At 37.2% G+C, this 144179-nt stretch overlaps 5 protein-coding genes and 1 long non-coding RNA gene across 6 annotated transcripts; 4 read left to right on the forward strand and 2 right to left on the reverse strand.

The window, feature by feature from the left end:
* Positions 1-5247: 5247 nt before the first annotated feature.
* LOC124164069 (CCR4-NOT transcription complex subunit 10) lies at positions 5248-24295 on the forward strand. Its single transcript, XM_046541243.1, has 15 exons — positions 5248-5516; positions 5673-6239; positions 6536-6686; positions 8222-8433; positions 10311-10463; positions 10560-10666; positions 10886-11037; positions 12730-12932; positions 13609-13730; positions 15006-15253; positions 16808-17018; positions 19934-20238; positions 20934-21043; positions 21346-21424; positions 24022-24295. Exons 1-15 carry the CDS (start codon positions 5490-5492, stop codon positions 24075-24077), a joined length of 2703 nt encoding a protein of 900 aa, XP_046397199.1. The 5' UTR covers positions 5248-5489; the 3' UTR covers positions 24078-24295.
* A 2414-nt stretch (positions 24296-26709) lies between these two features.
* On the reverse strand, positions 26710-44271 carry LOC124164099 (protein VAC14 homolog). The gene is made up of 15 exons (XM_046541274.1): positions 44081-44271; positions 43802-43952; positions 43480-43713; positions 38080-38300; positions 37849-37969; positions 37648-37771; positions 37458-37559; positions 34181-34425; positions 33278-33491; positions 32939-33041; positions 32176-32350; positions 31887-32005; positions 31123-31202; positions 30284-30527; positions 26710-27214 (listed from the first exon to the last, which is right to left on the reverse strand). The coding sequence occupies exons 1-15, from the start codon at positions 44182-44184 to the stop codon at positions 27004-27006; spliced, it is 2448 nt and encodes an 815-aa protein (XP_046397230.1). The 5' UTR covers positions 44185-44271; the 3' UTR covers positions 26710-27003.
* A 100-nt stretch (positions 44272-44371) lies between these two features.
* On the forward strand, positions 44372-51814 carry LOC124164107 (origin recognition complex subunit 4). Its single transcript, XM_046541286.1, has 7 exons — positions 44372-44850; positions 45437-45611; positions 45694-45845; positions 48373-48684; positions 48789-48926; positions 51348-51500; positions 51604-51814. Exons 1-7 carry the CDS (start codon positions 44641-44643, stop codon positions 51796-51798), a joined length of 1335 nt encoding a protein of 444 aa, XP_046397242.1. The 5' UTR covers positions 44372-44640; the 3' UTR covers positions 51799-51814.
* A 685-nt stretch (positions 51815-52499) lies between these two features.
* Positions 52500-57301, reverse strand: LOC124164115. The gene is made up of 3 exons (XR_006865962.1): positions 57205-57301; positions 53297-53453; positions 52500-52587 (listed from the first exon to the last, which is right to left on the reverse strand). It is a non-coding gene; the product is annotated as an uncharacterized LOC124164115 (long non-coding RNA).
* A 99-nt stretch (positions 57302-57400) lies between these two features.
* On the forward strand, positions 57401-121445 carry LOC124164077 (dnaJ homolog subfamily C member 13). The gene is made up of 38 exons (XM_046541253.1): positions 57401-57740; positions 57826-57901; positions 58237-58540; positions 58772-58981; positions 66567-66709; positions 68750-69043; positions 69992-70118; positions 77583-77705; positions 78693-78907; positions 79691-79919; positions 80076-80231; positions 85441-85602; positions 86206-86358; positions 86623-86823; positions 88111-88335; positions 88735-89018; positions 89111-89270; positions 89366-89662; positions 89975-90183; positions 90462-90759; positions 96222-96373; positions 96812-97013; positions 97332-97589; positions 98831-98969; positions 99337-99521; positions 101734-101925; positions 102038-102217; positions 102314-102511; positions 103138-103380; positions 106200-106398; positions 107005-107334; positions 110642-110799; positions 112259-112446; positions 113370-113613; positions 117306-117530; positions 118348-118515; positions 119086-119323; positions 121216-121445. Exons 2-38 carry the CDS (start codon positions 57834-57836, stop codon positions 121320-121322), a joined length of 7464 nt encoding a protein of 2487 aa, XP_046397209.1. The 5' UTR covers positions 57401-57740; positions 57826-57833; the 3' UTR covers positions 121323-121445.
* Positions 121446-125342: 3897 nt separating this feature from the next.
* On the forward strand, positions 125343-142581 carry LOC124164087 (mismatch repair endonuclease PMS2). Its single transcript, XM_046541263.1, has 15 exons — positions 125343-125545; positions 125787-125946; positions 129164-129372; positions 129854-129993; positions 132578-132692; positions 133011-133119; positions 133228-133364; positions 133724-133897; positions 134440-134607; positions 136229-136334; positions 136549-137378; positions 137696-137844; positions 139275-139488; positions 139581-139730; positions 141955-142581. Exons 1-15 carry the CDS (start codon positions 125441-125443, stop codon positions 142024-142026), a joined length of 2838 nt encoding a protein of 945 aa, XP_046397219.1. The 5' UTR covers positions 125343-125440; the 3' UTR covers positions 142027-142581.
* Positions 142582-144179: the final 1598 nt, after the last annotated feature.

Below are 144179 nucleotides of genomic sequence, written 5' to 3' on the forward strand. Positions count from 1 at the left end.
AATAGGAAAATATCTTTAAGTTATTATCTTAAAATTCATCGATTTAAGAGATTAACTTTCTTTCAAGAGTCATGTTTTACATGAGTGATAAAGAAATAAAAATGAGCGGAAAATTCATTTACCAAATTATTTTGCATGCTGCACCTATCTTGTGCAGTCCGAAAGACATAACTTTTTTGATTTTCTTGCAAGAATTAATCCTGATGAAGCATTAAAGTCCCTTGATTTTTTTAAAGGAGGCGAAAAATAAATGACACCGTTCGCTCCCCCAGTCCAATGAGCATAGGCGAATGAAACATCCCCTTTCATTTTTAGTGTGGAATATTAGCGAAAGAGATTCATTTCGCCTCGTGGATTTTCCCATTGGATAATAAACGAAATTGGTTTTATGATTGTCATCTTTAAACTTTTAAGCGGACAGATGAGGAACATATCCGGATCTCTTACAACGTCACGCAGTAGTGTATAATGATTATATCTCTGAACGGAAGTTCAGTAATCATAAATAAGAATACGCAATGGAATTTAATGTTTAAAATAAATGTAAATAAAATATTTAATATGTACGACGAAACTCGTAGATAGTTGGAAAGTACTACGATAGCTAAAAAGCTTGGTCTGAAAAAGGCAGCGTGAGAGAAGTAACACGAGAATTCTGCCAATGTAAAACCTTGATCGTAAGAGATAATTACCCGAAGAGGTAATATTCATACCGGAAATCTTGGAATCTGGTATACAACTATTACTAAATAAAGTAGCCTGGACAGGATTGCACAGCGTACACGTGACCCCCCCCCCCCCCCAAACTAATTAATTTTAGAAGAAAAATATTAACCAATAAAACAAATTTATCCTACTCCACCTATTAGCGTAACAGCTTCCCGACTACCCATCAATTGTGTACTTTTAAGTGCTAAAAGAGCATCAAATTTTATAAAGATAAAAATGCTCGGATTTTACCCACAGAGGGGTTACCCCCCTCAATCCTCAGAGTCGAGCCCCCCCCTCCCCGACAATCGTCCTGGCTACGCCCATGACTAAACAGGCAGAAGCGTTGCCATAATGGTGCCGCCAGGGGAGTACCCCTGAGCCACAAATGATGTGGGGTACCAAGATACAGATAAAATTAAATTTAAACGAATCGATAACACAATATTTTTTGTAATTCAAATAATTGATTAGTGTGTTGATGGCACAATATTTTGGGTGTTTTACTTCGAAACAAAATTGCTTGATTCTAGGGTGTGGATCAGAAGGGGCCTATACCCCAGGTACACCGAGAATCTAACACGTCCATAGGTCTCCATTCTCCGACTGCATTTCTTTCGCCAACTCGGTGAGTCGTAGCCATCTGGATGGAGATCGGTGAAGGTATGCAAATACCCACCGTTTTTTTAAAGACATAATAGTAAGTATGACACCATAAAATAAAATCCCCACCCCGTGCTGAATCCCCTTCCCTCTGACTCCGAAAAAAATTTTCCGGCAATCACCAACTCGACACGAGGCCTCTCTATGGCTTTTTCTTTCCATCAACTAAACACATAACCCCTATAATATGCTTTCCCTCTCCGATTTATTGCTCATACACCTCATCTACTTATTCCGCACTGTGATTGCTATTGCTTAGGTAAACTTGAACCACCTCAAGATTGGTGAGTAGCGCCTCAATCTCTACCTACCTACCTCTCTCGTACCCAGCTTCCCGTTTTAATAATTAAACTACCCCTCGTTGACTTTCTTTCCAACCACTATAGATACCCCTGAACCCATCACTCCAGTACTCCCCATTTTCCTTCCATCTCACTTCACATGGTCCTAAGATACGCATTCTCCCTTTTTCCATTTCCCTTTTGATATTTTCTGGCTTGCCCGCCCTCATCATTGATCTCACATTTCCAGTTCCTAAATTCATTGCTGCCTAATTCTCCTTCTCCATCTGCTTGATCTTCCTTTCTTCTTTCTTGGACGCTGCTGCTGATTATGATAAGTCTGCGCAAGGGTTTCGAATGTTGACGACCTCGAGGAGCTTGCCGACCTCGCTACCGCGAACACATCCTCCCTTTTTTGACCGTTATATGAGTTTCAGATATTCATTTGATTTTAATCCGCTTTTTAAAGGAAGAGATCGTTGGTTGGGTTTCCCACTTCCATTCCAACAGTGTTCTTTACGTGACACCATCATATGGGTGGCCCTACCGGGAGTAATTGAGAATTAATCCCGCAAGTGAAGCTTCACGGGTCATAGGAATGCGTAAGCCTTTCGACCGCGGGAAGATAGCCCATGGGAAAGGAATTTCTGATTTCACGTTTAAAGCAATCGAACTGTAGTTAACAAAATTACAAATATTGAAATTACTTACTCGCGATTATAATGAATTGTTATTGTCCTCATAAAAAAATGAGGGAATATTATATAATAATAATTTAATAATAATTTATTTCACCGATTGGCAAGAGTGCAATTGCATATATTACATTGAACATTATTTTCAAAACTTTACCCTCAAAAGAGATTATGTCTACCGATTAATTAGCTGGAAGTAATATTAATTTTCGAAAAATTATGCCCAAGCCGCAGTAGCACGGGAAAATTTCTAATATTCAGGAGTAACAAAATACCAGCAACACACAAAAAAATGAATGTCAGTAATGTCAGTAGTCGTGGGAAAGGGGGCATCACGAAGGCTAAGAACTCCTACCCCAATAGGATCTCCTTTACTAACAACCTGGAGAGAATTTCGATTTTGACGGTTCCCATATCAAGAGTGAATTTTATTTGGGCAGAAGCTTTAATTTACAGCTTACGTAGACTGCCCTCTACTTTACTTCAAATTAATTAGGAATGCCCCGGCCTCTTCCTGCGGTAACCCTTGATTTCTATTAGTCCCACCTATGGATACCTCCCCCCTGTCTCCCCCCTTATTGATCATGATCCTTCTTGATCCCCAGATTCTCGTACACTGACTCTCCCCAATCATTCTCCAGTTAAATTCCTGGAACCATCCCTTTTTTAGGTTCGACAGTTTCATGATTTTAGTCCATTGCAAGAGAGATTCTTGCAAACCTACGTCTAGACCAGTGGCATAGCTGCAGCATGTAGTGCTCGGGGCCGCCTTTAAGCTAGGCGCCTCCAGGCGCAGTCTCCTGCAATAGACCCGACAGTGGAGCCCCAATCCCTCTCACTCTACGCCACCATCCCCATCACTTTTTAACGGGATTGATAATGCTGTAAAAGATCCGCAGAAATAAAGCGTTCTCGAACACATGCACGAATACGTATGCATACAAAGGGCAGGTATGAGCATCCAATATATGTGTTCGTCTAAATTCCTGATTGATATACAGAAAAAATGAGCTGGAATAGAAAATCTAAAACACAAAATCTACAAAAAAATAGGAATGCAACTAAGGCAAACAATTCTAGATTTCCGTCAATTGAAAGGTGAAATGGATAAGGTACTTGAAAAAAATTATAAAAGTCAAGAGGAAGTGACCGATAGAAATAGATCCTGGTCGGATCCCGTGCAGGAATGACTCTCGAGGTCGCGCATCGTATAGGCCTGTTTACACGATACATTACCACGTACGAGTTAATGTCTGTTTGCATGAATGATTTTTGTGGACCGGAACGGAACATGTACGAATGCATGAACCAAATTAGAACAAGTTCTATTTTCTGTGCATGCATTCGCACAAGTTGGTTGGTTACACGGTGCATTTTGGCGTTCATTCTCGCGTTCTTACATTTATACACTAACCCGTACGTGTTAATGTACCGTGTAAACAGGCATTAAGGGACTTTTACCCTGACTTCAAGAGGGGAGAGGAGCGGAAGTGTAAAACGTAGGCGCTACCCCGATAAAGGAGGCCGAAGACGGCTCCGCGGTATGGATAGGAACGGAAGGGTGGAAGAATCACGGGTAAGCATTATGGAGACGCGAGCTATCACTAGTGAAACACGATTCGCTGTTCCAGGAGAAATAGAAGAGCATCCTATGGTATAACAGTCCAGAGATTTTTTTCAGAATAAAGTGGATGTGGCAATGCAAATTGTGCCAAATGACTGCACAGATGGACAATCATTGTCAGCAATCATCTAGCTGGGCCGCTATACACTTACCGTACATACTTACCGGCTGGTGAAGTGAACTTTGCCACTTCACAAGCCGGCCCTGTGCGGTGTCCCGATAAACAGGTACTGTGCGCGGCTGCACGGGCTTTTTAGCTGGTGTAGCCATCTGTGTTAGGAATTCCTCTTAGGAAAGCAAATGTTTTTATCGTTCACACAACAACAGCTATTCTGAGAATTTGCATTATATCGCGAGTATTACCACTAAATTAACACTGATAAAAATTAACCCGTATTTGAACACTGAAATGTCTTACTTACTCTGAATGCCAGGGATCTGTTAATTATTCCTCGATTACATCATTGCTAATCATAAACCCATATGCAATTACCATCAATTTAAAATTAGCATACCTATACGATGAAAAATTGAAGATACAACAGGCATTAAAGATTCCATGCTGCCTTCCTAAAATAGAAAGTCAGCAGTCAAAAACAACTAAAATTATGAAAGAAGTTCTGCTGCTGAATGATAGTATAGGTTTGATGACAAAATTGACCACGCTGTAAGCCGCTTTGGTTAGTGGCTCACAGCGCGTCAAAGTATATCATTTGTGTCATCAGGCCTATTATCATTCCGCAGTAGAACTCTTTTATATATTATTAGCTTTTGACTGCTGGCTTTCTCTTTTAGGTAAGCGGTTAGTATGGAATCTTTAATGGCTTTTGTATCTCCAATTTTTATTATATATGTTATTTTCGATTTCATAAGGCTTTCAAATTAACGTAGCATAAAACATTTGAGGAAAAAGATGTACAAAATTAATAATTTACTGATATTGGATGCCGTATCAAAGTAGACATGAATGATCTCCAAATCAAAAAGGAATTATAAGCGAATGATGATGATGAAGCGGTTAAAAGTAGCTTTATAACAACAGGGTGGATTTTTATAGAACCTAATGTCACCCTCTTGTTACCTTTCCACAAAAGCAACATTTTTTTAACTAAAAATCGTAAATATATGGTACTTACATGTGCTATGAAATTTCAAATGTGAGCCCACCAGCATCCCGCGAGAAGCAAATGGTAATTGTAGAGACATCTACCGGAGCTCATGCTATTTTTTGCGGCTCGTGCTGCTGGTGCTGCTCTTGTTTTCAAGGGCATAATAATTGAAGATCGAAAATAATGGCTGTCAAGAAAGTTTCGTGAAGATCTTGACAATTTCTTTTTCTGTGACCCATGTTCATGGTAAAATGAAGTCACACTCATGTTTAGAAGAACATTTAACAAGTTTTCCGCTGTTCCAACCCTAAGTCTGGGTTCAATTATTTGTAAATAGACAAATACCTGCGTTTACGACTCCTTTGTTTTCATATGGATCTCTGATTATTTTTTATCGTTTTATATAAGAATGAAACTTAATTCATCGGGAACTAAGGTATTTCATTTTCTAATATATGTTCACTAAGAACGCTAGTTAATGACTTTTAAACTATAATCTTATTGCAAATTGAACAAGGTCCCTTATATTTTCTTTCCCCGAAAGCATGTATTTCATCGGCACTTAAACGGCAATTTATCACTCTTGTCCTAGGTGAAACAACATGAAGCGGCGGAGAAAAATGAAGAAGGAGGTGAGAAGTGGATGCTATCTCCCGATCAACCCTCCTCTAGTTCACACTCCACAACTATTTCAAATTCAACATTAACATCTCCAGTTTCATCGTTGGTTTCACAATGCTCCGAGCAGGAGAGGCAACTTGCTCAAACAGCTCTGATGGAATTCCGTCGGGGAAATTATTCTGCAGCAATTACTGCTTTAACTCAAATGGAAAGCGGTGGAAGTTATACTTCGGGAACGCCCACTGCTCAATCTTCTGGAGGAGCTGCAGTGCAATCTACAGCGAGGGTAGGCACGGAAAAACAATCAGCTAGAGTGACCGTGGGGGCTCCTCCTACCAATAGTTCCAGTGCAGCTTCAGGGGGAAATGCAGCTGCCGGAACTGCTGGAGGAAACCTCTCAGGAGCTCCTGGGGCTACCTCGAACGTCAGGCCCATGGACTTTAAGATTGCACACAACAAAGCAGTGGCTGAATATTATCGCGGAGAGTTAAGGAAGACAGATCAGTTTCGTAGAGCTTTGAACTCAGTTTGCAATGCGGTAAGTCTCTCTCCATAGTGAATTGATGATGCGGCTCACTATATCTTGTTAAGCAGCAGTTTTTCTTCTCTTCATTTAACTCTAGTGAATAATTCTTGCAGTGGATTATTATTTGGATCTTAGCCGTTTTGGAAAATGAGTTGTATTAATTTAAATATCACTTGTAAACAACTTATTTGCTAGGCTTTCGTTACATGTGATGTGAATCATTGAGTGATTGTAAAGTTTTGATTATATGTATATTTTTTTATAATTTTGTCGAATGATACGTATAATAAAATTTGTATCTTTTTTAGGCACATCTTAATATAGAGGACTTGGATTCCCTTGAAGGTCCTACTCACTGTGTTATTTTCTTCAACCAAGCTGTGTTGCTGTACCATATGAGACAGTATTCCACTGCCATACGTATACTAAATGCCCTTCTGCCGTACATTGAAACAATGGGTAAGAATAAATATGTGTAATTTAGTGTTTGTGTGTCTTGTAAAACAGTCTAATGAAAGCATAAGGAAGCATTGTCCCCTGGAAGCGACTACATGCACCTATGTCCTCTTGCAACTCAAGCATCAGTTCTGCAAGATAAGATGCTTTGAGTGCCAAAGGTCATCCTCTGGAGGCAACTTTTCTCTGCTAAGTCTATTGGTTCAATCTAGTCGGTGGGAATTTTAAAAATTTGTTCAAAGGGTATACAATTTTCTTAAAATCACCAAAATGCTGAAGCATGGTACAGAGCAGCCCAAAATATATGTGACTAATTTAGGGCCCTATTTTGGAAAGGAGGAATTATTTAGGAAAAAGCTACCTGATACACAGTGAATTTATTGGAGACCAAAACTCAGTTTTCTAGAGAAAGCATTGAACATGATTGGGAATGCCAGGAGTACAATAGAGCTTTACAGAATACAAATTGCCAACAAGCAGTAGAGGTTGTACAAAACATACGGCTTAAGACCTGGTTCAGCGATACATTAACATCTACAAGTTAATGCATAATCGTGTGAATGAACATAGGCGGATCCAGGGGGGGGGCACGGGGGCACGTGCCCCCCCCCAGACCCTTTAAAATATGCTCGATTTTTAACACGGTCTCATTATCATTTTGTTCGTTTTGTATAACAAGGTATCCTTGTGCCCCCCCCTGAACAAAATCCTGGATACGGCCTTGCTTGTGCCCCTCCCAGAAAGGAGTCCTGGATCCGCCCCTGTGAATGAACATGAAAATGCATTGCATAACCACCCCAATAGTGCAAACGCATGAATGGGAAGGAGAACCTGTTCTAATTTGGTCCATGTATTTGTACATGTTCCATTCCAGCCCACAAAAGTCATTCACGCAAACAGACGGTCACTTATACTGGCAGGTCCCATTTTGACTGGGTCTATTTGCACACTCACATCCACTTTAAGCCACCTGCTGAAATTAGTTTGCAGTGGACAAGATTTCATTGTTTTCCTTTTTCTGGAGTCAACCTCGTGTCACTGCTTTAGTTATTTTGATTGGTGTAGGATTGATAAGATTATGATGAACAAGATACATATTTTTTTTTAATTTGATATTATTTTTTATGAAGAAATGATAGGCATGTGTTTCAGATTAGTCAAATTGCATAATAAATTTAAAAGGGGAAATTTTCATGTTAGTCTCTACAAAAAATTATGCTGAATTATCTCTGTAAAGTTCTCTGAAGAATTTAGTGCCTAAAATCCAACTAAACTGATGGTTTTATTGAATTATCAGAATTAGTTTTGATAAAAAATTATTCACTCAGAATGAGGTTGTTACCCATATTACTCTCTTGGTCATCAGGCTGTCTGATACCCAGAGCTTTCTTTCTCTTAGGCTGAGATTCATTTTGTAGCTATTCTGCTACCCTGAAATTGTGCCTCAAAATTTCACGATGCAAGCTTGAATTTGCATTTTTAATTACTATTTGTAATGTTTAATAAAAATATATTCAAGTTTTGATAATCTATTTCAGATGAGAGCCTGGCCCATCGGGTTATCTTACTTCTTGGAGAGTTGCATCTCTGTGCTCATCGCCCTGATCGAGTTCTTTCGTTGGTGGCATATGCTGACAGTCACTTTGCTCCCCTGCCTTCATCATCTCCTCAAGGGGTCCCTCCCCTAACATCATCACCCCTTCAACCTCCCTCATCATCAGTTAGCAGCAGTACACCTAAAGATGGAAAAGTAAGTTTTGTCTTTTAAAAAATCCCGCCATACTCCTGGAATCAAGTTTTCAAGCTCTATTGTGATTTAATCATAAATTCACCAGGAATATGATTTGTTCCTCTTTTATGCTGCCATTATTTCAGAAATATTCTTCCTGGTAGGACATGAAATTTATTCTGGAAGTAAAATCAATGTATTCTTTTCTTTTTTTATATTTCTGCTTGTGTGAGTGGATTATAACCTCACTTTGTTCGCAGCTGCACTAGCAGCATAGTGGCTGACTGATAGACATGAAAGTATGTGGTTTGAAGATGAAGCAAGTTGTATTTTTTTAAAGTAGGTCTCATAATGAAATTAGGAAATAAGGAGGTACATACGTGATATCCTTTTCTACACATTACATTTACTATTATCTGAAGTCCTGTGCTTTCAACTACTTTCCACTTGCTAGGCGCATGTGGTTATGTCATTTTTTTACCTATGCAAAGTGAAAATAATTGTCAGTGGATTTTTAAAAGAGTTAATTAATGGGTTTCTTACGCTAATTGTAAAATGAAAATGTTAGGATTTACTGGAGTTAAATATGTACAAAGTTTGTAAGGGCACCAATGCTCCCAGGTCTCCTCATAGGGGTCAAGATAGGATTTTTTGTGCTAACACTTTTATGCGTAGGAATTTATATTGCTCAAAAGTAATAATCATCTTCCATGAACACATCCGCACTATGGACTTGAAAATAATATCTCCTTTGTATTTTAGGTGAATATGTACATATTTTGTTGGGATGTGTCATTATTTGTGTAACTGAAATTTTTACATGATTCAAAAGAGTTAGGAAAAAATACTCGAAGATGTTGCTTTGGGAATGAAATTTACAAAAAAAAACAAGTGGCCATTTTTCCACACAGAAGAGTTGAAATTATGTTGAGCCTTCTGTTTATTTTTCCTTGGTGTCAGGTGAATTGAAATAGTATGAAATAAATTTTTATTTCAATCATAATTATAACTAATAACTTCAGGCTTTACTTTGTGAAACCTCTCGATATTTGAAGTAAGAAAATAAATTTAATAGATGGATATAAATTTAATAGATGGCAAACACAATAGTGATTTTAAGCCGGATATCCTACACTCAGAAGGAAACAGGAGGAGACTCGATGCCCTGGAAACGTTGGAGATTATACAACATTTAAAGAACAACACCCCCCTTGCCAACGAACATGTGCTCCCCTCCCACTCCCCTCTCTTTTCCATCCCCATCAATGAACTCCTACAGTGACAACCTTTAAATTTTCAAGTGCCTATCCACCTGTATGCTGTTAAACTTTCCAAGAACGAATACTAAGCAGTGCCTTTACCAAAATTCCCCCAGTGACCCATGTCCTTCGGGGAAATCATTAACCCATACCAGCACCTTCCACAGCCGGACTCAACGACCTTCCGTAGACTATTGTGATTTAGAAAACTCAATGTACCCCGCTAATCCTCTCTTTCTTCCCCAACACGGCCACCTTCTTTAGCTCTCGTCTCCTCACCCACTTTAACCCCACCCTCCCCTGGCTGGTCAGATACCTATCCTCACAGGAAAAACCCTCGTCCCAAATCAAGGCTGCCCCTTTCCCCCACCCCCCTCTCCCTATTTCAGTCACCCTCACCCCCGCTCTTTCAACCAGTCCTTTTCCTTTCCGATAGATGTCCTCACAGTCACTTGTGTACTTTGTGTATAAATGTATGATGCATGCAAGATCAGTCACCTGACGATGTAACCAAGTTACGAAACCCGGGTCGTGCCCATAGTTAAATAACAGTGAACCTTACAAAGTTTTATTTCCTCACTTTCAATCATAATTAATATCTCTTGCATTAGTACAGAGCTATTCTTCTATGAATTGCAGGAATCACAGCCAATATTAGGAGAAGGCCTGAATGGAGGATGGGAATGGTTCAGATTGAAACTTTCAATGTTGAAAACTCGAGCATATCTGGCAACTCATGCTTTAAAGTCTTGCAAAAGAGAGCTAAAGGCTATAATGACCTCAGGAGGTGTGGTAAGTAGTGACATCAAATGGTGGTGAAAGATATCTCATTTAAATTAGACTTTGGAATTTGTCAGAAACTGTGATGCAAATGGTGTTTTTTTCCAGAGTCCTGCTTCAGTATTTTTAAAAGGAAACTTGGAGTATCTCCGTGGAAATTACAGGAAAGCTATCAAAGTTCTCAATTCAATACCACAGACGGAGCATACATTCAAGTAAGTCCCTAACAACGTTCATAGTCTTATAGTTTTTATGAAGAAATTGTAATGATTGTAGTTATCATGCCTAAAAGAATTCGCTCAGGTCTGAAATGCTTTGTTTTTTTAAAAATAGTTCTTTTTTGTTCATTGCAGTGTACAATGTTCACCATTGGTGCATGACCACTTAATTTATCTTCTTATTTTTGTAAGTAAAAGTCCTTTTCTTATATGCAGGGATACAGGGGAATCTTTGGCTGTTGCGTATTATAATGGTATGGCATGCATTCATCAGTGTATGGGAAAGCCAAACTTAGCTTGCCATTATTTGAATCGTGCAATGCAGGAAAATGATGCTGCTCTGTCATCATTACCTCCTCCTGAGCAAGGTAATTAAAAATTCACTTATACTCTTATGATTTTAGGGAAATAATATTTGCAATTCATAAGTTACAGCAGACTCCCGATTATCCGGCTACGGTTTATCCAGGTTGCGGATTATTCGTGCATGATTTTCAATCTCGCTCAATTTTTTCCACGATGGTTATAAAAAAAATCGGACACAAAATCATCGGAATTACGGCATTAATACTAGGATACACCAGGCTTATTATTTCCGTTAGAATCCCCTTCGTAAAACGGAAGTGATCGCGCACTAGCTGCATTCACGGAAGCACCGTGTTCTTGTTTTCCAAGCCTCGCAGTGCGCGACTGTGCTCCTTGATCACGGATACACATTTTCAGCAGTTGCAAGCCGGGCAACTTGTGCGAGACACGGCTACGTGGCGTGGTGCTTGACAGTGTAGTTTCCGACGTCAAGCAGTGGTTTTGAAGTATTTGTGCAAACCACTTTTCTGTATCCATGATCACACAGCCACCGATGTGTGGTTTTCGAAACCAGGCCTTAAATGGAGCATTAATAATACAAGTACAACCATGTTAACGCTGCTAAAAAGATCGCGAACTGGCGAATAAGGCTGGCAACGAGTCCGGGAAGCACTCTTAAATAACAGAATAAATAATATTGTATTGTTTGTTTTACGTAAATTATGAACATTACAAGACATTTAAGTGAAAGTTTGGATTATCCGTGTTTACCGATTGTTCATGCCGTCTTTCCCCATCATTAGCCCGGATAATCGGGAGTGTACTGTATGTTGAAAACATTTTTCGAACTGAAACCTTCAGCCTCAAGGAAAATTACATCTGTTGAAAACCCCTGGAAACGTGCATGTCCTAAAATTTTGTGTGTGGACTGATATCACTGGTGTCATTGATAAGTTTGTTTTACTCAAGGGGAGTTTTGTTAACTTTCTTTTCATTCACTGTATGGTCACTGTTATTCTGGTGATCACTTAAATCATTAATATAAGCACTGGATTTTTTTCTGATGAGAGTGTTTACACTACATTTAATATTTAACCGTCTGAAACCTAACCTTTTCACTTGTAAATGTCTCCACTGTCCTGCGGGCATTTGCACACTTATATATTATTTTTGAGAATGAGCATTCTTTAGTCTCAGAAAAGAATGAATGACTGCCAGTCCTGAAGTTTTTAGAAAATGGTAGTTTCCTTCATACCATTTTCTAAAAGCAAAGGTTGTCAAAGCACAAAAGCCTTCAGTGTCAAATTAGCGGTCTGGCGGGATCAGGATTGTCATGGCCTAACTGTGGTATGGCAACTTCGCTTTATGTGGAGGTTTCGGGATGGCTTCTGAATGAGTGAGGATAGGCTACTGACTATAATTAGCATTTGGTACAATTGTATTATCCTTACTAACGAGGTATAATCAAAAATGATGGATAATCTATTAATAATCATTTTCTTAGCAATTTTTGCTTTGGTTTTGGTGTCTTTTTTTCTGCATCTTTTGGAAATACTGGTTGTTTTGAGGTGAGGAGAGGTAGGAAAAGAAGAATAGGAATTGAAGGGGGAATATGAGAGATTTTGGAGAAGACTGGGGAGGAATGTCATAGGCATATAATTCAATGAATGGTTAATGGAACCGCAGATAATGAAGACTTTACTGCACATGGCCATACCATCTATTAGAAAGTTCTTTCATATTTTCATGTATAGGTGAGCGTCTCTCTGGAAGGCCACTACACTGTCTATCTGGCGATCGCTCTCCGTGGCTACTCCACAACATGGGGCTTTGTTTACTTCACTCTGGGAGACCTATTCAAGCATTTGACTGCCTTGTTGCTGCTGTCCGTTTTCATCATGCTGACCCACGATTGTGGTTGAGGCTTGCGGAGTGCTGTATTGCAGCTCATCATCCTGTTAGTATTATCCCTAATTTTCAAATTGGGTAAAAACTTTTCTACAGCCTATCTGGAAATGCCTTTAATTCTAAAAATACTTCTGTCAGTCCACAGATTATGCTATTGATATTTATAATTATGATATTGCTATTTTGGTTTCTCCAGTAGTAGCCATGTATGCTTTTGTGTCAATAAAATAGAATTGAGTTCTCCTGTATTTGGTAGTATTGGTGAGCCATGATAAAAATTTATTTTCTCAAATCAGAGGCAATGTAAATGGCTATTAATTTTCAGCTTTTGAATAAAGCATATCCCATCAATAAAAAAAGATAACTTCAACAGAAAACTGAGTTTCACCTGTTATAGTATTCCCATTAATATTGCATGAATGTAAACACTGCCAAAACTGGCAAAAACCACAGAAAGCCATCGGTTTCATGATGCTGGGATTTTATGGGTTAAAGAAGCTGCTGAATCTCAAATAAATTTGAGATGAATATTTCTTACTTCTGCTGAATACATTTTTCTTTGACATTAAAAAGCTCTCTCCGGAATTGAAACCTCTTTTGTCTCCAAAAATAGGTATAAAATTTGTCATTAAAATATTTATGCAGTAGAAAAAAAACTTCAAACATTTATGAAATGATATTTTATGTTTTATGGTGATGATTATTTATATCAATAATCAAATTAGGGGAATGAAGCTGATTTTGACTTGTCAGCCAGAAGGAAGGATTTGGTTCAAGGTGTTGTTGGAGCCCCTCCTCATCGTAAGGTTGTTCTTACATCTCATCTCAACAAAGATGACAAATACAGGCAAGTGCTTTCTAAGTAGTCGCAGTGTAACTCCAAGTTGAATGGGAAGTTAAGAGGGCAAATACTTCCAGCTCAGTCCGTCTTTATCAGTGATGGATTACATACTTGCTTAAAACTCATGTTATCATCTTGAAATTTTTTGATCATGTGGAGTAAATATTGGTCATCATTTTTCCATATCTCACCTTGATATTTTTTCAGGTGCAATTTTCTTTACATTTGAGAAAGAGACTATGTAATTGATAATATATTTTTTCCTAAGGAGAATGAAAAATTATTGCCATTAATGTTGAAAATTGTGTACTCTATACCAACTGTAACTTTCAGGATGACAGCGTGTTTTAAATGAGCAATACATTTCCAAAAAAGGAAGAATATGGCCCAAAATCAGGTATATTGAAGGAATTTTGTAATCTCTTAGGTTCAAGATTTTTATTTCATTGAAATATTTGGCTTTCATTTCATGCAGAGGGTTTGAAGAAAATGCATCTATTTTATCAAAAATTGGTTCTCATTCATACTGAGCCAAAATTCCACAGAAAAAGAAATCATTCGCCTTGACCAGGATACTTATATTTTTTCTGAGTGGAATTTTTGCTCAAATTGTGCATTGTGGGTGACTCTGCAAAGTTATCACCATTTTTAATCCCGCTATACTTAAATTATTTAATATATCTCATTCATACCTACGTAGCTGTACAAACTTTATTTTTTGTCCCAAGTACTGTTATGATAATTCAGTTTGGTAATAACTATTTATTTTTTAGATTTGAATACTTTTTAGGCTATCTTCAAGAAATTTGTTGTATGGGTTGTTATACTCTGTGAATAGCATAATACCCTTACATCTACATATTACTCTATGGCCAGTAAATTCCATTTCACATTCCAGATAGTTCATACCTTTACATATATTTTAAGTCATGTTTTTAGCTTATCAAAATCTTTATACTAAGTCTTTTTTTTAATACATATGTTACCATTTTCATGGAATACTGGTAATTTTTAATTTGAAAGCATTTCATTTTGATTGATCATAACCTATTAACCAAGATAAGAAACTCTTTTTGGACGAGCCCACAAGGCTGACTGGGTCTCATGACTGTAGAAGGATTAATGTAAGAAAGACTTACTGCTGTAAATCCTGTTTTAAATATGGCCTGACTATATGTTTGCTGTTTCAAAAAGTTTGATAGTACTTAAATCTCAGGTATACTCGTATTTTATGTCGAATTCTATGGCGTACGGATATTAAAATTTTTCTCCCCTCAACAGCTGTGATGGCCAGTCATCTGCAATCCCAGTGCCCTCTTTGGAGTTTGCTTCTCTCTGCCTGAGGAATTCTCTCCAGCTCATCCTGCCCAATGCACACATTCCCTCTCCTGCCGCGTCATCATCAGTGGAGGAAGATGGAAGCACAGCTGGGAAAGGTCAAAAGCCTGGGAATTCTTCTGCACCATCTGAAGAGGGAGCTGATAAAAGTGCACACAACTCGCATCCTCGCTTGGGCCCAGTTACAGAAGGTTCTCTTGGTCATATTTTTCCCAATTTGTTGAAGGCTGGTGAAGAGAGATGTGATGCTTTCCCGGGTAAATTAAGTGGATGCAAATTTCCATATTTTCCTGTGAGATAAGTTGATCCACTCATCTAGAAGTCTCACCCTCCCTACAAATCCAATAAAACTTCATCCTTTGGACAAAGTATGTCATAAACAAATTATTACGTGACAAATTGTGAGATGTTTCAATGCCTCGTTTACCAATACCTATGTGTTTGTGGATTACATATTCCATGATTATACTCTCTGCCTTTCAATGATTCCTTAAAAGTACACGTTGATTCCTCAAAATGCTTTTTATTGATGTCAGCATCAGAGCTCATTCATTGTTGCTCTCCTGATGATTTAGCTGATTTGCACTTTGAGGAGGTCAACTTTGATTTGAGCTCGTTTGTGTCATTTTCATCTGGTAGACTTTTGTAATTCAGTCTTACTTAGTATGTATTAAAAGACTTTCAACTACTTCTTAAAAACTGTGGTAGATAACAATAGGATGTAATATTTTAGGTAACCACCTCCTTAAAATGAAATGAAAGCACATTAAATTCTTTTCCCACTAATTAATATTGCTGGTTGGTTTTAATTTTTTCTCACACCATCATTGAAGAGTGCTGAGTTGTAATGTTCTTGAACATCAAGGTGTTTGTTGTAGATTAGTATCAAAGCGGCACACGTAGATTGAATACACTGTGTGGGAAAGTAATTAATGTGTTTTCATTTCACCATTTCATGCTCTCGTAAATTCGCTTGACCAACTATACACTATTTTGAGATGAATCTTTCTTTCTTATATAATATTTATTTCTACAATCATGGAGGAAATGATTTGTGATTTAATCAAAAGTAGTTGATATTGTGGTACTGTTCCAAGTTTAACGATTTTTATAGATGATGCTATGGAAAGAAAACGGCCTTTTGTTTAATCAAGATTTGTACTGTACTGAATACCTTAACACATTCAGTACAGAGCATGTCAATTGACGTGGTCCCGTCCAAGCCGAAATATGGAGCACGTCAATTGGCGTGCTCTGCTGGTCAGACGGGGGCCTTTTTCTGCCTCCGTACGTGGCTAATATCCACTTCCGAGTCTGCTGATCGTGTGCATGGCCTTCAGCAAGCTTCCCTCTTTTGACCCATTTGCGCTGTTTGTAAATAGCAGTATTTGAATGGAAGGCGCAAAAACCTCTCTCTATTTTTCTTTCTAATTTTATCGGCCGATTCTGACGACATTCATGAAAATCGGGCCTGCATTGAATGTGTTAAGATAATAAAGAATGCGACACGTGAGGCAACCTGGAGGTTCATCCTGACTGCTGCCTATCTGGCCGACCGTCCGCCTAGGACAGTACTTCCTGCTGCTTTTTACCCAAGGCCAGGCATCTTGGCTGGTCTGGGATATATAAGCCGTGGAGTGCTGAACCTGATGGTCGAGTTCGTCAGATTGGTAGCAGACGGGACAAATGCTCAGTCTCTTTCGAAGCTAAACATTATCTTAATGTTAATTGTCTTTTTGCTCCAGGTTCATCCATCAACAGTAGCATAGTAGGGGGAGGGAATGGAAATGGCATTTCATCTGGAATGGGTGGCTCATACACTGGAGACTTGGGTGCCCTGCAGTGTTCAATACTTGCTGCCTCTGCATATGTCTCCCTTTGTCTTGGAGATTGTACAATTGCATTAACTCATGCACAGAATCTTCTCGCCCAGCCAAGACTCTCAGGAGCCCATAGGTAAGGCATTTTCGTCAGTGATTTTAATGTGAAGGCACCAATATATTTGCATTAGTCTGCTGGCCCCGGTGGCTGAGGGAGTATTTCCTCACCTGCCAAACCCAAGGTTGCGGGTTTGAGTCCCACCTGAGTATCCGAGGTATGGGTGGTTTTAAATGTGTTTCGTCCAGGTTATTTAAATGTTAGTTATTGAGGAACCTGTTAGCATTAATAATTAATTGTTGTTATAGTAATTTTTATTGTGTCCTTACTATCTAATTCACCTCATCAGTCAACTAATATGATGTGACTTAGATGTTAAAGATAAGATAGACAAAGTGGATTAACATATTAGGGGGGTGGTCACTACTAATTTTCCACTCATTGTACATTCTATAAGAATGGCTGCCAATTTTTGGCAAGGTCTGTGGTCCCTGTTTTACTGAAAAACAAAAATTGCTTTCCATGTGTGAACTTCAAAAATCAAATGAACTTAATGTTGATCTGTACTGAAACTTATGAGGTCACAAGATTCAATTGTAGCTCTTTCTTCCCAAAGAAGAAATGTAATTGGACAGCACATTAACCCCTCAAGCGCAGCGGGCATTTAATTAAATCCCATCTCAGCGGCCGGATGAGATTTAAATGACTTCGCCTTTTTGGCATACTATCATTCAATAATTTATATCTTTCACAATATACAATCAGTATCGTTGAAAATTTTTGTAAACTTGCGTAATATAATACGCTACTATATAATAATTTTTCGAGCGATTTGAAAAAATATTTATTGTTTTATGTACCTCCTTTTATGAACTAATGAATAAATTTTTAATTTTGAAAGATTTTAATTTGGTTTCGAATAAGCTACGAGATCTCTAACATTCCATGCATTAAAAAATACAATTACATGATGTTATTTAGTTATTTGTGGTTGAAAATGTCATAACAGATTGGATACTTTCGATAGGATTACCCGTTTCGCCTACTTGAAAATTTACCACTCCGCCCACTTCTCTGACTTTTTGTCATTGTTACCGCATCATTCTATATAGGTAATCACGTGGTAATGTTTCAAAGGTCAATATGTGAATATTCAAATGATTTACCTTAGTAAATCTGCTTTGTGTGACATGATATGAAGCAATCCAAACATATTCCCACTGCACATTTAGCACACACACACCAGTACACGCAGTCTCTTCATTTCCCATATTAGGCACAAACTGCACACCTCCTTTGAGACTTTGATTTCTTCCCAGCTGCAGGAATTGTCTATAGGAAATGCATTTCTGTGAGTCTTGGTACTAAATCGTGTAATGAGTGACATCCATGTCCAAACAGTTCGTATGACTTTGGATATTTCAAAAATATTACCTAGACCAATGGCATGCAAAATGATAAATCGAATTTTTATACGTGTTTTTCCTTTGAACAACGTATGAATTTAGGACTGCCGCATTCAATAGTCTCCTAAGCAGAGGCGGATACAGAAGGGGGGCGCAGGGGGCGCGCGCCCCCCCTTTGCGGGGTCGCTCACATTGCCGAACATTGTAGAATCACAGTTGTAACTTTTTTGTATCGTAAGATATTGACTTCTATACGTGTATAATGAGTTTAAATAAAACTTTATTCAACTTCGCACGTGGCTTGATTAATTTTTTATTACGATAAAAGTAAAGGTAGCTCGAGATATCTTTTGCGCCCCCCCTTGAATTTTTTCTGTATCCGCCACTGCTCCTAAGTAACTTCATACACCACTTGTAATGGCGTTTTCTTTCCATTAGGTACGAATGCAATTACAGGTCCTTGAAATTCACCCCACCAATGAATTTACTATAACCTAAAACACAAAAAGACTTCCGAGTCTCTTTTATGCCTTTCAATACTATTCCCTTTCCGTAGGATCCCCAATTATAAAAAAATAGCACACACAGGAAGTACACCCGATGAGAATTTCAACACACTGCCTGAAAGAACACCACACAGCATGAATGACTCTAGTGGACTGAAGCTCGTGGTTTAGAAGCTCCCTTAAGAGACGAGAAAATATCTCAAAGGGGCCCTGGTATATGCTGACTGTTTAGATGGAATCTTATCTTCGTTGATTACTGTCCAGAAAAAAAAAATAAAAAAAATAAATGCAGAGCAAAGCACATGGCCCCTTCGCTTAGGATGCTAAGGACTAACGAGGCGGTCCAAACACACTTGGGGCTCCAGGTGACGACAAACAAGGAGATGACGGAGAGAAGGCATTGAGCTTAGAAGATACCGTATCTCAAGCTAAAGTAGCGGACCCTTCCCGACGTCTTTCAAGCAGAATAGGCGGAAGTTTTCATGACAGAACAGTTGAAGGAAGGCGTTGAGTTTTTGGACCGAAGTCGTCAACGTGCTGGTTTAAAACAGAATTTTATCAAAGCATTTTTTTTAAATCTTGAAGGCATAAAGCCGCTATGAATATTTTATTGGAGAGGAAAAACATTTCTTCAAAAGATAGAGCAATTAGTTTTAATTTAACATACAATATTTGGCGGAGAAAAGATATTATACACAGTAGGTCCGGAAGCGTACTGGGTACGCATGACGGAGTTGAGGGGTTAATTTGCTTGGTGGCCTGAGGAAAGGAACTCAACTAGAAAGTGAATTTTCACATTATGGTATTGACCATGAAATTGATTGAAACACACTTTAGTTTTTTGCCTTTTAATATGGACTTTAACAAGCCTTCTCTTGATGAATTTAACATTTCATGCCATGAATTCTCATTGAGATGCTGACTTTCAAACTCCTATAGTTTAATTTAATTAACATAAAAACTGATGAAAGTTTTGTTTAACCCAGGTATACTTACACTACCATATTAAGTGACCACGGCAGGTGTAGTAGCCAATTATTGTAACATGCCATAATGGGATTTTATTTTAATTAATTTACAGACTCCTTGGACATTTATATGCTGCTGAGGCCTTAATATTGTTGGACCGACTTGCTGAGGCTGTCACTCATCTGAACCCTGAAAATGTATGGGACATATCTCTCACAGTACCTGCAGCTCCTTTTGAAGGAGTCACGCTCCTTGTATCAGATGGTGATGCCAGGGAAGATGCATCTGCAGGAAGTAAAGGTGTGGATTCGATGCCAACCCCTTCGACTTTACCCTCAACCACATCAACATCAACGACAATATCATCATCCACTCCAAGTTCAACTGCTAGCAGTGAAAATGGCCGAATCCTCAAAGGTGATTTTTGCCAATTTTGAAAAGTGTGTGCAAAATTGAGATATGAATTTATTCAACCTAATAAGCCAATTTTTAGGCATGTTAATCTTTTCTCAGTCAATGATCTTGTGGGTCGTTTAAGCTGTATTAAGAGTTTTTGGTACTACCCTTGATCCTATAGTTTTTAAGTTAGCTTTTCAGTGGAAGGTATTTATAACTGTTCATGGAGGGAAAGAGGTTGGAAAAGGATGTGTAGAAGGAGCTTTTATTTTTGTCTGTATGAATCGGCCACACATGGAATCTGGCTTTGAATTCTAGCAAAGTAGTGAAAAGCTGACTTAATCCCCTGGAGAAAATGACCAGCAATTCCCACAAAACATTGGGCAACAGCCAATATAGTATGCGGGGAACAGTACCCTACTATTATATCGGCACTTGTACACCCAATATCTCTAAATACACCTTATTCATTGATTGTAAATTTTGTGCTTAATTTTTGTTTTAGCATTCATTTAATCATTTTGTGAGAATATGTTCATAAGTAATTGTACGAAACTAATTCATTAGGCTTGCGCAATTATGTATGCATATATTCTCAAAAAGTTCTAATTGACAAAAACAATGCAATCCATATCACTTATTTACCCATTGTTTATGTGTCGTAGGTTTATTGATGAAGTTATTGTGTGATTACCTTCACAATTTTGTATTTCCAGCCTGGTTCCCTGCTACACTTGCAACAGCACGAGTAGTTATGCAGTACAATCTTGCTGTAGCATTTGCTATTCGAGGGGAACTGGAGAAGGCAGCAGAAACTTTAAAACAGGTTTGCAACTCATTAATGATGTCATGTTGTTCATGAATGCATAATAAATAAGTTTGTTCACTCATGTTGAGCCTTACATATTTTTATGAAGTTCATATTTGTAGTACAGATTGTTCAATATGTTTATTTATCAGGAATCAATTGCTTAGCTTGCCATGCAAAATTTACTGATTTTTTTAATAAATAATTTTTGCACAGTACTGAATTGATTTAGATTCATTTTGCTTGATATGAACTTAAAAAAAATTGCTGACATAAAAATATGACTTTTATGATGATATGTTCTTTTATGATTCTTTTAGGTTTGGAAATCCAAAGGACCTGGCTGTGATGTACCTATTCATGTCATAATGCTTGCCCTTTACATAGAATTACAACTTGGTGAGTGAATTCTTACTCTTTAATTATTTTACCTGGACTAGCCGCGGTGATACCTGTAACGGAGTCACCCAGAATGCACGAAAAGGGCGGTTTCCTATTATTTTTTTATTCCCTAAATCGAAATATTATTATTCCTGGAGTATGTATTTCACGCTTTTAGATTTTTAAATGACGATATCTATTTTTCGCAATTAAATGAAAAGTGAAAATTTTCAAGAGCGCGAAAACATGACGGCTAAGTATGGATGCTGGGAAAAGCCCTTGTGACGTCATTCTGGTTCTGGGTGCCACTGTGTGAGGCCACCTTGGTGCGAGGCTATGAGCACTGCTAAGATGCTGGCTGCTAGCAGGTAGCAGAGTACTCTGCTAGCAGGTAGCGCTTGGCTTAAATAATGATTATCAATACCCTATCAAATGAAGGAAACTTTCTGACCATAGGCAATTTTAATAAGTAATTACTAAGAGATGTTTCCCTGACTCTGTGCCACATGCATGCATTGGTAATCTGAGACGATGTAAAACTCCTGACTACTTATATAGCATCTAGGTCCCTGTGACATCACGTGGAGTGGCATCGCATTGGTGCGAATCTGACCTTTTTCAAATGAGCTTAAAATTGACCATTAGCATTCATCAAAACTGGGATTTCTAAAACCAAATAATCTGTATATTATGAATACTTGGATGGTGGGTAACGAATCTCAATCAATGCCTTTCGTTTTCCTTGATGAAGGAAAATTCCGCAGAGAAAAAATCATTTGCTTTGATCTTATTTTTCTCTGTGGAATTTTTACACGCTTTAATTATTTGCTTACACCCATGTCTCGTATAGCGCAATTTCGATTAGCGCAATTTCGATATAGCGCAAATTCGTTCCTCGGGGAAACACTGCAACGCAGTGTAGCCTAATCAAATATCTTAAACGCTCTCGTGATAAAACGTGAACTTGCGCTAAGTACACACGAAATTTCTATCATTTTACGCATATTAATAGTATTGCTTGCCTCAAATCTTTTCTGTTTATGTATTAATCGAAATCCATTGCTGTGCAATGGCCAAAATTATTAACCGTCATTGGGTCCAGATAGCCGGCCTACCGAAGTAATTTATCTCGTCTCCTTAACAGAATGAGTTAACTTGGATCATTAATTAAGCGTGGGGCTAGTGGAAATGAGTTTTTTTTAAGCAATACTGGTTGAGACGTAATTTTTGCCGTCATAGGTTATCGGGCGATTGACTTCCAGGTAGAGGGTCTACGCTAAAGCCTTCAAGGTCATCGGTATTCACGGGGGAGAAATGGAGCGGTGGCCGAGTTGCGCATGAATAGCGTCAACATATAAGAGGGTCCTCTATAGAGTCTCAAACACAATAGCTTCGTTCCCTCCCCGCAGTCGTAGGCCCTCTGCGTCTCAAGAATACAGTTCAGTAGTAGAAGGTGATTTTGATAGAGCCATGCAGAGTAAAAACTAAGAGAAAATGGCAAAAATTGGAATGCAGGTAGAAAAATCAAGAATTTATCAAGAAAAACCATTAACCTAGAAGAGAAATTGATATAGGTCAATTGCTTTGAAAATGGAGAACGTCAAAGCGATATTGCGCAGAAGTTTAAATGCATGATGCCTTATTCTGAATAAAGATAAAGTTAAAACATCAGTGAGCTCAGCAGCACCAACTTCAACCAAGCGGTCTACACATACGGAAAGTTCATAGTGAATCAGTACAAAAAGACAAGAGTGGTAATCGCTCCGAGACATTTAGTGAAAGCTCCGGTTGGTTCCAGAATTTAAACGGCAAGCAGGTATTTTCAGTGTGGCGATATCAGGTGAATCTGCAAGTGTTGATAGCGCAGTCACCACAACATTTTCTGATGAACTCCAAGCTGTGATTGAAAGTGGCTCCTTTCCCCCTCAACTAGTTTTTAGTGTTGACGAGACGATATTCTTTTGGAAAAGAATGCATTCTCGTTCATTCATTTTCAGGGAAGGAAAACCTGGGTCAGATTTCAAGGCATTTAAAGACTGTTTCACGTAGCTGCTAATGACTCGGAGGACTTCAAATTAAAATGATTTATCATTCATAAACTCCGCTAGCTATGAAATGGCATTCAAAGTAGCATTTGCCTGTCATTTCGATGAGCGACAAAAGGGCCTGGGTGACACAATAGTTGTTTTTAGACTGGTTTGAAAAATCATCAACTGCCGGCAATGCATTACGAACCCCTGAGATAGCAGATGTTAGCCCACCCGCACGACAGGAGGGAATTTCAAAAGCACGTAAGAATTTTTTTTAACGTGAATAAAAGTCTTCAAATGCGTGCATACTACCTATCTTTAAAGATGTTTTAAACTATAAACATTTATATAAATAATGTTTTCTAAGGCTATTTATGGGAATATATATGTTTTAGAGGAAATTCAATGCCCAAGACCTATGCTACCAGGAACGCATCCCCTATCTTCCCAATGTTAAAACGCTCTCGTATAACGCAAATTCATATAGCGCAAAGACCCCAGGGAACGCATCCCTTGCGCTATACGAGACATGGGTGTATTAAGCTCTTTGCTTCCTAAGTTAATAGTATTTTTTTATTCTTTCAGGGCATGCTGATGTTTCTCGATCATTAATCAAACAACATTCGCCACAATACCGTTGAACATTAAGTGAAAAATGAGTTAATAGAAGTCTGATGTCATTAAAAGTGTCCAATGTGAATGCTATTTTGTTATGTATGGAGTTGCATGGAAAGTAGGCATTCCATAAATGCCATTTGATGAGTCAATTTTGGATGTATAATGGTATAATGAAATATTGTTTCTTATTTCAGATATTGTATTTACATTCATATTTGAAATAAAATAATTGTATGCAGCATGCGATTATTTTAATTATGTAAAAGTGCTTCACATGGATGTCATACTCCCAGCCTGCTGGAAAGATACTTGCATTCAAAGGAGATAAGAGGAGTTCACATATTTGTTGAGGCTAATGAGCAAGAATTTTTAGAGGAGACTTCTTTTTTTTTTAATCTTGGAAATTGTGATTTTAAAGCATTTTTTACTCCATTTGATACCCAATTTTATATCCCATCAGGAGAAAAAAATGCCAATTACGCTAATTCATAATAACTTCATACGCTAATTCAAATAACTTTAATTCTCTGGAGGACATAACCTACATAATAGGGGGGGGACACTTACCTCACAGGTTTAACACCAGTTATTTTGAGAGAATGAATAAGACTATAAATTTTCATGAAATACATGCAGCTACAAGAGGAGTGCTGTGAGAGGGAGGAGTGAAAACTTAAGTTTGGAAAAGGGACAACAGTTGTGATAGACCTTCAATTGTCTATCAATTTTCACATAATTTAGAATATTCAGGAATTTAAATTTATTTTCTAACAAACAATGGCCTCATAATCTTGCAAAAAACTTGTTTCACAATGTGGGGTGCTGGAATGTGAATTGGTTACTTTCGAGATGTCTCAGGGAGTGAATGGACCCTCAATGCTACTTCAGTTGCAAGAGAAAAGGTAGAGGAAATAAGGGTACTAGTGTGAGAAGTATTGCCAAGGCTACCACCTGCTAGATTATGTACTTTTTGTTGCAGTTCTTGTGCACACTGAACTACTGTGCATCTTCGCATTCCTGCTGGCATCACCCGTGCTACAGGTGCACACTTTCAGCCTCAACACTTCACCTCTTTTCATCATTTTTCATTTTATTAGGAAATATTTACTATATGGAATATTGAAAATAAGGCAAAGTGATAAACCTACTTCTCAATCAGAAGTTTATGTCCAGCAACACTGCCATTACCAATCATATTCAATTAAATCTGGTGCTTTCCTCACATATTAATTAGATATTTATTTTTCTGGGATTTCATCTGGGTTAGCCGGTTCATGAATTCTTCTGTTTTAAGGTTCAAACTCCTTATTACAAGAGTGAAATTCATATTTCAGAGCAGTCAGGGATTTATGGATGATAGGAAGGTAATGGTAGTAAATTTATTAGCTTCATTACACACCAGGGTTCCAGTCGTTGTACTTATTAGTTTTAATTATGCCACCGAAACAGTTATTACCATAACAGACTGAAATTACCGATTAATATTACTGCATGGCTGTTTCTTAATTGACTCATATGGATGAGGAGGAGGGAGGTAGAAAATGTTGTACCACAAAGTGAGTTGGTGTAGCATTTCATCTTTCTGCGAAGTCCATGATCTACCTCTGTGCTCTCCAACCATGGTGCAATTATTACGCTAATACATACTTACACTATATTTCAGTATGTATACTTCTATGCATGCAAATTAAAAAGCTGTCAATATTTAAATTGGAATTTGAAATACATATTTATCAATTAATTCGTAGTTGCAATCAAGCCTAGGCAATTCAACTTCAACCAATATAAATTATGTATGCATGTAATGTGCATAATTCAAAAGCATTCACTCAAGCAGTACACATAGATGGCTCATTAAAGCTGTTTTGAATTCACGTTTCTATTTCTTCCGTCCTCAGCAGCCACTAAATTTGGTACATACTTGCACTGCAGAATTGTCATTAAGAATCAACCTGGACATGAATTCTTCACTGCAGCTCAGAATTAAAAAATACACCTATTTGTGACTGCTTCATTCTCAGAAAATATCATTTGAAATTAATACCTCAGAGAATGTAAATAAATTTTCCAAGTAAAAAGCAAAGAGAACACCAGAAAACTTTTTAAAAATCAACATGGATTACTTCTATATTAAACCAATACTTTATTACCCACATTTAATCTCAAGGAATCTGAACTAACCAAACATTGTGTCATATATTATCTATTTCACTTTCTTTTTATGTTTCCTTAGCTTTGGTTTCTTTCAGTGGCGCCGACTCCATGGGGCCTGAGGGGGCCCGAGCCCCCTCAAAGATTCGTTTGGGGGGGCGGAGCCCCCTCAATAATTCAAGAAAATAATTAAGTTATATTATGCTTTGCGAAATCACAAAAATATATTGGTAATTTTTATTTCCCATGTTAGACGATAGTTACCTTTTAAAATAAATTCAACAATGTGTGTTGAAACAAATAATTATAAGATTAAGCAGGTTAACTGAATCAAGTGGCGTGAATCATGGTAGTGTTTCGGTGCTGCGACACACTTTGAATTTAACCTCTCCCCGGGGCAAGACCTCCGATATGGGCCCCCCCAATTTTTTTAATAAGTCGGCGCCCCTGGTTCCTTTTAAATTCCATAAAATTATAATTTCAGCAAAAAATTCACACTAGGACTTGGTATCCCAAATTCGCTTTATTATCAATAACAATAATGGCAATATTTAACAATGGCAATCATTTTTTTGAACAATTAATTATCAAAAAATTTTTCTCACAAAATATCTACAGATAAAAATTTTAATGTCCATGGATAGATATTTTATGATATAAAACAATATTTTACATTAAAACAACATCTTGTATAATTTAAAAAATAAACAAGAGTGATTAACATAATTATTTACAAAAAAAGAAATATTTTTAAATTGGTTCCTTTCAATCAATTCTGTTCAAATCACAACTGATCCGCTAGGATTCACTTAATTTAATGCCACATTCCACAACTGTTGAGAGCCTTCTCACCTTTTTTTCAATTTTATGCCTTTCTTGTACAGAAAGGAAATGTCTTAAACCTGGGTCAATGTGTGAATATTCTTCACCACCATCTTCATTCAGTTGGTCAGCATCCTTTTTCAACCAGCCTCTTTTTTGGTGGCTCTCTTCTTTGGAATCTGAGCTTCTTGAAATTCAAAAGGCAACATAACATTAATATAATACAACAAGGAAGGATGCTAGTAACAGATGAATAAATCTAAGACAACATATCTTAACCCGGTAACGCCTGAATTAAAAATTTTCTGCGATTTTAGTGGTAATCATACGTTTTAATACGAATGAAATTCTGAGTCATTCAGTGCAAGTTTTATTCTTTTATCTCTAATAGTTTCCAAGATACAGCCTGGTACCATATGGTACCGCTAGGCGTTTAAGGGGTCAAAAAAACGAAATTTGAAAAACTTCGGAAAACGCATTTTAAAGCCAAAAACGTTAAATATTTATTATTTTCCGGAAAACACATTCATTTTCATCCAAAATTACGCTAAAATATCGATAATATTCAATCAATTATTAAATATTATTGTTTATAAAATAGAAGTTATGTATAATCGACGTAGAAATCAAGAATAACATGATTTTAGCGTTTCACTCAGTCGTTGCCGCATATGGAAATGAACAAAGCAGTCACTGCATTGCATTTCAAGCATTCTGTTCTTATTTTACTGATTCAGTTTTCAGTAGCACACCGTCCCCGCTTGGGCTTGGATTTTATTTGTTGATTGTTCCCGTCGAACCTATCAGGGGCACTGGAAAGAAGATAGGCCGCTGTCAGTTGAATGCGATCTTTGAAACATGAATCAATTACAAATCTATTTCTTTAGCAAAGTACCCCATTCCAGTCGCACTTCTGGTAAATTGAGCACGTCCTTGATATTTTAGGGGATCCTATTATCCAGCTGTGATTACACTACTGGCCATTGGAACTCTAGCTGAGTTATGTTTTTCAGGATTTCCGCATCAGCATCCATGCGTTGGGCGTCATTGCATCCAGAATCCAAGTAAAAATGGGCCACGACCATTTTGTCGCCTCACATTCCTGAGTTTTACGAAGTAGCTATCTGAACTATTGATGCACTGCACTTTCTAGCCAAACCTAATTAGCTTCCCCCGCAAGAATTGCTAACAGCTATGTCTTCCAAAAGAGAACAACATCGACTCATTGAAACTCAAGGACTGCTTTCCTCTGAAATATCCGCCGAATCTTTCTTTTGCCATGCCCATAAAAGGGCGCATTTTCCACGTCTTATCTGATTCATCTATAGCCGTGTAATCACCGCAATGAATAAACCTACGAAGTTGATAAAAATCTTTTACGTCTCATTGTGTAATAAACAAGATTATTTCTGGCGTTTAGTGCTGCCTCACAATAGTGCCTTTTACTGGGAGTCGTTTTATGCCAACTTATAAAAAGAATTGCAACAAATATTTTCAGTACCTCATGTGTTATATTTGGGTCATAACAGTTTCAGAATTGTACACACCTATTCGACTCTAACACTTAGTGTGTAAGGACATTTTCGTCAAAGAACAGTTCAAATATTCTGGTTGTGGATGCTTCATGAATCAGTGAGTTGGTAATCAGGATTACGAGAAATCCTTTCGTGCTTTACGATCTCTTCATCATCAAAAACGCGTCGTTCCTCCCTATTTTTATACCTTTTGGGTGCTTTACGGCTCTGTCCAGTTTCACTACACTTTTGAAAATTCTCAGACATTTCTTGAGATAAACTCAGCTGATTGCCCACCTTTTCGAACAACAACTTCAAATTCGGGCAGAATTGGCGTCCACTCGTTATTCCATTTTCCTCAGTCAGAAGGAAGGTATTCATCCTCTCTTTGCTGCAGTACATGCTATATTATAAGCAGTATGTGTAAGTTATTTCAGTTTTACTAGCACATGAAAGTGTGAAAAGTATCGGAGTGTGATTGAGATACGTTAGACAAAAATTAGGATTAGGCTGCTCTTGTCGAAGTGATGCCTGTCGCGTGGTCGTCTCTTGCCGCCAGCCGTCATTGAATTTTCCCCTTAGCAAGCCCCCTTATTCCCCATCATACCCCCTTCCTAATTGAGTACACGGATACTCTTCCTATTCATGTTTTTCTAAATAGGATTTAGGTATGCAATTATACCTCCCACTCCTTGAGACCTCGTGAGGGTACGAGATTCTAAAAAAATGCGGACAATTTAGGGCCTGATGTACTAGGATGACGTCCTTATAACAAAAAAATTAATTTATGTACACATTTTGTATGTGTTGTAACAATTAAATAACGCAAAATTTATAATATAAATGATGAAAAATAAATAATTGTAAAATAAATAACTGTTAGAAAACGAAAACAACAGAAATGTTCGTATTTACGCTTTCCGCCAAAACATGGTAGTGCAAGCGCCTAGCGGTACCATATGGTACCACCAAAATGTTTTGCATCATAACATCCCAAATATTAAGCTCACATACAAAAACCATACTTAATATGAAATGTACATGTTATAACAATCATAATTACATTAAAACATCTTCGTATTATGAGTACATAAGACGCAAGTAAAGAAAATCGAAATGCTTGCACTAAAAATTCCGTTTTTTTCGCATAGCTGAAAATTCTCAATTTTCAAACGGCTCTAAATACGTTAATTTCAGCTTTAAAAAAGCAAACTTTTCGAGAAAATGTAAATAAAAACATTCTTATTATGTTTAAGCTTTCAAAAATCCAAATAAATTACAATAAGTGACAAAAACGTTACGTTTAGCATTGCGCTACCGGCTGGTACCATATGGTACCGCTAGGCGTTAACGGGTTAATATTCAGAACTTAAAATTTAGAGCAATAACATTCAAGTTTTTATCGCTGAGAGCAAAGTGTCATACATACACAAATGTAAGACCTTCATTTTTTCTCTAGCACGAAAGATTATCAGTGTTGGTGGGGTCTTCTATGTCTCAAGTGATAAACAATGCAAATGATTAATCCACAATGTTCCACACACACTGGACCATAATATTGACATAAATTAAGATAAATTATTTGAAGAGATTATTTGTTGAATTTACAGGATAAAAAAACAATCAAAAATACTGAGAACCATACAATCCACATCAATGGTTCCACAAGCAATTCTACGAAAATATTCATAAATAGGAAATTTCAAATTTAAATTAGGCATGAAATCATCATCATATCATACTTTGATTTTTGATGCGATGGATTTGAAGACACTGTATCACCAGGAGATGGACCAGAAAATTGTCCGCCACAGCGGCAATTTGGCCACAGCGGAGGGGCACACTGCAGCCTCCGCCTCAAGGTATGGAAGGCTTCAGACTGAGGAAGTAGCATTAGTAGGCCATACAAGGCACGGAGCAAAGACTCACGGCTGCTATGGCATCCTCCACCAGGGGGCTTAGTTCCAAGAAGTTCCAACCTAAGGTCTGACCAAGGATACATAAAACTAATGATAGCCGAGAAAGTGGAGTCAGCCTAATGTTTAGTGGTTAAAAAAAACCTAAATCAAACACGAATTGCAATCAAAGAAGTGAGATAAAAATTTTAATAAAGCCTTGTCTAAAATAAATTAACATACTAACAAAATAACAGTTAGTGGAACAGTACTTGGTTTTTGTTTCACTATGAAATTAACATACATTTGCACATACTGCGAAGAATCCACAATTCTTCTAATCTGACAATTTTGTCAACGAATTCACACAAATTATTTGGAACAGATCAAACCCACATTATGTTTAAATGAAAAATTTAATGTAGTTCATAGCTTGATCACCTCAAATACAATAGATTAAATAAAAGTAAATGAATACATTAATATGATAATAACCTTAGAAAGTATTCAATTTCTCACCTAGTGTAAATTTCTCATCTCCCACTTTAAGGATTCTTTATTTGGGGTGTCTAAAGGCTTCACAAGGGATTTGAACCCAAGCCCTTTTGATCAGCAACCAAGTACTTTACCCACTAAGCTACCACACTCCCCAACTTCACTGAGACCACTTACTCTGTAATACTTACATGTGAATATTGGAGACTCGATGAGCTGAATGAGTCGGTCGATTTCTGTAAGGAATTCAACTGTGACATCCAAATCACCACTGGTAGTAGGTTAAGGCTTATTTCACAACATATTTGCCAATATGCCATAATGATGAAATGGTCAAGTATTAACTAGAACAGAGAACATACTGTCCTTTTCACCAACATATATTTATGAATGGCTGATCCATATAGACACCTAGTCCAATGCTCAGGTCACAAAACATTGTCTCATCCTTTACGTTACCCCCTCTCCCTCCTTTCCTATACTCCACCTATTCCACTCATATTTTTGTAGTACTTTTGATGCTGCACGTACATACATATAGAATTAAAAAACTAGTCCATAAAGAGTAATCCAAAATGGGAAAAATAGTAGGTCCTTAATGACTGGATTAAGCATGTTGAAACATGCATACAAAATACCTTTAAAAATCTGATAATAATGAAAATAACCTAACTAGAAACAATTTTACACACAATTTACACTTCCAGCCCATTAAACTCATTCAAATCCCACAGTATTTTACTATGCTGGATTATTTTTATGAGTATGGAATTTTGCTTACACTAAGTCTAACACCACGACCTGACTCCAATCACTTTCAGCAATAAGTTCATGCAGCTTCCATCTTAGTATTGGTTCGACATCTCCTGTTAAGTAGAAATGACCAACATGCATGTATGACTATGCAATGGTTGAGAGAGATATTTCAGGAGAAGAAGCCAATAATAAAGGATACAATGTAGAAATTAACTCAGATGCCACATCATAATTCTGAGTTAAAAGCAGCAGAGCTACAGTTGCCACTGGACTATGGCACCAACATGCATACAGACACTGAAACAATTCATGAGCTTCCTGGGGAATAAAAATGATGATTTTCAATTACTTTCAGACTAATGAGCCAAGTAATAAAATATTACAAAATTCTTGTTTTTTATTACAGTTGTATTATAATTCATAATTTTGACATCACACAGATTCATCACCCAATCAAAAGCAAAATAAAGTAATTGCAAGATACAGACCTTATCTGCTAGATTCTTTAATTTCATCCTCAATGTGAACAGCTCACTGGATGTGAGCAGAATACAATTGAGATTTTCCACCATTAGGCTAGCAAAAGCTAAGTCATCCTCCACTATCAATGCTTCTGCGAGGGCACGATATATAGCTTCTGAATTTAGCAAAGAACACAACTGCCTATGAGGGAATATTAAAGATCCATAAATACTAAAACTATGCATGTACACAATAAGTTCCAAAGATTGATAAGATATGAAGAGATGGTTTAAGTATACTGAAACTTATTCCATAAACTGTGATAAAACAGCTATCTGTGAGTCAATCCACTATGAAGTATACAAATTTACAATATGATGAACTACCAGATGCGAACATACCACATTAATCTGAATATAATCTATTCCATTTTGCCCAACAACTCCAAGGAGACAATAATGGGGGTAATAAATGTACATACTTGATAGCAATAGTTACTTTTTCCAATATTGAATCCTCAAAAAATTAGGAGGTGATCATGATTGGGTAAACATGTAGTATTTCTTCAGCAGCATAATCATATTCATTAAATAGAAACCAAGTATTACATCTTCTGTGTAGACCTATCCGCTTGGAATAACACTTATTCACACACGACCACAATAAGCAAAAAAGTGCATCAGATTACGAAAAATATCAAATGTAGGAGTGCAAAATTCCTACTGATGTGTTTACTCCAAATAATGTAGTTCTAGAGACAGTATTAATACTTTAAAAAACTTTACATACCTAATAATAAAGGACCCACGGTCTTCAAGAAGAGAGCGATCTGAAGAAAATAACCGTAGCAAACCATGGATGAACTTCGAAAAATATGGGTTTGGAACAAAAGCTGAAAATAAACACAATTAATAAAACACAATATCAATATTTTAAGAATGCACACCTTGATATTTAAAAAAATAACGGATTAAATTGAGTTACATAATTATTTCACTATGGCCAGTGACATTAGTTTTAGTAAAACAATATACGTATGTTAATGCTAACATACATAAATAAAATCAATTGTGAAAGAAATTATCATCACAAAATTTTTTGGAAAACAGTATCCCATCATTTCAATACCTGAAAGAGGCAGGTCATCACCACTATGCACTTGTGGAGGTGCCAAGGTATTATCCTCAGCTTCAACAGCTTTTTGAGAATGTAAGGGTGGTCCTTTGCTTTCAGAAATTAGTTTAGCCATCACCTTAAGAGCCTGCCGCACAACTTCATCAGATGGATCACACAAAGTACGAATCATGGCAGGAAATAATCCCTTCTCCAGATGAGCGAGAACCTTAAGAAAGAATCACAGGAGTTTAATGGAAACAATTCAGCTACACTGACCCTGTGATAAAGAAAGTTTTATAAAAATTACATTAAAACAGCAACAGCTATTACCGGAATATAGTCAATAATTTCCACAAGAGCTATAAAATTTCCAAGCCAGCAATTAAAGAAGTGAGGAAAATTTACAGTCCATTCTTACTCAAAACTATCACCACCCCAAAAGGTAAAAGATAAATATGTAATTACTCCGCACATGAATACAAAATAAATGATATTTCCAGGATATACAGGCATATATAAAAATGCATGAATTAACATTTCATGAAGATAGGTGAATTTGCACTCGGGATCCAACATTTTCAATCAAACATCCTCAAAGGCAGTGGCAGATGCAGAATAGGGACAAGAGGGGGGCTGAGTGGGAGTTAACCTATCAGCAGTAGTGGGGGTCTGAAAAAATTACAATTCTATCTGGTGTAAATTGGATACCCAAGGGGGGGGGGGGGGCTTAGATCCGCCACTGCTCAAAGGTCAATTGATTATTTCCCAGCCCACTTTCATTGGTGGAGAGCTTTAAACCATAACTCTAGCAACAAAATGATAAGTGAAGTGTAACTACAAGGATATATCATGGCAAAGTCTTTAAACCTAGCACCACAAAGGCATTACGTTTTCCATGAAATTAAATGCCCATACCTGATGAGGCATGCAACTATGCAGGTGATGAATCCATCCCAATACAGCAACTTTGGTGGCCACTGATGCATGACTCAAATGTTTTGTCAGTTCTTCAACAACTAACTCTAAGTCAAGAGCTGAGGAGTTCACAGATTTTTCAGACCCTTTTGGTAATTTCTGAGCACTGGCATCACCTTTTTCATGGTCAGGACTAGGTACATTATCTCCAGAATTAATCACACTTACTGTTGTTGCGTCTGCCCCTAACGATGGAAAGCAAAGAAAAATGTACGTGTTCATCACTTATTAAATACTGCAGAGAAAACTGACAGATAACAAAAACACAACCCAGTTAACCAATGCACTACTTCTATGAGGCACAACTTATTTGTATAAGTAAATAAATACACATGAACAGCTGCAGCTATGAAATCAATGGTTGGCGAGGTAACTTGGTGGAATCTTGACATGATAGATAAAAATTAAACTTTGTTGTCTTCCACACAGATTTATTAGAAGACTCAACCGGTTGAGAGGTGAAAAAGATACATTGACAGGGTGGTGTAAGATTTGCTGATTCATAACAATCACTAAGTGTGTACCACAGATAATCAAGAGGAAATATACATACGTATGTAGTTTTTACAAATAAAAATATTAGGGATGGATGGATCCAGGATTTTTTTCGGACCCGGATCGGATCCTTGATTTTTGGAGCTGAATCTTCGGATATTTTCAGATCCAAATGCATTTTCAATTTTCTGCTATAAAACGAAGTAATTATTCAAGTTTCTTCTGGGTGCATACAATCAAAAGAACGCTCCTTAAATTTACATAGACTTCTAAATATTTTTACTGATTAAAAATCGTTTTTATAAGCTTTAAAATTATTTTTTAAAAACGATAAAATCTTTACACGCTCAGGATGTAAACTGTTACACTTGCGTTTGGAAATGAAAATAGGTTTCAATCTTCGGATAAGCCATTGACTAATTTTTGATATTCCTCACATAAGTTTCCCCCGAATTTTGTTACTTTCTCTTCTGATACTGACTTCACTCTTTCACCCGCAAATGTTTCAGTTGCGGTGAGGTGGATTTTCCACTTCCTCACGATAGTTTCACGTCACAGTCCACTCACATGATGTCAATGTCCCTTTATGTCAATAAAAATGTTTCTACACAATGAAAGACATTTTTCTTGGTATATCATTCAATTGAATCGCAGCTGCACAATCTGGAACACATTAACAATGTTTAGAAAAACATTTGCGTCATGTCAATTATAAAAATTTTCGCGGCTGAAATTCTGTTGCATAACTCCTACGAGAGCTTTTAAACAAAATGGTTCATGAGTAGGCCAAGCATTGCAGTGCAACGGCGCATGCAAAGGTGGAATCGAAACTCCACTCCCTCGTACGGGATGCTGCATTCACTGAAGCATAAATTTAAAATTTCCGATCCAGAGGCGATGCCTTCAGCGAATTTGGATCCGAAGTATACGATGAAGGGCAATATCCACGGATATTTGGATCCAAAGTATCCGATCCAACCATCCCTAAAAAATATTATTTCCCTTCAATAAGCCACAACATCATCTCAAGCCTGATTCATAGCTAAGCACTTCAAGCATCTTCACTCAGCAGAACTTGTCAACTTGGTCCCTTAAAATGTCTAAGGTTCTCAAATTCCACTTCCCCGGGTCTGTTCCGACTTTCAATTACACAATGAATGTGTTAGATTGAAGATGAAAGAGGTTTGCAAAATAATGAACTTTTACCTCAGCATGAATTTTCATTATTGCCATTACAAGGAGATTGCAGCACGAAAAACCAGCAGACATCACACATGCTATATGCATTATAAAACAAAACACTAGTCAAACATTCAAAGTGAGGATGGGTCAGTTTCTTTTATTCAGTACTCAGTTCCACCAGTGCTTGACCTATTAACCAGGATTAGAAGTGAAGGCAAAAAAATCTGGTCTGAAATAATTTGTGCTACCATGACAGTACAGTTACTTTAAGGTTAATATGGGAATTATATTTGACCATTAATTGTATTCATTAAAACTTTTCTCTTCCACTGAATATTTTGTTAATTTTTTCACTGATCAATCAACAATTCAATCAATGGGTAGCAAAAATATTAAATTGGTTGTTGAGTATACTGATATGACATTACTTTTATTGTTCATGATATCCAAATACTGTAAAACTACATTAGAAACTGTGTACACTTCAATTGTGTGTATGAGTACTGAGAATTATTCATCAATTCACTTTTGGAGGGGAATGGTTATAAGCAACGCAATCCAGAATGTCTTATCAGCCCCCTTGTGTTTGCCCTGTCATTTATTTTAGTAACACATTTAGTCCTCAGGTTGAGGTGACCAAAGCATGGGTCTGTTGACGGGATTTTCACCCTTCGGAGGTGAGTAGAATGGAAGATGCAGCATTGGGCAGGGGGAGAGACCACTCCTAAGGGTTGTAAATGATCCTAAGATTGAATGGGGGCAGGCTGCAAAATATGGGGCATGCCAACAAGGCAGTCAAAGGGGAGAAAGCAAATGCATTTGATGCATTTGGTGCCAAACAATGAACACTCTGGTTAATTTTAACCCTTTGCTCCGAAATGACGAGTCTAGCTCGTCATGAACTTCCTATGTCAAATCACACGATAAAAAGTGTAGCTCATCATCAGATTTTCATAATTTTAGTACTGTTTAGGGTAAAAATATAATTTTTTGAAAGTTTAACAATGTTAAAAATCCATAAGGTGCATAAAGAACTCATATCTCATGAAATATAATGGAAGTAATAAAATGATTTTATGCAAGTGGTGATAATCTGTGCTCTCGATGTATTCAACTAGATACTCTACAATATGAAACAATAATCACTTTTTATTTCACTTTTCTATCTTGATTACAAACTAAAAAAATATCATTTCATTAACTACCATTCCATTTAAAAATAGCCAAAGAAAAAAATAAGTAGGCAATAGTAGCATGATATTCAGATAATAAATTGAAGAGGAAGGGGTTAATTCACTCTTCCCATTATTGATACACTATGGACCAGTGAGCACTGTATTATTTTAGGTAGTTTTCACGACGTCATAATGAGACTCATTGATAGATTTTGAAAATCAAGAACTGGAAATGAAACAGTTGATTAAGAACTGGAACCAAGAACTGATGCAGGAGCCAAACTAAAATCGCAACTGTCAAAAAAAAAGTGAAATCAATCCATCCTTAATAGACCACTTTCAGTATTAATTGGAAAAAAACTCACCCTCATTATCACCACATCCCTTCTTATTAATGTTATTTTCTTCGGTCACAGTAATGAGCTTCATGAAACTATAGTTTACTGCCTTTGCTGTTTCCCTGATATCTATGAACAAAGAAACAAAAATTTAAAAAAATCCTCAAAGCACATTTCCTGGAATACAAATGTCATTATTTTTCTCTCATTCACTTACTTTTACGATTATCATCTTCATAGGCTAAACAGGGAAGTGTTGCAGAAAGAATTGATGCAGTGAAAGGAAGCATTGTTTCTCCAGACAGTTGTATGAACTCTTTTATCCATGTTATAGCTGTGAACTATACAAATACAACATAACTAAAAATTCAACATAAGAAAATTTTGAGAATTAGAAGTAGCAATGAATACATAATACCTGAAGAAGATCGTCTGGTGCTTGAGAATGGGTGATCAGAATGTTAACCATGGATGAATAATCAACATAAGAAGGGTCATGCTTAATGCTTCTCAGAAATTCTCCCAAAAGAATATCACACCTATTTTTCAATGCAAAATATGATAAAATTAATACTCAATAACAATCATTTTCTTAAATTTGTAGAGGAAGCATTATCCTGATTATATAGAATTAGTTATATGTACTTACATTTGCCGAATTCCTGGGGTAGAATCGGATAAAATGCGGAAAAGACCATCAAGAATATCTGGTAAAAATGGAAGAAGGTTGAATGATGGGCAAGAACACAGAGCACCAATCCAAGACAAAATAAATTGTCGAGCAAAGGCATTGGTAGCATAAACTCTCTCCCTCAGCATTGGTATGAAGCTGGCTAAATCAAAAGGTGTACCACTTTCAGTCACTATTTCCTGTAAGAAATTTTTTATCAATAGGTGTTATAATCATAATTGACACTCAGAAAAAACAGATAAACTAGATAAAATGAAGGATATCATTACGCACATCAAAGGACTAAAATTTATGACAATTTAGGCCATTTCAAACACTCCCAATGAATGTATAATAAGGCAAGATTTTAGCAAGTCTCCCCTACCCTCTCAATTTACATAGGACACCAGACATACATATGTACCTAGTATAATTGTTTCTCAGGGCTTCAAGTTGAGAATGTCCATATTCTCAACCTGAAACTGTGATGACCCTCACATAGAAGAGGAAAATGTTGGCCAGAGCTTACCAGATATTTAATTTGACCAAGCTTCCATAAACTGCAAACATAGTAACAAATGGCAAAAAAAATACTTCAGAATAATTGTGGAAAGTCATTGGATTAACTGATGGACAGCATGCAATAACGTAAATAATTAATAACATCATCATTCCAGATCATCCACACTATAATAAAAAATCCTGAGATTGATTTGATGCAACATTCCATTCTGGTCTTCTTTCTGCAAGCCTTTTCCTAGTAACATATTTCTTCTTTTGTACACCCTGTCAACTTCTAATCCTCGCTATCATAGAGAAACATTCAATTTTTGAATCTATGGGTTCAATACATCTTGATTGTGTCCTCAAATCATACCTCTCTTCTTCTAAAAAATAGAGTTTAGTTTATTCTCTAATCCAGGATTTGAAGAAATCTAATTGAATTTTATAAAATTATTAGTAGCAGCTGATACTTTGTGGAATTCTATTATAGTCCAAAGATTTTGAACTTTGCAAAATTCCACTCCATATTAATAATTTATTCATCATAAAGTCTACAATTGTGAGATTGGTTTGATGCAGCTGTTCTATCCACTGTACTTATCATAGCAACATTTATTCTCTTTCACACCCTTAATAATCTGTCCTATGTCACTCATTCGGGGATGTCACCTTCCCTTCTTCCTGTCCACCCACTCCTCGAAGATTTTCTGCAAGAGGTCATCATGACTCATAACGTGGCCGACTAAGTTTGTAGTCCTGTTTTCTTCAGAAGCTCACATGGTATACTGTCCACCCCACGGCTATTCTAGCCTTCATATCACGAAGGGCTCTCTTGATTTCCGCATCTAAGATCCCGAGCACAAGATTACCCTCCTCCACTGCACTTTATCTCCTAAATTCAATGTCTCCGGCCAGTTCCTTATGCCATAGAGATCCTCTACGTATTCAACACCTCCACTGCAAAAGCGACCAATAATCGCCCACCGAATCAAATCCGTTCATCTAGGAACCCAACAATACAAATGCGCTCAGCTGTGTCCAGAGCATAAAAGCTCACCTCCAATTCTCCAAGCTTCGAAAGGAGAGCGTTTCTGCTCCGGCTAGTGCCAGCTGAGTGCATACATATTGCTGGGCTCCTAGATGAGCAGATTTGATTTGGTGGGTGATTGTTGAGTGCTTTTGCAGTGTAGGTATTGTATTCCTTCCATCTACTCAGTACCTGTTCTCAATAGGTTATCATTCTCCTATCTTTAGCCTTAATTTTAGAAATGGTTTATCCTCTTTTGCAGCCTGATAGCGACTTAACTTTGGTGTACAACGTGCCATCTCCATCCTTCAGGAACTTTTCCATTGCCTCACACCGTCTTTTCCACCAAGCCTCCCTTGCCCTCTTAGTTTCATGCTGTAATCAATTATTTATTACCCTATACATTCTTTTGCTTTGATCTGCGTCAACACTCTTCCAATTCCTTCTCTCCTTCAATTCTTTTATTATTGTCTCCATGATCCACAGCTTCTTTCTCCATCCACTATCAACGTAGTCAATTGAATTCTCCACCACTTTCACTATTCCTGTTGTAACATCATCCCACCCTTTCTCTTCAGTCAGTGTATTTTCAATCACCCCAATACCATTTTCCACTAGTTCCTGATATTCTCTTCTCATAGTCCCCTATAGAGCTTCTACATTCCATTTCTTTGCTTTCCTCACTTTCATAAATCTCTTGAATCTTCCCCTGCATTTCATGAGAACTAGGTTGTGGTCTGAATCCAGGGAAGCTATGCAAGTTTTTCATACTATTTCTAAACCTCTGTTTTACCATGATGTAGTCTATCTGATACCTCCCCACATCCCCTGGACTTTTCCATGTGTACTTTTGCCCTTTATGATGATTGTAACATGTGTTCGTGACGAATAACTTGTTTCTCCTGAAAAATTCTGCTGCTTTCTCTCCCCTGCCGTTTCGCACTCCTAATCCAAATTCTCCTATTTCGTGTCCATCCCTCCCCTCCCCGACTGAGGCATTCCAGTCCCCCTTCACTACTAGATTTTTCTCACCCATCCTTTCTCTAATTATTTGCTCAAGCTGTTCATACACCTCATCTACTTCTTCCTCCCTATGATTACTAGTTGGCATGTAAGCTTGAACCACCACGAGGTTGGTGGGTCATGCCTCAATTTCTACCACCAGAATCCTATCGCTTACCTGATCTATACCTACCACACTTACCCATCTTCCCATTTAATACTAAAGCTACCCCTCGCTATCTTTCCCCACCACTACATATAATCCTCTACCCATCACTCCATTAGTCCCCAACATCCTTCCACCTCACTTTGCATAATACTAAGATATCTATCCTCCCTTTATGCATTTCCCTTTAGATATTTTATAACTTCCCCGCCCTCATCATTGTCCTCACATTCCACGTCTCTTCATTTATAGCAGACTTCTTCTTCTCCATCTTCTTGGTCTCTATTTCTTTTCTCTTCATTGCTGTTGTTGCTGATGATGATGATAAGTCTCTGCAAGGATTTCGCATGTTGACGACCCCGAGGACCTTGCCGACCTCGCTGTCGTGTACAACACCCGCCCATTTTGGACAGGTCCGTTCGATGAGATTCCGGGGCTCATTTGGTTGCACTCCATGTTTTCAGGGAAGAGATAGTTGGTAGGGTTTCCCACTTCCATTCCAACAGTGTTTTTAGGTGACACCACCACATGGACTACCTTTCGTCCAGCTCCTACCCTTCGACCTATCTGACATGGGTGGCCCTACTGGAAATAATTTAGAATTAATCCCACTAGTGCAGCTCTAGGAGTCATAGTAACTCCTGCTTCCAACTCATCCTATGCTTGCCTTCCCTAGTAGAAAAAAGTGTGTTCATTCAGTGTTCTTTTTATGTTCATTTAATGTTCAAATTGTGTTCCTTCTATGTTCACCGAATGTTCACTTTATGTTCTTTTTATGTGTTTTGTGACAGAAAGAACATAAAAAGAACACAAAATGAACACTCGTCTGTGAACATAAAAAGAACATAATTTGAACACAAAATGAACACTTTTTTGAACATCAAAAGAACACAAAATGAACATAAAAAGAACATTATGTTGAACAACAAAGAAAAAGCTTTCACGGAAGTCCCATCATTACCATGAATACTTTCACATCTTTGCGAATCAGATGTCAGTGTTTGGATAAGTGTCAAATCATTTTATTTCCAGATTTTTTTATTAGAAACGAACTTAATAGTAGCAGCCAAATGCTCAGGCCTTATCCCTGCTTAGTATGCAATAAAGTACATATTGAGAGTGTTTTCAGGTGTTCCTTGATTGCATTCTCGGATCGTTCAATGTCCATTTTTTGATGATATGCCTTCATTTTGGGATATTTTTCCCGGAAATTCATTATTTTAAATTTCTAGAAATATTATGGAAAACTGCTAAAAAATACAGTTTTGTGGATTTCAAGATGGCGAAATTCAAACTCATTTTTGGTAGACAAAGTCTCCAAAATCATCTGTATTACTTGTTTTATGTAAAGCTACTTGTCATGACACATGAACTGCAGTTATCCACAATCACCTCCAAGGAATGAGAATTTTTATATTGGTTTATTTTAAAGAACAACAAAGAAAAATGTTCATTTTGTGTTCAACATAGTGAACATAAAATGAACATATAAAAAAATGTTCAATTTGTGTTCACCATGGTGAACATAAAATGAACACAGAGTGAACATAAAATGAACACATAAAAAAATGTTCATATTGTGTTCACCATGGGGAACATAAAATTAACTCCAAAGGGAACACAAAATGAACATAAAGAAAAATGTTCATTTTGTGTTCAACATAGTGAACATAAAATGAACATATAAAAAAATGTGTAATTTGTGTTCACCATGGTGAACATAAAATGAACACAAAGTGAACATAAAATGAACGCATAAAAAAATGTTCATATTGTGTTCACCATGGTGAACATAAAATGAACTCAAAGGGAACACAAAATGAACATAAAGAAAAATGTTCATTTTGTGTTCACTGAGAGGAACATAAAAAGAACATAAATTGAACATCAAAAGAACACACCAAGAAATTGGTGAACATAAAAGAACACCAAAAGAACATCAAAAGAACACTTGAACACTGAATGAACATATAAAGAACACCAAAAGAACACAATTTTTTCTACTAGGGTTACCATCTCCTAAGTATACGCTTCAAAAAGCAATGGTGATAGTAGATACCCTTGCCTCAATCTTCAGCCAATGCTTGCCCACCCAGATTCTCCATCCAAAGCACTCATTTGCACAGTCTGGGCAATTTAAAATTATATACGAGTCGCCCATCCCTCCAAAATATACCTATCTTCTTTAGAATATCCATTAACTTTCTAGCTTAACTATCAAGAATGTAAGTGAATCCACAAAAGATATTCATAATTTGATAATATGAAACAAACATACCTACATTTCTTAGCCAACTGATTAATCGCCCTTCTATCATAATCAGTAGTAGATTATGTAACCAACATTGGTAATGAACTTCAATCAAATCATTAGATACAATATTTTACTTACTCCCCAATTTTGAAACAATTAATTTACTAACAACATAGCAAAAGTTATCAAGAATAGTACCACATGAATAGGAAAATGGTTACTTCCATCAGTTAAGACGAATTCAAGAGATTCAGAGGTAATATTGAAAACAAATACACAGCAGTAATATTCTTCAGTCTTTACGAAAAGTTGGAAGACACGCAGCTAACTATACTCTCCACCAGTCACAAGAATTATAGTTATCATAGGCGAACTTTATAAATTGTAATCCTAAAAAAAATAAGGCATATTGAATAAAATTGCTACCTTCATGAGCCTATCAAGAAGTTCTGCTCCAGATTTAACATTGTGGTCAGGGTCAGCGGCGAGACGAGCAAGGGCGTCAAAGATCCGAGGAAATAAATGTGGAAGCAGAGACCCTCGAGCAATTTTTGCAACATTATATAATGATTCACAAGCATAATACCGAACTCGTAAGTCCGTGTCTTCAAGGCAGGCTAGAATAGGCACAACAAGCTCTTCAGTGTAGAAACAAGTATCCTATAAGAAAAAGTTGAGTAGAGACACTGCCATTGACAGATCAAAGGTTACGGACAAATACTAGGAAGATGTAAAAGTTTAAACTTACGTTTCCTAAGGCAACAGCAATAGCAGCAAGACCGATGAGGCCACCTTTCCTGACATGCCCATTCTGTGAACAGGCAAAATCGCGGCCCAAGACTTTGAGAAGTTTCTTAATTTGTACAGTATTATTACAGGCGGCGAATTCTTTCACCATTCTGAAACGCAAATATAGAAGATAAAACTGCTACCTGAATTAAATGCTACTGTTGCTCACAGATTATCCATTATGACAGCACATCCACATAACATCATTAGGTTTTGGTAGTGTCACGCCCCCTCTTACTTCTCTATTTCCAAAGCAGCTGCTTTTCTCTTTTCGTAAATCTTGTCATTTAATGCTCTAACACATGCCGCACTCAATGGTGCATAATCCTTTTCGGACATCATGATGAATAGTATTAAAAACGACAACAAACGCGACTGTGGATAATTCACAAGACATCGACTCAACTGGACTCAACAGTCATGTGCGGTTTGCTCTCCCCTCCCTATACATTACCAACCTTCATATACTTACTCTATTTTGTGTCTTATCACTACCCTCACTACCTTTCGCCATATAATACCTGTGACCGCACTGTGACCATGAAAAGTTTTTTTTCGTCATTGCAATATTCTAAGTAAAAGAAAACTATCACTAACTTATTTTTATGCAAACTTAGTGCTCCGGTTGCATAACTGTACAATTTTATTATGTTGGTGTACGTAGAAAGAAATAAACAGCTGAGCTGCGTTATTCATAACGCGAATAAACCGCCAGAATCAGTTGCCTAGTGTAAACAAAAATAAGGTAGTCTTTTGAGGTTATTGTCGATACTCATCGTTATTAACGAAGTTTAAGATATGGGAATAAGCGATCAACATGATAGTGTTCGCCAGAACATCCAGGAAGTGCGAAGAATTTTAAATGAACAAATTTTTAGTCCTGTACCTCTTTTGAGAGGTCATTCGAAGGAGAGAGTGCATATTTTGGACTTGATGAGTAGGACAGTAAATGCTGGCGAAAGCAATTCAGCCTTGTTAATTGGACCAAGAGGTTGCGGAAAAACTACGGTAATTACGTATAGTTATCCGTTTTATTCTTCCTCCCAAGGAAGAGTTTTAAGTGGTGGAATGTTGATGTATCTTTGCTTCAGGTTTACAATTTTTTTAATATACCAAGCTTCGGTGTATTTTGTGATATCCATATTTTGTCAATGATTCTCTTGATTAAGCGATTCGGCATTCGTCCCAAGCTAACGGTGACCTTTTTACATGGATGTTATTTTTTTAGGCCATAAATGCAATTATTAATTTTTGCTGGCTGTCACTGTCTACTCGATTGCATGGTTTTGTGAAAATGGAACAGTGCCCAATCTAAAATAAATTTTATGTCTGAAATTTGACAGAATAGAACGTCATTTCTGTGAGAACGATTGGAAATTAGGGAATTGATAAGGAACTTATGGAAATATATGGATCATAACACCAGTTTATTCCAGCCCATTTCATTTCCAGATCAGTAACCTCGGTCAATATTCCAGTTAGCCAATTTCAGATCTTACTTTAATTGGGAACTGACCCAGGTTGCCGTTTATTGGATTTTTGTGTACGCCTAAATACCTAATAAAAGTAATAAATTCTTTTCATTTCTTTGCAGCTAGTGAAAAATGTTTTAAACGAACTCGAAAAAGATCCAACTTTCAGTGATAAGGCTATTGTCGTACACCTTAATGGGTTGATTCATACAGATGATAGGCTTTCACTGCAGGATATAACTCGTCAAATGCAGCTGGAGAATGTTGTTCAGGATAAAGTTTTCGGTTCCTTTTCAGGTTAAAAAAATTGAATCTCTAAATTTTAGATTGTTTTGGCTTTAAGTTCACCCGTTGTTAATCTTATTCTTAATATTTTCAGAAAACCTAACATTTCTGTTGGAATGCTTAAGATTGGGAGAGAAAGGAACTTCAAAAGCAACATTGATTATTTTGGATGAATTTGATTTATTTTGCAACCACAAAAATCAAACATTACTGTACAATTTGTTTGATGTCTCTCAGTCAGCTCAGGTATGTTGTTATAGTATATAAATGATATAGAATTTATTTCTGCGAATTTTTAATGGTAGCAAAACATTGTGAATATCAATTAAATGTAGTTTTTTTATTTTTGATTAAAGATCAAGATATCACATGATGAATCAGAGTGGAACATTTCTTGAGTTTATTACCGGGTGAAATTGTCTTTCTCTGCTCACTTTACGCTGTGCCACAAACTCACTATACTGAACCGTACAAATGATGAGAGCACATATTAATGCATGGAAAAGCTTGTTTTGAGGAGGGTATAGGTGAAAGTATTGTTGGGAATTTTGAATATATAGTTTAATTCTTAATATTCTCTGGTGCTTTGAAGGTCAGCATGTGAGGATAATAAAAGAGATAATTCTTTAATAATAATTAATTCATTGGTTTCTGTGTCAGGCTTTCTTTATTTCTTTTTGCCCATTGTATTGAAAAGGTTGTTTTGAGATGAACAAGGGTAGGAAAGTTAGAGAACTCATTTTTCATGTGTTATTCTTGTTACTCTTGTTAAGTATCCTATCCATTTAAAATTTGTGATTATGTCATTACCAATTTTGCAGTTTGCATAATCACAGATGTATGCTTGTAGGGTCCACAGATACTTATTAATCAACCCAGGTTTTGCCAGTTTTCTCAATGAAATAGCATGTGATGCAAGGTAACTATTCAACTTATGCAGTTTTTTGGAGAGCAAGAGAGATTGATAGAAAGTGGGAGACATGGTTACTCGAATGTATTTGTTATTAAACATCTTTCTGTGGGACAAAGAGTTTGATGCCTAGGATAAATGGAATAGGGCTTGATTGAGTCCTCGAACCATACCTCACTTCTTCTAAAAATAGAGTTTAGTCTATTCTCTGATCCAGGATTTAAAGAAATCTTGATGAATTTTATGAAATTGTTTGTAGGGGCCATACTTATTGGAATTCCATTATCACCTAAAAGTACCGTATTTATCTGAATACAGTCCCCCCCTTTTTTTCAAAAATGCTATTGGTATAAGTAAAGGGGGGTCTATATATTTAAGCATATATTTTTTTATTTTTCCCTAAACTAAGGCCTCAAAATTAGGGGGAGACTATATTCGGAGAAATACGGCATTGAACTTTGCAAAATTCTAATTCATGTTAATTATTCGATCATCATGAAGTCAAAAATTGTGAGATTGGTATAATTAGTTTTTCTATATGTGCAAGACTTTTAATATTGACGTACGTATGCTTCTCTTTTACATCCTTTCTAATTTGTCATATGTATGGATGTCCTCTTCGGGTATGTTCCCTTCCTTTCCTCCCATCCCTTAAAAATTGTCTTCATGTGGCCATCATGCCTCATAATGTGGCCAACTAAGTTGTCCAATCTTCTCCTTAAACTTTTAAGAAGACTTCTCTCTTGTCCCACTCTTCTTAGCACTTCCTCATCACCTACTAGGTCGATCCATTTCATCTCCATCATTCTTAATTGGTTGCATTGATATAAGTGCTCATCTGAACTTCATTTCCGGTTACCACAACGTTGGTTGCTGTGGCAATGAAGACAGTTTCGCTGGCACTTCTGCCAGCTTCTTCAGGTCAAAGATGTTGTCATTGCCACAGCAACCTATGCGGTTGTAACCAGAAATGAAGAAGTTCATCGTACACTGAGGAAATCTCCATTCTCACCAGTGCTCATCTAAATTAGCGAGGAAAATTTCTGCTTCTCAAGACAGTGGTGAACCCATTGCCAAGCCTTCATTTAGTTTATAAGTAGTTATGATTTAAAACAAAGTAATTTGGTTTGCACTATATTTTATATGGTTTTTTTAGTGTTTGATTTTATCTGGGAGGGGGGTAGAGGGGGATGCACTTTCTTTCTTCTGCTAGGTTGTTTTTAAATAATAATTACCTAATGTTTAACTAACTTAAATAAAAATTTACTAATCACAATATGCATAGCTTAAACACTGATAAATATTTCTTCTTGTAGAATGAGGTAATCGTTATGGTTCTGCCACGTAGGAGCTAAATAGCAGGTTCCATGTTTACACATTGTTCTGGTGCAGTATATCTGACTTTTTGTTCTTTTACACATGCCTCTACAGTGGCGCCGACTCCATGGGGCTTGAGGGGGCCCGAGCCCCCTCAATAATTCGTTATGGGTGTGAGGAAAAAAAGTGTCAGGCTTGTCGATTTTCCCCGAAGTGTCCAGATATCGAGATTGGAGTTCTCAGTGTTCTAATGTTGATCATATGACTCTTCTAAAATGCTTAAAAAACTTAAAACTCATTACTTATAAAATTTCCTAGAGAAAGATCCCCGGTTTGGGCCCCCCCAATATTTTGTTTAAGTCGGCGTCCCTGTGCCTCTACAGTTGAATCTTCATATTTACAAAGAAATGTATACATACTTGAGTATGTAAGTACAAACATACTCATACACTTATATACACACCTATACTAATATTCAACGCTACTATTATTTAAAAAACACCTTCAATTATGAAAAGGCAATAACAATAATAATTTTCATTTTAGGCTCCCATATGTGTTGTGGGAATTACGTGTCGCCTTGATGTTACTGAACTGCTGGAGAAAAGAGTACGCTCAAGATTTTCCCACCGACAAATATTGCTCTTACCTGAAAGTGGTGATGAAAATTCTTTTGTGAATATAGCTGCTGATTTGCTGTCGCTACCAAAAAAAGCCTTGAAGTGTCCCGGTGAAAAGAAAATAATTTCCACTTGGAATGATGCTGTTAAAAATGTACTATCAAATGTTGAGGTATCCTCCATCCTGAGGCAGCTGATGGATGTCAGTAAAAATGAAAGAGTCCTCAGAAATTTTTTGGTAAAATATTTTTTCAAAATAATATCGCATCAATTGTTATTCTCTTGATTTAAGTTTAGTTTTCATACTACATATTGTGAAATTGGATATGTTTTTGTTACTAGGCATGCATTATATCACGTCTAGATGAAAAACATTCTATGCTAGATGAGGGAGTTTTCATCAGAATTTCTAAATTATTCATTGGAGTTGATTCAAAGGTGCAAATGCTGGAAGGATTGTCAGTATTGGAACTATGCCTGGTAAGATATATCTCTATAATCTACATTTTCAGCATCAAAATTTTGCATTCCAATGATTCTTCTATAAATTTATTAATGGCCTGGTCCATACTTTCAAGCAAGTTCTACTCTGTGTGTTAATAAATTAAGATTCAATTGAAATGCAGCTCAACAATACCAAGCAGTCTATGTATAGTATAGAAGTACAATTTGAAATACTTTGGAATTACCTATACCATATGTAAATGTCATTTGTAACCATGGTGCACGTAATGATAGTAAGGTGAGCAGTTCAGCCATTTGATGATGAATGGCTTTGACAAGAAGAACTCTCAGGGTTCAAGGCGAACCCTGATAAGGGTACAACGCACCGGGGCCCGGAACCAAGCCAGGGGCTTATACGCCAGGAATCCTGGGGAGGGGGCTGGAGAGGAAGGAAAAGGGAGAGAGGCGCCGTCGCGATCGGAGCCCGCCGATGCCTCCAGGGAAAGGAAAAGGGATGGAAGGGCGGGGAATAGGGATAAAACACTCCAGTGCTATAGAAGCAAAGGAGGCCCTACCTAGCGAAACCAAGCATACGCAATTTCTCTACCACCATCCCGGGGAGATTTTTCTACGAGGAAGAAAAATCCCAATGAGAGGGACAGTGGGAAGAATGGCTTTGACAGTTCTTATGTATTAGATTTAATTTTTTCATTCTGCATTATGAAAATTATCTAAGTGCTCATAGACAAGTATAAGCATATATTTATGCCGTTTATGATACCATGGTGATCTTTAAGTCACAGTAAAGTCCTTAGCTGTAAAAATCATGCAATAGTACATATTGCCTTTTGGTAGTCTCCATCAGAGTTTCTGCATTCCACTTTCTGAGCCTTTAACAACCCTTTTGAATTTGTTAAATTAATGGACGAAGGCAAAATTTCATGGAAAATCTGTATCTTAAGCATGTTAATAGAAAATAATTTCCACACAGCATTTTAATCACCCCGTTCGATTTCAACAACAGTTTGTCATTGTTCAATGATGCATTGTTCTTAAAATCCATTGGGGCTGTTAAAAAGCTGCGTGGAAAGTACATAGTAGTTTTTTTCAACGCAATTTAACCTTATAAACCTCAGGTTGGATCTCATTAGTGCTAGGTGGCAGTCAATATCCTAATCTGTTAGGACGCTGCACTAGCTATTCAAATCTCAAACTATGTCTTACCATCAAGTAATTAGGTAGTATACATAGAAAATATCTCCCCAGTCTCTCGTGATAACTTTCTTATGTACCCATAATGATGTCTTAATAAAATATTTTCTATAAATTTCTGTTCATCCTACAATGTTCTACTACTTTCTTTCTCCAGTCATTTCGTATTTCTATTCCATATCCGAGTTTGGGACACTGTCATATATCTTTCATGTCGCTTCCAATTTGAAATTGCTCCCACCAGTGCAGTTCTATAGGTCACTAGAATGTGTCAGCTTTTTCACCATGGTAAATTAGTATCTCTGAGATAAGTCGATATCTCAATATTGTCATACACTTGTAAAGTGGGCATTAAGCTAGTTGAACCTTAAGTTTTTAATTATATATTTCGTAATGAAATTGGTATTTTTTTCCTGAGGCAATGCTTTTCTCATATGAATATGTAAGTGAATATATGCAAGTATGGTCATTTATTAAAAACTTCTTCTTGCCCTAGGGTGGGCACACAAAAACACTCAATTATATAGAAAAAATAAAAAGATGGAGCTTATGGTGGGATAGTTTTTACTAATTTTTGATGAGACGCTGCCCATGTTTCTCAAGAAAGGAGAAGAATGGGATGACTGAGGAAACAAATGAGGAAGGAAGGGTGCAAGGGAGAGGGTAAAGATGGATGGAGAAAAAAAGGTTGATAGAGATTGGTGGTGCTTTAGTGGGAGCAGTTGATTCCTCGTGCAGAAAATGCACGAAAAGCACAAATGCATGCCTGCTCTAAGTCTTCCAGCTGTAAGGGGGTGGTAGACCGGTGGAGGGAGGCCAATATTCCCACTTTGTAGCACTCATCGAATATAGAGTTGTTGGAGGAGGTATGTGTGGTGACTGGAAGAGAGGCGGAAAGTTAGGATACACTTTTACAAGACGGGCGGAGCCCATTCATTCAGATGCACAGGGGGATAATGAAGTATCTCCAAGATGTTCTTTCTTTCCTCATCTTTCCCAAAACTTTTCTGCTCTTCTCCCTCCTTAATCCCAGGTTCAACCACGTCCCTGTTATCCGTCTCACACAATATCTGGTGAATCTGTCTCCATTAACTAAGTTTGTTGCTTTCTAAATGTGTAATGCAATACCTTCAGAAATATATTTATTTACCGTTGTCAAATTAATTAACCTTTGATTTTAAAATTGATGTATTTGTAATATTTCATATTATTTTCCCTTTTTGTTGTATCGTTTTAACACTTTAGGTGATATCCATGAAACATATTAATGAAATCTATGATAAAGAACCATTCAATTTTGAAATGGTATTTGCTCAGTACAAGAAGTTTATCAGCAAGCAATCGACTGTTCAAGGTGTGGAGAAGCACATTGCCTTAGGTGCCTTTGAGACTCTTCAGGTAAGCAAATAAAGTATTACATTTATGTTTCTCAATAATTGTAATTTTTTATTAATTTTTAGCAACTTAGTGACAAAAATGCTGCTTTCATTAAAATTTTCAGAGACTGGAGTTCATTCAGCCTGCTGCCAAAGGATCAATGAAGATAAAATATTCCAGTGGAAATGATAAGGCTTATCAAAAGGAATTTCAGCTTTTCTACTTTTTAGTTACCTCTGATCAAGTCATGGATGCTGTGAGAAATTATAAGGACCTACCCACTGAAGTTGCACAATGGGCATCTAGCAGTTTGGTTTAATTCTATGTGTATGAGTTGTGTGATTTTATATATTTTTATACATTAAAATTTATTTTTCTATTAAGTATAAGCCTCTAAGTTAAAAGTTATGTTTTCAGTTTGAATATGATTTAGATTGTGCTGAGTGATGATGCTTTGAAGTAGTCTGACCATTCATTTATCCATAGTGGTTGGAAATCGATCCATTGTGTGATTACATTCATTATGGCATCTTGAGGACATGAGAACCAAAGAACAGGTCTTCAAGCCATTCCAATGAATTTTTAGGTAAAAGTAAAGGGGGGAGAATGTTCAAATGCATTTCTTAAAATTTTCCTAAAGCTGAAGCCTCAAAATTAGGGGGGTGCGACTATACATGTATTTAAAGAAATACGGTAACTATAGTCATGTACCTCTCTCTTTTAGGAACATACACTTGGATAAAACTTATGTTTAATACAGGAAATGTCATAGGATCAAATTGTGCTCCATTTGAATAAAAATTTGCTCATAGTATCTCTTGAAGGGGTTTAGGATATTTCCGTAATTAACCTCTCATAATAATATAGATTGAAATAATTTGGACCTCGTTTATTCCAATGGCAAACGACACAGATGTGTACTATTGTCTCTCACGCGTGGAAGTCCTCCGTTGCCTTTCTGTGAGCGTCTCTCCCTCGCGGCACCCTCCTGGTGCTAACCTCCGTGTACCCTGGTGGCATAGGCAGGAACTTCAGGGTTCCCAGGCAACGACCTCAACCGGTGGCTGTCCTTCGTGGTGGCACTTGAAACTAAGAGCTCTGCCACATCCTATTGAAGGGCAATAGTATCAGACGTGTATGATCAAATGAACACTTGTATGTCCTACATAATTCCATTTGTAGGGGGATTAACTGCGCACCATTTCCAAATGTACTATGTTCGTTGTTCCACATCTGACTGGGTGGCATTGTTTGATATCAGGAAGATATTGATTCATAATGCAATTTTTTGTGGTGTGAATTCATTAATCATCAATATCTTCCATATATTAGAGGGGTCCAACCTTTTGACAAGGGAGCAAAATTCTTGGCTACCCATTAATGGGTACAATTGTAGAGCAGTAATTATAAATGATATGTAAAAATTAGTATTTTTGGAATTCTGCACTATGAACTGTCTTCAGCAGCCACTAAGAGGGAAAAAGCAAAGTAGCCTTTGAATATTGGTGAGAGAGTTAAGATTAGAGTCTTTTCTTGTAACTAACACTGGTTGCAGGCCAGGCAAGGGATTTATGTCGAGCACACAGGAAAGTAGGATGATCAGGAGATAATGCTTTGACCCTCAATGAACATTCCCTAAAATGTGCTATTTCAACAAAAAGAGACCAATTCTAAAATAATATTCCAAAGTATTTCTTTTAACCTTTCCCTTGGGCTACAACCTTCTCGCTGTGAAAAGGCTTGCGAGTTCCTATGATCCCTATAGCTGCACTGGCGGGATTATTTCTAAATTATTCCCGGTAGGGCCATTGGCGTACCCAGCAGAGTGATGAGGATTTGAAGTAGTCTGACCATTCATGTATCCATAGTGGTTGAAAATCGATCCATTGTGTGATTACATTCATTATGGTTTTTTGAGGACATGAGAACCAAAGAACAGGTCTTCAAGCCATGTCGATGTCGAGCAGCTGCCCCCTGGAAACAAAAGTAAATTTAGTTCAAAATGAAATTTAAAACAAATGTTCTTCAAATTCCAGAAAAGTGACTTTCGTATAAAATATGTAATTCAAAGCATTGTTATAATTTTCTTGAAATTTTGGTTTCTTAACCTTTTCTGTATTATAACTTGTATGATCACAGCTTGCCCCCCTCTAGTTTTGATCCTGGGTATGCCCTTGGGTAGGGCCATCCATGCCAGATAGGTCAAGGAGCCAGACGAAAGGTAGTCCACGTAATGGTGTCACGTGAAAAACACTGTTGGAATGGAAGTGGGAAACCCTACCAACTATCTCTTCCCTGAAAACATGGAGTACAACCAAATGAGCCACGGAATATCATCGAATGGGACCTGTCCGAAAAGGGCGGGTGTCATTAACAGCAGCAAGGTCTGCGGGTTCGGTCAACATGCAAAATTCTGCAGAAACTTATCATCAGCAACAGCAGCAATGAAGGAAGAAGAAAAAGAGTCCAAGAAGATGGAGAGGAAGAAGTCGGCTATGAATGTAGGGACGTGGGATGTGAGGATAATGATGAGGGCGGGGAAGATAGAAAATATCTAAAGGGAGGAAGATATTTTAGTATTATGCGAAGTGAGGTGGAAGAATGGTGGGGAAAGACAGCAAGGGGTAGCTTTAGTATTAAACGGGAAGATGGGTAAGTGTGTGGTAGGTATAGACCAGGTAAGCGATAGGATTCTGGTGGTAGAAATTGAGGCATGACCCACCAACATCGTGGTGGTTCAAGCTTGCATGCCAACTAGTAATCATAGGAAGGAAGAAGTAGATGAGGTGTACGAACAGCTTGAGCAAATAATTAGAGAAACGATGGGTAAGAAAAATCTAGTAGTGAAGGGGGATTGGAATGCCTCAGTCGGGGAGGGGAGGGAGGGACACGAAATAAGAGAATTTGATTAGGAGTGCGAAATGGCAGGCAGAGAGAAGCAGCAGAATTTTGCAGGAGAAACAAGTTATTCATCACGAACACATGGTATAATCATCATAAAGGGCAAAAGTACACATGGGAAAGTCCTCGGGATGTGGGGAGGTATCAAATAGACTACTTCATGGTAAGACAGAGGTTTAGGAACTGTGAAAAAGTTACGCAGCTTCCTTGCAGTGGATGCGGATTCAGACCATACCCTGGTGCTCATGAAATGCAGGGTAAGATTCAAAAGACTTACGAAAGTTAGGAAGGCGAGGAAATGCAATGTAGCAGAGGAAATGCAGCAGAGAAGTCAATTGGCTACCTTGACAGCAGAAGGATAAAGAAGCCTTGGGATACGGAGGCATTGTTAAAAGAAATGGAGGAAAGAAGGAAGTGGAGGAACGAAGACACAGAGCAGGGCAAGAGAAAGTATAGCAAACTAAATAATCGATTACAACGTGAAACTAAGAGGGGAAGGGAAGCCTGGAGGAAAAGGCAGTGTGAGGCAATGGAAAAGTACCAGAAGGAAAGAGAAGAAAGCCAAAGTTAAGTTGCTATTGGGCGGCAGAAGAGGACAAGCCATGTCTATAATTAAGGCTAAAGATAGGAGGATACTAACTGGGCAAGAGGAGGTATGTACAGAGTAGATGGAAGGAATGCGTGGAGGATCGGAGAGTTTGACTTAGAGGAGGAAAGTGCAGTGAATGAGGACAATCTTGGGCTGGGCATCTTAGATTCGGAAATGGAGAGGTCACTTTGTGGTACGAAGTCTAGGAAAGCAGTGGGAGTGTCAATATCCTGTGTGAGCTCCTGAAAAATCTAGGGAAGAATAGTATTGAAAGGTTTTTCAAACTAGTACCCAGGATGTATGAGGAGGGATATTGGCTGGAGGATTTTGTGAAGACAGTTTTAATTCCACTACCAAAAACGAAGGAAGCTGTGGAATGCTGAGATTATATGACTATTAGCCTACCATTGCAGGCAACGAAATTGGCACTGAGAATATTGAACAGGCGGATGGAGACACAGGCAAATGAGTATTTGGGTGAAGACCAGTTTTGGTTTTAGAAAAGGGAATTCAACTCGTGATGCAATAACAATAATGAGGTCCCTTGTGGAGAGGAAACTAGAATATGACCAGGACGTATATGCCTGTTTCATTGATTTTGAAAAAGCGTTTGATAGGGTGAACTGGGTAAAGTTAATGGATATTCTTAATAGAAGTGAGTGAGTCTCTCTTCTGCACAGACATCAAGTGGAAAATCAAATGCACTACTAAACATCTAGTTGATCTTGTTTGTTTTCTATGCCTTATTCATGTACCAACTCTGTGTAGAAAAAAGATATTACTTGTATCCCTCGGCATCTCACCTGCTCATATGTCTTTAGGCAGCACATTATAGGAATACGGATACAGTAATAAGGACATCAGGAAGCGAATTGCATTAGCAAAGGAGGCTTTCATGAACAGGAAGGAGCTTCTGAGTGAATCATTATGTACGAGTATAAAGAAAAGGTTAGAGTTTGATCTGTAGTGTAGCTCTCTATGGTGTGGAAATGTGGACTCTTAGGAAGGACGAGGGAAGATTGGAGGCATTCGAGATGTGGGTATGGAGAAGGTGAAATGGACAGAGAGGTGGAAAAATGATAAAAAGCTGGACATGGTGGGTGAGTAGAGGCAGCTTTTAGATGAGATTCGAAGGAGACAGAAGACATGGATGGAGGGAGTACTTAATTGGGAGGGGATGTTGAAAGCAGTGTTAGAGGGTAGAATTTTTGGTTAACATGGGAGGGAATGGAAGAGAATAGGATTTTTGGATAGATTGAAAGGGATTAGGCCTTACAGTGAACTGAAGAAGGCAGTTCTGGAAGGAAAGGAAGGCTCCCAGGTTACTTCTTTAGTACTCCATGGAAACCTGCCTTAATCGGTAGAATACAAAAATAAAATTTCTTTTAAGTAAACATCAAAGGTGGGTGCTGTTGGCACAAAAAGTTGGGACTGCTAATTATTGAAGGAATTTTCCACAGAAAAGAGGAGGAATTTACATTGTTCTATGGGAAACATGTTTGCTTCTGTCGCATTAAGGTAGGCTCTTGTGAAAGTGGCTGCCGAAGAAAGATGGTTTTTTGAACAGGTTTCAATTTAGCTTCTATTTACCTGCCACCAGAGGTGAACGTAGGACAAGTGGACCTGATTCTGTGCACTTGCAGGTCACTATATGGGTGATTGGAAGGGAGAATGAAGGGTGCTATCTTGAATCTCATTGCTCGTTCTTCACAAAAAAAATTATAGGAGTGGCTGGAGGGAGAGTTAAAACACTAGTGGACATAAAGTAAGTCACACTCCCATATAATAAAGGTACTTAAACTTTCTTACCCCTCCCTCCTTCTTACAGAAAATGCAACCTACCCTGGCTCTGCTATTATTATCTCCCAAAACACCATACAGCCATGATAGATTTCCCATATTTTCTCCAATCTCTTCCCTAACAACCTGCACAGTGACCTTCCATATTCTTTAACCATTCATCGCATACAAATTATGCATAAATCCCAAAATATATGATATATTGATTAAAATATGTCAAGCTGTCAATAAATCAAAAACTACACATTTACATACATAGACGTTTCATCATATGCGACGCAATACACGGAAAGACAATTTTTATAATTATTTACCCGAAAATTCTCCGGAATTTCTTCTTTAACAAGTCGTCAGAACAAACTATAAATGCTATCACCCCTCCGTAAATTATAATAATTCTATTTTACGCTTAAAATAATGTTATGAATAACTTACTTCAATTCTCTAAATCCTCTTCCAATTTATTTGACGTAAAGATAAGCAGGCGATGTTTTCTCTATCATTTCATAAACATTGGCGGCAAGCCAGAATCGCGAAGCAAACAAAACAGATGCGTTAAGCAATCCGCAATCTTGAATATACACCCCTAAATGATAGCGGCAGGGTTTCTTTGTCAAGTGTATGAGTGTACTTGGAAGATGATAGTTAGCGTATGACGATTAGTTGTTGCCTCATACGCGAGGAAGTTGTGGACTAGATAATTCTCTAATTGAATGCCCTGTTTTTAATTCGTGGTTTTCTTTTGTGTAATTGTATTAACACAAAACAGAGGAAGTTGACGTGTGCCATAACTAATTAATGACAACCGCCCACTTATTTGCTATGTTGTTAACATTGTTTCCTGTTACGTGACCTACAAAGTTGTGTTCGTTGATAGAGTATAGAATGCATATTCTAGTGAGAAAAAGACAATTTTATGAATCCCTCTGAATATAATTACAGCTTCAAAGAGGTCCAGCAAACGTAAACAGGTGAGTGCGTATCCGACGCTCTTACAACCGTTTTTGCATTGGAACTTATTTTGAAGAACTTATGCTCAAATTATTTTGTATGTAGCTGGGAAGATGATGCCAATTAAGGATAATCAGGATGTGGCCTGTTTCTACGTCACGAAGCATTCTTGGCGTGGAAAGTAAGTGAAGTAAACATAAGCTAATTCCTAAAGCTGTCTATCTTCTAAGCTTTTAAAAATATTCAGAATGAAATCTAAGAAAGTTTCCAGGGTAAATTATCTTTCACGATTCACACGGAAAGCGAATACAAGACATTTGTATCATTACATGTCATTATCCATTATCTGCTTACAATGTTTCATTACTATTTTCTTTTATTGGTTTAAAGGTTGTCAGGGGATGTCGATTCCACCACCATTTTAATTACATTCATTTTGACAATTACTGTACTCTTTTAGTCCGTATGAGTTTATCTTAATGTTGTGTTCATGAACGTCTCATCATTTTACTTCAGGTATAAGAGGATATTTTCCGTTGGGACTCAAGGAATCACCACTTACAACCCTGGCAATCTTGAAGTCACAAATCGATGGTCACATTCGGATATCTTTTCTGTTTGCCCTACTCCCGGAGATGCTTCAGAATTTGTTGTTGCCATGCGTCGTAATAAAGACAGTGGAGGCGGTAATAGTGGTGGCACTGGAAAAGCGGATTCAATGCGCTTTTCTTCAGAACATCGAGCCCAAATTCTGTTTCAAGCATTACGATACAGACACCTGTTTGCTACTGCAGATCAAGCAGCCATCAAAGCTGAGGCAGTGAGTATTATTTGCTGTGGAGTGAGTATTACCATTTGCTGTGGAAGATATTCAATAGAAGTTGAAAATACTGTCTTTTAAAGTGGACTGTCTGATTCTTTTTTTTAATTCAAGTTCACCCTGTCGGAGCTGGGGAACTTAATCCATTTTATTCATCCTAAATTTTCTGTCAGTATTTTCTCCATATTTTGGTATTTCTATGTTTAATTTATTTATTTTACCCCCACTCAGCGAGACCATTACAATGCCTACAAGTTGCATTGGTCAGAAACTCGGTTACCCGTAATGCTCAGGGTTGGTGCAGCATCATTGGATCAACTTGATCCAACTACTAAAGTTCTTCTGGCTTCATATCCGTACTACAAAATGGAATCATTGTTAGAGGTTTCCGGTGAAAAACAAGGAAGTTTTGTTGTGGTGTCTGGTGGATTTGGCAGAATGGTAAGCTTTTAATTGGATACCCTCTAGTGTATCAACGTCCCTGCATAGTCCTAACAGTGTAGCCCAGGGTAATCAAAATTTTCGAATTACTGCCCCTCTGGCGCATTTAGCCTTTACTCATCTGAGTAATGCTGATGCTGGGTATTTATAGAAACAGTCGCCTCTATCCCGTGTTGCTAATTACTTACCTTACACTTAGCAATTTGGAGGTTACTTAACGTTATGTTCAGAGAAGAACCTGCCATTATTACCTTCTCATAGAGGTGTGTACAGCTGACACAGATAGCCATTCCATGCTGCAGTGCTGATACTGAGTCTGCTGAAAGCTATATCATAAATTTCCTTGTTTATAATCAGTACTAGGATGCATATTCATTTCTTAATCTTAGTTTTGCAATCCTGAATGCTTAAAACTCAATTTTTAATCATTTTTGACTAATCACAATTAGAGACCATCAGTGTGGGTGCTGGCGCACACTATTAAAAGTTCACCCAGATTACCAGTTACCAGTACCTTTGAGTTTTTATTGATGGTGCTCTAGTCTACTCCATTTTACTATCTTGTTTGTTTTCACCCCTATTGCACTATATCACTGTGATAGGAGATTGTAGGTAACTTGGAGAACCACTGGTCTGAATTAAAATCTCTGATTTTGGCTGTGGGATAATCCAACTCTGCCATGTGAAGGTGGGTGATAATCACATTAATTGCCTTATGATAAAATTCTCCTGGAACAGGAATTGAACCAAGTACTTTTGACATCCTGGGCCACTGTGCAGACTTCTATCCTATCTGAGTTCCTTGATTTCCCTAAAATGACTAAATTGTCCTGGGAATCAAGGAACAGGGATAATGTTGTGGTTGATGATTTGATACCTGGCACAGGGTAATGTTTTCCCTGGGCAAGTAATGCGTATGATGTTAACTGATGTAAGGGTTTCTTTGGTGTCCCGATTCCTTTATGAGCATAACATTTCTCTAATTTAGGGTTGGTATTAAAATTAGCAGTAAAAGCCAGTTTTGTATTGTTGGGATTTCAGTCGTAAATAATTGACTTCATTTACGATGTACATAAGGCTATTTATTGCCTCGTAAAAAGGAATGTTAGATTACAGTTGGAGAACATTTGCCGAACAACAACTACTTCGTAGCAGGGCGGGTTACAGACTGAGACCGGGTAGAACACAGCAGGTCAGACATACAAAAAACAGTGCTGCCAACCCTTAAGTGTTTTGGTTACAGCACCTTTACAGGCTTACAACACAACATCACCCCCTAACCAAAACACACTTTCAAGCCAAAAGAAAAAGAAAAAAATATTTATGTGATAATATTTTGTGCTACATTCAACCTTTCCCTAAATTTTGCAACCTTAAATGCACTCAAAGGTTTCGTTAAGATATCAGCTATCATTTCTTCAGTTTGGATGTACCTAAGTTCAACCTTTTTACATTCTACAGCCTCTCTTACAAAATGTTTCAATACATGTCATTTGATGTACATCAATATGTTTAGTTCTATGGCTTACCCTTTTGTTCATCGCAAGTTTCTGAGCAGACTGGTTATCATTAAAGATAATAGGTATACGATTCATCTTTCCAATTAATTCATGCAGAAAATTTGTTAAGTACATACATTCTTTTGTACCTTCAGAGAGAGCCATGTACTCTGCTTCAGTACTGGAAATAGCTACAGATTGTTGCTTTCTGCTTTCCCATGATAACATTCAACATAAAAACAACATTCATTTAACATAAAAACAAACCCTGTGTATGATTTTTGATCTTCAAGATCATTAGCATGAGATGCATCTACATAACCATACATATTTAGCATTGATTGATTACCTCTTTTAAAAAACAAACAGTAATCATAAGTTCCCTTTAAATAACGCAACACTCTTTTTGCCCCTTTTACGTATTCATCACTGTAACACGTATTATATTGGGATAATACGTTAACAGCATGAGCAATATCTGGTCTAGTGCAAATAGCAATATACATCAAACATCCAATTAAACACTGATAAGGGAAATTACTATCACAATTACCCTTTGATAATTTCATTCCCATTGACATAGGTGTATCAACTGGTTTACAGTCTGACATTTGAAATTTGGTCAACACTTCATTAATGTATTTGCTTTGATCTACCAAAATGCCATCACTGGTAGTTGTCACTCTCATACCAAGGACATTCGTTACTGCTCCAAGGTCTTTCAATTCAAACATACTTAGAAGTTTACTTTTGAGCATCTCCTTTTCAACACAATCATTACCAAAAACAAAAATATCATCAACAAATATAGCAACAACAAGAATAGAGTTCTCTCTCACCTTTTTATACACACATGGTTCAGAGTTACACTGCTTATAATTAAGATGACACAGAACAGAATGTAACTCCTCATTCCATACTTTAGATGATTGTTTTAGACCATACAAAGCCTTTTTTAACTTGCATACCTTCTCTTCTTCTGCAATTTTTATACCCTCTGGTTGCATCATATACACTTCTTCTTTCAGTACTCCATTTAGGAATGCCGTCTTAATGTCCCAATGGTCCATGTCCCAGCTAAAGTGAGCTGATAGAGCAAAAAGTACCCTCAACGTTGAGTACCTTACTACTGGGGAAAAAGTATCAAAATAATCTACACCATATTCTTGGGTAAAACCTTTGGCCACCAATCTTGCCTTGTATCTAATCACATTACCCTCATTATCACTTTTAATTTTAAACACCCATTTGTTTTGCACTGGCTTCTTACCTGGGGGTAAATCTACTAGTTCCCAAGTATCACTTGCCTTCAGGGAATTTAACTCATCATGCATAGCTTGCACCCACTTATCCTTATCTTTAGAAGACAGAGCCTGAGACAAGGACTTAGGCTCCACACTTGAACATACCGAACTGTACATTATGTGATCAGGGAATTCCTTCAGCCTTCTTTCTCGCAATGGGTACCTGCGTTCAAGACTAAGTGACACCTCCCTTTCCTCAGTGTCTTCCTCCTCAGTTGCCTCACCATCACCAATTTCAGAGACTGCCTCCGAGAGAACACAATCCCTTGTCACAACAGTAGGGTTCACCTCTGGCTCATTTGTCTCACCTCCTGGAAAGACACTTTCAAAGAATAAAACATCCCTAGCCTTTGTTAATTTTCCAGGTACTTTCAGGCTCATAAGACGATATCCTTTTGTCTCACTACAATAGCCTACAAATATCATCTTTTCACACTTTGGATCTAGTTTATGCCTCTTCTCTTTTGGGACATACACATGAGCTAAGCAACCAAATACCTTCAAATAAGAAAGGTTAACTTTCCTGCCACTCCAAAGTTCTTCTGGTACACTTCCTGAAACTCTGCTAGGACACCTGTTCCTAATATAGATTGCAGTGTTCACTGCTTCAGCCCAATAGCGCTTATCTAAATTAGCTTCATTGAGTAGGGTACGTGCCATTTCAATCACTGTTCGATTACCTCTCTCGATCCGACCATTTTGTTCTGGATAATATGGCACAGTTTTCTCATGCCTTATACCACTTTTCCTTAAGAAGTCTGCAAATGGTTTATTGCAAAACTCAGTCCCATTGTCAGTACGCAGAATTTTAATACTATCACCAATCTGATTCTCAACTAACAACACAAATTCTTTAAATAACTCCAACACATCAGCTTTACTCTTAAGGAAATATCCAAATAATTTTCTGGAATAGTCATCCATCAACAACAATAAATACCTTGACCCTCCAAATGATCTTGCCTCCATTGGCCCACAGAGATCAGCATGTACAAGTTCCAATTTCCTTTTTGCCCTTGACAAGCTTTCCTTAAATGGAGCTCTCCTCATTTTTCCGGCAATACAGGGAGTACAACTTATCTCCATAGCACCTGTAAAATGGAGTCCATGAGCCAATGTCTTTAACTTTATCATATCTTGCCTGTTTAGATGTCCCAGTCTCTGATGCCACAGTGCTTCAGCATCAGCACTAAGGTTTGTTTTCTTCTGTTCATGCCGTGTGGTTGGAGTGGAAGTGATAAAGCAGACTTGCAGATTATCATTCTCTATCACATCCTCCTTAGTCTCCACCTCCAGCCGATAAATGCCACCGATATCCTTGGCCACAGCAACCAAATCGCCGGTAATACTGCATCCATCCTTGCGGAAGATCAGGCATCCATCATCTTCACTAAAAAATCTGTAGTCCTGAAAGCATCTTTTGAATTGGCTTCCAGGAATGAATTTATCAGTCAAACTGTAATTTGTTTTTTTTGTCTTCATACCTGACATTTGGGAAACCATGTAGAGGAAATCATGAGTGTTGAGAGGTTGCTTTGGTGGGAGTGTGTTTGTCTCCATCCAGAGAGCCTGGGCTCCAAACCCAATGGTTGCTGAGATTTTAGGGGCCACTACAGTGTATTGAATTGATAGTGGATATTGTCAAGATAATTTCAGCACTGTTGCTACAAATTACCATATATCTCCATCTCTGAATATAATCCCCCCCCCCCTAATTTTGAGGCTTCAGTTTCGGGAAAAAATTAAAAAATGCGTTTGAATAGCCGCCCCCTGTACTTTTACCTTGGGCATTTTTTTGGAAAAAGAGGGGGACTATATTCAAATAAATACCGTATTGTCTCCTTTTGGTATATCATTACTCGTATGTGATAAGGGTGATGGCAATCGCTGACCATGCTGACACAAAACAAAGGTAGGCGAAAACACATAAAGTTGTTAAAAAATTATTTGTATGAATTCTGTAAGGTTATCCGCTGGGTGTGGTGACAATTTTATTCAATGTGTGAAAAACCATATGTTTTATTCTTTGTAGCTAGAGGTGAATTTATCTCTCTTAAATGGTCAGCTTCCAGAAAATATTGAAATTATAAGTTTCAGTAAAAAATAATGACTTGATTTGTGTCACCTTCAAGCTTTTCCTGGTAATTCCAAGGTTTTGGTGGAATTAATTGATGCACATTTTACTTTTGTAGTCAACAATTTTTTATATTTTGTGATTTATAAATCCTTAAATGTGTTTTAGCAAATACAGTGAAACCTCTCATTCACCGACGCAAACAGTTTAAAAAAATGTGTTTGTAAGATAGAGGTAAGTCAGAGGTGACGTAAATAAAATTTCATTTTTACGCTTAATATTACCCCAAAAGTATGTCCTATTGGCATCTGGAAGGGAATCCCGGCGGCAGCACTAAATTAGGTGTCATGGCCGAATAGAGGTGATCGGTTGCCTTCGTACGTTTGTTCGTGTGAAACGATAGCCAGCCAGCACTATACCGTTTAGCCGAATATCAATAGCATTATGATGAAAAACATAGAAGGAGAAGTTCATGAGCAACAAAATGTGCGGCGTTTATAACTACCCCAACCAGTGTGAGACAAAAGCTATCTATCTACATAGATTCCCCAAAACCCCTAATTTAAGAAAGAAGTGGGAGCATATCTTGAGAATGTGCAAGAGTTAGCTAGCTTATTTAAGAAAAAAATTAGAATGGGTCATAGAGAAATATATGAAGGCATAACAACGTCAATGTATTATTTAATGCCTACTTAAAAGATGTTCGCGCAGGTATGGAGGTGTCAAAGGAGGAGATGCAGACGGAAGGAAGGTTGATCAAACTTGCAATAACTATCAATGAATTTTCAGCTATCCAATAAGCCAGGAATGTTAAGGTTGGGGAAATAATTCGAATCGCAACAACTGAGAATTATATAAATATTCCCGGGCGACAACCCACCAATCGCCGGGACTTAGTCTGCTTGAGACATGTAATTTCTCCCAAACTCGCACAAACTTTTTCCCGGGCGATCCCCCCCATGATCGCCAGGACATCTTCCACTCAGGGGCCCGTCAAAACTGGGTCGCTCCTTTTAGTGCGGCGCGCCGATATATCGGCCTTTACCGCTCGGCTGAAAATTGCGGCGCGGCGATATATCGGCTTTTGTGTTATTGTTGTTAAATTTGAGGACATTGAAATAAAAAACTTATGTATCAGTAAACGTATAAAAATGTTGTGATTATTGTCCAATTTAATCTCATTAATTAAAAAAATGCTTAAAGATATCTAAAAAATTAACTACATAATGTTTATTTTTCCAAGTTGCTACATTTTATTAAAATACCCTTCACATTTTTCGACTGTACCCTGGGAAGAAGGATAGCACTAAAAGGGTTAAAACATCTGTCTCTTTCTCATTCAATAGCTAGGCCCTGCTCTTTTGAAAACGATGCAGGGGAATACCCGATGTTCCTAAGGCCTCGCTCTTTGTTCGGTTAAGGATTTCTCGAGTCGCTTTGCCCAAATGGCAAAAATGGGCCGAGGCATGGAGACCCTACCAGGACCCGACTCGCCACTTCCCCATCGATCTTTGCTAGCCGGTGAGAGTCGAGTGACTCCACATAGCAGTCAAAACACAAATGCAAGGGGAATGCCACTCTCGACCACGAAGACATTGAATTCCCTTAAGAAGAATAGATTATTGAGGACGGATGGCTTATGTGAGGAGATGCCTATCATATTGTTTGATGATGTTAATAATGATCTACTGTAATAGATGGTTGATAAAATCGTCAAACATTACACACGAGAACAGAAAAAGAAGCGCCAATTTTCTTCTGAAAAGCATGTATCTTGTGTGAATTGCCATTAATAACGCTTGTTTGTATGAAAAAGCCCATTACAAGAACCAAATACTCCAGTGCTTCAGCTCTGTCAACTTCCAATATGTGATTACAGCATTCCACATCATAGCCCTCAACGAAGGACCTCTTGAAGTCTCTATTGAACTCCAAAACGTCAGATTTGGAGAAAATTACTTCGTCCATTATTCACAACTGAGATATGCATTAGCATTCTCTTCACAAAATTGCTGAAAACACACCCGTTTCACTCACCGCTAGGCTGTAGCATTAGTAAACGAACAGGCCAATCACCTGTCTCATTTCCGAAATTGGCCACCAGATGTCAGCTACTTTGATTCCTGTTGCCAATAGTGTAGGAATTTAAGCCAGCTGAATGAAATACTTATATTTAAAAAGCTCAATTTTTGACAGGTCAGTCAGAAAACGGATGGCAGTGGTCTTCATGATAGAGTAAAATTGTGTCTAAAAAGTGTCCGTGTGTGGGAGAGTATATGTACTGGATGACTATTCTTATACTAATGCATATTCTTTAGCCAGTAAATTGGATACTGTCCTTAAGTTAGAGGTGTTCGTGAACAGAGGTTTCATTGGAAATACTTAAAATTAATTTGCTTTATCAATGTATGTATTTTTATAACTGTGAATCAACCTCACTGTACTAATTTTTAATTTGAAAAATATTTGGTGTGCCAAAAGAAATGGCTCCAAATGTGTTAATTAAAAGGGTTAATCAGTATTTTTTCCATTCGTTCCTTTATGTTTATACATAAGTGCTATTTTTCTGTTATTTCTGTGGTTATTTGTACCTTTGTAGACTGGCTGTGCTTGTGTGATGCATATTTTACTTGCTGCAATAGTTACTACTTTAATATAATTGATGAATTATTATAAAAGAAATTTCATGTGTTTTTCTTTATTTTCAGCATCTTTTTACATCAAACCAATCAAAAGAAATAATGAATAAAATTGTTGAAGCTGCTCCTTACTACAGTGGTGTTCAAGTTCGTATTCAAAGCAGCCCAATTACAGTTGACCATTTTACTGAGAACCGTCTTGGGAAATACAGGTAACTCGCTGAATATATATTTTAACTTTATTATATTCATGATATGATTTACCCAAAATGTTCACATCCTTCATCCATGTAATCGACATGGTACCTCACTGAAAACTTCTATACAAATTACAGTTGTGGGAATTAAACGAAACAGTGGTAAACTGGATATGCGACTTTCTCTGTGATCGTAATCAAAAAGTAGTTCTCGAAGGAATTAGCTCTGATGTAGTAAAATTTACATCAGGTGTTCCACAAGGAAGCGCAATCGGCCCTCTTTTGTTCTTTATTTACATTAATGATCTCTGCTCCGGCATTAGCAGTAAAATACGTTTATTTGCTGACAACACTGTTATCTATCGTGAGATTAGTGATCACTCTGTCTATGAAATTCTATCATCGGACTTAAACAAGGTTCATTTGTGGAGCCAAGAGTGGGGACTTGAACTTAATCTGAGCAAATGCATGTAGGTACAATTCTTGTGGAATTCGTCCAACTATAACCATGTTTATTCTGTGGATGGTATTAACATAAAGGCAACAGATGAAGTACCTGGGAGTTACGATAACCTCGAACCTATCGTGGGGAACACATATAAGAAAGAACACATATAAGGTGCAGAAAGACTTAATCTGCATACTGAATAAAATACCAAGGAAGGCTGCGTGTTTTGTCAAAAACTGCTACATAGGGGCGTACAGACAGCGTTACGCAGATGTTAAGTGAATTAGGCTGGGAGCGCCTGGGGACTCGGAGGCTGCACTAGGCTTAGATTGCTTGAACAATTGAGAATGGATATCTTCAAGAGCGACACGGTGAACATAATATTAGAGCCACACTATATTTCCAGGTCTGATGGAAGCGATAAATTAAGAGAGATGTTTTGCCGAACGGATAGATATGGGAATTCGTTTTTCCCCCGAACCATAAAGGACTTTAATAAATGCTAGTCCCAACTTCGTTAAGAGCACTTCATTTTTTATGCGTAGACGGCTGGTGTCCTAACACCCCCAGTCACATGCCTTTTAGGTGGCTTGCAGGGTACTACATAGATGATGTAGATGTAATTACCTGAGTTTGTTTTTTTCATTCACTTTAGGTGTCTATTATATAAAGTATCAAGAGAGTAGACCTGTAATTTTTTAAAAATATTTCTATTAGTTGGTTTTACCTTCTCATGGATAGCCTCATTATGGATGTGAATATAAGTTGCATTTGGAAACTGGTCCATGTGTGAAACTTAAAATAAGCCTTTGCCATCGCTTAGTCGGAGAATTATACATGAGGGATGTAGAAGTGCAAAAGTTGTTTGTCATTGTAGTGTATTAGGGAAGAAATTGTCATTATTTTTTCAATCATTGAAGTATAGGTTACTTGTGAGCTGTGGCGTGAGACAGAAGTTTAAGATCCTTCCTGAAGAACCTTCTTAATGGATTTATTTATTTTGAAATTGCTTTTGTGAAGGTTATCATTTCTTTAAAACAGATGAAGGAAGCATTCATGTAATGTGTGATAAATATATTTTGTTTTAACACATTTAAATTTCATGGCAGTATTTTAAAATTTCCTCTATAGTGTATCTTAGTTCAGCAGTGAGGTGGAATACTATTCATTGGCATTAGGGTTACTTGCTTGTTGTGATCAATTGAATGAATAATACTGTTTGTGAGTGTAAAATTTTTCCTCAGTACAGCCTACTTAAAATAGTCAGTGGCATTTATTTTTTGAATCACGTAGTCAGTATGCTTCATTTTATTTTTTTCAGGTGTCTATAATTTATGCCTCTTATTTTATATTCTAAATTTACTGTAAATTAGAGCTTAATGAATTTTTGAATAAAATAATTTGATGAATCTTAGTTGTCTTTTTAGTTAGTTGATCTGTTGAAGGAGAGGATTTTTAACTGTTCTCAGCATATGCTTCATAGAATGTAACACTTGAGTTGTTGATGTTCTTGTTTCCTTTGCCTGTTAAGTAATTTTTTTATCGAAGTGAATAAATCGATCATTGATTTAATAAAATTAATGTTTAAATTCCTCTGGTATTTACAGTGGAGATGAGCATGTTACATCTGTGTGTGAGTTTACTGTTCAGAAAGTTGCTGCTGGGGATGGGATGGCGGGTGGTGATCTGTTGGAGGGTGGCAAAAGACATCTTGAACCTCAGAGGAGAACCCTTTGCCTAACTGCAACATGTTTAGTGGAGCGTGATCCTCAAACTTATGCAGCTGTGACTCTCCGCCCACTATCCTCCATATGTTCAATTGTCCGCTCACCCGAAAATCCTCAGCTTTTTGCTCTTGAATATGATTGTGGTCAAGTGCGGTCCTACATGGCCACTGACAGGTTAGTTTTTAGATGTAGCTATCCTAAATGTGATACATGGTATGATATTGCAATGCTTTGTATTATTTTATCAAATGTGGCCAACAAAATTTTCTATGCATACCCAATGTATTTTTTCAGTCGTACGGACAATTTAGTTTTGTAGAAAGTTTTTAGAAATTTGTTTTGTGAATTGAATCTTTTATTTTATATTTGGATCATTGGCATACTATTTTGGACTATAGATTATATTACAGTTTTTTAATGTTGGGTTATCATTCTAATGGAATTTATTTATTTGATAGATCTTAGTTTTTCATTGATATTTTCTTTCCTGAAACTAAGGTATTCATTAGTTCCTTCTCTCTCTTATTGAAAATCAATTAAGTCAAAATAAAACTTACTTTTAACTGAAAATCTTCTAGAATCATATTTGGATAGCAATAGCTATCCAAAGGGTTAAGATGCTACAAAACTAATTACTATTCAATTTCCCTAATTAACTTCATATTTTTTAAAGTTGCAGATTACAATAGTACCATGAAATAAGCTCTACAACGCCTCAGTCTTGATGTGGCTTTTTATTTTTCATTGCTAGTATTGACTATTTTTAACTGTTGGTCCTGCTTTGAGCTTACAGTTAAATTCATAGTTTTGCATCAATTACAAATTGAAAGAGCCCAGTAAATTTTATAGCTTTCATGTCTACCTGCCAGAAGGTTGGTTCTACTTTGCATAATGCTGGAAAGCTATACATCAGTGTGTCTTCTTTGACTTTGTAAGCCTCTTTGACCTTGTGTTTGATATAATGTTTTGTGATACAATGTGATACAAATATTAGATATCACTCTGTTATATCTTGTGAATACTTAACAGAAGTGTTTAATCACATAGCTTTGACTGTTATTCACTCAAATTCAAGGTAAAGTTAGCTATTTTAGCTTGATTAATGAATTCTCTCTTTGCTAGGGATTCACTCCTTGCTACGCTTCTGGATGCAGTTCGAGCTTCTGGAAACCGTGATGTTCATGTTCGCATGGGCCTTACACAGAGAGGAAAACGATTGGGACCTTTAAATCTTCCTGTGGATGAAGAGGTAAGCGAGGATTATCTTTGCCATCCTCTAGTCGTGATGGTGATCATGTTCAATTTCATATTTTAGAAATACAAGCTGAAAAGTTTTAATGATTAGTTTTTAATTCACTCCTTACTGTGTTGTAGTAAGTATTATATGTAGCCAGAATTTCATTATAAGTAATGATTGACAATTTACCATCACCAAAAGGCCTGTGATTATGTAATAGGGAAAAGAAAAGGGATATAGTCGGGCCCAGAGGTACTGGCTACCATGTATACTCAAAATAGTGAGACATCTCTTGCCGAGAAAGTGAAGTGTTACCCACTGGTATTTCGCTTTGCTTCTGGTTTCACCACATAATTTTTGATGCATAAAAGATACCCACCAACTTAAATGGCTCAAACTTCTTATTTTGCTGTACGTCAACAACCAAAGACGAAGAAAAATAGTGAATTTGCCTAAGTATACTATTGTGCACATTTTTACGATTATAATGCCAAATTTCAGTTGTCATTTACATCCACAGTTCTGTCATTTATTGAGGTTATTAAATTGCTGACAGAGTTGGTTTTGGTTGGTCTGATGAAATTGTGTTTTTTTATGCATCTTATAATTTTTTAAGTACATACAGTAAAAGTCCATTATGACAATAGGGTTTCCTATATTTTTTTTATCGCCTAAATCGAAAGATTGTTACTCCTGGAGTACACATTTCATGCTTTTAGATTTTTAAATTACGATATCTATTTTTCATGATTAAATGAAAAGTGAAAATTTTCAAGCGCGCGAAAACGCGACGGCTATGTATGAATGCTGGGAAAACCCCATATGACGTCGTTTTGGTTCCCGTTGTCACAAGTGAGGTGACCTTGGGACGAGGCTTTGAGTGCTGATACGACGCAAGATGCTAGCAGGTCGCAGAGTACCCTGCTAGCAGGTAGCGCTTGTCTTAACCTTTTCCCTACCGTACACGTATATATACGTGTGGACGTTTCCTGACCCGGGAGACCACGGGCGTATATATACATGTGAGATTTTCCCGGTCAAGAAAACGAAACCCGTATATATACGTTTTCGAGCTCTCCCCCTTTCAGGACGGTCGTGGGTTTAGGTCGCCTTTGTCTCGGGACCCAACGCTTCGGGGTTTAGGATTAACCCTCCGAATCCGGGAGCAGGTACCCGGACCCTTCGTCTTTTATAACCTCTCTCAGCGGTAAGGGACAGCGGTCATACAATTGTTTATAGAGTCAATTTTCGAAATAAATATTTGTTCATTTCTCAAGAAATATAAACTAAGAATTGAATTGTTTGTCTTTTGAGCAGCGTTTACAATTTTTAAACGAAATTCTACGACAAATATTAACTTATACCTCGATTTATGTATAAACATCAACATGGAAATTGTTGCTGCGTTAAATGCTTTGATAATGGCCTTAGAACTTCGTTTAAAATTTGACAATGCTCAGATAAAAATGAGGAATTATATTCAATGTCTGTAATTTACGTGCAAGCAACAATTATCCATTTGCTAAATACATATAAGCAATACATAAGTTGACCGCGAACCAATGCCGCAGGTATGGTCGTAAACCCGGAAAGGAGGGAGCACAACTACTCTCGGAGTCCGAGATAATGCGGAGTCCCACCGTGGAGGGGTCGAAAAAGGTTCAGCGAGACCCTTCTTAACGAATGCCCTCCAAAAATGCTCCGTACCACGAGAAAGAAGAGTCTCTTGGGGCTCGGTACAGCAGTCAAGCTAAGACGAAAACTCCGCGGTCTCGAAAGGGTTAAATAAGGATTATTAATGGCTTATCAAACGAAGGAAACTTTCCGACCATAGGCAGTTTCAATAGGTGATTATTAAGAGACATTTCCGTGAGCTCTGTGCCTTATGCATGCATTGGTAATCTCAGACGATGTAAAACTTCTATTTACTCGTGTAGAAACTAGGTCCCTGTGACGTCACGTGGAGTGGCATCGCATGGGCGCCAATCAGGCCTTTTTCAAATGAGGATAAAATTGGCTATTGCCATTCGTCTAAATTGGGATTTCTTAAACCAAATAATTTGTATATTTTGAATACAGTAATGGTGGGTAACGAATCGCAATCAATGCCTTTCGTTTTCTTTGATGAAGGAAACTACCCTATTACAGTCTTCTTGCTGATGTGGAGGTGTTTGTTCAAAAAAATTACCATCATAAAAACTGTATAAACTCGTGTTAGAGACATACCCGTGTATCCTCCCCTTATTGCTATGGACATGGCTGGTGCCTTTGAAACAGATGCATTGAGTGTTTTGGATACATTTTTGCTAATTAAATAAATGCAAATTAGTGGAATGTATTTGAATTAGGGATGAGTCGATTCCACTTTTTTTCGATTCCGATTCCAATTCCGATTCCTTCAAATCGATTCCCGATTCTCGATTCCGATTCCATCGATTCTTGTTCCTTCCAACAGGTGGGATTTTGATTTATCTGTAGTATTGCTGTCATTAAAATTTAAGAATTGAATAGAATAAAATAACTAGCATGGACGGATCCAGGATTTTTGGAGCCTGATCTTTCAAATCGGATATTTTCGATTACAAATGCATTTTCAAATTCCTGCCATTAAACAAAGTCATTATTCAAGTTTATTCTGGGTACATACCATTAATGAAATGCTTTTTAGATTTTCATACACATTTTAATATTTTTATAAATTAAAAATCTTTTTTATAGGCTTTCAAGTTGTTTTTTTAAAACATCTTTACATGCTCAGGACCTAAACTGTTATGCTTGGGTTTGGAAACGAAAATAGGAAAAATCTTAGGATGAACCACTGACCAGTGGTATAGCAAGAGGACCCCCCAAAATATAAAAACACAATTACTTTCCTTCATAAAAGAAAACAAAATATTTAAAACTCATGAATTTACAAAAATGAAAAATGAAAAAAATGAAATTTGAAAAATAGTTTTTTTCTATTATGAAGGGTGTGAAAATTAGTTAGAAACCCTCTCCTTTGTACCCTGTTGGCTTATGCCAAGCAAGTATCAACTTCCTCAAGGGTTGCATTGATGAAACTGGGCTATACAAACGCGAATGTGTCTAATTTTTTTATTATTGACGCAGACGCATGTTAGTCTAAAAAAGTTACTTATATAAAAAAACCGCTCTCAGCGCGTATTTATAAGAAACTTTTTTTCACAGGAAAACTCGCTCTCTGCACGTTTTTATTTTCATCCGACTTCAAATAACATTCGAAAATAAAAACATATATATCGATATATTATACTTTAAAATTGTTAGTCCAGATGAATTCTCCGAAGGTGATTCATAATCGCAATAATTTGATTTGCCATCACCAGCGCACAGTGGTCGGAAATCGAAAAACGCCGGACAAAAGTCCGAAATGGCTTTTTTTGAGGTAGACAATTGAAATTTGGTACAAATACGGGGAAATAGTTGCTGATTTTGAAATAGCAAGTCATTTTTATTAAGTCTCAGCCGTTACGGAGTTACAGAGGCTTAAACATGACGAAATTTCGAAAAACACGCCATTTATCATTTTTCTTCGAAAATGTAAAAAGTTACGCAGGTGGTAGAGCAGTGGATGGATTTTCATGAAATTTTTAACATGTTCATCTGTCATTATAGTTTCTCGCCTGTACTTTTCATAAGTTTCAGACATTTTTGTTGATATTTGTGTGCTGTAATGTATCAAAATGGCGGAAGCTTTTTTCAAGCAAAATTTCACTTAAAGCAGTCATTATCTTTTTTATAAGAAATATGTATGTCGAGATATTTCGTAATAATTCTGAGAAAACATATTTAAACGTTTGTCTGCAAAAGGTTTGGGAAAAAGTTTGCGGCCCTGAGAGAAAATTCGAATTTTCGACCGCGCGTCGCGGTCCGGCTCCACGCGGCGGACCCCGGTAATATCGATTGCGTGTGATGGTTGAAGTTGTTTGCACTTAAATTCCTCAAATTTGCCTTTTTCAAGCAAAAAACACTTTTGTGGATTTCCTAAGGTTCTATATCGAAGATATTTTGAAAGCAGTATTGGTCATTAGGTCATAAAATGGCGGACATTTTGTTAGGCAAAAGTTAACATAAAGTAGTCATTATCTCTGGTTTTAGAAAAATGTATATCATGATTTTTTGTCAGGGTATTAAGTAAACATAATTTTAAAGTATTCTGCAAAAATCTGCGGAAAAAGTTTGCGACTCTGAGAAAAAATTCCAATTTTTTCTCAGAGTCGCAAACTACTAAAATCTATTTCCGGCCTTCCCAGTGAACCTAGGAAGTAATTATTTAAAAGTAAATAACCCAAGAATAAAAATATTATGTCGTTCAATGAAAAAGAAAGGTTTTCGCCGGATGGTATTTACTAGTCTCAGCAGAAGTGCTAGTCAAATACTGACGCACGGTGTCAGGAAAGTTCATCGACTCCATGAGCCATGCGTTATTTCGCTTTAAAAATGTTTTTTTATTCCGAGAACTTCCATTTCAACATTTGCAAGTTGGGCAACAAAAAGCTTAATCTGACAAATTCGCGAAGACTTCTAATAGCGTCATCAAATTGACCTAAATCAAATCTTCGCACAAGAAAATTAAACAAATATTACATTTTTTCAGTTGGTGATTTTAACTTTATGCCCATCAATCTATTATGGAGCTCAAGCCGTGTGATAAAATTGAAAGACACATCCAATAAGGACTGAAAAACTTGTCTAAGGTCTGAAAATTAATGTAATAGAATGAATCTACCCATTCCACAAATTGTTCAACAACGATAGGCTACATAACACCAGAAAGTAGGGGCGAAAAATCGGTATTGAAGAAAGTTTGTAAAAAATAGTTCAAGGGACGTAAGAAACCTGGGACGAAAAAGCACGAATGACTAACACCAGGCAAAAACACATGGAAATATATCTTACCTCGAATAAGGTGAGGATTGCTGAGGAAAAAAATCGGTAGGGATTCCTATCACTCACACTCAATATCGCGAGTAAAAAAAATATTTTTTCAGAACAGATTTCTCCCAATTCACTTCACCACAAATGCCAAGATAGAACTACTGCTCAACATGCATTTTCTTTAAAGGATAGGGAAGGTCCACCCAGGGAAAACCCATCATAACTGTTAAAGGGTGCGCGGTGTCATAAAAACTCCCTCAGGGACCGAGTCGCATGGTGAAGGCGGAGGGATTTGGCGGCTTGCAGTTTGAAAATGCAAAGAGAGTGGAAAGGGAAAACAGCCAACCCAACACCCTTCCACAAAAGCGTGTATGAGGAACAAAACACCCTCATGTGCACTCAGGAATTGAAGGAGTTCATAATTACTCGGAAAATTCCGTGGAGTAACCGAAGAAAAGCATATTCATCACAGCTAGGCATCACAGTCTACAAACACATGCGCTGGATATAGTATCCCTCCATGATAATAAATATATGACATTTGGTTATCATTGAAAGCATGGATGTCTTGAGTAAGGCGAATACAGGACATTAAGGTCCTCAGAAATTCGTCAGTACGAGGAGTCGGAGTTTCGAGGCCGCGCTGAGCCGAGCCGGGCCGGGAAACGCGATCGAAAATTGGAATTTTTTCTCAGAGTCGCAAACTTTTTCCGCAGATTTTTGCAGAATACTTTAAAATTATGTTTACTTAATACCCTGACAAAAAATCATGATATACATTTTTCTAAAACCAGAGATAATGACTACTTTATGTTAACTTTTGCCTAACAAAATGTCCGCCATTTTATGACCTAATGACCAATACTGCTTTCAAAATATCTTCGATATAGAACCTTAGGAAATCCACAAAAGTGTTTTTTGCTTGAAAAAGGCAAATTTGAGGAATTTAAGTGCAAACAACTTCAACCATCACACGCAATCGATATTACCGGGGTCCGCCGCGTGGAGCCGGACCGCGACGCGCGGTCGAAAATTCGAATTTTCTCTCAGGGCCGCAAACTTTTTCCCAAACCTTTTGCAGACAAACGTTTAAATATGTTTTCTCAGAATTATTACGAAATATCTCGACATACATATTTCTTATAAAAAAGATAATGACTGCTTTAAGTGAAATTTTGCTTGAAAAAAGCTTCCGCCATTTTGATACATTACAGCACACAAATATCAACAAAAATGTCTGAAACTTATGAAAAGTACAGGCGAGAAACTATAATGACAGATGAACATGTTAAAAATTTCATGAAAATCCATCCACTGCTCTACCACCTGCGTAACTTTTTACATTTTCGAAGAAAAATGATAAATGGCGTGTTTTTCGAAATTTCGTCATGTTTAAGCCTCTGTAACTCCGTAACGGCTGAGACTTAATAAAAATGACTTGCTATTTCAAAATCAGCAACTATTTCCCCGTATTTGTACCAAATTTCAATTGTCTACCTCAAAAAAAGCCATTTCGGACTTTTGTCCGGCGTTTTTCGATTTCCGACCACTGTGCAGCGGTTAATAAAAGAACAAAAAACGCATGCAATGCTTCCCGAACCCGTGGTTTCCAATTCATTTTCTCTGAGAGTTGCTCATAAGCACGAGGCATTTCAGGGTTCGTCGGTTTGTCACTCTTGCCGACATTTTCATGTTTCCGTGGCCTCTTAGGCATGTTCGTCGCAGCACCCGCGTGCCAGGCGTATTCTCCGCGCGGGCAAGGCTGACACCGCGGCCGCTTAGGTGTGTGGCAGCCTTTATGCCCCAAACTTATAGTCTATATTCATAACATATATCTTCCTGGAATCGATGGAATCGGAATCGACTTTAGGCGATCGATTCTCGATTCCGATTCCGTGCCCGAGAATCGGTGGAATCGAGAATCGACATTTGGAATCGACTCATCCCTAATTTGAATTATGTAAATGTTGTACTTCATAATAGTGTAAATTTTTGATGGAATGTTTTGAAGGATGAGGTTTAAAAAGCAAGAGGACAATAATAAAATTCAATCAAAATAAGTAAATGCTTCAGAGGAGGAAATTGTATCTCAGTGTAATAAGTGTTTGTAACACGGAGTGACAGGAGTCAAGGAGACTGTTACAGAAAAGAATCTGAATGAGGTAACCATAATTTTCTATCACAGGATAGAGAATGAAAGATGAAGAATGGTTATTGGAGCTTTACTGTGAAGCATCCAAAATGTTGGTAAATTGTGAAGTGCGGGAGGGTAATGTGTATTTTGCCCATACACCACCAGTGCACGATGGTATCTTGATAACTACTTTAACCTTACCAAACCTCCCACTTATAACGCTGCTCCTGCCCACAACCAAAGCTAATTAAGGTACAAAATTGCGTTCAGAACATCCAAACCAGTTGTTGGAAGATATAGAAATATTTTGTTTTTTTGATTTAGCCATTAGAGCAGCACCAAATAAGCTATAATTTGACTTTTCTGTAATATGTTGTAATAGAGTGGCTAAAACTGTGTGATTTATTATTTGCTACAATTGACGTAAATATTTACTGTTTTAGGTGGAGTCGATGCATTTGCGATTTCTGCAGCAGCCTCCTGGGAGGAGAACTTTTGCAGAAATGGTGGAAAGGTTCAATGCCAATGTTCCTTACAGTGGCCTCATTCACTCAGTTACCCAAGATGTAAGTGTGCTGGAATAGTTTCAAACGGGGTCATTCAGTTCAGCATTAAAAAATACTGTGCACAATGTGAATTCACTACTGAACTAATTTTTCTAAGCAGAACATTTAGAATTCTAGTATGTTTATAAATTGCATACAATTTCATTCTTATTTATATTGGTAAAACACGTCTCAAGGTGATTTGAATTGCAAGAAAGGGAGTGGCATTTTCCCTACTGAAACTTGAAAATATGGACTTTCAAATTCCGCATATTTTGGGTTACCTGGAAATAACTTAACCTCCATGCTGATGGTATTGTTTGGTATGACACCCTGTCCTTGAATGCTGATGAGTTGTTTATGAAGTTACCTAAATCATGAGTTGTAAATCAATAATATTTCTTGAGCTGAAATTTCACTGTGTTATTCTTGGAATTATGCTTACATAATTGAACTAGTGGTGAAATTAAAGTAACTGTTGAAAAGAGCCAGTGTTTTTAATTTAATTTGTATAAGTTCCATCACATCTACCCTGAGATATCTGCATTGTATAGTAACTCTGAATAACTTGAATTAATGTCTTCTTCTTTTTCCAGATTTTGTAATCTTAGTTTTTTTTAAGTTTTGTAAGACGTGCTTTTAAAATGCAACCAAAAGTTTTGATTAATTAAAATTATTGGTTACCACCTGTGAATGCTAAAAGGTGTGTGAAGTCAATGACCATGCTCATGCAATTTTTTACTGTGTGCATAATTCTGAAATTTTTGTTTCTCTTAACCTTAAAAGTTGGATGTCATTCACATCAGTCTGAGATACATGATAGATCTTCATGAAAGAAGTTACGTATCATGTTATGAATATATGTCATCTGTCCTTGACTTAAACGTATATAGTGTGTCTCAGTGATTAACTTTGAGTTAGAGAGCAGATGATAATGTTGCTGCTTAGTTGACTTAAAAATGTTATTAGTTACCCATCATTAATTTTTATTGTCTGGCATTTTGAAAGGGATTACTTGCTGACAACAAAGAGAAGAAAATCACTGCTGCCTTGCAAGCTCTAATGCAGAAGGCAGCTAATAATCCAAGCAGTCCTGGTGGAAACAATAAAGCTGCAGAACTATCTGATCCTGTTGCTCTAATGGAACTTGAGGCCCAGTTTCATGCACTTCGGCGTTTGGCGGCTTCCAAGGTTGGATTTGCAGCATTCACAAATCTTGCAGGGTAAGCCATCTGTTACAGGATGAAATTGTCCACCCTGCCCTCCCTTAACCACTGATAGCTCCTTGTGTGATGTTTTTCTGTGGAATGATGCTATATTTAAGATAATGCTCTGTAGAATACAATGCCATCAATCTGCCTACCTCTGCATAGTCGTATTTTATTATGTAAGTCGTAATTTTGCTATGATTGGATTCATGGTGGGAATTGTGAATGCGGACATATTCACCTAAATTTCGAAGTTTCGTATTGTTGAAGCTGATAGCTTTTCTCCTATCTGATAAAATATTATAGCAGCAATCCTTAGAATTCAAGTAGATGAAGTCTTCAAGCAACAGCACTAGATTCAGCTGTTTAGTTAAAAAAAAATAAAATCAGACTTCACTATCTCACTTCGATTTTTTTTATAAACCATTAGTAAAAGTAACTTCAACAAAGTAACTAAACTCTAAACCACGGACATACATAGTAATCTCATTAGTTGATAAAAGATGGCGCTACTTGTGCATTCAAAAACTTCAAACAGAATGAAAAATCCAGCATTGTCGGCTGAAACTGGAAGTTAAATACTATTTCATAGAAATCTTAACACCCTGCTGGGGTGAGACATAGCTGAGATTGCTTTAACTCATGAAATTTGCATTTATCACAGTTGGTTGATTTGATGGATTGAATTAATTTCACTTCTTATTATATAGACAACCTCAACCTGGATCCCCAAAATCATGTTTTTCACTCTATTGTGATTGGAATTAAGCTAGGAATGGCTTATGGATTTGTTTTCAGATTTCGGGAGTACATGGGTCGCAAGGTTGTTTATGCATTACGTGGTGGTGAGGAGGGAGTTGCTCAAGCAGCCTTGGACACTACGTGTGCGTTGATGCAACCAATGCATTGCCAACATGTTCATATGCATCAGCCTCAGGACATTCGCCAAGAACAGCTGAATAAATCATCGTTGCTTTCCTCACGGACTTTTCTGGCCTCACTGTTGGATATGTGGGCTTCACATGTGGTGGGTGATTTATTATATCCTATTTTTATTGAAACTAAGATTTGCTTGAATATTATACGTGTTCACGTATGCAGTAAACGTTGCCTCATCATTGTACATATTGTGTCGTGTTGTGGTATAATCATTAATTTGTTGAATGTGTTATATTCTTGGCAGAGTCGTGGAACTGGAGCTCTTGTGGTTGCTGCTGTGTTGGATTTCCTAACCTTTGCTCTCTGTGTGCCTTATAGTGAAACTACTGATGGAACTCATTTTGATTCTCTTCTAAAAATGGTTGCAGAAAGGGGCCGTTCTCTATTTCGTTTGTTTCAGGTATGTACTCAAAATATCATTCTTGCATTGTATTACTTGAAGGAGTAGAAATTCTTATGAGTGGTCTTTTTGTCAAAAGTATCTCTATCAATGAGTGTCAGTATGCTCTTTATGATGAATATTTCTTATATTTATATGCATATTTGAGAAGTCTGATTTGAAATGACCTTTTGGAAATTTGTTAAAGCAAAGATAAATCATTCCAAATTATAGCTAGCAATGATAATGAAGACCTAAGAAAATAGTCTTCAACATTTATGGGACTACCTTTTCTTTGAGAGTAATGTTTTAAATGAATAACACTAAACTTCTAGAGACTGTAATTAAAGAAATGAGTCCTATGCTTCCTAGGTTTTCCTTATTACAGTAAAACCTCTTTACATCGTAATGGAAGGGACCAAAATTTGAGCGATTTGATGTTTGGAGGTTCACTATAGAGAGGTTTCAGTGATAGGCACCATTTTTTATTATTTAATAGTAACAGAAAGCGAGTGCTATCGCGTGATTTTTACCATGATTTGAGAGAAAAAAATGTGATCTCTCTTAATTTTATAGTCACTTAAAATGATTAGGATAGTTGGATACTTTTTTTCTTATTTACTGTTAGGTATGCTCTCATATGGAACAAAATGGCCACAACTAATGATTAACGTGAAAATTACAGCATATTAACACTTTGGGTGCTGGGTGAATATCACCATGTCTTTACCCCAGTGCTGGCTATTTTTTGCACTTTTCAAAGCAATGTTACAAAAAGAATTTTTAAGATATGCATGAGTGAATAGCATTAATTTTAAGATCATACTTTTATCTTTTGAACTAACATTGAAATATTTTGTATATCATAATGCATAAAGAAACGGCAGAAGCAAAGAAAAAGCCCATTTTTGTGTTTTCAAAAAGTTGAAAAATCATTGTTTTTCATAAATTTATTTATAAAATGATCACAACACACTAATTTGAAATAATAATTACCGATATTTGAAATTATAATAGTAAATAACATTTAGAATGATAATAATCAGTATTTGAACAATAACAAAAATCCATATAAACTAGCTATATCGCAAAGTTCTTCCTTGTGTGGAAAAGCTGGAAGCATGGCTCTATGCAGAGACCAATCTTACATGTATTACACTGATAGGAAGTACATTTTCGGGCAGCTTTCCCAGTCGTTTTTCGCCCTTTTTCGGAGCACACCTTACACCTCTTTTGAGCCTTCTTTTGTCCTGGTGGTACGGGAATTTTTTCAATGAAATGCTTTTCAGATATTCTAGTTATCTGGGCTCTGGCGTTTTCAAGGGGCGATTCGTCTTCTAATGTAACTAACTCCGAACAAATTTTTTGCATAAAATAGGTGACTGCAACGGACTTTCGGCTTAACTGATTGTACATGATTGTGGCATTTGTCACTGCCATAACTATTAGGTGGAATGCCAGCTTACGCCACCACTTCACTGACCGATGATCCAGGGCACCGTAACTCATTAGTTGATCACTTAGGTCCACACCAAATTTTTTCTTATTATAGTCTATTACTATCGCAGGTTTGGTTTTCTCCCTTCCTCTGCGATCTTTGAAAGTGATCATGTCACTTGTATGTCGAGTGGAGAGCAGAAACACATCACGTTTGTCTTTCCAACGCTGAACTAATATATTTTCATTTCGCGCGAAAACATGCTCTCCACGAGATAGGCGAGCATTTTTTATCGCCAGTGGAATCCCCGCCCTATTTTTCATAATAGTACCTACTAAACCCGTTTGAAGGCTTTCCAATTCACGGGCCAGGGCAATGCTTGTGTAAAATCGGTCTGTATATAATGTGTGACCCTTATTAGCGAGCGAAGCCAAAAGTCTCTTGACTATAGCCAATCCAGAGTTTTCCTGGCCATGAAACACATCCACATTCCAAACAAAACCACTGCTTGCTTCTGAGAGCATGTAGAGTTTTATGCCATATTTGCTTGGCTTCTGAGGCATGTACACTTTGTAGCAAAACCTACCACGAAAGGGACAAATTCCTTCATCTACAGTTATATCCTCTGCAGGTTGGTAGGATTTTTGAAATTTATTTCGAAAATGCTCGAGTAATGGACGCACTTTGAATAAGGGGTCGTGACCGTCTACGCCTTTTTCAATGAATAATTGGTTGTCCGCAAGATGGAAATTTCCTAAAATTGAGAGAAATCTATCTCTAGAAAAAACACCAGGACAGAAGCCACACGCCAAGACGGGATCAGTGCTCCAATGATCAGGGATACTAGGACGTTTGCTAAAGCTCATGTGCATTATAACGGCAAGAAACTTTTTTACGTCACCTTGAGTCACTGTTTTCCAGGATTGCAATCTGCTTTTTGCGGATAGAGAGTTCCCTCTCCTCAGTTTTGCAATTCTTTGCCTTGCATATAAGTTCGTATGTTCCTTGATACGATTTATCAAATCGATATCGAAAAAATGTTCAAAAAAATTCATCATATCACTTGAACTATTTAGCCCAGTATTTGATTTCACACCATAGTCACCAGTGAAGACAGCAATGTTGGGAACTGCGTCAATATCACTCCAAATATCTCCCGGGCCCGCTCCTCTGTTAGTTGACCGTCTTCCTCTAGGTGCACCTCTACGATTGCGCATCGTATTTTGAGCTTCTCCTCGCTTACTTAGTTGGTGTACCATTTCTGGTTCGTTCAAACCTTCCGAGTCTAAAATAAATATCATATAAACAATGAAAAACAGTAATTGTACGAAGAAATACTGCGCAAAAAATACATAAAAGAAGTCAAAAAACGGTCATGTGGGTTGCGTTACTACAGTACGCAAGAAATGGAAATTACCTGATGAACTATCTTTGCTGGGCATGTAGTCAGCATCGCAATCTGAGTCATCAAAATCACTTTCACTGTCATCACTGTCAAAACAATTCAACGCATTGGCAATATCTTCGTCGGCGAGATTTCGCTCCATGATCACCGGCGAGAGAACACACGAATGACGAACGAGGTAGGGATTTGCGAACCTTCGGTCACATTTTGTCTTGAAGGAAAAAAAATATGACGAAATATACAACTTTGTGGCATTAACTTCACCTACAAGAGCAAACGCATGAACCCGAGTAATACCAGCGGCGTAACTTTGAGGCGGGAGCCGCTACAATGTAAACAAAAATGCCCGTCGTAATATTACGCCGCCCGCAAATTCTGCAACACCTCGCGCGGCGTAATATTACGCCGTTAGCACTCAAAGTGTTAAAGGTTAGAAGAAAAAAAAATAAGCATGAAACATTTATCGCTGAAAATGTCATTCCATGTACGTAATCGTGGCTGCATTAATGGTCTCTAGTTGTCTCGTTACGATTTGTGGAGGTAGTTAGGCCGTCTTGGGGGTGTCTCCTTGGTAAGATAAGTGGAGGTTTTACATGATAAAGAGGTTCACTACAAAGAGGTTTGCCAATAAATTTACATGCAAATCAGACGGGACCGTAGGGGTGGTATGAAGTATGGAGGTTTACGATGTAAAGTGGTTCACTACATAGAGGTTTTACTGTATTATTATAAATTGAATAAAGGTTATATCCCTGAATGAGAAGCCACCTCATGAGCTAATCTATATATTAGCTGGAACAATATTTTATTTTTGCCTTGAGATGTAATGCAGTATATGATCGATAATCCAGAAATCTAAATAACAGAATGATCTAAACAACCAAAGGTTTTCCAGATTTTTTAAAAATTTCTATTTTTGAAAGTTGCATGTACAAATACGGCTTTTTGTCCTGTTATGGGCAAGTGGTTTCATTGCCTCTCAGAGCCTGGCTGTCTTCGTGCTTATCCCGCGAGAGCTAGTGAATTAATTTGCAGTTTTTTTCTGCAAATTATTTCACTACGTGACTTAGGATACCCAGATGTGGTGATTTCATTCTGTGGAATTCACGGCATCTACAAACTAATACTCAAACTTTCTGTACTTAATTACGAGAGGAATGGAAATGGGTTTAAGTTTACGTTGTGTACGCTGTATGCCCAAAATTACTTAAAATCCATCAGAGGAGATGCAGTTTTCTGGTAAATGCATGGCACATGAATGATAATTGTTTATTATCCTTGGATCAGAAAAGAGTGTTTTCCCAAGTGAATACACACACTGTTACGATCCAAAATTCGTCAATTTTTTTGAAACACCACAAGTGAAATAGCCCATTGCTTCAAGTGCGGGAACCTTGTATTAGTTTTTATTTTGGATATTTTATTTCCGTAGCACCATTAGACATTCTCAAAACATTTTTATCCCTTCCTAATACCTGGGATTGAGATAAGCAGTTCCATGAGATGAGTTAAAGGCCACCCTGCATTATGTTCTCAAGTTGGTCATTAAAGGGGTGACCCCCCCACTAAGCCTGCAGTCTGAAAGTCTCTTTGTGGGTCATGCGGACTAGTTGAAGATTGTTTATGAAGTTAATGCCGAGTAGTTTTTCCAAAATACTCACGTTCTCTGCACTTATAAGATATTAGCTGCGACTATTAATATTAAATTTAAAAGTTAAAATTCATAATCAGTTATTATTTTCTGCAGCAACGCATTCCAAGTAGGATTACCTCTGATTAGAGCATTTGATGATTACTGGTAGGTTAATGTTAGCAGTGGTGAATATGACAAGAAATTTGCGACAGGTTCACATTGAAAAGTATGGAAGAGCAAGAAATTGATGTTCTAGTTGAATTGCCATTTTCCTGTCAATTAGTGGTGGTATCATCAAGGTTACTTTTACAACTTACGACTTACTTCTACTGTCGAGATTCACAGACAAAGAACTTTTTCAAATTTTTCTTAGTATTTTTTAATCACATTTAATCATAAATTTTATGAATATTATTGGGTTTTCCCCATAACGTGACTCTTTACTCATCAATTCATCATGTCCACTAACGCCAATGCACATTTTGAAAACATTTTTTTTTTTTTTTTTTTTGTGTTGGAGTCTTGCCTGCATCCAGGTAACAGATCTATTCACCGGAAATGTCATTAATCTGGAATGTGTCTGGTCCCAAACATTCTGTAATATTGAGCTTCAACTGTTAAGCTGACAGTAGATGCTCTAACATGTCCACTCATAATTTATCATTTCAGAATCTTACTTTTCTCTTATTTTACTGCATTATTGATGTCATTTTAAAATACATATTTATCACTTCATTTTTTTGAAATTTTTCAGCATCCTTCATTGGCAATAGTAAAAGGTGCCGGTCTTGTGATGCGTGCTATTGTGGAGGAGGGGGAAGCAGAAGTGGCTGCACGCATGCAAGACTTGGCTCTTGCGGAAGGAGCTTTGCCTAGACATTTACTTGCTGCATTATTTACCATTCCACCTTCACTGGTAAGTTAATGGTTTAATTGTTCCTGCTCAAAATATGTAGCTTGCTATCCTATTTTAGGATCAATCATTTTCATTCTTTTTAGTGCAAACTATTCAATTCAGTGCAATCTTTGGTGGGAATTAAAACTGCTATTGACACATAGTATAGCTGCATTTACCCATGTTGAAATTAAGTTCCTTTGTGTATATTTTTTCAGTGTTTAGGGTACATGGTAACAGTATTGCTTATCTTATTAATGTTGTGAGAATTGGTAGTCATTGAATCCACTGATGTCTCTCGAAGCGATATATTTCTGAATGCTGTTACATTATACAATTTGTACATTTGAAATATCCAATTAAATTATCACTGTGTTAGTTCAACATAAAACTAGTGACTCATGGAGTGTGAAAATGGATCAGAAAATAAGACTATTCAGAGTGCTCTTCAGCTAACTTGATGACCAGACATTGGTAGTTGTATCATGAATGAATTGAGAAACTTTACTTGAATTTATTATGCCTTTTTTACACATATTTGTTCTCTAGCTTATTAAGTACGGATGAAATCTTTCTGTTATTGATTGAAGTCATTAATTTTATGAAATTATTAATTATCCTCAGGGTGATATGGCTTCAAGAGCAGGAAATACTGGTAAAAATGGCCCTCTTGTTGTGGATAGCCGCCTTTTAGCTCACCGACAACTTTCCAGGCACCTGGTTGGACTCTGGGTGGCTGGTCATCCTACAGCAATGGGATTGCTTAAAAGAATCATGGTATGCTGTTTAAGCGTTTGAGTTAATTGGTGTTTGTGTATAGAATTGTCTGAAAGAATTTATAGCTAAAAGAATGTTGCGAGAAATTAGTTTTTTAAATTGAGCCATTTTTTATTTAAAGAAAACTACCCTGCATACAATGTCTCATATTTTATTTAAATTATAATATATCACCACGAATCAATAATTCATTAGACATTTTTACAAAGATTTTTATAATTTCCTGAGCAATTTATGTAGGTAGACATTTTTTTGTGTCATTAGCCTGCAGGTTTGCTTGCATACCTAGACTCAGATGAGAAAGTGCCACCTCATGAAGAAGAGCATATTTTGGAAAGGGATAATTTGAAACTTGCTCAGGCTGAAAGTGAAGGTAAAGGTGGAAGTTGGGGTTTCCGGAAGCCAACAGCTGCTCAGTGGGCAAACATGGAACGACAGTTACGCCTTGTGGAGAAACAAGTCGAGGTAAATTGATCAAGTTGTATTTGAAATTTAAGTTTTTATTTATTTTTCTCGGATTAACATGAATGAAACATTAAGTATGGCATTAGTCATGCATGAATGAACTTTATTTATATGTGTACAAATATTGCTGTGATGTTGTCATGTGCATGGTCAAAGATTCTGACTTATAAAGGAACTGGTTCATTGGAGCAGTATCTTGATAGAGATGGAGACGGGAAGTAAAACCCTGTAAGACTAATTCTCTTCTACCCAACATGATCAGTGTATATTCCTTCATTGCATTGTGATCAATTGTCCATATGACTTTACTAAAATATCTGGCAATATATGGTTAGCGTATACAAAATAATCATTGGGAACAATACCTTTCCATAATGGTGAATATGATTAGAATGAGAACTTAGCCCACCTAAGTTACTCTCTCAAGTACACAACTTATGCTATTCGTATTTCTATGTGAGATTTCATGTCTGCTCTTTTGCTTGTATGTACTTATTTAAGCCTCTGGCAAAAGGGTCCCTAGTTTTCTCCTCCTTGTGTGGCATTCAGACATCCCGCGGCAAAATTTCTCAGTGTGTGATGGCTTAGGCCTATCCTGAATGCATGTTATTCACATGCCTGAGGCTGGGTCTGGGGTGAATAGGTGGTTGCATATGAGGCTTTAAAAACTATATTTTTACTTCTCACATAGCAGGAGACTTATCAAATCTAGATACATATTTTCAACTGGCAAATCGTAATGCAAGTTTATCAAAGCTTACAGAATCTGAAATGCTGTATTGCATCCAAGCAATGAAAACTCGCTATACCTGTGATTGTAAACCATACAAACATGATTGCATAGCTGCAGCTGTTATTTCCATAATTCTCGGCTTTCTAAAAACAGCAGAAAATTTGATACATATTTAAGTTCTATGTGATCTAGGACTTCTTAATCCTAATCATTTGGGTATAACACTACATCTGGGTATAACACTACATTTGGGTGTAACATTACATTTGCTACATGACTATGGCATGAATGCATTTTATTTACACTTGCATAATACCCTGGGAGCCCCCTATTGAGTTTGGCTGGTAGGAGTCTTTTGTAATTCATTGATTTCTTTGATGAAGAAAAGTATCCTATTGCAACCATTGTTTGTTATTGGGAGTTTTTTTTTAATTAGTCATACTAAAAATTAACAGGTAATGGCTATAAACAAAATTTTACTCCTCTAATGAATTCTGATAACACTTTATCTTTACATCACCTGGTAACTGCACTTCTTATGTCTTTCTTTTCAGCGAACACTGCAACATTGGAGTGCTCGAGTTGGATTTTCTCCTGATTGGGTTTCAAAATCTGGTATCGGTAGTTCCAAGTCTTCGAGTGCGGCTACAGACCTAAGCTCTCGACCCATTGTCCTAAGAAAACGAAGGGAGAGGATAAAAAGTGAGGCTAATTGGCCATTATTTTATTTCCAGTTTGGAAGGGACCATGCATTGCCGAATCTCATATGGAACCATAAGGCAAGCTTATCATTATTTTTAAATATTTTGGTAACATTTATATCTTAGTTAGCAATTGAGGGTTGGAGCTCAGTCAATTACTCACTCTTGGTTTTATAGTTAAATATTTTTGTTTGTTAAGTTTTCTACATTTGCAGTTGTGATTTACTGTCAAAACCTATTTCCATGTACATATATGATGCCAACAATTGGTGTGTGAGAATCGGAGTTTGGGAAAAATTCAGGATAATTTTTTAAATTCTGTGTTTTCTTGTTCAACTTTTCATTGATATTAGTGTTTATTCCATGACTTCTCAGAACTAGAAGGAATTAAGTTATCGTGGTAGCATTTCAAGTGAATATTTTTACCTACACTGTTTATTTAAACTTCTTTTCATTCTTTCAATTCATGCTGAACAGACAAGAGACGAACTGAGAGATGCTTTGGACAATGAAGTCAAATCATTTGTAGCTGATAGAGAAGTAGCAAGTTCTGGAGGAACTCTCTCTGTATCTTGGAATCATGCTGAATTTGAAGTCACATACCAATGTTTGGCAGATGAAATTCGAATAGGTGACTATTACCTTCGCCTTCTCCTGGAACGAGATGGTGTTAACACAGGCTCTCTGAAAGCTCCGAGTGACAATGCCAATCAAGAAAACAGCAAATCGTCCTCGACCTCATCGTCTCCAATACGCAGATCGTGAGACCATATTTATTAATTGTGGTGATCATTGAGCTAATTTATCACATAGTTTGTACAATTAACACTTTCTCTATGCATTTCTTTTGCAGGTATGAATTTTTCAATGACTTATACCACCGTTTCTTATTAAGTGCAAAGCCAGAAATGAAATGTATGTGTCTTCAGGCAATGGCAATAGTGTATGGAAGGCATCATGATGATATTGGGCCATTTTCTGATACTAAATATATTGTTGAAATGTTGTTTCGGGTCAGTTATAATTTAGCTTAATTGATTTTAAACTGCATAATTTTTTGCTTATGTGGTGAATTACTAAAACTGGTGTCTTACTATTTTCACTTCAGTGCATGGATCGAACAGAACGTGATCGACTGTTAATCTTCATTTCCAACCTTGCCCTAGTTCGTCGTAATGTTAAAGAATTTTTAGATGCCAATGGAGTGAGGGTATTAGTTGATCTTCTGACGTTGGCACATTTGCATGAAGGAAGGGCAACACTCACTACTGCTGCAATTCTTGCTGGTAATACTATAGAGGCTGCGCCCAAAGGCCAGGGTGAATCAAGTACCAGAGAAGAAGAGAAAGAATGGTATTATGGGGGAAGTTCTGAAGAAATGAAGGGGCCTATTACATTCCGAGAGGTAACTGGATTTTTATTTCCCCTGATAGTCACTCAGTTTCAACCAAGAACTAAATTTCACTATCTTTTGTAAATTAAACTTGTACAGAAGAGTTTTTTCAAATGGACTTCATATTATATTTTAGTTTTGTGCTAAGAATGTTGAAGTATTTATATATGTATTTAGTATATAATAGGGAAATAATTATCCTGCTTGCCAAGAGACCTATGGTACCTCTCCATTGAAATCAAGTTGACACTCGGCCATAGTTGGACTGTATGTTGGATTATTAACTTAAATCCCATTTTATAGTCTTCCTGTTTCATCTCGTAGATGCAGAAGCTTTGGAATGAAAACAAGTTGACTGCTCGAACGCGTTGCTGGGCTCAAGGAATGGATGGATGGCGGCCTCTGGTTCAAGTTCCTCAATTGCGTTGGACTCTGATAGCTGCCAACAGCAATCCTCCTGTAATGGATGAGAGTCGCCTAGCAACACTTATCCTTGATACTCTAATAAAAATGTGCAACTTTTTTCCTAGCAGGTAAGATGATATTTTTTTATTGCTAAAAAATAATGAATTACTTTCTTCTCTTTAATTGCTTTTTGCAGTATGAAAACAGTATAGATTATTGAAAAAATGGCAGCTTAATCATAGGAAGAAATCTGTTATTCCATAATATGTTACAATATCTGGATGCTTCCTAACTTTCTTGTTAGAATATCAATTTTGCTTTGTTGTTTGAATTAGTAAACAGATGTGCTTTCACTGTCAACACTAGTTTTCTATCTGGGATTGATTTTCTTCTTTATGCATTTTAGGGATTCTGATGGAGCTGTCATTCGACCTATTCCAAGAGTTAAGAGGCAGATATCAGATCCCGGAGTGTTGCCCCACCTTTCCCAGCTCCTTTTGACCTTTGAGCCCGGTTTGGTGGAGAGAGTGTGCACTCTGCTCTGGGAATCCCTGCGTGACAACCCTGGCTCTGCAATTGCTCTACTTCATCATACTGGGGCCGTGTATTTTGCCTTAATGTACACTGGATCAAATGTCCTTCCTGTTGCTAAGCTCCTTCACCTAACTCATGCCAGACTAGGTGCCAATAAAAACCCTAATGAGGTGAGTCAACATTTAACATTTTTTCTTTCATTCAACATTCATTATTTTGCTCTCTCATTGTGAATGGGCTATATATGGGTATTGTGAATTGGGAATGTATACAATGTCCTCTCTGCATCCAAACTGAAGCAATAGTAATGTATCTTAGTATTATTTCGGGCTTCTCTTGTTAGAATGAATTTCTTACTAAGACATCCATCTATAGTTGAAAATATTTTAAATATCATGTTAGGTATGAAATACAGTGAAACCTCTCTTAAAACTCAAGGGACTGAAATGTTGGTGTTTCGTTGATCAGGAGTTTGTTCCCCGGAGGTGATATGCACGTTGCACCATCCTAGGGGCACGGAAATTGAAGCAAGTCTGCATGCGTTATCTTCATTCTACCTTCGCATACTTCAAAACAATGCTGATTTCTTCAATTGCAATGCAAATCGTGGGCAATAGACCACATTTAGGAAGCCTCAGTTTGTATTATTCAATCACTTCGCGTACTTTTTAATCCGTTTTCAAAAATGTATGCTGCGTAGGGGTGAGGGCGAGGCGATCACTTTATTCTCAATATTTGAAATAGAGTACATGTATTCGCGAGATTTACTGTTAAAAATTAAGAGCTTAATAGATTTGACCATCCCTAATATAAATTTAACTTAAAAGCGCCAACTATTGCTTCATCCCTATAAAATTTAGATCGCTCTAACATGACGACGCAAGTTGCGACTTTCGTCGACCCATTTAAGTGCAGCGGGTGGCAGCCTTTCTTTATAGTAGTCGAATCCATAATACTTTATTGCAATATTTGCAGTCACATGCTTTGTAAATAATTGCTAGCAACATTTTCATCGTATTCCGGATAGACAACTGCCGCTAAGAAAACAGCTTGAAAGGCCTCATGCCGGAGTTCTCGAAGTAATATACGTCACGATTTTGAAAAATGAGTTTTCGAGAAATTATATTCTGCCACCCTCAGTTTGCTGGCTTTGCGGATGACTAAATTTGAGCCTACTCAAGTGAACTCATCAAACGACCCTTCAATATTCGCATCTTTTGAGAGACCCTGCCAAAATTCACGGATTTCACCATCACTCTCCATCGTGTGGTCGCAGTTGACTGCAAACTGGAAAGACAAATGCCGATAAGAAAACAGCTTGAAAGGCCTCATGCATGAGTTCTCGAAGTAAAATAAGTCACGATGATTAAGCTGTTGACTGCAAACCCGGTTTTTGCAAAATGACTAAATATGATGACAGGTGTGACATGCTTCCAAGCTTTGCAAAGCCGCTGCATTACCTGCAAAATGGTCCTCTTCAATTTTGCCGATCCCTTATATCCATTCAGCAAACTAAAAACTCCACTAAAATGCTATGGTAATGCCGCTTCGCAGCATAAATGATCCCTTGGTCGAGAGGTTGCAACTTTGCTGGTGCAGTTAGGGGGGAAGAAAATAACATACACATTTCTTATTGTTAGTCCTTTGTTGGGGCCCGTGCAGCGATGGAGGAAGAAATCTACTTTCCCCATGAGTGCATCAACTCCCACCAACCATCGCTGAAATAATCCCGCTGTCATTCATGAATTTTTGCTGCTACCACAGGGGCGAGGCATCACTCTCACCACTAGCGTAGCCAGGGGAGAGGTCCAAGGGGTACAAAATATTTCTTTAAAAAATGAAGTTTTTTCGATTATGAAAAGTGTTAAAATAAGTTTAAAACTCTCTACTTAGTACCCTGTTTTTCATAAATTCCCCCCCTTGTTTTGGACCCCCCTGAACAAAATTCCTGGCTACCCTACTGACTAACATTCTTAAAACAGCGGAGTTTCACATACCGTATAAGCGTGTGTAAGAGGCGCACACGTGTAAGAGGTGCACCCCTATTTTGAGCATCGGAGCTATGAAGAAAAAAAATTTGCGGCATTTTTTTTATACTATCGTGCGGTGTTGCAGACGTTCGCCTGGAATTTCGACAGTTATCGAACTTTTCTCTTTCAATATTAATTAGCGGTAATAGCGGCATAAGAGGGAGTAGAAAGAGGTCTGATCCTCTCTTCGCATACGCCGTTGCTCTACAATGCTTGTCCTATTCACGAACAATTTTGTTTAAATGCTCTTGCAGGAGTATTGCAATAGAATTGCAGCCGTGGAAAATTTTAAGGCAAAACACGACAAGCACATAGCATAAACCTTCCCAAGAGCTTGGACAACAATCGGGGCAATCTCAGCGCCGTAGGATAATAACCACGTCGTAGATTTAACGGAACCACACTCGGCCCTCCATCAGCCAATGCCTCTGCCGTTTTTTTTCTTTCCGAGACCCCACTGGAAAATAGGAAAACATCAAGTTACAGGGGAACAATGGAAACGTGTTTCATCCCTACCCCGTCTCACCAACTGACCTTGATCGATCTCCCAGTTTCTGGAGGCCAAATGCTGGGTGAGTCATCTACTGAGCCCGAAGATATCTCGGTAGCTTTCAATAATTGTATGACACGCACGGCGTTCAAAAAAAGAAAGAGATCTAACGCGACGCATATCTGACAGAATTTAAGTTTTTTAAGCTCTAATTGTTTGACACAAAGATTTATGGTTAAAACAAGGCTACTAATATTCAAAATAGTCCAAACAGGACAATTTTGGAAGAAACAAGCGTAGCATAAGCGCATTCAAACACGACGAGACGGACTGGAAACTTTAGGCAACGCAAACTGCGTATATCACATTGCTGCGCCTTCGCCCCTTCTCTTTGAAGGCAACGATGTCACATGTGAGATCGAACGTGTTCTTCCCGTGCTCCTTCGCTCATAGCCTCGTAGCTTGAAATACGGAGGGTCCGAATCGCGCTCCTTCCCCTGGACCTCTCCTTCCGCGCTCTTCACTTATAAGTATTTCTGATTTCTTCCATCCACAATTTAGTCCAACAATGAACACACTCGTTCGAATTTTTTAAAGCGCAGGTTTTGACACCAATATAATTTTCAGTTGCAATAATCCTCATATTAGCGTCTGAAGATGATTTTTGGAAAATCAGGTCCTCAGCGTAATGGAAATTACTCGGCAAGACAGATATTGACTATTAACTAGGTATGTCCTTCAAAAATACGCGTTTCTCTACTTTTGATAACCGATTACTATTTGCAGTATAAATGCCACGAGATGCCCAATTGTGGCAGTAAATTTAGCGCGCCCTCCAGAGCGAAAAACCCTGCGCGATCTTCCATGTTCACCTCTGGGGTACCGACGTAACGGCGCGATGCTTACAAGAAAAGCAAACAGGAGCATTTTGAAAATACGTCACTAAGGGAGAAACTCCCCTGCCTGCCGCTTGTTTTTGACCGAGGATTACTGATGACTGACTCGCACTGAAAACCAAGGCCACTCAGTTCCCCTTAGACTTGCGACCGGTGAAGGGGAGGGGGGGGGGAAGATAAGAAGTTTGTGTAAGAGGCGCACCCTCATTTTCGGCTGCAATTTCTAGGAAAAAAGGTGCGCCTCTTACACGCGCTTATACTGTATTTCCCCACCAAAAACGGAGGCAACTTCTCGGAGCCATCACTATTGGTGCATAGGAGTACTATATAACATTCTTAGCTCGTTTTTCCCCCGTGGCATGCCTCTTCCTATAGAGTACAGTCAGGAAGCAAATTTAAAAAATGCTTTGTCAGCATTAAATAAGTCCTTAGAACCGTTTCCCTCTCCAATTAGTAAATGAAACTTCTCTCTACAACTTTCCACCACACAAGGATTCACAGAAACCTCCTCCCCACAAATTTTTAATGACGACAGGTTCCTTGGAAGTGCACTGTCTTTTAAATTTCTGAAGCTACCCATTGGGTGGCGTGAAGCTATCCGTTCCCAACTTCAGGACCTTCATTCTTGCTTGCTGCTGCAATATGGGTCCTGCAATGGGGATCAGCTCCATGCAGGTAGTTGAAGACATTTGCCCATTGATATTGGTGATGAGGCATTTTCGGTTAGGCTCCTGGGACGCAGCGTTAATTGCAAGAATTGTCTAGTATTGATGTCCGAATGTCATACTTAATTGCGACCTCCGTCTTCTTCATGCAACGATCCATGGCTGTCAAAAATCTTTTCCTCTAAAGAAAATCAACACAGCTTCACATCACGTTAGGACATCGCTACAATCGTATGACAGAGACGGACCTTGAGAATAAAGCTCTCTATTCCAATAACATCTAGATCAATGGGGAAATGTTGTCTTTAATTGCTTAAGTCCGAATATTTTTTATTTTCGAGAATTTATCCAAGATTGCGGCAAAGGCAAACATTTTTCCTATTTTTGAGATGATATTGAAATAAACTATAAGAATGAAACAAGAGTTACTGCTGAGTCGTATATATTCAAGATAGTTAAGAGAGGCAAATTTTGGCTTTCATCTTCTAGCGCGCACATTGTATCTTTCGTAATTTGAAGAAGTTATACAAATGGCGGCGAGTGAAAAAAATGCTTCTCGGAATTTACGCGTTGCAATTCTGTGAAGTATCTTAAACAACCGTTAAAAGAATGCGATTGAAGTACATAGCTATAGATTTCATATCTTTGAGCGTGTGAATATTGGGACATTGAGTTATTTTACGAAAGTCAGCATTAGCATTTTTTGCAATTCGCCGTGAGCCATGAATTAGGGTAGGCGGAAACACCACAATGAAGGTTATGGTTGCGGATAATAATGACGATTCTAATTGGCTTATTCAGTGGAAGTCTCTGATTGGCCCTCCAACGCTACGAATATTAAATTATTCATATGAAAATAAAAATTTAACCAGAAAAATTGGTTATTGAGAGGTGAATTTCACTCGATCGTGCCAAAATTTCATTTCGTTGATCGGGAGTTTTCGTAAAAGAGTTCGTTCATCGGGGTGTTTACTGCTACTACTGTGTTTACATAGACAATTGACCGGACCAATAGCATTTGTTTATTGAACGGAGTTCTTCGTTTAGCGGGAGTTCGTTAAGGTGAGGTTTTACTGTATGCATATGCATAAATAACGTGAAAATATCATGTTAAATTGTGCTATCATGTAGAACTATTGCTTATATGTGACATGAATAGTGATGGGTGGAATCTATACTTTGTGAAATGTATCAAAGATCAAAAACACGGATTTGATTTAATCTCTAAATTCTAGCTCTTCTCTATATATGATTGTAGTATGATTCTTAAAGCTTTGGAAAAAATGTAATGAAGTTCAAGTTTGAATTTGGAAATTTATTTCTGAGTTCTAAATATTCTATCATGGAGCATGAACAAGAGGCAGTTTTTAAGCATCTGTGGCATTTTATTACATGGCATTTAATTCGCTGTGAAATGGAACTGAGCCAGCATCTTGCAATTTCAATGATGGTATTAGAAATATTTTTATGACATGATTTTTAATAGTTGGTCGGTAATATTTAGTGTCAGTGTCTTTTTCGTAAGTAATTTCTTATTTCTTACTTATTTAGGATCCAGGTTGGCCAAGGGGAGGCAGTATGCTTGGGCAGTTACTTCCAGAGGCAATGGTTTCATATTTAGAAAATCACGGTCCTGAAAAGTTTGCGGAAATATTCCTTGGGGAATTTGACACTCCAGAGGCTATTTGGAACACTGAAATGAGGTTAATATTTATTATCATTGTGCAATGCCGTATCCATATGTTTTACAACCCTTAGAACCTTTTTTTTAAAGATTTCAAGATACTTGAATGAGGTCTGGTGTTGAGTAGATAAAAGTGGGCTATGTTTTCCATTACAGATGACTTAAAACGTTTTTCTGTAGTTATTTTTGTTTTGATAATTAGAGATGCATTGTTTGAGCTAAGTCAGATTTTGGTCATGTGTAGATTTTTCTCTTAAAAATATTTCATCCACCAAGAAGTCCCTCACAAAAATCATGATGAGCTCGCTGTTTCATAAGTGAAGCATAGTTTTTAAGGATATGTGATTCCATCATCATACATGTTCCAATTTTTAGTGTTATAAATTTGGTCTTTTTATTTCTGCTTTGTAAAATTAATACCCAGAGTTGACTCTTGAATGCATCACTTTACCTTCAGGCGAATGATGATTGAGAGGATTGCAGCGCATGTGGCTGACTTCAGTCCCCGCTTACGTAGCAATATTCGTGCTCAGTATGTTTATTGTGCCATCCCGGCTGTGCGCTATCCACAACTAGAGCGGGAGTTGTTCTGTGGTATTTACTACCTGCGACACCTGTGTGATACCACTCGCTTCCCTGAATGGCCCATAGCAAGGCCGGTAAGAGAAAAGATGTGTTCTTAGGTTTAAAGATTCTATTTATTTTGTAGTCATGCTTCTCAGTTTTTTGTATTTTTTCTTCATTAAATCCTCACATAAAATGCTAGACTTTCTAATTTCTGTTACTATGGATGGCACATTGTACTTAGAGGTTTAGTCCTGTCAAAAATCAACCTCTGTGGAAGATATTTTTTCTTTTTATACCTTCTTGTTTTATGAGTTGACCTTTATTTGAATTTTAATCACTGCATTGATCCCAAGATAGTTAATTGGAGCTTTTTTGTGGAAAGTAACTGATGTTTATTTTACTGTAACAAGGTGGAGTTATTAAGAGAAATCCTTGAAGCCTGGCGAGCTGAGGTTGAAAAAAAGCCTCCAACAATGTCAATAGAGGAAGCATACAAGGTGTTGGGGCTTGAGAGAAATGCTGCCAAGAGTAAAGACAAAGCAGCAGATTCCAAGGAAGGCAATGGTGAAGGGAAAGGGTCTTTGAAACGCTATGATGAAGCTGCCGTGAGGAAAGCGTATTATCGCCTGGCGGCAAAGTTTCATCCTGACAAAAACCCAGATGGTAGGGTAAGTAGCATCTGAATTATTTCTCTGTATTTAATAAAGATCTTTTATTTGATTTGCGAACCAGTAATTTTTCTTTTAGTCTTAATACTATGAACGGAAACCTAATGACCTCTTAAGGAAACTCCTGCTGACATTCCATTTTCAAGACTTATTTGATAGTTGCATGTATTTAATTTACAATTGTTTTAAAATGGAAGTCTCCTATCAAAATTTAAAATCTTATGGCATCCAATGTCATTGAATGAATACTTCTCATTGAAAACTATTTCATGGGAATGATTGAAGAAGTTATGCAATTAGAATACATATGGACATGTCATATTGATTTTGTTGATAATTTTTGCTAGGTTGTTACCAATTTAAGTTGTCTGTAACAATGCTATTGAATCAGTTGCCTAAAAATTTTTCTGGACTGATGAAATTTACCTTGGGTTAATGGTATAAACCCTGTCTTTTATCATTTACCTTTAGTGTGTACTTTCATGAATTAAAGTTGCAAGTGATTAATTACTTTAGATGAGAATATTGCCGATTATTTTTCAAATTGCAATGGTGAAGGAAAAAAAAGCTGCTTGAGAGTGAAAATACTTGGTGGAAGTGAAACCCAGTAGTGGAGATGAAATTTTCAAATTTGTCAACAATTTTAAGTGTTCAACATGTGTTGTGTGTGGAAATCAACCAAATGTTAATGATGCATAGAAATTTTTAAAATTTGCTTTCTAGATGTGAAATCAAAGCAACCTTTGTTTTAATTCTAATTTCAAAAAAGTCCACCTTGCCTGCCTTGAGAATTTCTCGATGCGAAATATGTATCTTGAAATAGATTGCCTTGAAGCATGCCTAGTGAAAAGTTACAACTGAGAGTTTCATGTTTCTTGTAGCTTATTCAAAGATCAGAAAATTATATCCTTTCTATTCTTCCCTTATCAAGAGACTTAGTTGAATTAGTAATGAATACGATTATATGCCACCTTTAATTTTTTCTCTTGAATGGCCTAATAAAATTCATGACGAATGAATCATTGAAAGAAATACTCATTGGTCCATGATAGGGACTTATTAAAGTTCTTATGAGAGACTATAAATTCTTTATTCCAAGTTATGGTTGCCATAATTTTTTATTCATCATTAGCACTTGTATTTTCTAATTTTTTTCTCCTGTCAATTAGTGTTTCTTCCTCAATTAGTCTTTTAGTGCTGAATTTTGTTCTAAATGTAATACTTCCAAATTAACTTTTCAGGATCAATTTGAGGCTGTGAACAAAGCTTACGAGTTTCTTTGCAGCCGATCTGCATGGTCGGCATCCGATGGGCCTGACCCTAACAATATTGTTTTAATATTAAAAGCTCAAAGCATTCTATTTGAACGCTATACAGAAGGTGAGAATATGCTAGTTTTATTTTTATTGCTTTTTCTTTAATGGCCAAGGAATGCTGAATGCTCTTACCATATTCAGTGTGATATCTATCGTAGTGTCATTATAATTGACTATCTATGTTTTGCTTGCCTGAGAACCTTTATTGAAACCTTACTCATCTTTTACAGAAGATTAGAGTACCTCATGTAACCACATTTCGCTTCTTAGAAAAGTGATTATGAGAAATAACTGCTCAATGAATTACTGCTGTAATTTTTAATATTAGTGTTTCTGCTTTTTGATTATGTTGCCATCTTTGCCTCTGTCTACATTGTTAATCGATTCATTTGTGCAGAAAATGAGTGACGTTTTTCTTTCTTTACTCCCAGAACTGCATCCATACAAATATGCTGGGTATCCTCAACTTATAAAAACTATTAGGATTGAGACATCAGATGAGAGGCTTTTTTGCAAGGAAGCACCACTACTGGCAGCAGCCACAGAACTTGCCTACCATACACTTCAGTGTTCTGCCATTAATGCTGAAGAATTAAGGCGTGAGAGAGGATTGGATGTAAGAACATCATTTAAGATTAAACTACTGTCATCTAAAGGAAGTTCAAAGAGGGTTTTTGGTACCTCTTTAATTTTAAATAACCTGTATGTGATATAGTAACGTTAATTTCTACGCATTATCCTTTTCAAAATATTCCTTTGGCAATGAAGTATCACCTGTCAAATTGAATTTTAGGGATTTGTATTGATTTTTTTTTTCAGGATGAGTTGGTTCTTAAATTTTTTCGGTTCTCGGTACCGGTCCGGTTCTCTCCCATCGGTTCTCGGTTCTCGATACTCGGTTCAAAGGATGAACTCTTATTATCTGAATTTATGGCAAATTTAAATGAAAAACCACAAGAAGTGAATGAAAATAATTTTGCTAAAGATGTAAATTAGCAGGAAAGTTCTGCACAAAAAAATTAAGATTTTCTCCATAATTTTATTTTCTAAGAAAGAAAGTTTAAATAACACGTTAAAGAGTGCATGATCGACCAATATGTCACATTACATGAGGCAGCCACTGGTTCTCTCTCCAGGTTTTGCTTTAGAAAATCCAACATTTTTACCTTAACTGGGTCGAGTCTATTATTTTTTTGGCAGAAATATTGCCATCAACAGGTGTTCACTGAAAACAGTAGGGTTAAATGTTGATTTTGAAGGGCTTATATGCTTTGAGAACAGTTTACATATTGCATAACATCTGGATCAATAGTGAAACTCCCCCAACTTCAGACGACATCATTCGTTAATTTGTGGTAACTTGTGAGTCAGTTCAAAATATATTCTGTATTCTGCGATGTAGCTTAAGTTGTTACTTTAATTGACAACATATTCACATTCACTGTCACAGTTCTTATAACCTCAACAGTAAACTGCTCAACACGCCGGTTCAGCGACACCACGGATAAACTGAGCGGCTGTGAGGTAATGCAAAATTGTATTGCAGTGTTGCATTCTGCAGGATAACAACACTTTTTGATGCCTTGCTTAGGTTTATCAACTTACGAACAAGCTCTCGGAACACATCTTGCTCGTATGTCGAATAATTACTGTATATGTACATGGCTCAATAGTAAGACCACTGTCAGAAGAAACGATTTTCTGCTGGCCGCCTTTCACAGCACAGCACACGGCGTCAGCTAGTTTGAAAAGCTCGTATAGGGAAATTTTACAATTTTGGCGAGAGCGACAAAGTGGCGAACTCTTAAATGTGCGAGTTAGCGAGCAACTCTTAAAAGAAAAAAAAACCGTGGAAGCCATGCAATCGGAAATTAATGTATGCATTTTAATCTCTTTTCACTTTTTGGCCTTAAATACGCTGCAGACCATTTCGGCTTTGGGCACCAAATTCAAATCCTCGCCACCGTTCCGAGGTGGTTCCAAAGTACCGACTTTATGCGACCGGTTCTCTATACCGGTTCCACAGCCAAGAACGGGCAGTACCGACAGCTGGGTACTGGAACCGACCCATCTCTAATTTTTTTACGTTGGTTTAAAACACTGGTTTTAGGTAACAAGTAGAGAGCAGAGCATGTTAAGCATTCAGTAGCATACTTAATACCGATTTTTTTCACTTTGAAAAACAGGAAAATAAGATCTATTAGGTACATCATCAAGAGTCTTAATAAAGGAATACAAAATTAAGTAAATATTATGTTATCATTGTTAACATTTTCAACGACATGGGCATTATAGAAAGAAACAATAATTTTTCAAGTGGAAACTGGTATACTATTTATAATATAATTTGTATTTTACTGTGTAAGGTTATCACTTGCTATACACAAGATGTGATTGATATGGGAATTTTTGATATTCTTTGCATTTTTAATGCAATTCTTTTAGCATTGAATGTAAATGAAGAATATCAGTCTTTGCTACTAATGAAGCAATTTTGGAAATAGTTTTACTTGAATGGTGGCAACTTTATGACATATTTTTCTTACTGGCCATCATTCATGGTGTTAAATTAGCATTAATATTTATGTAATCACCTATTTCAAGACCAGAATTAATAAATGTTTATACCGGTAATGTAGACTTTTTCTCTTTTATTGTTCATCTTCCATTTATACCACTAGCAGTTATTCAAAAGAGGTTGTACTATTTTTATGTTTAAATCACCATGCATTGCTCTTATGTGCACTATATTTTGTTGGTGAGGCTGAGTTTTTGATCCATCATGAATTTTGGCTGAATCACTAATTCACATTTATTTGCATTTCTAGGCCCTTCTTGATGCATTTTCTAGATGTGTGTCAGTCATAGGTGAATCAACCGCCCCGACTGAAACTGCCGTTCATGTATGCCATAATGCAATAAGGTGTTTTACTGTTGCTGCGAGATTCCAAGCCTGTCGAGACAAGATGGTTGAGATGACAGGATTAGTACCTGAGATATGCCGAGTTCTACGTTTCAAGGTTCAATTTATATCCCAACTTCTTCTCAAACCATGTCATTTCTGAAGAATATTTATGCGTATAATTATGCCTTATTTACTTGGATTGAATGAACGTGATATTTTCTTCTCAGCATTTGTTTCGCCTTTGTTCCTCTGCTGTGGAGTGCGTCAGTGCCTTAAGCGTTGATGGCATCCTGCAGATGCAACTTTTGCAGTGGGGTGCCCTTACTCGACTCCTGCCAACCTTTTTTGCGTATGACTATACCCTTGATGAGGGTGGTGTTACTCGCTCAGAAAATGCCAACCAACAGGTGGGTTTGTTGTTTCATTCCCTAGCTACAGTTTAAAAGCACCTCATTTATCCTTGAGCATCTGATGGAATGATACCTGTGAAACCAATTTTTCAGGAGGTGTCAAACCGTCTAGCCAAGCTAGCTGTAGGGGCATGTGCTCGATTGGGAGGCTATTTACAAAGTGAAGGTGGCACAGAAGATGATTCGTTCTTGCCAAGGGAAACTCCTGCCAATCCTGTCGCAAGAGCAGCTCTTTCGGCACTGCTGACTCCTTATCTTGCTCGTCAGTTGGCGAAGGATAAACCTCAAGAGGTAATTATTTTGAACTTTCCACTTATCTTAATTTTTCTTATACTATTCTAAAGAACTTCTGATTGTTTGTCAGTTGAAGCAGTTTGGCTGTTGACCTTAAAGCTGATTGTGTTTTAACTCTCTGCTATGATTTAAACTATAATAAAAGAAAACTTTCCACTAATGTAGGAATTTTATCATCATCAGTAATGATGGTCAGAAGGATATCTTTTTTGCAGTCCTCATTTGTGTTTTGCTAAAATATCTTGTGTTACTCTCTCTTCTCCATTAGGGAGGTCTCCAAAATTTTGCTTGTATTAAATTAGCCTTGATATGTATTCTCATATTTTTTGCGTCTGTAAAAATGGCATTAAGGGGCAGGGATAACCTGTAGATTCCCAAACAGGGAATTAAAGTTTCTTTTCATTTGATGTGAATGGTAGCTCATTCTCTTTATATTCTTTAGTGTGAAGTTGTTGAATAATTTCTGCAGCATCATTGTGATGTGCTCGGTAGTTGGGCTCAGAATAATTGGCCTATATCGTATGAAATTCAGCTGTATCGAAGTTAATTGTCAACCCCTTCTCTTTACAGTAAATAGGCTCTACTTTCATTCATCCTAAACATATCTTTTTATTTTCTTACAGCTCCTAAAAATTTTAACTAGCAATACAGAAAATCCATATCTTATATGGAATAATGGTACAAGGGCTGAGTTGGGTGAGCATTTAGAAGAGCAAGGCAAGAGATCATGGGGTGGCAGTGAGGGAGGTGGAGATCATGCTCTTCTTGCTGACTCATCGTTTAAGTACTCTGCACATTCCAAGGAGCTTCTGGTTGGTGAAGTGTTTCTAAGGATCTACAATGAGCAGCCTACTTTTCCTATTGAGGTAATATATGATGCAAAATGCCTATTACTAAGGCTCTATGTAATTGATAAAATTTCATTCTGTCAATACGTAGTACTCCCACTGATGTGCATAATTAAGATAGATTTGTTTTGTGCATCATCTTAGGATTATGTACATTAATGGTGATTTTGTATACAATCTGGTTTTTACTTGCTTTTAAGTGTAGTTAAATATAATTCTTGATGCTAGTTAAGGTTCTCTTTGAGTATTTCTAAAGAGACTGTCATAGAAAAGCAAGATCTTGGTGAGAATTAAAATTACAAATTTGTTAGCAATATGTAATGAATTTTCCTTTTCCATGTGATATTGTTGGGAGACTCCTAAAGAGTGCTCTAAGAGATTGGCGATTGGGCCACACTTCTGGTGTGTGATCTCTTATCATTCCTATATACCGTATAAGCGTGTGTAAGACGTGCACCTTTTTTCCCAGGAATTGCTGCTAAAAATGAGGGTGCGCCTCTCACACAAACTTCTTTTCTTTCCCCCCTCCCCTTCATTGGTCGCAAGTCCAAGGGCAACGAAGTGGCCTTGGCTTTCAGCCATCTGAAACCTTAGGTCATAAACATGCGGCAGGCAGGGGAGTTTTTCCCTTAGACGTATTTTAAAACTGCTGCAGTATGCTCTTCTTGCTCGTAAGCATTGCGCCATCATGTCAGTACCTCAGAGGTGAACATGGAAAAGATCGCACGGGTTTTTTTCACTCTGGAGGGCACACTAAATTTACTGCCACAAGTGGGCATCCCACGACATTTATACTGCAAATAGTAATCGCAAATCAAACATAGAGAAACTTGTAGTTTTGAAGGACAATACCTGATTAGTAGTCAACATCTGTCTTGCCGAGTAATTTCCATTACGCTAAGGACCTGATTTTTCAAAAATCATCTTCAGGTGCTATTATGAGGGTTATTGCTACTGAAAATTATATTGGTGTCAAAACCTGCGGTTTAAAAAATTCGAATGAGTGTGTACATTGCTGGACTAAATGGTGGATATAAGAAATTGGAAATGCGTATAAGTGAAGAGTGCTGAAGGAGAGGTCGAGGGGAAGGAGCATGCTCCCTCCGTCTTTCAAGCTACGAGCGAAGGAGCAAGGGAAGATCAGGTCCAACCTTGCATGTGACGTAGTTGCCTTCAAAGCGAAGGGGCGAAGATGCAGCAATGTGATATACGGAGTTTGCATTGCTTGAAGTTTCCAGTCCGTCTTGTCTTGTCTGAATGCACTCATGCTATGCTTAAAAAACTTAAATACTGTCAGATATGCATCGCGTTAAGTGCCATTTTTTTATATACCTCGTGCGTGTCATACAATCACACAATTGCCGAAAGCTATCAAGATATCTTCGAGCTCAGTAGGTGACTCATCCTAGCATTTGGCCTCCAGAAAGTGGGAGAATTGAAGCTGGTAGACCGAAAAAGGTCAGTTAGTGAGATGGGGTAGGGATGAAACACGTTTCCATTGTTCCAGTGTAACTTGATATTTTCCTTTGAGGCAAGTGATTTATGGTCCGCGAGGTCTCAGAAAGGAAGAAAAAGGCAGAGGCATTGACTGATAGAGGTCCAAGTGTGGTTCTGTGAAATCTACGACATGATTATCATCCTACGGCGCTGAGATTCCCCCGATTGTTGTCCTATCTCTTGGGAAGATTCATGCTATGTGATGCTATGTGCCTGTCGTGTTTTGCCTTAAAATTTTCCACGGCTGCAATTCTACTGCAATACTCCTACAAGAGCGTTTAAACAAAATTTTTCATGAGTAGGACAATTATCGTAGAGGAACAGCTTATGCAAAGAGGGGATAGGGACTCTTTCTACGCATTCTAATGGACGTTGAATTCACGAAAGCATTGATTTAACATTTTGGATTCAGATTCTATTTCTTCAATGAATTTGGATCTGAAGTATAAGGTGAAGGGCATTAACTGTGGATATTTGGATTCGAAGTATCCGATCCGACTATACCTAGTAAGCATCATAAGGTTAAGGCTACAAATGAATACCTTCTTATCTCCGACTGCCATACATATCGTGTAAATTTAGCTGAAAAAATGCCGTGTAAATTTTTAGTGTTGAAAGAGGAAAATTTGATAACTGATAACTGTCGAAAGTCCAGGCACATGTCTGCAACACCGTGCGATAGGATTAAAAAAATGCTGCAAAATTTTTTTTCTTTGGCTCCGATGCTCAATATAGGGGTGCGCCTCTTACACGCGCTTCTACGGTAATTGATCATTTAAATAACTACAGTGGAGCCTTAGCCTTTCATTCCTGCAATGATTATTTTTCCTAATGTGATAAACTGATTCAAGTTTCATAAAAGTTCAGCATTGAATTAAGTAACTATGCTATGTCGTTTATTGTGTACAGAAACATATTACCACATTGATCATTTGCAAAGCTCAGTCTGACATCTTAATTAATATCTGACTAAGAATCTGGAAATGAGGCTAATTTTAATGTTTTAATATTATGTCTTTTAATTAGCTAATTATCAAGCTTTTATAAATGAAAGTTGTAAGGAAATGCTGGTTGAATACCAGTGCAAAATTTCAACTGTGATTACATGATATAGTTCCGGCCAACTTGGAGATCACAATTGATCGTCATCTTCTAGTTTACTTTAAGGGTCAAAACTTGGATGGTTAGAATGTGAAAAGTGTTGAATTCATTTTTCTTATTCCAGGTACTTTGAATTTGTGATATTTTTTGGAAGTTTTACTACACAATTATCGCAGATGTATCTTTTCCATCTTGTGTTTTTTGTCGTGTGCTAACTTAGGTTTTCTTTTTAATCTCAGAATCCTAAAGGCCTAACCATAGATCTTCTTGAGTTCATAAGGAAAAAGAGTCAATTAGAACAAACAAGTAAACCTGTTGATGGTTCATTAATTGAACTCGATACTGATGCTGTAACAGAAGCTGAAGGTGAAGCTGAAAGAGTACAACAAGTGATCATGGCACTTAGAGCACTAGAAAATGTCATTAAGAATAATCCAGGTGAGTGTCTTTTTATCAGAGATCATTTTTCTTATAAGAGTTTGGAGGGTGAAAGCTGTGGAACCAAGCAAATGTTTTGGCCAAAAGTGGTCGTTGTAAAAGTTTCTATTCAGAAGCATTGTTGGTAGCCCTTAAATAATTCATAAATCTGTTCAAAAAGAGTACTTGCTCCTGTTTTGATTTGAATTTTAATTTTATACCTAATTTGGAAATTCATTAAAGTATTAACTTTATTCACTACTTATTTTGTTGTATTTAAAATATTTGATTTGCCAAGTACAAAAATTTGTATATACATAGTTAACTAGAAATAATGAAGAAAATGAACTCGTTGGAGCCTAGTATGACATTTAATTGAATTAAATATGAGCAATAATTCAATATGCATTTGATCTTTTTATCAGTTAATGCACATCAGTGAACTGATGTTTATTTTACATTGCCTCATATTAATATGCCTACTTACTGTTTTGAGCTAGTATTTACCCCGTCACCATATTGATTTCATGAGTATTTTTCAAATGGAAAGTAAATTTATGTATAATTATAAATTAGGTAATGTAAAAATAGAATTTCTGTACTTAAAAAAGTTGTTTGTCTTGATAGGTGTGGATATTCAATGCATTGGTCACTTCAACTTACTCTTCTCACTGCTACGACCTGAGGAACTTAGTCCTGGGGTTGGGTGGTGTAAGTGTCGCCCTGAAGTGCAGTCTGGGGCCCTTGGGGTTTTGGCTATTTCTTCAAGAAATCAACAGTGTGTGGAGGACATAGCAGCTAATGGAGCGTACATCCTTCCTCATCTGCTGATGGCAATTCATTGTTTACCCATTGGATCTCAGGGATCAGCAGGAGGTGCTGCAATCATGGTTGCCTTAGACACTTTCCATGCCCTTATGTCGAACCCGAAGATTGTAAAAGAAGCTCTTGCCCGAGGTAAGTGACTTGCAGTACTGTCCATATCAGCTATTGCTAGAATTATGTATGCATAAATTATTCTAATTAATCAAGTACAGTGAGTCCTCGTTTAACGTTGTCGATTTGTCCCTGAAAAACTCGACGTTAAGCGAAACAACATTAAACGATGCAGTGTTTCCCATAAGAAACAGTGTAAAAAATTTAAATTGGTTCCTAACAATCCATTTATTCGTAAAGAATCCAGAATTTCCCAGGCGAGAATCCAAGGAGGCCAATTATCGAAGCCGTAACTTTTAAGCAGACTTCGTGACCAATCGGGAGACACCTGAACCAGGCCAAAGATATACATTAGAAGGACAAATGAAAAAAAAATGTCACTCAGAAGCATGAGGATGAAGGGCGAGTCACTTTTCGTGATGATATGAATTCTTTAACCCGGCAGAAAATCGCGAGAAACATTTATTACCGATTATTCACTTCAGCATGATTACGATTCATGCACAGCGCAACGATAAAAGTTAGGGAATAAGGCATTATAAAATGTAATATACAAACTAAGTTGAGAAAGTATTTTAATGGCAAAACAGCGATATTTTCAGTAAGAACAGAAGAAATTTTAATTGTAAAAACTCGACCTAAAAACCTAAAGCTCGACCGATCTCTCCAGCAGTTCCACCTTCTTTAATTCTTTTAATAATAACAAGTTTTTGTTCTAATATCGCCGTTTTTTCTTCACGTCTGAAGAACCACCAGTATAGCCACTCCTCTTCGTGGACATTTTTTTCGGTTGGAATCAGAAAAATATGTGGATAATGGGTAGATGAGGCAATAATTATTCACTTAAAATGCATATATTACTTAAGTTACCCACGCCAACCTTTTCTGTCAAACTAAAATTATCAATCGCATTAATATAGTAATATTTACTATACATCAGATGCGCTTGCGTCCTATTCTCCATTCATTTTTTTTTTTCGTCGCGCATAATTTGAACAACGTTATCGCGAAGCAATAACGACGTTAAATGATCAAGGGTTTCAATTATTGGACAACGTTATCGTGAAACAACGATAAACGGGACAACGTTAAACGAGGACACACTGTACATTAATATTTTTATGGTTTACTTTTTAGTATTATCTAAGTGGGGTTATTTCATTTTTGATCTTGGTGGTATTTTTAAAGAAACATTTAGTGTCACTGTTACCTGTATTCATCCATTTCTTGTGATTTAAAATTTGACTTTTGAACTTAAGTATTTGAAGTATATTGAGTAAAGCCTCTGTACAATAAGCCCCCTTGCTGTGAACGTTTAGAATAACCTCCCTATTTCAAAGTCATAGCCCTGATCCCAAACCCTCTGTAATGTTCTGTAACATTCTGAATGTTTGTATTCCCCTGCCAATAGGCAATCTGCATATCACGTTTATAGCAAAACCCTCTACATCGAAGTCGTGGTTTTTCTGATCTTAAAAATTTGGGTAGTATGCAGGTTTTACTGTATTTGAATAAGTTTTTCAAAACTAAACTTGTTTTTTACTCCTTTTTGTTGCAAGAATCGTTATTGCAATAATTGCGGCATAACAAGTGGTTGGCAGTGCACTGTCATAAGGCCTATGATTAACATGTAAAAAAATATGGATATGGCGAGACCAAGAAGTCTGTGCCACAGCACTCTACATGCACTTATTGTTATCAGGTATATCCCTTTAGAGTGTTGCCTAGCTAGCAAACTTGGAAGTCAGCAAGGGTCACTCATTTTACTGGTGACAGCGGAAATAATAACTCCGAAAACAAGAGTACGATGTTTATTTTGCCAGACCCTGAATGCCTTAGCATGATGAATTCAATAAACATAACCATGGGCACAACTGAACTGAATGACCAACTGGCTTTTGGGCATGGAATATTTATGAGAGATCTGCATCATTAGGGCCAACAAATCTTTGCATGAGAAGATTCAGTGTATACAATAGGCTGCTTGTCTTTGATCAGGGCCAGAGCTCACGGAGGCTTCATGTTGAATTGATTGATGCCACTCGGGGCTGATGGATGTCATGCAGGAACTGGTTAGAAATCTTGCCACAAACTAATGTATTCTTGCTGTATTGTTATATAGTAAACAAAAAGTTGGAATGCAAGATATTATGCTGTGAATTGTCCTAGCATTACCTTAGTATCAATAACTTGTGTAAGCCACTAACATCAAGCCTGCTCCTCAGTGTTACTGCCTCTGAATTATATTCAAATCCACTCTGTAGTGCTTACTAAGTCATCTCATCACTTGGAAATTAATTTAGAGATGGGTCAGTTCTGGTACCCGGTTTTCGGTGCTGCCAGTTCTTGGCCTGTGGAACCTTTATTGTGAACCAATCGCATAAAGCCGAATTTTTGGAACCAGCTCAGGACAGTGGCAATGTAAGGGCTCTGATCTAACAATGACAATGCACTTTCAACTTTCTAAACCTGACACGGGAAAAGATGGAGGGGGTTTCACGACAATGTAATTTCCCATGCTTAAGACGAAGCCTATAGTATTACTATAGCGACGAAGCCAGCCAATGAGGTTGGGGGGAACAAACTCCCTCTCCCACTCTCATCTTTTTCCCATTCTCCTCCCACTGATAGCTAGGCCTAACAAAAGAAGAAAGTAAAATGGGAGCGCACGGACTGTACTCAAGGCCGTTAATCACATAAATGCTTGGACATAACTGGCTTTAGGTGTAGTAGATCTGACACACATCTTGTATTTTTAGTTTAATAAACAGATAATACAAAACATAATCGTTAATGCCTGCTCAGCAGAGCTTCTCCCTTGAGAAATATCTGTCATAATACCGAGTGTACACAGTGGAAGAAATTTTTATACCTCGCTAAATCCGATTTATTTTACATGTAAAACATAGGTCATTTGGTGGTACAAAGACTATCACTCGCTGAAATGCGATTCTCGTAAAATGCCATTCTCGCAAAACCGGGCTTCCACTGTATCATGCGACATGAAATTACATGGTTTTTGTATGCAAGCGCTAATTTTGTTCTGCAATATTTAATTTGCAAAAGAGTATACAAATATGCAAGTTAAGGCAAATGCAGATAGTGCTCCTCTGTGAAATAGCACTAATATGAAATAAAAGGAATAAATAAGGAATGAATTTGGTAATTGAGGGGCTTCATCCTTCATCCTTGTATATAACGAGCATTTGACATTGCGAATGATTTTATGGGGAAAATGAAATTCAGGGGATCATGTAAAAAAATCATTTGATTTATTATGCATAGTTGAATGCTATGTATTAAAATTTTTGAAATATTACTTTTACAGGAGCAATCATTTATCTTTTGGCCATATTTTGTGATGTTGCTCGTGGCACTGCAAGATCTGGTGGTGTCATTGGTCGTGCTGGTGCAAGCATTACTCTTCGGGAGAAAGCCGCTGAACTTTTAGGGAAAATGAGTGCTGACAAATTGGTTGGAGGAAAGGCAAGTGGGAGGTCAAAATATTAATGAAAAGTATTGATTAACCCTTATACTTACGTATTGTTCTCCTATGTTGTATAATTTTGTATATATTGTATAATCGGCTTAACCCTTAACTATGTACTGGTGCAGGGTGACGGCAGATCCCCAGGCTAGTATATTTGTTGTTTACTTCCAGTGTGATTTGGCAACATTGCCTAGCTACTTAGTAGCTTCAAGTCTACTCCCCCCCCTCCCACCAAACTGGTTTTTTGCAGTCTATCTCACCGTTGTGAAGTGTAAACATTGCGCAAAGTGATCTTGGGACTCGGTATGTCCCCATGCCCCTAGTTTCTATATAGATACCTCGGTTTTTTGCATTGAAGTAACTACTATTGTGAAGTGAAGTGGTGTTTATTAATTTATTTTGCATTTTGTTATAATGATTGAATTATGAGTTCCCAGGACCTGAATGAAGAGAAAATTAAATATGATTTTGCGTTTTCACAAAAAAATGCAAGTTTTTTTTCTAAAAATGTGAAAAAATATCAAATATTGAAAATATCAAAATCTAATGATCTGCAACTGTTGGAAACAATTTAAACTTTCAAAAATGCATGGTGGTTTTGGCAAAACATCAGTAGTTATTAGGAAATTAAACAAATAATTTGGGGATCTGGTATGTCTCCACGCCAGTACTAATGTCTCAAAAAATCGTGCCAGTAATTAAGGGTTAAAGTACCTAATTGAAATGTTCAAATGTGAATCCAAATGAGAGTAGTATTTATGTTTAGTTTAAAAAATGTGTTTCAAAATTTTTCATGCTCCAGCTTGTTTTAATGAATGCAGTATTGTGATATGTGTAATTATCAATGCTGTTTCATTTGTAGTAGTTTGCCTTAGCACTAAATTTAACTGCCTTTACTTACTACAGTGAATATTATTATTTACTTATACCAGTTCCATAACTGATTGTATATGTATTCATTTTCTTTAAAATATCAAAAAAATGGAATAAATTCAAAGTTAAATATGTGATTATTTATCAGTTTAGGGAATTCAATTCCAGTTAAGTATTTTCATTTTAGAAATAACATAATTATTTTTTGTCTAAAATCAGAATTATAGGAACAAATTTCATTTTATGATATTAAATCCAAGAAACTGGTTCAGCTAGTCTTGTCCGTATTAGGACCTGCTTGTCATGAAATGCATTAAGAAGGTTATCAAGGGGCTGAAAATATTTTTATCACATTTACAATTTAGTGAGGTGCATTTATACAGACAAATCTTAGATTTCTCCTGTATTTTTTGTGGATAAGTATTAAGTAAAAAGTAACTTTCTATTGATAAGTATATCAAGTCTTCTTCTCATCAATTATAGCTTTATTATCTGCCCATGAATTTTTTTCTCTGTATCGTAACTTGTGTAGCTTGTTAAACCTTGTTATTTCTTTGAGCTAACTGTATTTTTTTTAATCAGGTAAAGTTAGTGTTGGGCAAACTTCTCCCTCCTGCTCTAGCTGATTCATTTCGAGGTGACACTGGATCAACCCTTTCTGCTGCATCTTGTGTTGAAGCTTTTGAAGCACGCCATGCTAATCCTGAATTGGTTTGGGATGATGATGCAAGAAGGCAGCTCTGTTCAGCAATAGGAAATTTGGCTGAAGGGTGAGTTTTTGTCTGTGTTTATTAATAATTTGGTTGGATCCCATATGGCATTATGTATGCCTTTTTAACTGGTTTTTATGGTGCAAGATTAATTTAGCATTAACAGCATCCCTGGCATATCATATACAGTGAAACCTCGATATAACGACACCCCACGGTGCACTAATAAACACTCGCTATAGCGAATTGTCGATTTACCGGAGGTGGAGCAAATAATAGCCAATATACCTGTTGCGAACAGATATACAGGAACAGGAGTGGTGCAGCGACAGATAAACATCTATCCGATAAACGTAAGCATAAATCCAGACGAAAGGCGATGTTTTTTTGCATCACTAAATTTCCTTACTCAAATAACGACTAACTATTCAAACAATTTATAAGTGCTGCACTGAATAAAAATCATGCAAAGCACTGTTTCGTCAATCATTATATTTATCCAACGACAGTTTACCACATAAATTTGAGACTGAGCACTCCATTAACTTCATTTCTAACAGATCGCTAGCAATTACAGAGGTTAAGGAGTCTTGATGAAAGTCTTCAGGTGGTGAAACCCTCGCTATGGCGAGAGCCAACACCGAAAGGGTCTCGTAAAAACGAATTTTTTAACACGCTTATTATAGGATCAATTGACGGTGCATCGGCTATCTCTCGTAATAGCGGGGGTGTCGCTATAGCCCATACTCGCTTTAACGAGGTTCCACTGTAGTAAATTCAAATTCATGAAAATCATAAATCATCTCTTATTGGAAATCTATTGATTTTATTTGTAAAATTGTCATGTTTGGCCATTAGGATACTGCTGCTTTAGCAGTATTCTTTTATCTCCAATTTGTAGAGGAGATTACTATGTTCATGCTCTTTGTTTGCATCAGTTGAGGAATCCTATTTTTCTGTTACCTATTTCATTGATCCTGAAGGCACTACAAAGCTCAGAGAGAAAACTTGTCAACTATATGGAGACTGCCTGAGGAAAGTGTTTTGATTGAGATGCTTGGTGGCTCGTCGATGGTTGGTGGTACTGGAGAAGCTGTCGTTGGTGGAGTGTATCTTCGTCTCTATGTTGCAAATCCAAATTGGCAACTCCGTCGACCCAGGGAGTTCCTTACTGAGCTGCTTGATACTTGCCTTGGAATCATGAGCCGTGATCCTAAGACAGTTGATGTGAGTTGATATTCTTTGTGTTCAAGTTTATTCAGTCATTTCGAGATTGTCAAGTGTATGTGTGGTTTTTGGTATGTGCATGATGAAGGGTCCAATACTGTTGACTCTCCAGAGTGTAATGATACCATTATGTAGTAGACCAACAGTATTTCACCGGATTGAATAATACCTTTAATATATGAGTCTAATTTGTTGGCTGCGGTAGCAGCATGGTTAAGTCCTTGCCTGTCAAACAAGGAGTCGCGGGTTCAAGTCCTGCCTGGGTAGGTTGGCCCCATAGAGGTTCTGGAGAGGGCATTAATGATACCTCCAAGTGCTGGCAAGTGAAGCCAGGGGGGTGTGGTATTTTAGCCCGTCCACCATATTGGGTTACCACAAGTAAGGTAGAAATACATGGGCCTTTATGGCATATGCATTGAAGGAAAACTCACTATTTTCCCTAATGGCAGCTTGAAAAAGCCGTTCCAATCCATGAGCGGAAAATATCAGTTTAATATTTGTCTGGAATATATTCGTATTTTGGCTAAAAAAGTTAGTTCAACCAAGGTGCAGAAAATTAAAAATGAGATGCGAGACAAGTCACTTTCAGCAATAGCAGCTAATCGTTGGCTGAAAGCTGAAGAATAACTGATGAATTTGTGTGCGCCACTAAATGTATTGAAAAAAACTTATGCAAACTGTGCCACAAGTAAAATAAAATGGTTAAATAAGTATTTGAAATCTAAAGCACACACATGGGTCATGAAGATAGACGCCATCTGAATACAATCCAAAGCTGCCTTTAAACAGCAACTAGCTGATGCCCTTAACTTTTAGCGTACCTCTAATAAATTATAGTAGTCCAAAAAGAAGCATGCAGAACACAATGCACAATACTCATAATTTTTACAGTAACAAAGGAAGGGAATTGAATATATAAAAGAATATTTCAAGGCTTCTTGAAGAGATAGGTTTATTGTTACGTAATAAAACAATTTTTCGAAAAAACAAAAGTATATACAATAATTGCATCAAAATCAGCCACAGTGACAAGTAACTCCAGAGTAATAGGTTATCCATTCCAAAAACATTATGTTGTGACAGCTAATACAGCATTCTATGAAATAATTTCCTACAATTGGCTGAAACAAAGATAGTATCATTTCTTAATAAAAAATCATTAATTAATGTACTACGATCCATATTCGATAAGGTATGAATATCCATAAGGTGCAAAATATGCCCTCTGGAAACTGAAAAAGCACATGTGCCTGCAAAAGGCAGAAAAGGTAAGCCTTTAAGTTACCTTTTGAATCTTAATGTGCCATGCATATCTGTACACCAAATGTACCCAAAATCTGCACACAGAAAGTGTTCTATGAAGCACTAAATTCACTCAAAAATCTCGATACTTCAATTACGAATTTGTACCACAATTCTACACTATTGGTGTACCATTATTTCAATTCTCAGAAAATTTCTTCTTCGCAGTAATTAGGCTGATGAAACTATGAAAACTATTGGTTAAGAATGGTTATTTTTTTTAATTTCCAATCTCATGATGACTAATAGCACCGCCCATGATAAAATTCAATGTAATGTAATATATTTTTAGCACTGCTAACGATAATCAGCAAATTACCTGGAGACTTTCACAATGGAATCCTCCTTCTGCTCTTGGCACATTCTTTAGCAATTGAAATATATTAACAACAAGGTTAACCCTCCACAGCAAGCAAATGACATTGATTTCACTATTAATCGGCTATTTAACATCTTACTAATGGAAAGTTAGTCCAGGTATCTGTTTATCGGGACAGTTACTGCACCCATATTCCGAGCTGCAAACCATCTGGAAAGGTTGAATAGACATGTCATTTTCAGGTTTAAGTACTCACTATTTAACACAGATAATAATGAACTATTATGTAGATGAATTTAAGAATATTAACATACCTTCATAATGCTTTAGCAGCCTCAGATCACTGGAAATTAGGCTATTTACATGGTGTGCACGCTTACAAAAACCGAACTAGTGAGCTAGAGGAATATGGTGGGCAAACCAATGCACGTTGGTAAACAGGTTTCTGCTAGCTTCACGTTTATGAACTCTCCAGAACCTCTATGGTTGGCCCTATCCAGGGCATGTGTAATTGTTAGCTTGTTGAAAACCCCTCATGTAAAAGGCCAATACAGCATACTCCTGATTATCCGGGCTATGGATGGGGAGATGTGGCACGAATAATCGGAAAACACGAATAATCCAAACTTTCAATTATATTTCATGTAATTTTCATAGTTCATGTAGACCAAACAATTTAATATTATTTTTGTACATTGTCTGTTATTTTAGGTTGCTCTCTGAAACCATTCACTGCTATCTTGTACTGACTGCGATCTTTTTAGTGGCAAAAACGTGATTGTACCCTATTCCCACTGCTCCATGTAATGCTTGGTTTCCGAAAATTTGTCTACACAGGGGAATGCCTGGCTATGACTCATGCTATCTCTACTTCCACTTCCCTCACTGCCTTCACTTCTATAATTCCCTTCCTCTCCAGTTTGGCCTTGACTAGTCACGGTGTAAATATGTCCGAGTGCGACGAAATCTCCGATTTGCGATTGGTTAAACATTGAAGAATCTTCTAAATTCAATCAAGAGTTTTTCCCGCCACTGATCATTGTCTGCATGCTAGAGCAGACGTTCAAGTAAACTTGAAATGTTCCTTATCAAAAAGTAAATAGAATAATTTCCTTTCGCAAAGAGGATTCTAATGGAAATAATTAGCCTGGCATAGCCTTGATTTAAAATGCATAAATCCTGGTGCTTTTGCATCTCATTAATTTTTTCAAAAAGATCGCGGAAAATGTCGAAGAAGCATAAAACTCATGCACGGATAAGCTGCAAAACGGATAAACTGCAGCCAGATAATCGGTAGTCTGTTGTATGTGCTGTTTTTGGTGGTGTGGGAATGAATGAAATAGATAAGTAGAGCAATCAAACTAATGAATCGAATGACAATAGCAAGCAAGCTATTGGGAATACTGATGCATAGATTTACTTCCCCACCTAATTCAGTTGTAAAACCTTCTCTCAGTTATTTATTCAATGCCATTCATCGGATGAATTCCTAAAGCAAAAAATCAAAGAATTGTGTGAATTTGAGTGGAGAGAGTGGTTCAATTATGTTTTTTTTTGCAATAGGGGCATTTTGTTTAGATTTCTTGGGTTTTGGGCATTTTTACATTTGTTAATGCTCCTCTACACATAATTCTATTATTAAGTAGCAGATTGCAAAGAGCTTATTTAACCATTGGAAGTGTGGTGTGTCCACTTATTTTTCTAATATGATATGCAGTTGCATATCTTCAGGATACTACTATTCTATACCATTCCTACTTTATACGAGAACAATCTACTTTTGAAACCTTTTGGAGTTTGATATCCTCCCTCCAGATATAATATGCTGTATTGTCACAATTGTTTTGCGTTTTGCTGTGGTCTGCAAAAATGCAGTGGTCGTGCTGGTGTCCCTGCTTGCCATTGTTGCAGCCTGCTATAAATTCTCCAATCCTCATAGCGCTATGGTATCGCAAAGTGGCCATGCAGTGGCTCTCGGTATTCTGGTTACGTAGCAATTTTAAAAAATTTCATGGTAACTTAATTGAAGATGCTTTTGTGATAATTATTTTTATTTATGTTGATGTTTCAGGTTGAGTTCCTAGATCTTTGCACAAATGCTATTGTGGCACTCCTCAAGTCCCAGCCTGCCTTGGCTGATCAAGTTCCAGCTTTAGGGCATCTACCTCGCCTATGTCAACTCATGGGAAAGTCTGCCACAGCCTTAGTTCCAAAATCTTCTTCAACCGCCATCAAAAGGGAAGACCCTGTGCCTAAGGCAGCCATCCAAATACTGCATCAGATTTCTGCATCCCAGGTATATATATACCAAGATTTTTTAAATGATTTATCCTGTTTTAAGTGAATAATCTTATAATTTTGAAATCATCTTATGTACCACTCTGCTGATGTTAAATTCAAGTGTTTTTTTTATTGAATATTCTACTTGATCAATAACTTCATTTCCATAATTAGGTTCTGTATTTATTTTCTGGTGTCAAAATTATTTGTCCCTTGTCTTGAAACCAACAGAGCATGTAATTATGTGCATAGGCCATGGAGTTAAGTATTTATGTTCTGCAAAAATTAAATTGTGCTGCAGGGAATTCTTAATGCACAATTATAGAAATGTCATTTCAGCATTTGAAGAAAGTCAAAAGCTTGGTCAAATGGTGGTAGTGGCTAATTTTAATTCATATTTCATTTTCTACTGCAAATTTTGGGTAGTGTACCTTATTTACCTTTCACCAATTATAATGTAATTATAATCATATTCCTCCTGTAATATTATGCTTCAAGTATTTTAGTTAACATTCACAGGCTTATTTTCTCATACGTTGATCAAGTTTTACACCTGTAAATGTGTGAAAAATTTAATATACTATGTAAGCAATTATGAGAACTATTCTCAAAGTGTAGTTTGGATTAATTGATTGATATTGGTTGATAAAGATGTGAGAACCCGGAAGTTGTGATGAAGCAAAGACATCAGTGGTTGCCGTGAGTAGTTTATTTTTAATTCAAAAATTGAATTTTTGTGGAAGTAATGGTTAGGAATCTTGTTTTTTTTCTGCTGTTTGATGTTCTGTTACTCTACATCATTACATATGAATTTTAAATTACTTTTATTCTAGGTGTGCATAGAAGCCCTATCCCATACAGATTGTATAGCCCCTCTGAGTGCTGCTCTGCGGTCACCAGGTTTAGTTTTAGGGGATTCCAGCGGAGGTGATGTCACAGCAGTTGCATGTGAAACCCTTTATCGCCTTTTCTCTGCTAATTTTGATGAGCTTGTACGACAGGTAAGGCTACCAACCTCTTCAAGTTTATAACATATCAAGACATTCTATTAAATTATAGTATGCACGTGTTCATCACCTTGATCGTTAAAATTATCTAAAAATCCGTAATATTTCTCCAAAAGCACTTTGCTTCCAGTTATGTTATTTCTCACTATTCTGTGCTTGCCTGCATACTGAAAATGACTTAAAGCCAAAGATGTTTCAATAAGCAGTAAATCTCAGATTTGATATGGAATTTGATGTGTGTCGAACTCCTTGGTCCAAAGGAAACTTACTCCAGGCACTCTTCTATTGAACAGATTCTGAAAAAATGTTATGAACTGAGGAAATGTGAGTGTCGGTCATTTATGCTGGGTTTTTCCTATGTTACTAAGTTTTATAACTATGGACTGCATTGAACTTATGATTTTTTGTTGATAGCTTTTTGTACTGAAATTAAAGTTTTTCTTCTAATTATTGGAAAAAATATTTTCTCCATCTCTTAGTTTTTCTTATGGATAATTGTGCTATATAATTGGCTCTGAAGGATGATGTGCATCAAATTATATTTTATTTATTTATAATTTTCAGGCTCTACATGCAGATTTAGTCCCATTCCTTTTGAGCTTATTAGAAGGTGGTGGAGGGACTCTGGTTGGTGGAGGAGCAAAAGCTCAGGTCGTAAAAGCATTAAAAGCAATGGAGCGTAGTCAGTTGCATGGGGAACGAGTGGCCAATCTACTTGCTCGATCTCCAGTATGGGCTGATTACAGGGACCAAAGACATGATCTCTTTATTTCTGGCGGGCATCAGCCTGCATATCTCACTGGTAATTATATATTTATTGCTATTGATTTATACCTGGATGGCAGTAAAGCTGTTCATTTTCTCTGTGCCCAAATTTGTGTATATCATTAGCAATTTGTCTACTAAATGGTGGTTACTGGCCAGGAAATCAAGGAATTCAGGAAAAAGTTGGGGAATTTGAAATTGGTTTGGGAAATTAGCCAAAGGTCAGGGAGCAAGACTGGGGAAAACCATGACTGCTGTGTCTTTGGATAGCCGAGACCTTGTGTCTTTTACATGGAAAGATGCTTAAATTATGCGTTTGGAATTGAAACTTCATTGTAATTGTCTGAGGTAAATGAAGGTTATGACAATACCGCATTGTGTAGCAATTAGGGATGGAAGGATCCAGGATTTTTTCGGACCCAGATTCGGATCCGATCCTTGATTTTCGGAGTCGGATCTTTTGGATCGGATATTTTTTGATCGAAATGCATTTTCAAATTCCTGACATTGAGATTCCCCCGATGATTTTCAATATCTTGGGAAGAGTCACACTATGTGCCAGTGGTATTTTGCCGTTTTGATTCTCCATGGCTGAAATTCTCCTACGTAACCACTGCGAGAACTTTCAAACAAAACTGTTCATGCGTAGGACAAGAATCGCATGCAACAGTGCATTCGAAGATAGAATCGGAACTCTTTCCACCCTTATGAGGCATTGCATTCACTGAAGCTATTATTTAAAATTTCGGATCCAGATCCTATGTCTTCCGGGACTTTGGATCCAATGTATCTGATGAAGGTCAATATCTGAGGATATTTGGATCCTAGGTATCTGATCCGACCATCCCTAGTAGCAATGTTTATGCATTATGGCCAAACTTTTATTTTATTTTCTTACTTCCAAGACATCTTGCAGAAAATTCCTTTGCTCTCTACTCACCTTTGCCATGTTTCTCTCATTGGAAATTTGGTTGCAATGCAAACTACTTTGAAAACACCTAAGAATCACAATGTGTATTTCTCTGGTCAAGCGAAGGAAGAATATTTGGTAGTGATCGAAAGGAGGATGCAAAAAAGTTTGGGCCAAAGTCTTAGAGTTTGTATGTGGGAATCTTGTTTCACCCCTACATGACCACCTAATCAGAATTAGAGCTAATTGTAAGAAAGAAGTTTTGAAGATATTGGAATACATTTTAATGACCTCCCTCATGTAGTTATCTCAATAATTTTATGATGAATCTCTTAAACTGGTGCAGCAGTTTATGCAGAGGGTGTCCACTATGGTCAATCATTGAAGTTGGTACTTATTTTTTGTCAAACATTTCACTTATCACAAAATGTAGCTTGTGCCAAATGAATAGAAATATATAACTGTTTTTTTTTAGATTAGCTAATATTCTGTTGTTGCACCAGGGCCATCTTGGAATAGGCTATGTAACCCAATATCATCTTTTTAACATTATTTCTCCAGCTCATCAGGAGATGAAGGTTTTTTCTCAGTCAAATGTATGCTTGTCTTAATATGCCACAGAGATAAGTGGACTAGTAAATTTGTTAAATTGATACGAAAATTTCTTCAAAGTTGGTTAAAATTGCAGTTTTTCAAATAAAGTTAGTTGGGATCTAAAGTTTCACTTTGAAATAATTTCATTAAACCATTCTTTAATCTATGTTCTGGCTACAAACTCAAATCTGTGTAAAAATAAGGTGTACCTTGCACAGAATTTTGGTTTGGTGTAATGGACCACATTTTATTATTTTTCGCATATATGGGCCTTGTTTTATATGCTTAACTCTTTATGAGGTCTGAAGTGGCATGGAATGGCCCATGTTTAATGGAATCGACCCCACTCGTAGCATAATTCCTAGAAATTTTTGTGGATACTTTCTCTTTTGCTAAAAGTTAATTTTACTATTTTCTTAACATAGGAGCTCCACCTGGAGTTGCTGGCTATTTGACCCAGGGAACTACAAAAACTCTGCCTGATGCTCCCCCACCTCTAGACACCAGAGATGATGACAACAATTCTATCTGATGGCGGAGCACAACGGTGATTTTGACTTTTTCAGAATTACCAACCATAGGTGCTACGTAAACTTTTGGCTGCAAATAATTCTTCTGGAACCATTTTATAAACCAGTGTTGTGAGGTGGAATGGCCAAGCTGTGTAAAAATCTGGTGAAGTTATTTTTATTTGATCGTCTCCTCTGAAGAATAATGATGTGGCTGATACATTTGGATGTTTGAAATATCAGGGAAATGCTTTCAAGTTACTAGTCAAGGAAGTGAAATTAAGGTTCAGTGGAAGTGAGAAAAATTCTGTTAGAACTTGAAGAGGTGACAGGGTATTCGCATGTGAAGATTTAAACTACGTTCTTCCTGACGTGTGATGAGATGTCGTACAAATGCAGTGCATTATTCCTTAAGTTTGAATTTTAAATTCATGTGTGGAAAGGAAACTACCTATGATTTTCCTCTTCAGTGGAAACAGTTTGAGGCATAGGAAATGACATGCTTTTTTCTGTGATTAATGAATTGGAAATAATATTTCTGATGGCTGTTATAAATTTATAAAAGGAAGTGATTAAATTTTCCTGATGACTATGGAGAGTGATATGAACTAATGAATCATGACTTGTCAGGGAATGGGTAGGCATCATATCTTTTTTTCTTGCCAACCAATGAATGATAAATATATATATACAAATTGAAAGAAATATATATGTGAACAAATTAGAAATATCTTTGTATCGAATTTGCTAAGTAGTACAGTTTTTGTACTTATTAATAAAAATGTGTATGCATTCCTGTACTTATGTAAATACACTGTCATTATTATTATGTCAATAAGCATTCATTTATGTGCTATTATATATTAGTTTTGTTAAACTACATTGATTATATAAGTTTATATGTATAATAAATACAGTGTTAATTTTCAAAGTGGTTTCTAAATACATACCTCTTTCATTATTATAATTGGTTCTGTGTGTTCATTAATCAACTGCAACCAGCTGAGCCTAAGGACATTCAATTACTGTGTGATATGATCCACTAACAGTCTGTCCAATTTCATGGTATTTGCTGTCATTATTTGGCGGAAAAACTGAATTGACATCATGGAATTTTCTCTCATCCATCGAGCTGTGCTTATATTTGCTCTTAAATGGTAGAAATTTCTTGATCCCTTGAAATATTGCATATGAGACAATTTTCATCGACGAAGTAATATTTATCCAGTGGCATCTTGACAAGTACATTGAGTGTGAAATATACGTGAAGTATCTATTCAATTATATTTTGAGGGAATAAATGAGAAGATCGGTTTTCTCTTTTTTATCTCCAGGAATTTAAAGTACATTTCAAAATAAAAAGGCTTACAGTCATAAAGCAACTTGAGGTGCACTTCTCATGCACAGTTCTCTTCAATCAGTAGCTCGGGAGTCACCACAGCAAGGGAAGGACACCACTCCTGCACTTTAGTTTTAGGTTAGGTGAGAGAGGTGGTGAAATGAGCATGCAAGGCTAAGAAGTGTTGTTGACCATCATAACTACTGCAAGCTAAATGACATTATTTTCATAGCACTTTCTTGCGCAGGAACTTTGATGCTATTTTGCACTGACAGCCCATCTGCACTCTTCTGCCTGTTGCCTATGAGTTAGAGCTGATTTTTGGCTGCAACTTTTGTCACCTTGTATCGTCATTTTTCAGTTTACTGGAAACTCGACTCACCAAATGGAATTCTGAAGATAAGGAGGATCTCATGGAAATGACCTTTATTGATGATTGTTCCAGAATGATTTTTGTTTTCATTATTAAAAGTAAGGAGTATAATGTAGCCCTGGAATGCTTCAAATTTTTTAAAGCCAGGGTGGAGAATGAGACCAAGTACAAGATCAAATACCTGTATACAGATAGGAGTGAATACATGGGTCGTGCACTTTTGGGGGAGATAAGGGTGTGTAGGATTAAACATGGAATTGCATTACCTTATAATCCTGAGCTGAATGGATGAGGTGAAAGAACAAATAAGACAATCACAGAGAAAGCTTGGCACATGCTCTCCGGCTTCAATTTACCAAAATGTTATTGGGTTGAAGTATGTAGTGTAATGGTTTGTCCCATTACACAGTCATGCTCCCTGGTTTTTTTCCCTTTCCTAATTTCCCTTCAAACCCAATCTCACCCTTCCTCCCCTCCCCTCTGCCTCGGCTTGTGGAGGGATGAGTGAATGTGTGTGTGAGGGAGCGTTTAAGTGTCAAAATGGTGAAAGAATCAAATGCTAGTGGAGTTATATCCGTTAGACTTAAAGCAAATTTCCCCTTAGTGCACCTTCCTCCTCAAAGCCCCCCATATCGTCAGTGAAGGGTATAAAAGACCATGGCGGTGTGGAGCATAAGCGGATTGACTAAGATAGTCTTGACCCATGGGCTGAAGCTCTGCCTAATGAACGAGCGACAATCAATTTATGTAGAGGCGACGAAGGAAATGCAGAAGTGAGCAGAAGGATAGTTGCTGGCAGCAAGTTATTTGTTTGCAGATTTGGCATAGGACTGAAGAAGGACCATTCGTCCCCCTATTTCAACAGAATCAACATCCTGATGGACAATCCGGAGCACCGCGGACCCAATGCTACTCCCATCCTGAGAGAGGAGGAGCAGAATGTCAGAAGATTTTGCTACAGAGATATCGGAAAATTGATTTTAGTTATTTCAAAATATTTGGATGTATTGCCTAGGTGGCCAAAGAGCTAAGAAAGAAGGTGGATGCCACATCCAAAGGGTATTACATACTTTGATAGTGAGGAGTCAAATGGTATTTATTGGCTGACCCTGACATCGTGGGAAGAAAAATTAAAGCACATGATGTAGTATTCTTCAGAAAAATGTTTAGGAAGCTAAAACCATCGCAAAACACCTTTGGAAAGTCTGTCATTCTACGTAGACTATCAGGGGGAGATGGGATAACAAAATTCCCTGTCCTAGCCTGAGACTTGAAAGGATAATGGCTGCATTCCAGGTGATGTAAACTCCAGTTCTGAATCAAGTAGTGAGTGTAACGGCGAAGTCCCAAGAAATGTAGATGATAGTTTTGAAAGTACATAATAAAGAAAATGGATCAGAATGCGTAAGCGAGGGTGCAAAGTTGGTAGAAACAAGAGGGCATCCTTTAAGGAATTGAAAGGCTAGAAAATTTACAGATCAAGTACTCTTCTTAGCATCAGCTAATTCAACTTAAAATCTCAAGTTTTGTTTCCATGTTGTGACCCTTAGATAGTAGAAGCCTTGATCCAAAAGAATAGTGGGGAAGGACCATGCATTTAGAATAGTATTCACTGATGAAGAATCGAGTTTTTTCTCTTGTGGACTTGTGAAAGCTAAGAATTGGCTAACAAGAGTAGGTGTTTAAGCAGAAAGTGAATGCTGCTGAGCATTTTGAGCGTTATAGGGTCAGATTGTTAGCAAAGGGATTTTCAAAAAAGTTTGGTATTGATCAATACCATTGGAGACTGGAGATAACATTTCGTGGTAATCATGATTACCACGAAATGTTATCTCCAGTTTAAAGATATTCCGCCTTGATGTTGATTGTTTTATCAGTTGAATTAGACTTAATAATCCATTAAAAACACCAACGGATGAAGTTCGCCATGAAAAAATAATCCCACAAACGGATGTGACAGTGGCATTTCTAAATGGTGATCTTAAAGAAAAAAATCTGTATACAGATCAGATATGGATCAGCCGGAAGGATTAGTGTTTTAGGGGACTGAGGAAAAGGTGTATTACCAGCACACGGCTATCCATGGCTTAAGAGATGAAATTTTTGATGATTTTCGTAAGATGAATCCACCATTGAATTATAAAACTATAGATTTCATTTTTCTTTATAAAAAAAATTTACTTATAGTGATATTATAAGTACCCATCACGGAGGTCCGTCGAATCCATTCTGTTAGAGAGTTTCTATTCGATGATCGTATCATATTACGCGCCCAATCGTGCCGGACGCTGTTCATTTGATAAATGCGCGCGGTGCGCACCGTGCGCACATAGCGCCTATTTTGGAAGCCGATAATGTTGCTGGACTTGTCAACATGACATGTTATTTTGATTTAAAATCTTTATGGTTCATCGGTATAACGGACTAAAATGGGGAAAATAGGCGTAGAAAACGTCCAGCAGTCAAACTCAGGAAAATCTTCAGGAATAACACCGATCAGCAAAGATGTCGTGCATAAAATATGTTCGGGTCAGGTTAGTGGAAACCTGTTCTTTCAACCACGAATCCTCCATGTCGCGGATATTTCCCACTTATTGACGAAAATGTTCGAAAGAAACATTGGTTAGATACTTTGCATATAGAAGCGTAATCTTTATTTCGCCCCATCTCTAAAAATCATGTTTAGCAAGAGAGTGAAATGGTTTGGCCGTCTTTAATTTTGTGCGGATTGCAATTTTCAGCTGTATTTTATTATTTTACTTTTACACCTTATAGGTAGTACTAACGCTAGCAGTTGCAGTTAAGGAACTTCTAGAAAATAGTTTGGATGCTGGAGCCACAGCAGTAGATGTGCGTTTGGTTGATCAGGGTAGTGCCGTCGTAGAAGTTGCCGACAATGGTTCTGGTATAAAAGAAGAAGACTTTGAAGGAATAGGTCTGTGCATTTTTAAATTTATCTACCAGTAAATGTTTGACTTTAATTAGGATGCAAGCTTTCTGTGAAAATGTAATTGTTTGGCTGATAAGAGTATGCATTCTTTCACATTGTATTCTTCCTATACACTTCACGAGTTTTTTTTCTCAGTGGGTGAAAGGAGGTTATGCCAAAGGAATAGAAAGATGTGAAATTTAAACAAATATCTTAATACAATTCCCTAAATGGTCTCTGTGGTACATCCTCGTATGTTTTGGCATTTATACAGCGTTTAACCTTGGTACACAAATCGGGGGTTGGTTTTTCTGCGTATATTATTATACTTCCCATACCTCTCACGCTTAGTCATTTCATCTGTATGTTTTTGTGTGTATAATCCTTCATTGGCCTTCCTCCAAACCTCCTACCTCCCACTTACAGGTCTACCCACACTTCTCACTGCTGTTAATCGTGTTCAATCTAGGGTCTTGCATTCAAAATTTCTCATTCTGTTGCTCTTTTCTGAATTATTAATACTTCCTGAGTCTTTAAATCATGAACTAAGTATTCATCACATTTTTTCATGTCATTTTGTTTTCTGTCATTTTGCTGTATGATTAATAACCACTTTTTTATTGTTTTTATATTAATGTAATACTCTCTCCAAGTTTTGGGCATTCTTAGTGCACCTGTTTATATATACACATTAGTCCATGGCTTTGTTTGCTTATTGTTAAAATACATTGATCCAGTGGCGTATCCAATAATTTCGTTCATGGTGGGGGGGCCCAAAACCAAGGGTGAAAATGTTTGAAAAACAGGGTACTAATTTAAGTAGAGGGTTTTAACTAATTTTAACACTTTTCATAATCAAAAAAACTTCATTTGTCAAAGAAATATTTTGTAATTCATGATTTTTCAATATTTTCTTTTCTTTTATTGGAAGGAAAATAATTGTGTTTTTATATTTTGGGGGAGTCTGGACCCTCCCTCTGGCTACGCCACTGACGTTGATGGCTTTAATAAATGCACTGACCACAACCTCGAATTTTATACATTTTAAAGTTAGACTTCCAGTTCATTGGATGTGCTGCTTTAGCCTCGTCTGCTCATAATAAAGCAGCCTTTGAGCAATTTTCGAAGAAGCTAAGAGAGGCTGACATTGCCTGTCTGTCATAGGGAATGCAATAACCTCATTTTCAGATGCAGTTATCTCCATCTTTTGACTTGCATGCAATCTAATTGTATTTTGTGGTCTGGAAATGCATTATGAAGGCAAGCTGCCATGTAACTGTAGGCCTAGCCCAGATTGAGGTGGTAGAAGAGGGTGGCAACCCATTCTGGCACTAATTGTTATAGCTCCTCTTAAGTGGTTGCTCCTCTTATGAACGGATGCTCATAATCGATACCTCCATTGCGCTAATGCTCAACAATCGTCCTCCGAATCAAATCTGCTCATCAAGGAGCCCAAAAAATGCATGCGGTACCAAGTTGGCAGTAGCCAGAGCCCAAACCCTCACCTCTAAGTCTCCAGGCTCGGGAGGTTTGTTCTCTGGCTACTGCCATCTGAGCACATGAGTTTTGTTAGGCTCCTAGATGAACGGATTTGATCCTGTGGGCGATTGTTGAGCGTTTGTGCAGTGGAGGTATCGTAATAAAGCCTGTATCATATAATCATTTTTTCCATCCATTTGGAGGGACAGCCCCAGCTACCGCTCCAGTGATTGCTGAAAAAAATGACCGTTCCTCACGATCATTTCCCACGATGGCTTGAGAGATGGGCTTTCCATCTTTTGGCTTGTCCCTTTTTCTGCTGCTGAAACAATACCTGGCACTGACCTTCACCCAATCAGAACGCTAGGCTGCTAACAGTGATTGTAACACCATGTTTGGGATTATTTTGAAAGACAAAAGGGAAAGTGACAGAAAAAGCAGTGTAAAAAAGGGATGGTGGGAATAACCCTGTGATTCAAAAATGATGGGTTGAGTGATCACTCTTTTGGTCCTTAAAAACCTATCGCTGGAGCTGTCATTCTGAGGGATGGAAAAAATGATCGTGCGATTCAGGCTTAAGTTTCATTCCATAAATTTTAGGCTAGGCCAGGCCTTGGGTCTCTGCTCCCCTTATCTCACTGGGCTGATCTAACATGAATTCTGACTCTGGTGTGTGCTAGCACCCTGTGGTGGGAACCCAAAGGTATAGGTTATAAGTTGTTGAATGAAGTTATTCCAGCATCTATAATTCCAGGGTGCCAAAGTTTTATGCAGAAAATCATGAATTCGGATTGTTTACCATTGTATTTGCTGTTGCTAAATCATTTAAAAGGATTTGTGCTGTATCGCTGTGCTTACTCTTGAAGCTAGGTTAAGTACATAAATATTATGAAATGCATCGAAGTATCATGAAACAATCTTGGACTGTAAGAACTCCCTTTTTACTGAAATAGAAGCCAGTGCCAGACATAGCATGTAGTTGCTATTTTGTTGTAGTACTACTTATGCACTTGGTTTGAGTTTCATGCAAAGAGCTTTCAAAAACTTAAAGCTTAATCTTTAAAAGATATTATTGGTCTTCGTTTATGTGAATGGGCTTGAATAGCTGTTCATGCCCATGTGGACTTACAAGAAGTTATTGCTTTCGTTTTACATTTTCTAAGAAGTTTTAAGGAAGCTTAATGAATGTATGTACTTCAAATTAGTGAGAAGAAATACTCATGCAGTTGGAGTATATTTTTCCTTTAAATTCTATTCATGTGTGTATAATGGTTCATACTTGAAGATAGATTGGGTGTTTTAGCAATAGACTGGGAAATAGACCTGTGAGAAAATTTCTCAGAACTTCCGTAGGTTCTGGAGCTGGAATACTGCCAACATTTCGATGTCCTACTTTGCTGCCATTTTCAGGGCTGATAATGACAGAGCTAATATGTACATGGTTCGCTATCAGTGCTGAAGGTGATGGCCGAGTTGGACATCAAAAGGTTAGCTGCATTCTAGTAGGGTCTTTTATTTTATTTTGAAGTGACAGATTTTCCTGACATAAAAAAGGGCAATGTTGACAGATGGTATTTGTATTTAATGTATGCAAATTTTTTTCACCCTAATGTTGAAGAAGTCTCCTTGCTAGTAACATTTTGTTGAAGTAAATATTTTTAACATTTGTCAAAAAAAAAATTTTTAAATCAATTTTATTTCAAAATTAATTTATTTTTTTGAAACTGTTCTTCTCCTACCTTAGCATTGAAGCACCATACATCAAAACTTTCTGATTTCACTGACTTGGAGACTGTGAGTACATTTGGATTCAGGGGAGAGGCTCTCAGTTCCCTATGCTCTCTCTGTGGTGGTCTGTCAATAGTAACATGTCATCGCTCCTCAGCTTGTGCTTTCTCCCTTGAGTTTGATGCCAGTGGCATACTAATAAAGCAGAAACCATGTGCTCGCCAGGTAAGTTGAGAAAACCATTAATTTTTGTATAGAAAAGCAGTCTCTAATTGCCCTAATGTTACAGATCATATGACAGATACGAAAAAAATTATGTGTTGGTTTACCGGAATGGGAGGATTTGCAGCAGTGACCAACCCCAGCCTCTCTACTGTAAACCCTTCACTAGCACTTGCTCAACTCAAATTGACCATTAACATTCATCTAAACTGGGATTTCTAAAACCAAATAATTTGTATATTATGAATACACTAATGGTGGGGAACGACTTGCAATCAATGGCTTTCGTTTTCTTTGATGAAGGAAACTACCCTATTGCACTAAGTTTTATGTAACTACTACTTCTAGGACTGGTCGTTCATCCCCAAAATGTGAAATTTGAGTTCTGCTACATCAACCTGTCATCTCTGTTATTTCTTTTCCACTCATGAACAATTCTTAATCAATATTAGCATTACTCTGTCACAGGTATTTTCTGTTCTAGATTGGGACAACTGTGACCTTAAATTCCCTATTCTCTGGATTACCAGTACGAAGGAAAGAATTTCTTCGCCACTTGCAGAGAGAATTTACAAAAATGACTCATCTGCTATATGCATATTGCCTTGTTTCTACTGGAGTTCGGTGAGTCAGTGACACCTGGGAATATTTTGTCAAATTTTCTTGGGTGTAATAATTCTGTGTTCTATTTCAGGTTGACTCTTCGATTATTAAATAATATCCACATTTTCATATGCATTTTTGGTAGAGTTGTGAGCTATTTATTTTTTGTTTCTGTCAAATCTTCAGGAAGTGGATTACCTGAAAAAATAATCCTCTTGCATGTGGGCTGAACATGGTCAGACTTAGAAAATGGACACTTTCAGGGAAAAGGAGTGCACTATCTGAAAACTGATTTTGAAAAACATAAGTGGCTCAATTTAGTTTTCTTTGATGACTATTCCAGGCTTTAAGAGGTATAGAATACTAAGTTGTGGGTCTTTTCATTAAGGGTTATTTCCTGAATACATATACACCCATGTCTCGTATAGCGCAATTTCGATTAGCGCAATTTCGATATAGCGCAAATTCGTTCCTCGGGGAAACATTGCTACGCAGTGTAGCCTAATCACATATCTTAAACGCTCTCATGATAAAACGTGAACTTGCGCTAAGTACACACGAAATTTCTATCAATTTACGCATATTAATATTATTTCTTGCCTCAAATCTTCTTTTTTGTTCATATATTAATTGAAATTCATTGCTGTGCAATTGCCAAAAGTATTACTCGTCATTGAGTCCAGATAGCCGGCCTACCGAAGATTTATCTCGTCTCCTTAACAGAATGATAATAAATAATTTAGATCGTTAATTAAGCGTGGGGCTAGTGGAAATGAGTTTTTTTTTCAGCAATACGGTTTGAGACGTAGTTCTGCCGTCGTAGGTTACCGGGCGATTGACTTCCAGGTAGTGTCTACGCTGAAGCCTTCAAGGTCATCGGTATTCATGGGGGAGAAATGGAGCGGTGGCCGAGTTGCGCATGAATAGCATCGACACATAAAAGGGTCCGCTATAGAGTCTCAAACACAATGGCTTCGTTCCCTCCCCGCAGTCATAGGCCTTCTGCGTCTCAGGAATACAGTTCAGCAGAAGAAGGTGATTTAGATAGAGCCATACAGAGTAAAAACCAAGAGGATATGGCAAAAAATAGGAATGCGTGTAGAAAAATCAAGAATTTATCAAGAAAAACCATAAAGCTAGAAGAGGACTTGAGAGAGGTCAATTGCTCTGAAAATTGAGAGCGTCAAAGCGATATTGCGCAGAAGTTTAAACTCACGATGCCTTATTCTGAATAAAGACGAAGCTAAAATATCAGTGACCTCAGCCGCACTAACTTCAACCAAGCGGTCTACACATACGGAAAGTTCATGGTGAATCAGTACAAAAAGACGAGAGTGGTAATCGCTCCGAGACATTTAGTGAAAGCTCCGGTTGGTTCCAGAATTTAAACGGCAAGCAGGTATTTTCAGTGCGACGATATCAGGTGAATCTGCAAGTGTTGATAGCGCAGCCACCACAACATTTTCTAATAAACTCCAAGCTGTTATTGAAAGTGGCTCCTTTCCCCCTCAACTAGTTTTTAGTGTTGACGAGACGATATTCTTTTGGAAAAGAATGCATTCTCGTTCATTCAATTTCAGGGAAGGAAAACCTGGGTCAGGTTTCAAGGTATTTAAAGACTGTTTCACGTAGCTGCTAATGACTCGGAGGACTTCAAATTAAAATGATTTATCATTCATAAACTCCGCTAGCTATGAAATGGCATTTAAAGTAGCATTTTCCTGTCATTTCGATGAGCGACAAAAGGGCCTGGGTGACACAATAGTTGTTTTTAGACTAGTTTGAAAAATCGTCAACTGCCGGCAACGCATTACGATCCCCTGAGATAGCAGATGTTAGCCCACCCGCACGACAGGATGGAATTTCGAAAGCACGTAAGAATTTTTTTTAACGTGAATAAAAGTCTTTGAATGCGTGAATACTATCTTTAAAGATATTTTAAACTATAAATATTTTTAGAAATAACGTTTTCTAAGGCTTTTTATGGGAATATAGATGTTTTAGAGGAAATTCAATACCCAAGATCTATGCTACCAGGAACGCATCCCTATCTTCCCTATGTTAAAACGCTCTCGTATAACGCAAATTCGTATAGCGCAAAGACCCCAAGGAACGCATCCCTTGCGCTATACGAGACATGGGTGTATATTATTAAAATTTTGGTAACTTTCAGAACTCCTAGTAATACATAGCCTTCATTTTTCTTGGGTTTAGTTTAAGATTTGGCGATTTTGCTGACAGTATATTTTCATGTATTCCAAACTACTATTATTATTATTTTATTATGTTTTGAATGATGTCCAAATGAGTCAGCCTCTCATCGGTATACTTAAAATATTTGAAATGTTGTGTTACCACACAAAGATCTTGAGGTGAGTGAATTCAAGCAATGTAGAGTTAACAGTAGATACATATAATCTCTGCTCCAGTCCAAAATATGACTAATATGCAGCTCAAAATTGTCTGCAGCAGCAAAAACCATTCCATATGTGTTACTTCTTAAATCCAAGTGTACGAATATATGTACTATAAATATATGTAGTCATTTTCCTGTAGCTCAGTGGTTATCATTTTACGGCTAAAATATTTATGGATTCTCTCATAGAATTACTTGCACCAGCCAAAAACAAACCAAAGGATCCCAGTCAAGTGTCATTGTTGCTACTCAAGGGGGAGAAACAGTTCGTGATAATATTGGTTGTGTATTTGGGCATAAACAGGTAAGTGCTGCATTTTAAATTTCTCAATTGTTTTATTCGCCATGCGATTAGGAAATCGGCTTTTTAAATTTTTAATCTCAATAAAAAAAAAATTATTTTCATAAGAGTGAAATATTGATCATGATGTCATGTTCAACTTAAATCACCCCCAGTCAGGTGGTAACATTGTGTAGCAAATAGTCTCAACCATCCTGAATTTCTGTTTGATTCATTCTGCAATGAAGGAGCTGTTGGTAAAAGGTTTCTTCGTAATATGCTTTATAATTTTCCTTGCATTGCAATATTTGCTTTTGACAGTGCTCCTTTTATGTATTTTAGTTATTAGCACTCGTGGATTTCAAACAAAAGGAAGCTGGTGAAGAAATAATGGAAGAGTTTGGTTTAAAAAGCAAAGATTATTTACTAGACGGTTCTGAGGATTGTGAAGGTATATCATTTTATATTTTTCACCCTGTGGAACTAGCTGTATCGGATTTGAGATAAATGATTATGTATATTTTTTGTGAACTGTACATTTTTTTAATGCTGATTTCAGGGTTAGAGAGGAGGAAAGTGGTGTCATGTCCATTCATCATCAGTGGTTGCATATCCTCATGTGAGCATGGAAGTGGCAGGAGTGCTCCGGATAGGCAATTCTTTTTCATAAATTCTCGCCCATGTGAACCAACTAAGGTAACTTAAGTGGTAGTCTATCAATTAGGATAAATACTTTTTCTCCACCTAGCCTTTTGTATGGCAGTGGCATAATGATGAGTGATGGGTTTGAAGGGGTTGATTGCTCTCTTATGATTCTTTTGCAAATTGCATGTGATCAGAGGGATCAGGCATCCTCATTTTTCATACACATATCCTGCATTTGAACCCATTTCCAGGGCCGAATAGTATTTTGGAATAGCTCAAGATTTCCTTTATGTGAAAAAATATGTATTGAAAATTCATATTTCTAATTTTATATGATGGTAGTTGGCCTCAAACTGGAGCAAGTATATACATAATTTTTCTCTTATTCAATGGTTATTTTGTATTTTAAGGTTGCTCGGGTTGTAAATGAAGTTTATCATCAATACAATTCTCATCAGTATCCATTTGTATTCTTGAACATCAAAGTTAATGGAATTGATGGCAGTGGAGTAGATGTTAATGTTACTCCTGACAAACGTCAAATATTTATTGAAAATGAGAAGCTACTGTTGGCCACAATCAAGGTAAGTTAGTGACCTGACGTACCACTACTACTATGTACTACTATTACCATTACTACTAAACAATTTCTTCAAGAAAGTGGTCATCATATCATTCTCTGTTGTAAATTTTATCTGCCTTATTATAGTTTTTCTGAGTTATTTAGGGTATCAATTTCTTGCTATTTGAACTTTGGTTTTGTAGTAGTAATGTAGGTATAGCTGTATTTCACCTTTGGATTCTCAATGTGGTAATTTAAAATCTTATGAATACTTTAATGTAGCGCAAAAATCACCTGGGAGTTTTGATTTCTTTTTCAAATGTTGTGCTTCATTTTTGTGGTTAAATGGATAGCATTTAATTGTCATTTTATTGAAATAATTTTTTTCGAATTCTCAAAGTGTAGAAAATTAAAAATTTTACCTATTATTATGAACTCTTTAAATGAACCCTATTTTATGGTGTAATGTGTTCCATATTACACATGTGTGTTGGGTAGTATGTTTTCAAAAAAATATTTCCCTTCATATGATTTTAATTCTTATCAACCTTATTGTATTTTCAGGCATCATTGCTTGAGATGTACAAATTTACTCCAAGTACTTTTAAACTTCAGAATCTACCAAGTTCTTTTGTATTAAGTAAAGTTTTAGCTCCTGAAGGTGGTGAGAAAGAAACTCCATCTAATGCACTGTCAACTCCTCAATTACCCAAGACATCTTCTATGAATATGGTAAAATATATTTATGTACATATTTCTATGTTGTTTATATTATAATGGAATATTTTTATTCCTCTCACTCAATTCTTAGCCGTCAAATCTCGAGCTTAAAGAAAGCCAGTCACGTAATAATTTTTTCAATTCGTAATAAGTGCCTTGCTCCTGCAGAAATGAAGAATATTGTCATGCAATGAAGTTAATGTTACTGAAAATATTCTGTTAATGATTAACCCTCTTAGTGATATCCTTCTTCCTGGTGTACTGGCGAGAAATGCGGAGGGTTTTATAATAAAATGTAGTTACTAGGAAAAAAAATAATACAAAGCTATTTTATTACATGTCCATATGCAGTTATTTTTTATTCATGGGGTTAAACTGGTTAATATTGAAAAAAATATTTTTATGTTTACTGAAATATTAATCTAAATGTAATAAGTTATTGCAAATTAAATAATGTATTACGTAAGAGCCAATATATCGGACCGCTGCACGAAAAGGGTTAAGGAATGATAGTAAACTAGTGGGAGATGAAGTTTTAGAGATTCATCTGTAAGTGTACATTCAGTACTAACATTCCGCAAAGGTGATATCATATGCCTTCACCAGGACTTAAAGCAGATTCCTAACTTCTTCACAAGGGCTAATAGAATTAAGATAATAGACATAGGCATTCTGTAAGTGGTGTTTTGTTGGCATTTGAGGATAAGATGTGTGTATGCTGCCAGACATAACTGTCAGGTTAAGTGTGGCATTTGTCTAGGGGTGAGGCTCATGACTTAGTCATTTCTATTTTTTGTGGTTTTCTTAAATTAGCTTAAAACTGTGTATCTGTAAGAAAATGCTATTTTCCAGATGTGAATTCATATTACAGTGGTGGAATAAAATAAAATAACTTCATCAGTCACCTGATGATAGCACTAGATGCTGAATCCCGGGTCGGGCTATTTAAAATAAAGTGTGGAATAAAACTAAATTATTTTATTTTATTCTATAATGAAGGAATTCCACAAAATAACGCCTGAGACCGTGTCTTACATATTACAGTTTATAAAGATGAGGATGAGTTTTTTTTACATGTTGAGAAATTTTGCAAAATTTTGATCAAGGGAACCTGTGTGCATCTCACTCCAAGACAACGTTGCAATTTCCATCATCTATTTCCACGTATTAATGTAGTGCTTTCAAATGCACATTTTAGTGCTTGTTTGTCGAATTTTGGTTCAATTCCAAGTCTATTTGAATATGTTATATAAAACTTTTGGGCTATGTCGCCGTGTAAATTTTTGGTTGGCCCCAACGTTTCCATACCGATGCTGGTTGCTTTCTCGAGGGAATGATTCATGACCCAAAAATTGACGAGGCGACATAGCTCAAAAGTTTTATTTAACATGACGAGTACCCGGTAAATTTTTAACAAAGAATTACGATGCCTCAATTTGAATAATTTTTCTACTACCAGGTTTATTTTAATAATCATTTTTGATGTCATTTTTGGCATGAAGTATCTTTAATAATTTGTATGTATTTTTAATAATACATATTGTCAAATTTGATACTTTTTTAATGTTTTTGCATAATTTTCTTATCCCATGGGTGAATTCACGGTATTCCTTTAATTTTTTTTCAATCCCAGGCACTGTCACGTTTTGCTCAGACTTTTGGTATCAAAGGTGAGAAATGTGATACCTCTGGTGCATCAAAAAAACAAGCAGGAACTATAAATAATTCAAAAATTAAACGTAAGTTTTTCCAAAGCCCTCTTCAAAGAAATCTTATTTTATTATTTACTTGCCTTTTTTGGTCATTGTGAATAATTTCATTCTTTGATAATGGACGGCTTAGAAACTAATTCTTACATATTCTGTATTTCATCATAGAAGTGTCTTACATATGGCCATTTAGACATAGTCATAAATATAAATTAATGAATTAATGCATGGGTTTCTGTTACAGAACCTAAATTGGATGGTTTTGTGGTGTCTAAACGCACTACCCCAGAGGAACCTGTACAGAATGACATGCTTGACTCAGAGGTGGTAAAAGAATCAAAACTCTCAAAAATTACTGTTCCTGAAGTGGTTGGCAATCTCTCACAAAATTCTTCGAATGATGGGGATCATGGTGAAGACATTCCTTCAGCTACTGGTGATGGTGAATCAATAAATCTTAATCATGAGGCATGCTCATTTTCTGCAAGAAATGACTCATTAGTAATTGATTGCATTGGAAATGAGACAAAAGAAGAGGGCTGCTGTGTTGGTGATACCTCGAGTGGATTAGTGGTTAAAAGTTGTGGAGCATCGAAAAGGTTCTCAGGAAAAAGACCTGCAGAAACCCCTTTGAGGGAAGATATTTTAAATAATAAAAGGACTATGCATGGTATAATGAGTAGATTTTCTTTTAAAAATGATGATGTGAGTGATGATAAGAGTGACAATATTCATGAATCCAAGAAAACAAATGCAGGTGTTTGTGAAACCGATTTTCTCACAAAGAGTTCTCACGATCATCATTCAGAAAAGGAGTGTGAAACAGGTACCCAAGTAGTAATACTGGATGATGAGGGAACTTGCGTTGAAGACAGGGATTTAAGAACTGTAAAAATGCATATTTCACTTCAAGATATTGCTAAAAAGTGTGAGAAACAAGAAAAGAAGCATTTAGAAGTAGTTAATTGTGAATCCAAGAGAAAATTAAGATTCAATGCATCCATAAATCCGAAAGAAAACAGCATGGCTGAGACTGAGCTTCAACGAGAAATAACAAAGGACATGTTTTCAAAAGTAAGTTAAAATGTGGAGTATGTAATTGTCTTTTCATGTGATGACAAATTGGGGAAATTCAAGAAGTTAAAATTAGGCCTGATGAGAATGCATCAAGCCCTTTGTCAGTGAGGCAATAGGAGGGAGGAGAATGGGCACAAATGTCGCTCATAATTTTTAGATTTACAGTCAAAAGAGCATCCCCCCCGAGAAAACTTAACTGAACCAACTAACCTTACAAAAAAAATCTGCCAAATAGTTTCCTTTTGAAGAATCTTGAGCATATAAGTTATTGACTGATATTTATGATGGTTATTAGCTCTTCATTTGTATTTCAGATGGAAGTTATTGGACAATTTAATTTGGGGTTTTTGATTACAAAGTTGGGCTCAGATCTATTCATCATTGATCAACATGCTTCAGATGAGAAGTATAATTTTGAGACTCTTCAGCGTACAACTTGTCTTCAGCAGCAGCCATTAGTTGTGTGAGTAACCTCTAGTATTTCCACGTTATTTTTTAATGGTGCAATAACTAACTGTGTGTGGTAGTTCAAAACTTTTGGCATATATCATCACGTCACTGTTTGGGTGGCCTCAATGTTTCCCAAGAACTAGTGGTCACTTTTTCAAGGGAATCTGTCTAGGCTGGATTTTATTCATATTAATATGCTTTCTGTGTAAGGCGGTAGATGAAGGGGTGGAGTAGTCGAAATATATGTTCCCTGAGCATGCATAGGCCGGCCCTTGCAGGATTCAAACCTGCATTGTCAGGATAGCAAATAAAGGCTTTGGCCTTAATTCAGTGTTTGGTCCTTTGTGCACTGTTAATTGTCAACTTCTGGAAGTTTTGACTGCAAGTGTTATTCCTATTCATGAAGGAAGTGAGGTGAGAATGGGAATGTGAGCAATGGAAGAATAAAGCTTCCTTTCCCTGTTCCCTTCATAGTAGTGGTTCAAATTCTGTGTAATCAATCTATTGATCACCTGAGCAATTAGTAGGTCCATCGAGAAAGCATCAAGGGAACGGCAGAAACAGGGTGGAGGGAAGAAGGCTGGAGTAGAGGATGGCATGATAAGAAGGGAACATAAAGGGATCTGTCTTTTACAAAGCTCCAGTACATTATACAGCACTGAATTTTCAAGTTGGAATTTTCTCTTCCTCATGTCATTCTTACTTTATTTTATGTAGACTGTATTTCTCAATATAGTGCTGCTTTTGAAATATTTTATTTTCCTGTGTGCTATGTCATGTCTCTTTTCTTGTGCTGTACGATCCATCTTTGTCATTAGTGGCTTTAATTTTTACTAGCCCCTTGCTGTGTTAGCTGATGATTGATGGAAAGATGGCTACAGGGGAATGAAGAAAATAATGGCAGAAGTACAACATATGTATACACAATGCCAGTTGGAAAACACCCTTCATCTTCATAACTATCCAGGCTGGTTGAGTTTAAGATTTTGTCTGATACCAAGAAGGAAAGAGCCTTCCTTACATGTCCTCAGATTTCTCACTAAGGCTCTCGGTACTACAGAGAAATTTCCATCAGTATGGGAGTCAGGAAATAGGATTTAAATTGGAGTGGAAGAGAAGAGAGAAGCTCGTCCTTCCCTGTATTGAAATGTCAGTGTTCAACTTCTATGTATTTTTTATGTTTTGGTCATGTTCCTGGTTTTTAAGTTACATGAATGGATAAGTAGCCATTGATGAACACATAGTGTGATAGGTATAATATAGAAAGGATTTTTGTTATCCTTAAGAAGGTGTATGTATTTTCTCAGCAAGGTGTTTTATAGTTGTAATAAGAGCAATATGTGTCAGGCCAATGCATGGTGGTAAATGTAAGCCAAACTTATTTTGCAAAAGGAAAAAAATTCCCTTATTGGTAGTGTAACTAATTCTAACCTTTATTTACAGGCCTCAGCCATTGGATTTGACTGTGGCAGCTAAATCAGTGTTATTGGAAAACATAGAAGTGTTCGAGCAAAATGGTTTTCGATTTTCATTTCCTTCTGAAGACAAGACTGACCTGAGTGCTGCTGACTGCAAAGCATTCTTAACTTCCATTCCCTTCAGCCGGAATTGGACTTTTGGGAAAGAGGATGTGGACGAGTTGATATTCATGCTTCAAGTATTACAAATATTTCTAGTATAATAACCCCATTGGTTATTTCATGGTTTCAAATGAAAGTATTTATCACCAACTGTCTTACTTTTCCATAGGATTCCCCCCATGCCAACTGCAGACCATCTCGTGTCAGGGATATGTTTGCCTCACGTGCATGTCGCAAATCTGTCATGATTGGTGATGCCTTGGCTGTATCTGATATGCGCCGAATCATTGACCACATGGGGCAAATAGATCAACCCTGGGTAAGTAGCATTTGAAAGAAATGTCCTTATGCTGAGCTTTCAGTGAAGGTTGGAAGAGATGAATGAAGTAATGTAACGTGTTTGACACATCATTTTTCAATTGGAGAGTTGTCTTGATCATTTGCATTTGTAACTTGCAGATAAATTTCTTGCTGTTTTGTCGTGATGACTTAAGAATGAACACTAATTTATGGTTAACACTAATATTTATTTGATGAATATCAGAGCCACAAGCAGTTGAGTTGAGGTTTTAATTTTCCTCAGAATTTATTTGCCAGCCAATGTAGGTTTTTCTACATGTATATGCTATGCATTTCCATGCAGCTGCACAGATTGCGAACGAAGTTAGCTCATATGTGTATCTCATATTCCCGAATCCTGTTGAGCTACTTTCGGTAGTGTTTGACTGGAAGTCTTCAAATCGGCCGTCACCTCACACACAGCGCGCACTAAGATATACAAACATGGCAGATTGAATGGGGATGCTCAGTGGCGTAGGCAGCTATTTCGTTCGGGGGAGTCAAAAACCAGGGGGGAAAACGTTTGTAAAACAGGGTACTAATTCTAAGTATGTAGAGGGTTTTAAACTAATTTTAACACATTTCATTATCGAAAAAACTTCATTTTATTGAAGATAAATTTTGTAAATTCACAATTTTTCAATTTTATTTTCTTTTATGAAGGAAAATAATTGTGTTTTTATATTTCAGGGAGGGAGGGGGGTCTGGACCCCTCGGTTGCCTCCCCTGGCTATGCCATTGGGGATGCTATCGGAAGGTGGGAGATAAGCAGTGGATGGGGAATGGGTCTTAGGTGGCGATGCATGCATTTGCGGGGTTAGGTCATGATAAAACGATGCTAAGGACACATCGAACACTACTGAAAGTAGTACTATGGGCTTTGAGAGCATGAGCTGCACCTATGTACTAACTTTGGACGCAATCCACGCAGCCATTTGGAAACCCATAACGGACAGACGAACAGACATCCCCTTTTATATATATATATAAGCTGGGATACAGCATACTACTGATTATCCAGACTAATGGTGGGGATGACGGCAGGAATAATCGGAAAACACGAACAATCTAAACTTTCACTTTAATATCTTTTAAATTTCATAATTTAAGTAAATCAAACAATCTATTATTATTTACGCACGTAGTCTGTTATTATAGATTACTTTCCAGAATTATTATGAGCTTTCTCTCTCGACCGCAGCCTTTTTAGTGGCAGTAATGCAATTCATATGCCTATTTTTCCATATAATACTTGGTTTCCAAAAATCACTCATCTGTGGCTGCGAGATCACGGAATCAGAAAATTGGTTTGCACAAATGCTTCAAAACCACTGCGCGACGTCGGAAACTCGCGGAAACTGCGTGTAGTTGTGTCGTGCACAAGTTGCCTGGGATGCAACCAACCCGGGATGATGCAACTGCTGCGGGACACGGATCCTTGAGGCCGATTGTGCTCGGTGAGGCTTGGATAACAGGAACGCGGAACTTACTTGAAGGCTACTGGCACACGATCACGCCATTGCTCAGCAGCCAACTGTCAATGCAGACGAGTGCCTGGCTATCACTCGTGCTATCTCTACTTCCACTTCCTCCACAGCCTTCACTACAGCTACTCCCTTCCTCTCCAGTTTGACCTTGACTAGACATGATGTAAACAAACATGCCAGAGTGCAACAAAATCTCTGGTTTCCTTGGGTAGTATTCAACCGCATGCTAGACCATGGCAAAATTGCACTTTTACGATAATAAATATGCATTAAAAGATTATAGATAACATTTTTCTTAATTTACAATTGATTAACCATTAAAGTATCTTCTAACATTTATCAGGATTTTCCCCCGCCGCTAACCATTGTCTGCAAAGCTAGGACAGATGTGCAAGTAACCTTGAAACATTCCTTGTCAAATAAGTAAATAAAACAATTCCATTTTATGCAGGGAATTCTAATGGAAATAATAAGCCAGTAGTAGCCTTACATTAAAATGCAAATATTCTGGTGCTTTTGTGTCCAATTTTATTTTTTATAAAGATCGCGGAAAACATCGATGGAGTGTGAACTCGTGCACGGATAATCTGCAACACGGACAAACTGCTCCTGGATAATCGGGGGTCTTCTGTAGTATTCCTTGAGATTTTTAGGAGTATAGCTCTAGTTGTCTAGTTCCATGGCTTCATCATCATGTATTTCTTCTAAAATTTTCAGAATTGCCCTCATGGCCGGCCAACTATGCGTCATCTTATTAACCTTGATCTTCTAGCTTCAGATCTGAGGTAGCTGAGGATGAAAATAACTTTTATCAACAAACCCCTGGACTGCAATAGTTCAAGCTGTTGAAGTTTTTTTTGTACATGAGAGCTTGTTTCTGTAATGCAAGGGTTTAAATTTTAGGAAGTTTTTTCATGCATTTATTTAATTGCTTTGTTATTTTTGAAAGCATTGTATCTATTCTTGCATGATAGAAAGACATTAGTAAGTTTTGATTTTTTAAATATTTTTTATATCAATATTTTAGATGCCTGCAAGTATTTTATTTTTATGTCTTTTAAGATGTCTTGAAAAATAAAAATATTATTTTGTCTTTGTATATTTTTCTTTCTTTAGATAATGTTTCTTGGGCCAGGACCCTTGAAGTATTCAAAGTCTTGTATGTAAGATTGAAATTGTCAATTTCTTGAATAAAAAAGAGGAAATCATGACATTTTTAGCCATTCAAATATTTATGGATGATTCAAATGTAATCCTACCTCAGCATTTTAATGTGCACATCTGTCATCTCAGATTGCATTTCTCTCTTTAGCTCAATAAATTACTGAAATCCTATCAAATCCATTTAAGCGTTTTCTTCCTTCCCACGTCATGTTTATGTACTGCTCTCCCATCTGTCATAGTTTTCAGCTTATCTTTGCCCCTCTGGGATTGCTCCATTTACATGTACCATGAGTGAGGTGGAGCAAATGCTTGGAGGTCAATGGCTCATTTTTAATACAATTTCATGGGAAATTACAAATCTGACAATAATGTAGAACTAGGAGATGGAATGCTAACAAATTTTAGAAACGTTGGGTGCAATATGAGTATCATAGTTCATTATAGTATACATAAATAGATTTTTATGGCCACTTGGACCTTTTCCCAGAGAATTTAGGAGAGACAAAGAACAAGAAGAGATACTTCATAAGAATATGGAAACTATATAGTGGACCACTACTAAGGAAGATGGGATGTGACATGGCCTCCTTTAATACTAATGTAATAATTTATCTATTTTAATACTAAGTATTAAGGGAGGCCCTAGATGTGCTCATAATGGTAGATAATTGGTGGAACCTTGAGAGGGCCTCTCCTGCCCTCATTCATTCTAGAATTTCTCAGAAAATAAGCTTCAGAATAAATTCTTCATCAAGGCTTTTGTGGTTCAAGGTTGATAAAATAAACTTTTTGAGTCTTACCTCGTAATACATGTTGTCTCCTGACTTTTCCCTACCCCCACTGATCAGTGGCGCAGCAAGGGGGGTTTTGGGGGAGAAAAGCCTCCCAGAGCTCTGAGAAATTTTTAAATTAAATCTAGTTTACTCAATTATTGGATTAATATTACTTATAGGATAGATTGAGGATCAATAAAAAATCCCTCAGAAGGCCGTAAAACTCACCATTTTGAACCATTTATCTTAATTTTTTCTGGGGGAGGGACCCTGCACCTCTCGCTTACCCTGGCGGCTATGCTATACCCCCAGTTCCCCAAGTATTACTTGAGCCTGGAACCCCCCCAGCCTTAATTCCTAGCTGCGCCCCTGCTGCTGATTGCTTCTTCAAAGGTGACTGGGCTGCTTCCGGTGTGGGTTGAAATATATGCTTTTCAAGTTGGCAGGTTGGGTGTGGTAGAGGAAATGAGGGAGAGGTTGAGGAGAGTCTGTTCAAAACAGGCATCCAGGAATTGCTCAGTTGGAGGGTGCCATCCCTGTTGAAATTTTTTTTGTTTTCGGATTACTTTCGCCTCTCAAAACAGCCGAGATTTAAATATGTTGACCCATGTTAAAACTCTGGTTTTCTCAAAATCAATAAGGTATCCTAGGGCTGTGTGCTCTGCCACCACCGATGTTGAAGGTTGTTTGAGTCAGGAAGCCCCCTAGTGCTTTCATAACCTTTTGAAGCTCGGTCCTGTTTCACCAGTATACTTTTTCCATATATTGTGCACAGGATTTTGTAAACACCTTAAATTTGTAAGGGAGTCCTGCCTTTCATGTTTCTCAGCAAGGCTTTTATTTGTGAATGAGGTTTGAAGATGGTCTTGATTTTGTATTTATTTTAATATATTCCCCATCTTGTCAATTGTGCCTTTCAAGTAAGGGGAATAGGTTGTCTTCATGGTTGCGAAATCGTCAGGTTGTATGGCCATTGTTTATTGGTAAGTAGTTACCAAATTCAGT

Source organism: Ischnura elegans, chromosome 1 (assembly GCF_921293095.1).
Source record: "Ischnura elegans chromosome 1, ioIscEleg1.1, whole genome shotgun sequence".
NCBI classification, from domain to species: Eukaryota; Metazoa; Arthropoda; class Insecta; order Odonata; family Coenagrionidae; genus Ischnura; species Ischnura elegans.

Excerpts from the sequence above, each read along its gene's own strand:
- LOC124164069 (XM_046541243.1), top strand. The coding sequence starts at position 5,490 with ATGAAACTTAATTCATCGGGAACTAAG. Across the intron at positions 8,434-10,310 it reads GTACACCTAAAGATGGAAAA|GAATCACAGCCAATATTAGG; the intron begins GTAAGTTTTGTC and ends TATGAATTGCAG. Across the intron at positions 12,933-13,608 it reads GTATTGCAGCTCATCATCCT|GGGAATGAAGCTGATTTTGA; the intron begins GTTAGTATTATC and ends TAATCAAATTAG.
- LOC124164099 (XM_046541274.1), bottom strand. The coding sequence starts at position 44,184 with ATGATGTCCGAAAAGGATTATGCACCATTGAGTGCGGCATGTGTTAGA. Across the intron at positions 33,042-33,277 it reads TGATGACCTGCCTCTTTCAG|CTTTTGTTCCAAACCCATAT; the intron begins GTATTGAAATGA and ends GTTTATTTTCAG. Across the intron at positions 30,528-31,122 it reads CGAGTCTCCAATATTCACAT|ACCTTAGGTTGGAACTTCTT; the intron begins GTAAGTATTACA and ends ATCCTTGGTCAG.
- LOC124164107 (XM_046541286.1), top strand. The coding sequence starts at position 44,641 with ATGGGAATAAGCGATCAACATGATAGTGTTCGCCAGAACATCCAGGAA. Across the intron at positions 44,851-45,436 it reads GAGGTTGCGGAAAAACTACG|CTAGTGAAAAATGTTTTAAA; the intron begins GTAATTACGTAT and ends ATTTCTTTGCAG. Across the intron at positions 48,927-51,347 it reads CAGTATTGGAACTATGCCTG|GTGATATCCATGAAACATAT; the intron begins GTAAGATATATC and ends TTAACACTTTAG.
- LOC124164077 (XM_046541253.1), top strand. The coding sequence starts at position 57,834 with ATGATGCCAATTAAGGATAATCAGGATGTGGCCTGTTTCTACGTCACG. Across the intron at positions 86,824-88,110 it reads TTGTGGAGAAACAAGTCGAG|CGAACACTGCAACATTGGAG; the intron begins GTAAATTGATCA and ends CTTTCTTTTCAG. Across the intron at positions 89,019-89,110 it reads TCGTCTCCAATACGCAGATC|GTATGAATTTTTCAATGACT; the intron begins GTGAGACCATAT and ends TTTCTTTTGCAG.
- LOC124164087 (XM_046541263.1), top strand. The coding sequence starts at position 125,441 with ATGGGGAAAATAGGCGTAGAAAACGTCCAGCAGTCAAACTCAGGAAAA. Across the intron at positions 125,947-129,163 it reads AGAAGACTTTGAAGGAATAG|CATTGAAGCACCATACATCA; the intron begins GTCTGTGCATTT and ends CTCCTACCTTAG. Across the intron at positions 136,335-136,548 it reads AAATAATTCAAAAATTAAAC|AACCTAAATTGGATGGTTTT; the intron begins GTAAGTTTTTCC and ends TTTCTGTTACAG.